Below are 144,179 nucleotides of genomic sequence, written 5' to 3'. Positions count from 1 at the left end.
TAGGCTTTCGCAGAATAATATAGTAAGGAAAATGAGGGGCTCGTTGAGGAAAATACAGAAAGATAGGGCAGCAGTCTACAACGCCAAAGAGGGCATAGGGGTGTGGTTAGGCTCTTTTCATTTTCACTACGGTTAATTAAGTAAACATTTTTTTAATATACAGAAGAAAGAAAGAAAAACACGCGCCCAGAGTGGGGACCGAACCCACGCCTTTCGATTACATGTCAAATGCCTTACCAATTCGGCTATCTGGGCGACTGTGTTCTCCTTCACTTTCTGGGCTAATTATATTTACTAGAAGTGTATCTGACGCTTGAGGGTGGTAGCCAGCGCCACTCTGACTACACGGGTAGAAGGGGACCTTCTTTTCAACCCCCGGGGTGTGACTCGAGCGTCTACAGCCTGTCATGAGCGGGTAACTGGCGGGAAGCCCTCTTATGCTACCTAGGCATCAAGGCTGCCAGAACCGAGACCCTCCCTAGGCTTGCCTTACCAGTGCCTTACCAATTCGGCCGAATTGGTAAGGCATTCGACATGTAATCGAAAGGCGTGGGTTCGGTCCCCACTCTGGGCGCGTGCTTTTCTTTCTTTCTTCTGTATATTTAAAAAAAATGTTTACTTAATTAACCGTACTGAAAAAGAAAAGAGCCTAACCACACCCCTTTGCCTCCTTTGGCGTTGTAGACTGCTGAACTATCTTTCTGTATTTCCTCAACGAGCCCCTCATTTCCTTACAATATATATATATATATATATATATATATATATATATATATATATATATATATATATATATATATATGACGTTTGTTTGAGGCTACAGCTTGTCTGCCACCGTAGGTAGCATTTGCTACCCCTACGCTGGCAGACCAGCTGTAGCCTCAAACAAAGTGGTAGAGTTGCAACTGGATCCGTCTACTCATCATCTGGGAGACGAACACCTTCGTACGATGATTCGCGCTAGAGGGATTGTATGGCGACGTTTCTTCTTGCATACATGGTGTCCCCTAAACGTCTTCTGCTTCTGCCTATCGCGAGATAGTTAAAGAGCATCTTGCCGCCATGCCGGTGCTATTGCCTTCTGTTCATCTGTAGCTCCTTGAACACCGTCTTACTCGGTGGCCGCTGGACGGACACCCCTGCCCCTGTCCCCACTCACAGCTCACCCGTCGTCTGGCTATGTGGCTGCCATGCCTCGTGTGCCGAGCTCGCCGCCCTACTTTCCAGCCCGCCAGGATGTCACCATCAACCGATCCGTGTGCTACTACTGCGGCATTCGAGGTCACGTCTCCCTGTTTTGTCGACGTCGCCAACGGGATGAACGACATGGCTACGCTGCCTATGAACGCGAAAACGTGGCCCCGAATTAGTACGGCTACCGGCGGCGTGCGAACCCGTCCTCTTCCCGCCCCTCCACGTCCCCTCGGCAGCCTAACGACGTTCCTTGCAGCTCCTGTGGACTACGACCCCGCTCGCCTTCACCAGGTTGCCGCTCGGTATCACCTCTTCGCCATGCGTCTTACGTCACCGACCACCGCTCGGAAAACTAGTTAATGCAGTTTTGGGAGGCAAAACTGCATCTTCTGTGAAGCTTACAAGTCCTCCAAAGCGTCCGTCGAACTTGCTGTCTGTTGTAGTTGAAGGTGTTCGCATCGATGCGCTAATTGACATGGGTGCTAGTGTTTCAGTCATAAGGGCTGAATTGTGTGGACGCTTACGCAATGTGCGAACGCCCTACAACGGACCTTCTTTACAAGGAGGCAACAGCAGTGTGATTAGCACTTCCAGACAATGCACGCTGCGAGTTTTCATCGGTGCCCTTCGCCATCGTATTCAGTGTGCAGTGTTGTCGCCCTGTGCTTATCATTTGATTTTGGGTTGGGATTTCCTGTCTTCCGCCTCTGCCGCCATTTTCTGTCACCAACCCGAAATTGCAATCATAGATACTGAGCATCCCAGCCTTTCGGAGGTCAAACCTACTATGCACCTAACAGCCAGTGCCGACTGAGTTCTATGTCCAGACCAAGAGACATTACTTTGTGTTCCTTCTGCGCAGATCAGGGATGGTGACGTGATGACAGTTCCATCTCCGTGTTTTATGTCCACAGGAGCCGTCATCGCAACGTGTCTCGTCCGATTAACAGAAGGCTCGGTGACGCTGTTAGCTACCAATGCCACTTCTGAGCCGATTTGGCTGCCCGAAGGCACCAACATTTATTTTTTTGTGAATGGCGAAGCCCTGTCTCTTTTTCCCCTCTGCTCGTCATTTCCTGTTTTACGGCCTTCAGATTCTGGACAATCACTTTTCCCACTCGCGGCCACTATCAGCACAGACCTCACAGAAAGGGAAACAACTCCTTCAGCTCCTGGAAAAACACAGGGACTCCTTTGACTGCTTTTCCAGCAAACCAGGACAAGCATCCGTGGCAGCGCATCGTATTGAGACGGAAGGGACACAAATCGTTCGTCGTCGCTGGAACCGTGTGTCTTTATCGGAACGAAAAGTGATTGAAGAAAACGTTGGGGACATGCTTCAACCCAACATTATTCGTCCATCCTCCAGGCCGTGTTCTTTCCCCGTCGTCCTAGTGAGAAAGAAGGATGGTTCAGTATGCTTTTGTGTAAATTATCGGGCTTCGAATGAGATCACAAGAAAGGATGTCTACCCAATGCCGCACATAGATGATGCGCTCGACTGTGTGCAAGGTGCTGAATATTTCACGAGCTTGGACTTGGGATCTGGCTACTGTCAGATCGCCATGCCCAAGTCTGACAAACAGAAGACAGCATTTGCAACTCCAGATGGCTTATACGAATTCCACGTAATGCCTTTTAGCTTGTGCAATGCCCCTGCTACATTTGAGCGCATGATAGACACAGTCCTTCGCGGCCTTAAATTAAAGACATGCCTATGCTTCCTTGAAGATATCGTAATTTTTTGGTCGAGTTTTCCTTACATCTCCGACGACTTGATGAAGTACTGACTAGTCGGGCTAACGCCAACCTGACTTTGAACGCTAAGAAATGTCACTTCGCCCGAAAATCTATCAAGGTTCTCAGCCACGTCGTCCGCAAGGACGGTATCCGGCCTGACCCAGACAAAATTTCTGCAGTCGCCAAGTTTCTTCGCCCTCAACACCAAAAAGCCCCTCGCAGTTTCCTCGGTCTAGCACCATATTTTCGTCGTTTCGTAGGTACTTTTTCCACCCTGGCTTCGCCCCTCAACCAGCTTCTGCATTCCGGAACCTCCGTCGTCTGGACTGTTGACTGCGAAAAAGATTTTCAAGACTTGAAGCAGGCACTTACTTCCGGACCAGCACTATGTCTTTCGATGACACGAAACCACCGTAACTCCATACCGATGCTTGTAGGCAAGGCATCGGCGCCGTTTTGCTACAGCGAGATGCCCAGTTGCGTAAAAGAGTCGTAGCTTATGCGAGCCGCTCTCTGACACAGTCGGAACAGAACTATACAATCACTGAGCAAGAGTGTCTGGTGGTTGTATGGGCTGTACAAAAATTCCGATCATATCTCTACGGCCGACATTTCATGGTCCTTACAGACCATCACTCATTGTGTTGGCTGAATTCATTAAAGAACCTGTCTGGACGACTTGGTCGGTGGGTGCTGCGCTTTCAAGAGTACTACTTTACGGTTATGTACAAGACCGCAGTCAAGCGCCTCGACGCAGACGCGCTTTCATGGTGCCTGCTCACGCTGTCGTCGGACGACTTGGTGTCACTCACCCATGAGCCCCTCCTGCCTACTGCACCTATAGAGTCACCTCTGCCGATTTCCGCGACTTTGTGGCCCGTCAACGCGCTGACAGCTACTGCCGAAATATTAATCGATCGGCTGACCGGTTCGATGCAACCACCTAATAGCCGTCTACGTCGGCAACTGCGAATCTTCCGGTTGGTTGATGGTGCGCTGCACCGTATCAACCACCACACCGATGGTGCCGGATGGGTTCCAGTTGTGCTGTCGCTTCCTTCGTTCAAGCATCTTGCAAGGTTTCCATGATGACGGAACCGCTGGCCACATTGGATTTCACAAAACCTACGAGCGCATTCGAGGTCGCTTCTTTTGGCCGGGACTGTCTACTAGTGTCGCCAAATACGTCGCTCGTGCGTGCCCTGTCAACATCGAAAGAGACCTACGTCTCCACCCGCCGGTCTATTGCAGCTAGTTCCATGCCTAGCTACACCGTTTGAGGTGGCCAGTACAGACCTTTGCCGTCCATTGCCTATGACAGGCACTGTTCACCGCTAGATCGTCACGGCCGTTGACCATCTAACTCGCTACGCGGAGACGGCTCCACTTCGTTCGGTCAGCGCTGCTGACGTCGCTCTCTTTTTCTTAAACAATATTTTACTTCGCACTGGCGCACCTCGCGTCCTCCTAAGTGACCGGGGCAAGAGCTTCCTGACGCAGGTCCCCTCCGATGTACTTCAAGCTGCTAACACCTCTCACAGAATGACATCGAGTTACCATCCTCAAACTAACGGCCTTACAGAGCGCTTTCATCGCACTCTTTCTGACATGCTCTCGACGTACATACAGCCTGATCACAGAAATTGCGACACTATCATACCTTTTGTTACTTTTGCCTTCAACACCACAGTTCAAAGCACCACAGGATACACCCCATCCTACCTTGTGTGCGGTCGGCACCCTTCACACACTTTCGATACCTGCTTCTTCACCGCTGCGGTTTTCCCTTCTCCATCGTCTCCAGAACAATTCGTTTCTCGCATCTCACACTGCCACCAGCTTGCTCGCATGCGCACTCAAGCCAGTCAACAGGACCGCAAACAGCGCTATAACAATGCTCATCCATCTGTTTACTTCTCCCCTCGTGACGAAGTCCTTATCTGGACACCTGTTCGCGTTCCAGGCCTGTGCGAAAATTTTTACACCGCTTCCTTGGTCTTTACAAGATTCTCGAGGCGACCTCACCCGTAAATAATTGCGTCACCCCAGTTTGTGGAACTTCGGACCGCCGTCGTCGCGGTACACAGATGGCTCACGTGTCCCGACTTAAGGTCTTCACTCGTCGTGATCCTGCCTAACAGGAGGGGGCACTAGCATGAGCTTTGTTTGAGGCTACAGCTTGTCTGCCACCATAGGTAGCAATTGCTCACTATCATCACCACTGGCTTGAGGTGATCACTTCTTCATCCCTTGTACATACTCATCATCATCGACGATCCCACTTCATCCGAGATCATCATTGCTTGGGGCTGGGCGCCATCTTGGGTTCTCTTCCACTGCCTCCGAATAAGGGAGCTACGAAGTCACGGTCTGGTCGCCTTCCATCTACGGCCTCACGATATTTACGTAGTCTTGCGAGGAGTATGTACCCACTCTATGCGCTGAACTAGCTTGTGTGTGTGGTGTATGCACTGGCGGGTATTAAACCGAAAGTAAACTTCTTAGGTTGCTGCTGCAAGGAGATCTAAGGTGGTATTTCTAAAACCTCGTTAATCATGTGTTCTACTCATCGGGATTACGGGCAGGAAGTACCATCTTTCTCATTAGCCCGCCCGTTTTACGACCGCATGTGGGTCTTAGAGAAACCACTTTGAATGTCCAAACGGGCTTCGCCAAAATATCCGAACTTGACCATAGTTCGCTGTATCTGGCCTTCGGAAAGCTGATACCGTGCGGAAGAATAACGTCTTCTCGAGTTTCATCATTAAGCAAGTCGCGTATGAGTTGCGGCAGCAGTCGTGCCAAGTAGAAAATCCGGCTGTCTTCACAATGGAGAAACGAAAACTGAGGAAGCAGCGGAAATGGTCGTATTGATTAGCTTTAACTTGGCTTTTTGTAGGCCTACCCATTTATCGGCAGGTCAGATACTGCTGCTACCGAGGGCATGCCGTTTCTCTGAACTAGGAGAACACCTGCACGTCCGAGTTTTACGTCATGACTAGACGTACCCAGTTCTCGACGCCCCTCCCGACCGGAACATTTGCGTCGCGACGCACAGTCCCCACACCTTCTGGCCGGCTCCTCGACACCTAGCCACTTTCTCTCACACTTATTCGCCTAGAATTTTCCGCTCTGCACTTCGCTGCGACGGAGTTTGGCCGACAGCTCTCTTTCAACTCGGAAAACACGTAAAGGAAATGCGAAGCGCTCCGTATGCGATGATAACGTAATCGGACAGGTGCCCGTTTCTCAACGCGAGGAACCTAGTTTCGATTCCGACCACGGGAAACATATTTTTGTTGAGGCGCGCACTCCCTACACCTGCTCGTCTGTTCCTTTTGTCCTCGCCAATTTCCCGCACGCTGCTAGGACAAGAATTTTCATTCTCTCCACCTTGCTGGGCCGTGTTTTGAGTGACGCCAGGCACGGAAGGAACTCAAGTTGAAACAGCTCCGGTGTTACAAGCGCGGTGAATATACGATCTACCCTGACCTCCATATCCCAAACCAGTGCCATCGTCTACGAAATTGCGCCTACGCTCCGTTCCTTTGCTTGCAGACTAGCAATGCGGTGAACCATACCTGATTCCTTACAGTGCGTTACCTCAGATCCCCCGAACAATATGGATGGTACAAAAGGTTCTCTTGCTTGCGCCGATAACAGGATGCCATACTGAGGGCAATTACCATATTTTGAGGTTCCTGCTGCCTTCCACACCTTTGCAATTGCCATGGCCATATCTCAATACAACCATTTTTCCTATATTGACCACGGTCCTACGCGCCCATTATTTAAATCACATTCCAACCACATCCCGTATCTCAAACGTGAAATTGTATGTCTACACAAGAGTTTTTCACTCTTTGGCTTAAGTTGCACTTATGCCACATACATACATCCATACATGCATACATGCAAGTATACATACATACATACATACATACATACATACTTACATACATGCATACATATATACATACATACATACATACATACATACATACATACATACATACATACATACATACATACATACATACATACATACATACATACATACAGGGTGTTGCGGCGATAACTGGAACACTTTAAAAATTTTTCCTGAGCGATGCGCCGCTCTGTTCGCGCTCAAACTTCACACAAAGGTCGCATTTTGCGGTCTATTTTGTTTGACACCGGGAACAACAACGGTACTTACCTGTTTATTCTGAAAATAAATAAAAACGATTTTCGCCTATGGGAAAATGGCCGCTGATGTGGACGTGCGAGCCAGCGCAAGTTGATGTTGGAACGACGGAACCACCTGCAGAGTGAAACGCATGTTTGGGATTCACGTATGGAGTCAAATGGTGCAGCAGACGATCAGAAAATGCACCTAGAAATGAGCTAACAGACGATCAGAAAACCCGGTTTTCGGGCTCGCACGTCCAAATCGCCGCCATTTTCCCATAGGCGAAAATCGTTTTTATTTATTTTCAGAATAAACAGGTAACTACCGTTGTTGTTCCCGGTGTCAAACAAAATAGACCACAAAATGCGACCTTTGTGTGAAATTTGAGCGCGAACAGAGCGGCCGATCGCTCAGGAAAAATTTTTAAAGTGTTCCAGTTATCGTCGCAACACACTGTACATACATACATACATACATACATGCATGCATGCATGCATGCATGCATGCATGCATACATACATACCTACATACATACATACATACATACATACATACATACATACATACATACATACATACATACATACATACATACATACATACATACATACATACATACATACATACATACATACATACATACATACATACATACATACATACATACATACATACGTACGTACGTACGTGCGTACAGTCCATTTGTTCCGGAATGCAGCACGGACGTCGGCCGAAAAAACGCGATCTTGATCGCAAGTATAGCAGGCGTGAGTCTGGCCTGCAGGCCAATAGCCCGACACCTAACGAGCCATGCTGTCGCCAAACATGGTTTCGGCCACGGCGTTGGATCTCCTCTGCCATCCGTAACGCGGACTTCTTTTCAGCACCTTTAGGCGAACATCCAATATATCTTAAAAATGCACAACCATTACCCTCAACATCTTCGACTCTAGCCTTCACAAGCCAGCAATAACATGATGTTTTGGGAGCTGGAACAGGTGTCAGTCAATACGGCTCGTGCGAAACGGAGGTGCTTCAGTTTCTGTTTAATTATATAATGGGCACTCTTATTCTTGCATATAAATATTTGATGTTTGCATGGTACTGTGTACCGGAGTCCGCACTTGACAAGACTCTTTCGAACACTTTATCGCAATCAAGAACCTCTCTGTCGCAGTAACGGCTAAGACAAGGAAACCTGTAGCTGCATGATTATCCCCATCATTACCGCAGCGCCTATCACCATCATCGCCTACACTCCGCCAACATCATTCTTCACCTTGCGGCTCTGGGAGAAGGCCCAACCACGCGCAGAGGAATACAGTCTTTCACCCGTTGCTACAAGACGTCTAGTCTCGTGTCTACCGTTTTGTTAGCGCGCAACAACACGGTTGAATATTGTTTCTTTACAAATACACGTGTCGCCATGTAGTAGTTTCGTGTAGACTTCTTTAGAACACAAAATACCACAGTTTACCGGCCAAAAATATTGTGTCCTCGCTCTTTCCTTTTATCCGTTTTGTTTTGTACACTCTCCGTAACTTTAACAGTGCATGTTTTTGGGCGGCAAAAAATATTTTCTTCAAACCTTTGTAACTTCCGCATTATGACAGTAAAACACTTAAGAAGCCTTCCGTTTCAATCTCGGTGAATTTGCCCTCTCTCTTATCACTGTATTGCTTGCAGATATCTCTTTTGTGCTTGTAGCAGGAGGCGAGGCAATCCCCCCACCCCTTACCCAACCCTCCATCACCCTTCCCACACCCCTTAACGAGCGATGGGAGACCTTGCTAACCAGCCACGCCTTGGAAGACCAGCTCGTCCTGAACTCCAGGGGCCAGGTAGCCGCGGAAGCATATGGGACTCGTGAAGAGGGAACCACCCCATCCGGCACGTAGTCGCCGCAATTTTGTGCGGCTAAATAAAGTTGTTCTCTCTCTCTCTCTCTAGGTCCGGCCCGACCCGACGAAGAAAGCTGACGGGCCCGCCCGGCCCGGGACGAGACCTGAACCTTATGGCTAAGGCCTGGCCTGGCCCGGCTGCGTGTTCCTAACCCAAATACGATAGAGGCCCGCGCCTGATTACGGCATGTTTGGAAGCGAAAACTACGTAAGGCGGTCAAATGCATCCTAAGGGAGATGATAACAGGCAAAACCAACATTAAACGGGCGAAGCAACCACAATTAAACATAATAATCATGCACTTATCCCTACCGCAGCTGTCCTTCGCTCAGCTACATACGAAAGAATTGAAACCGACATAAAGGTGACCGAACCGCCCAACCTGAAGAAAGATGAACCAAAAACCCCCCAACCACGGACAAATTCATGGCAATATTGAAAGATATTCAAGAAAAGTAGCCGAAACCGAACTGGCCCAAACAACGAAAAAGTAAAAAAAAAAGAGCTGGAGCTCACCTATAGTGATCAAAACCACCCGGCATTTTGTGTAGAATTTCATAATGTGCCATACATGAAATAAAACAAGCAATTAAGAATAGAATGGCACCTTGGGCATTTCAACCTGATTCTTGCGATTGCTATCAAGAAATGGAACCTGTATGCCAGGGCAGCAGCTGGTTTGTGTTTATTTAAACGGGGTGTGTACTTGCTTTGTTGTTTCTGCCGTATACGTTTTCTTTTCTCAAGAGTACATAGGGCTGTCGGACTCGGTCCCTTTTTTTATCGAGACGCAAAGTACATGCGTGCATTTATGTACATTTTATCGTTTCCGCTTCACTACGTTCTCTATCGACTCATATCGCTTATCTATAAAGTTTCAATCATATTAAGTGTTAAGGTTTAGGCGGCTGTTGGCGCATTTAAACCAACCTACTCCCCTGTTGCGCTTTTCCTTTCGTCTTCGTCTGCCGGACACGACGCCCGACGGTACAGGCCACCTCCTACCACCAGCTACGCTCGCCACGATGTTTTCCCGCCGAGAGAAAGAGCAAAACTAAAGTTGAATTGTCACCTCAGTCTTTGACACCTTCGCTTTTGTTTGCTCATAGAAGAAAACGCCACTCTGAATGTGAAAAGAAACCTGACCCGCGCTTTTGCCGCCTCAGCAACTTGTAGTTTCTGTGATATCATAGAAAACCTAGGTATTGCTTCACTGTGCCGGGCCAGCCCGAGACTTCAAGAGGGCCCGGCCCATCCGAAGCATTTACATTTTGGCCCGAGTCTGGCCCGGGCCCGGGGTGAAAGTAAATCGGGTGGCCCGAGCCCAGCCCGCGGGCGGGGCCGGGCCCGAGCTTTCGGGTATGCCCCAGCCCGCGCACACCTCTAATATACCAGCACTCAAGAACCATTTACATATGCGTCATGTCAAAACTCTCTAATTGGCCCGTGGGCTCTTGCGATAGCCGTAATGATTCATCTCTTTAAATAACTCTGTCTTTCTCGGAAGGTCCTTCTTCCTCTTCGTGTAGTAGTATTACTCGAGGCTGCCTCCGTCCACCTCAGGAATAAGGTCGTGGGGATGGAGCTTCCGCATTTTTTCGACGTCGCACTCCAATAGATATTTCTGCAAGTGACGAGTATATCCGTTTGCCTGAGACTGAACAAGATCCGCAATGCGATTAGGATATCTACGTGGGAAAACACCAGCAACGGTGAAATGTTTTTTTAGTTAGTTAGTGAAGTTGTTTGAACAGATAAAACTGAACTACCGCGAAGGATACCCTGAAAGTTCCAAGGCGGTAATTGAAAACAACGTGCATGCTGCCGGAGGCTCTACTGACAAAATAAATGCTTGCGCTGAGCTCACTGGGAAATAAAATTGTAGCGCTGCGCGCGCCTTTAAATAATTTCCGAAAAATTTTTCACGGTGCAGAGAACTATATGAATCTAAAAAAATGGCTGTGTGATGTCAGCCTACCACGTGATCGTTTTACATCGTTCCAGAGACCGTTCTTTATAAACCAGGCACAAATGCTAACTGGTCACCGACCAGGTAAGACCAGAGCACGATAGATTCAAGGTAAATTGGCCTGCGAAGTGTGGTTGCACACCGCAATACAATTTTTGATGTTATCCATCCTCTGGGTGGGGTGAATTTTAATGCGTGAGCATTCCTTAGTTATGTTGGTGGACATTTCGGCGTTTTCGGAGTACGTGATATAAGACCAGTCAATTAGTGCTCAGAATGACGTCATATTTCTCAGGAATGCTCCCATATGAAAATAACTAATTGAGTTGAAAGAGAAACTGGGTAAATTTTCAGAAGATGGGATTCTAACCAGCGGTACTGCCGAAGGCGAGACGAGCACGTAAACTTTGAACCACTTGCGCTCCACTGCTCTAGTTGACTAACGGCTAACCTAGATAATCGGTTGAGGCCTTCCACTTAATTAAAATGGGAGTTGGACACAGGTTCTAACAACAATAGAAAACGTTCCAACCTGTTATTTTCATAAGTATCAATTAGGTATGCTACAAAGTGCGCTTGCGTTACTAGTGTATTTAGTGCTAACAATAGCGGCGGGCAAAGCCTTTCAGCCCTACAAACGGGAAGAGGAAGGGCACTTCGAAAGGGAAACGGATGATGATGATGAGGATAATGACTTCACGGGCACACCACCCAGACATGGGCTTCTCTAGGCCCTCGGTTATCGCCGCGCGTACACTGCGCGCTTTTTCTTCACGCTACACTTCTAGTACAACTTTCATCAATGCGGGCGGGACGTCCGCAATGATGAAAGTTGTAGTACAAGGACTCCAAGGACTGCTGGAAGAAAAATCCTACGCAGACGGACACGTAGTGCCCCTGGCAATCACTCATAAGTTCCACGTTGTTGCAAATGTGCTTGAGCACTTAAACGCTCTGGTGCATACTTGCTATTGGTTTGAGTCAGGCGCAGAGTGAAGAGCGCTTGAGGGTAACATCGAAATATTTTATTTAAGAGCACGACCACCGCTTTTCTACGTCAAGTCTCTTGAAGGATATCTTTATTTTTTTTCTCGTCATCCTGTCGCTCTGTACCACCTCTTAAAAATTTTGACTTGTCCTTATGCTCGGGCTTCTAGCGAAGTTTTTTTTGCTGTCTTGAAAAAGATTGTTTTCGGCAGGCAAAGCGGGTTACGCTTATCTCGAGATTTTCCCCGTAGTATTATGTGCAGATGTAAATTACTCCTTTAAATGCAACACTGCCGCAAAATCCTGTATGTTATGTGACACTTTTGCGACACTCACACGCCTCGAGTAGAACACAATGCCAAAAAAGGAAGTTGCTTACCCTTCGGAGCAGCTTAGGCTTCATAAAAACTTTTACGATTGGCAACAGTACGTCGAATGCTGATGGGTGGTTGATTACATAGATAACCTTAATTCTCATCGCGCAGCAGTCCTGAAATTGTTCAATACAGTTAGAGGTCTGGTGACAACTGGTTGGCAAACTGAAATGCTCAAGTATATATTTTTCACCTCAAATACATGTTTCTCGTATCAAATCAAACTATTACGTGCGACGACCTTAAAATTACTAACCAGGAAATGTATATTGAAATTCTTGCATTACACGTCGCCCCCTTTATGATTTTGTACCTTTGTAAATTTATTTGCGCCATATACTTTTTTTAATAATCAGTTACGAAGTTGGCAGCATAGCAAACAAGTACAAAATTACGTTAGCAATGCAACACAGGTGGGTTGTGGGTATTTCATACGTACACAAAGCACACGCAATGAAGAGAGCACCTGATTATCAGTATTTGAGCGGGTGGAAAGTTATGCTGACAAAAGGGCAGCTAGAATTCATAGCGACAGCCTATTATGCTAAAACATTAGTTGCTTTTGACACATATCAAAAACGAATCGCAATCAAGCTATGTATTTTTTTGGTGCGTGATAATTTTTCCCACTTTGTGTTCGCTTCCAATACCACATGTGTTTTGGAAAAATAGGAACTTGTTACTTGTGCTGTCTACTTTACGTGCCGTCTTTGAACTTGCGTCTTGAGTTGCGCTTGGTAGCAATTTATGCTCTGAACAATACCACCAAAAACCACAAATTCGCCAGTTTTCAAGAAAGCGTCGTGCAGATTAGGGCAAACTTTCACGGTATCCTGATTAGGCAAGTCTGTAGAAAACGTTTCACACCGTACACATGGAATATCTGCACAACTGTCAGCTGACACTGACACAAAACGTTTCGTTAAAAAATGATGCCACGTTGACTACAATTGCTAACAAAAAATTTAAACTGGCAAAATACAGTCAAACACACAGAGGCAAGGACACAAAGGGCCTGTGCTTGTGCCTTTGCGTTAGAGCGGTCATCTGTAGATCACCCTGTTCAACCTGTTTGTTACAATGCACCAAAAAGCCCAATATCATATCCTTGTAAACTACAATAGCTAATACGCAAAGACTATACCGTTGCATGGAAGCCGAAAATCGAAATTTCGAGGCTTGACAAAATGCCCATAAAAAATGGTTCTTATTTGCTCACGCTTCCCTTATCTCCGGTTATTGAATTGGGCTGCTCTGAAATTACATTTCACTAACATTAATATTCTTTCAACTAGCGCGGACTGAAGAGTTCTTGTATTGGTTCGATTTGACGTTTCCCACCGATATGTCCTTTCCTTGCGCTCAATTCTTGAAAAGTGATTGTACTAGACAACAACTGTTATTTAAAAGTGTGGTTTGTTACAGAACGTATCCATCTCTTTTAAGCTTTTTGAACCCCCGCACGGGGCACCTGGAGCAATCTTGGTGACGGTACTGGCGATACCGCGGTCCCACAGCCCCCAAACATAAGTTGGATCCAACCGTGGCGATGTGTTTATAGGGGGAGGGTTACAAACCACGAACGGTGGTCGTCGGAGCCTTGGTCAAGCTCCGGCCGATGGGTTCCCTGCCTGTCTACCAGGCAGGGAGCTCCGGGACCTCTTTGACTACCAGAGTAAGGTCAAAGGAGAAAGTACCCCCGTCTCCCTGCTTTTATACTATGCCGTATGGTATTTTCAAACCCCCTCCCCCCCCCCCCCAACCGTGATCGGCCCCCAAAAAGGGGCCGCACCGAAGTGTCTTTTCCTTCTTTGCCTTCTATCTCGCTCCCAAAGCCAGATAACTACCCTCGTTTTTTGATCATTGAATCTGTGGACAAATCGAAGCCGGTTTCCTCTCAATCTGTATTTCTTGTTTCTTAATATCATGAAGGTATCATCGGCAAAACATATGACGCCAAAAAGCTCAGAACTGGTGAAGTGCTAGTTGAAGTTAAAACTCGGCAGCAATCCACAATCCTCCTGAAGCAAACCCGCATGGCAGATCTGGAGATCAGGGTCACACCCCACCACAGCCTCAACAGTTGTCAAGGTGTGATCTCTGAGGCAGATCTCATGTCCGAGACCGAGGTCGACCTTTTGGAAGGCTTAAGGGATTAGGGCGTCACGGCTGTAAAGCGCATACCAATACGCCGCGATGACAAACAGGTAGCAACTAGACACATTATCTTGACCTTCGATCGATCCACCCTTCCAGAATTCATAAATGCCGGTTACATACATTGTTCTGTCCGCCCATACATCCCGAACCCACGGCGCTGCTTCAAGTGCCAACGGTTCGGTCATGGCACAAACTCCTGCCGCGGCCGTCTTACCTGTGCAAAATGCGGCCAACATGACCACCCATCCGAAAACTGCAACACCCAGAGTTTCACCTGTGCCAACTGCCAGGGGCCCCACGCAGCGTGGTCCCGGACTAGTGAGAAATTTAAGCAGGAAAAGCAAATCATAAATATAAAGGTCACAGAGAACATCACCTACCCAGAGGCGCGGAAGAGGTTCGCCTCTTTCCTTCTGGGGAGGTACGCCGACGCATCTCGCCGGGAGACGGAGCGGCGTCTGGTTTCGACAGGGACCCAGTACCGCGAGCCGGACTTGGTCCCGCCCCCCCCCCCCCTGGGTTGCCCCGGGCAGCCCATCCAGCCTCTGCACCCCTCGCTCACCCAGCAGCGGCTCTCGTGGCAACCTCTTCCGTCGGGACCGGTGCCGCTCCCGTCCCTGCCTCCACATCCTCCAGTGCGTTGGAGGGTGCCATGGACACCACGGGCCCCGCACCGGCTCCCACCGCCACCACAGCGCCCGTGCCACTTCTGGTGCCTCTGATACCTGCGGCGGTGGCGGGTCAAACGAAGGGCCCCGAAGGGGGCTAAAGTCCGGGGGGCCTGGTTCGACGGGCACACCCAGGACATCGCACGACGAGATGGACGTCGTGCCATTCTTGCCTGCAACGCAGCGCAAGGATCGGCCTCCGACGTCCAAGCCTACAGATAGGCCCAAAAAGCCCAATCCAAGAGTCACAGCCCCGAAAGACGACACATAAACATACACACTCCAGTAGCTCTCACACTAAATTATGGGAAGAGAAAATATTGTTCAATGGAACTGCACAGGCCCTCTGAATAATCTTGACGACGTGTATGAGATTATGCATACCAATCAGCCAAGTGTAATGTGTGTTCAGGAAACACATTTGAATTCTAAACACACAAATTTCGTGGATAGTTACCTGGTATACAGGAATGACAGGGATGGCTGCACACACTCTTCTGGCAGTGTTGCCATAATCGTCCGGAAATCCTGAGCATGCCACCCTGTCACTTTAAACACTATTCTTGAGGCTGTAGCAATACGCTTGATAATATTTAATAGGTTGATAACGGTATGCTTCATATACATCCCTCCTGATGTTACACTCTTGAGCTCTGACTTCGGGGCGCTGGTTGACCAGCTGCCCGAGCCACACATTCTAACAGGCGACCTTAATGCTCACAATTTTCTTTGGGGTCTTCTCGCACGGATGCCCGGGGTCGCCTGATAGAGAGGTTTCTTCCATCCTCTGGAGCATGCCTTTTCAACAATAAACAGCCTACATACCATAACATAGGTCACAACAGATACTCATGTCTTGACTTGGCTATTGGCTCCGCAGTTCTCTTTCCTCTTCTCGAGTGGGGTGTGGGAACTGACCTATATGGCAGTGACCACTTCCCCACCTCACTTACATATATAGGTAAAGGCCCAAGCAGTTCATCTTCCCATAATAGGTTCAATGAAGCACGAGCTAACTGGAACACATTTACAGAGATATGGAAACTACACTACACAACTATAAGACACCTACACGTAGATGAAGCCGCACAACTCCTCACGGCGCACATCCTCGACGCCGCCGAAAAGTCCATTCTCCACGCCTCTGGTGCCCCGCACAACCAGCGGAGGCCGTGGTGGAATAAGGACTGTAGGCGGGCGCGAGAGGCCCAGAACCAGGCGGGGGGTATCCTCCGTCGGTACCCCACGTCGGGAACCCTCCTCTTGTTCAAACGGGCAAAGGCATTCGGAAAATGTGTGCGCCGTGAGGCAAAAAAAGATAGTTGGCGCTCATTCATAACATCTATAAACTCATACACAGACACACGCAAGGTATGGACACGTATACGCAAACTCAAAGTACAACAAACACACTGCCTGCCCCTGGTCAGTACAACAGGGGACACACTGGAAGACCAGGCTGACACACTCGCACAACACTTCCAACACGTGTCCAGTTCAGCTCACTACACGAACACTTTCCTGAAGTATAAAGACTCTAGTGAAAAAACGTCCCTACACGACCAGAACAAATCACAGACTTCTTACAACTCCTTGTTTTTACTACACTAGCTGAGGGCTGCCCTGAGCACGTGTAAGCCCTCAGCTCCAGGCCCAGACAACATTACATATACAATGATACAACACCTACACGCAGACACACTTGAAGCACTTCTACATCTTCTACACCCAAAATTTAAAGCCAATGTACTATAAAAGGTATATTGATGACATATTCATGATCTGGCAACACGGTGAGGCGGAGCTCCTCACCTTCATTGAGGCATTTAACCTAGCCCATCCTAGTCTTTCCCTTGCTCATTCCAATTCGGAACACAGTGTAAACTTTCTGGACGTCACCGTTACTACCTTCCAAGGTCGGCTTCAAATTAAACTGTATAGAAAACCGACAGACACGCGGCAGTATTTGCACTTCCGAAGTAGCCATGTCAGACACTGCAAGACAGCAATACCTTACAGCCAAGCCCACCGATTTAGGAGAATTTGCTCAAACCAAGCCGACTTTGACTCAAACTGTCGAGAACTCAAGACCGCCCTCCTGAATAAAAAATACCCGAAAAAAGTTATCGACGACGCTATTGTGCGAGCCAACCAATTAGACCGTAACGAAATCTGTAAGAAAAAAGCCCCGAACGGGAACCCGCAAACTAACTTAGTTTTAACCCACTCATCCTACGCTCCAAGAGTGTCAACCGTGCTAAAAAAACATCGCAATATCCTAATGCTACGTGACCGCTTAAAAAGCATATTCCCCGAACCACCACGCGTTGTCTACCGGCGTAATAAGAATTTAGGTGACTTTCTTACTAACTCTCGTATCAACCGACCGGCAACTACTGGCTGCATGACCACACATGAGTATGACCACACATGACCACTACACAGCGCGCCACCAGCCCGGCTTCAGACTACTACGTAAATATAAATGGTAACTTTAACTGTGACTCCGCTAATGTCGTATATCTTCTGGAGTGCACTGTTTGTAGGCAACAATATATCGGCCAAACTGAAACGCCCTTCCGAATACGGTTCAATAATCAGCGCTCTCATGCAAAAAGCTGCCCTTATTTGCCCCTGTCAAGACACATGAACAGTCCCGGGCATGCATTTGAACATCTTAAAGCAACCATTTTAGAATCCGCCTTCAAAACGCACCACGACCGCGAGGTTCGGGAATCTTATCTCATTTATAAGTTTGGGTCAGCCACACTTGGAATTAATGAAAGTTACGGAAGACTAACGTGCTTATCCCTCGATTTAAATTGGCGGCTTCATAATTCTATGTTCATTATTCCTACCCTCGAGTTTCCCATCACAATTCGCAGAAACTCTCCTAATACAGCAGCTTTATTAGCCTAATGCGGCTCAACAATGCCATTTGTCCTGGGGAAGGAGGCCTCGTTCCCACCACCACTTAAGAATGTTTAACTCGTTGTGATCTATTCATGTTTAACCTTTTGTGACCCTACCTATTTCCTGTTTAGTTGCTAGCTTCTATGAAATGCTCTTTTGTGCCCCCTATCTATTCTCTTCATCCGCGGGGGGCACACCCATCTTCGCTTCCGCCCCAACCAGTCTCCCCAGCCACTGAATACCTTACTGTATACTCTTACTTTTCTTTTGAAACCGCGGTTGTCCAGTTTCCCCCATTGTCTGAACTTGCAGCCCGCGCGGCATACGTCGACCCGTCATGGTGCAACCTAGAACACTGCTTTGTTAACACGACCCCTTTTTCTGTCTCTCCTCCCCCCCCCTTTTTTTGTTTGTTTGTTTGTTTGTTGTTGTTGTAACATAGGCGTAGCCCGACTGTATGCACACTCTCCATTTCCGAAACATTTTCCGCTCCTTCTCACAGTTTTCTGAAAACCTATATAAGAAATGTGTTCGAAAAGTTTGCGACAGCAAAATCATGTAACTTTACTCTGATGAAGGCAAGTCCCGTTGCCGCTACGTAAGTAAACCTTGTTAGTTATTGTTCTTGCTGTGTATCATATGTATATATATATATATATATATATATAAATATTTATATTTGAGAAAGTGGCTGACTCACGATTGAAAGCAAAAAACAGTGGTTGGTTTACTGTCGTTTCGACTATATATATATATATATATCTGTATATATATATATATATATATATATATATATATATATATATATATATATATGTATATATATATATATATATATATATATATATATATATATATATATATATATATATATATATATATATATATATATATATATATGTATATACATATATATATATATGAGTGTATTTACTTGTTTATATATTTATTTATTTATTATTTATTTTTGGGTATTTATTTTTTATATAGTTATGGTTATAGATCGTTATAAATAGATCCTTAACCAGAATTGTTTTATGAACCAATTGAAAATTGCACACATTTTTAAAAATATTGACTTCATAAGTAACAGACTATTCCTTATTATTTCGCTATATTAGAGAAGGGCCTTCTACAATGTCGCCATGTGCAAATTCACCTGAAGTTTCGAAGAATAGAGTATGAGTTTGGAGTAGTCAGTGTCGGCTATCTATAACTCATTTTACCGCAAAACAAGAGCCAACCACGGAAACACGTGACATGCACACGCGCTACGGATGCCGGTTTGCGTTACAGTAACCTGTTTTCAACAGACCGTGAGAAAGGTTTAAATGGTTAATCTAACATCTGTTTCTGCTTATATGAAGTCTACAAGGACAATTTATAAAAAGTACAAATTTCCTGCATACACCTTGAGCCCGAGACAAAACTTCTACTGGAAATTGGAAGTACCAAGCGAACGGGTCTAGGATTATCCAGTCAGGGTGTCACAAGTGGGGCCATTCACGTCAACTTGAAACAAAATTTAATATAAAGTTGTTAAAGCTCGCGTATGCAAGGACCACAGGAATTCTTTTGCAAATCATAAGGTTAGGTGAGACATCGTGTAACGTACCAATCACCTTTACTCGTTACTTTTTCATTCAATCCGACTTCAAGCGGTGATATAAATACTTATATGCGATTTAAGCAGCCCTGTGCACATTTCTCTGAGCAACCCAAAAAAAGTGTTTGGAATCTCGAAATACTCTAGCTCCCATGCTCATCTGTCGAAGTAAAGCGTTTGCACCGTTATAACACTGTCTTCACTCTACGACAATAGACTCTAAGAAAGGAATCCGATATAGCCAGGCATCGCAAAGCAAATTTAGCACGTACTAGAAAAACTGTTGTGATGATTTCGTTATTTTGTCAGTACGTGGCAGTCGCATACATCGTGCGGTTTTCTCCCCAAAAGAGGGAGTAAATGAGTAAAGCTCTCAGGACAGTAAACACCAAAATGTCCGTACTGCAGAGGCAAAAGAATTACATCGCCATAGCGATGTAAGTGCCAAAGCCTTTGGGAAACTTTGCGCTATACATGTCGGCCGAGTGAAGCAGGATTTTCTCAGTGATCCTTACCTGGGCGGACTCGCACCTTGAATGCCCGATCACGTCGAGTTGTTGTTGCCTTATGTTGATGTGTGGCGAAAGCAGCGATCGTTCTCACGGTAGCGCGTACACAGTAAGCAATGGAAACGTGCCAAAGAGTTGAGTGGGACCGTTTGGAACCGTCTCGAAGTGGTGTCATCACCCAGAAACTCATCGTGCAATCATATCGTCGAATCGTGGGTATAACACTTATTTAGGCTGAGTTTTTGTCCTCCCCAAAACGAGGTGAATGCCAGCTGTAGGATAGAGTAACCAGATTAGTGATGGTAATGCATGAAGACACCACCATGAATTTTAATTTCCCAAAACCCAGCACGGTTTCAGAACAAAACAAGAATTAGCGCCATGGGTGCCCCGTAAAAGGTGAGCGTGATGGCACTTGCGTAGAACACATGCAAGCGGAGGACAGTGATGGCTGTGGGGCGTGAGAGAAGGAACCTTATTGTCCGCAGGACCTCGGACCAGGTCCTGATTTCAGTCTCCATGTCCGCCAGGTCCACGTAGTGCTGGGGAAAGTTCGTGTGGATCCGGTGGACATGTCCACCGAGAGCTTCCTCGGCATCCTGTATGTTCACTGCCCGCGGGGGAAACGCCCGCAGCTCCCAAAAAGTGATGGAGGTGACGGATGGGGCAAAAAAGTGGGCATGCATTCTCAATAAAAATCAGGGTGGATTAGTAGGAATAACAGGTGGGACACGAATTATGGCCATGACGCCGATAGATGCAGTGAAGGATGTGATGGGGTTGGAGTGAAGAACTTTCTTCACGAATTAGACGGGGATTGGGATGCTGTGGGGAAGCCGCCGCGTTAAGTGCAGCCAGGCTGCGTGTCGGAGTAATTCGCTTAAAGCGACAAAGAACTGAGCGAAAAAAGAGACCCAAACACGATGTAGCAGTGCATAACTCTTGACAATAGCCAGATTTCTCCTTGAAACTGCGTAAGCAGGTTAAAGTCCTTAGGAATTATTCTTCTATGGATTTCGGGCTTACATATTTTTTTCAAGCTGTTAAGAAAGTACACATGCTTCTGTTATTTAGGTCATCACTCACTTTACCTCTTTTATGTATAGAACTACAATACCGATAATTGCTTCAGTACATTTATAGAATGCACCCCCCCTGCATTATTGAATCCTCTGTCTCCTTCTCGTGATCTCACTTCTACATTCCCAAATTCGGTAAACAAATTCCAGCACGTCGAAAAGAGGGAGGCGCAGAATCAAATTTTTAGGCGAATTAAACCGAGTGGCCAGCCGTTTCACAAATTTAGTGAAAAACAATACGATCCCAGTTAGGTGGGTAACCGCTCAAACGTGAGTGTTCAGAAAAGTCCGCATTCGTTGTTTACGCAAGTTATGTTTTCGCTGACTTACGTTTGCGCGGAACAAACACGGTTGGTGTTGAGATTTCTTTTAGATGAAAACTTACACGGTATTCCGCGTGAACTAATATTGGACTGGGCTGACATTTCTTCTTTTCATTGGCAGGCTAACTGAGAAGTGCCAAGTTGTCTTCAGGGCAAACTTGTTTTCGGCGGAGAGTCCTTTCGGGACCCCTGCGTTAGATAAAGACTTGTTTATTCGCACTATGTTTGTGTAAAATGTCTCTCCACGCATTCGCGCGCTTAATATTTGTGGAAATCAACCGAGTTAGATGTTTTTCTTTGACTCACGCCCACTAATAAAGTTACAAAAACTATTTTACGGTCCGCAGCCCCCTTCAAAACTTTCTAAAACGCAATATGTTTAGCTGTAGAAATGCATAACGTTTCGGTTAGGTTAATTTTGACGTTCCGGCCGTTTAAGCGTGAGTTCTATCTCGGCCTGGCTTCGTCCAGAACTCGTCGCAAAACAGTTGGGAGGAGGAAAATGCTGTTCCACACAGTGTGACGTAAAGTGGCGAGAAGGCAAGGGGCCGACGAGCAGGTGTGGGGAGTCGGATCCTAAACAAAACAAAAATGCTTCCGGTTGTCGGAATTAAGCCTGGGCCTCTCAAAATATGAAATCGGCGTTGATCATAATGCGCTTTCGTTGCATTCGGCGCGCTCAGCATATTCTTTCGTTTCGTAGCGTGCTCTTTAGACATTGGCTGATTGGAAGTGGACGGATGTTCGGGTGTGGAGGCGGACGTGGGGGATTTGCAGGGCCTAGTGATGACGTAAGCTCCGCCGTGCATGTGTTCTGGTCTAGACAGACGGCGTGCGCGCGGCGGAATCAGTGTGCGACCTACTGAGAAGATGCTGAAGACCACCAGCTGCACTGTTTTCTGTCTTCACATCTCAATTGTGAAGGTGGCCTATTTCTATTCGTTCCGTTCGGTTAGGAAAGAGGAGATAGCCCATAAAATGGTTTATCTGACGCGATACGGCGCAGCCAGATGGCCTTTCAATGATGCGTCTTCATATATGAAACTGACAAAACACCTAAATGACAATTTCCCAGCGTGAGGAACACATTTAAAGAATATTCGTGATTTCCAGTTCACCTAGAGGGGGTGGGTAAAAGATACTGAAATATTTTCCCCTTCCCAACAGTTTCAAGCTTTCCGATCGCAGATACTGTTCTCACTTGGTTGGAACGGGAAGTGAACAAAATTTCTTCCAGCGCTAACCCTAAGTATAAAATAGGTTTACGGGACAGGAAAAGCGTGCGTGAAAAGCGTTTAAGCCCCAGCTTACCTTCAAGTGGTACTCACACCGACAGTACATCACACTGAGAAAGGGTACTCTGCACAGCGGCGCTCCTTCCATAAAAGCAGTCTTTAGTTTTAATCAAGTTGCTGTAGGTTGTAGAAATACTGCACGATGAAACAGGATAGCAACACATGAAACTGGAGTGTTGCACCCTGCTGTCGTATTCGAAGCCCATGCACTAGCGAAAGGAAGCTATTGAATACCTTTTTCTCTGTCTAAAAAAAATTAATGAACAGTTTTCCCAACCTGGGCTCATGTTGCTGATGAAGGTGGAGCAAATTGGGATTTCTTTTATTTTTAATCAATACCTCTTATTCTTCGCTTGTTAATGGTGGCTACGTGTATGAAATACTTGCGAGAATTACCTCCGGGTTATAAGCTTTTTTTGCATCTATGATCTCTCAATTGACAGTACTTTAGGTCAGCATGTCAAAACTAAGTGGCCAGCAAGCTTCAGCTAATTTGGGTCGACAATGATTTACTAGCACCTCTTTTCTAATTGTTATAAACGCAGAAACTGCACTAAAATAGTTTCTTTGTGCTGTTTAATTAGCTCAATAAAACTAAATATGTACCCTTTCGCCCCATTGTTGGAAAAGTAAGAATTGCCACAGTGTATGCTTCACAACTATTTAACGGTATTATAACGCTCCTCCACATGATACTTTAAATAAAGCAATGGCCAACCAATTAGGACCTAATAATTAATAAAAGAAATAAATTCCTGCGGTTTTCTCAAGGTGAACTATTGTTTAATGGGATGTGGAATTAGTAAGTTATCAGCGTAAATGTCGCAACAGGTATCTTGGAGTAAACTACGTAATTGCACAATCCACGAAAAAATACTGGAACAGAAGGCTGCCTGATATTCACCATTGAGATAACTCGTGGCGGGTATCAGCCATGGGGGCTAAATGCAAGAATCACCTACACATTTACACAAATACAGGAATTCAACTAAAATTTTACTAAGTGGCCACACGCGTCCTGTTGATTGCACTGAGTGGCACCCTCCTATCCAGCTTAAACGTTCGGAGTAAACCCCTAGGGTCGGTACCTCATTCACCCGTCCAGAAGAACATTCAGGAAAAAAAATTGTTTACATTTTTTTCTTTCCCATCCACCCCAACAAAGCACTCGTATTTAAGGTCGGCCTTTTCCAAGCATTCCACCGAATTTTCCGTTTATAGCTGCAGCTGCTATTCTTTCTAGTGAAACCGCTCACTGTGAGTGCTCGTTTCTTAGGCTGAACTGTTTCCTCCTACCTTCCTGGGCCTCCCATACAGTTAGCTTCTGCACGGTCATGAGCTCGAGCATGATTTGTTCCCGTGAGAAGGAAGCAGCATTACCCAACTCCTCCCCAAATCTAAAATCACGCGCTGTAAACTTGTCCATAGCTCGCGTGCATTGCCTTCAAACCCGTAACTAAGCCCCGATACACCAACTTCTGCCTATAAAACATAAATTGAATTCCTACAAAAAACCTCCAGGTATCCCAACAATAAAATTCTGTTGCAATGGCGGTGATTTGTTACGTAATCTGCGTTCAGGCACTACCCGAAAAGGTAGCTAAAGCTGTCCAATTTCATTAACCTGCAACTCACTGTCGGGACTCGTGTTTTTATGGCAAAGCTGGTAACTTATCAGGCAGCCAAGACAAAAAATGGGTCAAAGGTAGACAGTATAAAAGAAAGTACACATATTAGTGATCTCTGTGAATAGGCGTTCACCCTCCTGGGCGCGCGGGAATAAATGTGTGGGCTCAAGTTCGTGCCTTGCACCCCGTCTTGTTGGGGCAGTCGCCAGTACTGCCCCAACCAAGAAAGCCTTTCTACACCCCCAATTCCAGATCGCTAACAGCAAATGAAAGGGCGCCTTTCTTCCTTACATCTAAACATCTTGTATACCTGGCCCACGCTGTCGGCATTGGGTGAAAGTCGTCTAGAACACCAAAGTTGGGGTCCCGCGGAAGGGAAAAGAAAACCTGCTGATCGGTTTCAATGCGGCTCAGTTCCGCGACCCTTTTTACCAACGTCTTACGAGTTCCTTTAGATACGGATGATGCGAATGAGTACAGCTGGAGCAGTGGACCATGTCTGTGTCGAGCCGTTTCCGGATACCAATTGAAGCATTCCATTCATCAAGGGCTTGGGTTGTCGAAGGCCGATCAGAAGCGAACACGTTGACGAAGGAGTCTCTGGTCATGGCGGGGTAGCCCGAGCTAAAACGCTTTTTCTTCGGCAACAATGCCTTGTTTCTTGTTTTTCACAGAGACCATTTTTGTCTGTGTATTTTCTGTTTATGTGATGTACCCCATGCGTGTACCGACCGAACAAACTTTCCTTGAAACTTCTTTGAACCATGTGGCTTAATGAATAAAGGATAGACTTTGAATTACTATTCCATCTCAGTAATACTGCCTCTCTCTTTTCACTTTTATATTAGTGCACAACGTTTCGTAAGCTGCGTTTGTGCATATTCATTGGAAGTACTGTCTTTACTGAAGTAGGCGCGAGCACAGGGTGAGACAAGACAGCCTTTCTTAGTATTAGTTCCCAGCAATGTTTATTTGTATTTCAATGATATCAAAAACTGAAAAAACTGCTTACATACGGGTAACTTCACAACTCTCCTCCTGGTGAACCGCGGCTAGACTGGACATAGAATTTGTCTATGGATTGCAATAGCCGCAACGGTTGAGATCCTCGAACAACTTCGTCTCGCTCTCCAGCTCCCTCTTTATGTCGTCGTAGTCGTATCTTTCGAGGCTGCCTCCATACTCCTCAGGAATTAGGTCATCGGGAAGAAGCTCCCGCATCTTCTCTGCATCGTTTCCCAAGAAATGGGTCTGAAAGTGTCACAAAAAGACGCTGCTTCAAGTATAGTTTCACAGAACTCGGGAGAAGCCAAAGGTTGCGGAAGTGCGGATAACATTTTGAACCTTCGTTAACCTCCTTTCGGGGCACCTTTCGTTTCCCGGTGGCACTTTATACGGGTATGCCTTTCGGGGTTGTTAGTAACCCACGTACTGTTACCAAGATTTCAGCATCCACTCTCGTCAATGCACAGCTTCTTCACGTAGCTGACGGGCACGTTTCACCTATTTGTGTTTCCCGCCATCTGTATTAGGTGTTGGGCTCATATACCCATAACGTGTTAGACAGATTTCAAAGGTTGCGTTTTCATCTCTACGCAAGGTGTTACCGCTCGTCGGTAACACTTTGCCGACGATCGCTTGTTGACGATCCCTTGCGTCGGTCGCACTCCGCACGCGCAGAACCCAAAGTTGGTTCTGCGTTTAGCGGTTCTGCGTTTAACGGAACGCTATTTTCGGCAAAGTAGCGTGTGTGCGCTACGGCCCCTGCGTGTCCCTCTGTTTACAACATGGTGGCAGGTAGAGCAGAGCACATCAACGTTGGCGTGCCTCTGTGTGCAGTAATTTGCATCTTAAAGAACAAGTTTTTTTCTCCTGTCTTCTTAAATAGCTCCCGTGGTTTGCAAATTGCTTTCGTGGTGAGCGAAACTATCGTGGCATCACTGACGGCCCGAACAAAGCTCCTGCACGCCGGTGCCGGATGGTGTGTGCGCTGTCGACGAGTTCGATTCACGGTGGAAGGCGCCGGTGGGCTCCTGAGGGAGGACTGAGCTTGCTATGTTCGGAATTAGTTATCACTACCGACGACCCAACCCAGTGCGTCCGGTTAAAAGCCTTCTCGGCTTGGGCCAGAGTGAAGTGACTTGCCATTCGACTCCTAAAATCGCGTGAATTGAGTGCGATGTTTACGACGGGCTGGAGGCGAAAGATCGCATTTTATTTTTGTGCTTCCGCCTCGCAGTGCAAGCAGTTACGCCTTTATGTCGCGTGTATGCGAAACGAATTTCTGGATTTCTTTTGAGTCGAATAAAATGTACACGTGAAACCCAGTACTTGGGATCTGCACGCTGTGTGCGATCGCCAAAACAAGTAACTTCTGGCCCTCAATGCTTCCGCTACAGAGTGTGATTATGTAGAACATTTCTATTATGTTTTGCACGTTTTTCATTCAATACTACTGGAAAGGCGTTTGGTTCCGCTGGTTGGGTATTCGTACAAAATTCCGAGTGTTCGTTCGGCCAGATGAGTGTCGGGTTTCATTCGGTTCAACAGATGGCGCCATAAGCGTTAGCGGGCCGCAAAGCGAAACCGACGAATCGCTGTACTCTTCGCGCGGTGCCGACGTAGCGGGCCGCAAAAATTTAACGTTTAACTTACGCAAAGGCACGAAACGCTCTACTAAAAGTGTCTATTGTTCTGAGGCTCATTCGACTCTCCTGTTAAAAGCTGTGCATCAAGGATGAATCGCTGGGGAGACTGGTTTCCCTCCAGACAAGACTGAGTGCACCACGTTTTACAGAGGGTTGCAAAGTTTCAAATTCTGCAACCACTCGAGATATTGGCAATGTCTTTTCACAGCGCCTATCTTACTACGAAGAGAAATATCTCGCCCAGGTATCAGCCAGCAATGAAGAGCAGAAATAGCCTAGGCAAGCATCTCATCGACAGTGAAAGTTGCGGTTAAAACAAAGCTGTGACTGAGGCTTTTGGAGGGTAAAAATGCGGTACTTCAGCATTGCTTCAGGAACTGCGTGCCTCCTCGTGAAAACGCATTAGCAGAAAAGTAATGTATAGCCATCTAGCCCAAACCCAAGCATTTGTTATTAGCAGGATCAAGCTTCGCCTGCAAAGTAAAACACTGTTGCCGAGCAGGATTTGCGTATTTGCGTAGGAACTGTTATAAAAAGGCGTGATATATTTATAATAAAGTCAGTTCCATGAGGCCCTTTATGTCGTCTGATCCATCCTGTGGCTTCCTCTTTATCCGAAAGCGAATCTATACCAAGAATTACGATGTTCTGTTCATATATTCGCACCTCCATTTTTGTAAAAGAAATGAGACAGTCTTTTGCTTCGCAGCCGGCCATTATGTCCTCCACAAATCTATTTCATTATTTCGAGAAGATGGGGACTGTTCTTCCCGCGGCATTCGGGGCAGGCTTCTTGCCTGTCGATTTTACGGGAGATGCCAAACGGCGAGTTTGAACACGAGCAAAGAATTATTTTTCTGTTACCAGCCAGAAAAACAATGTAGTTCCTTTTTTGTGTGTGGATAGAATGGCTTGGGCTCGGTAAGCACTACAAACAAAAATAGGTATACAAACATTGTCCTTGCACTACGAACGTCATCCTAGTGAGATCTTCGCCTTCCACAATTTAGGTATGACACGGGTGTCACTTTGTACACCAAAAAACTATCGATTAGCTCAATAAAATGTGGGAAATAAAGACACATGACAAATTTTTCTTCCAGTAAACCTAATGAAAGCTTCCCTGAGATTACTTCGAACAGGGACAAGATACTGTTGCATGTTGGCAGGGTAGGGGAGAGGGGCCATGACCGATGGGGCCATGATTTTTTCGGCGGCCATGACCACAGGAGGGCCAGGATTATGCCCCACTAGGTTCGTCGCCGTCTTGTAAGTCGGGTTAGCTTATGTAGTATGCAGCGGCAGCGTAACCATACTAAGCAATCGCGTGTGATTGGAGCAAGGATTGCTGGAGGTCACACACGGAATGTCTTAAGCCTTACAGCCAGCGGCCATCACTTAATAGCTCCAATTTCATCGACTCAGTTTCCTCTCTGGAGCAGCAAATGTAGTATTACTTGATTCTGGTTTCCTTTGAACTACTGGGCTTATTCTTCGCATAGAAGAGCGAAAGCGGAAGGTTTGTTTACGAACAAAACCAACAGGCTCTGGGTTAAAGTATTCTTGCAGCATTCGCTTTCTTGTGTCTTTCAGCCTTTTCATGACCTAATTTCAATATGTTGCGTTTGTTTTTATATGTGACGTGTTAGCGAAAGCATTTCTCGCGAGCTTTATATAGTTGTTTTGGCCAGCGCTGCACTCGGTGGAAAACCGGGTTTTTCACAAAAAGGGCGACCAAACTCTATACGTTTATTTATGAACCTATGCAACTCACCCGACTATGCTGAACAACTGGTGAATGAAAAGAAGTGGCTTACCCTTTGGAGATGTTTAGCCTTCATGAGGAGTTTTGAAATTTGAAAGATGACATCGAAAACGGGCGGGTTATTAATTATGTAAATTGCCTTGATTCGCATCGGGAAGCAGTCCTGAAATTGTTACACAGTTAACAATCAGCAAGGCCACTCCTGTGGAGCGGCAGAGCAAGTGCATCAAGTCGTGATTTCATTGCACACTTTCCCCATGTTTTTGTTTGCGCTGAAGATAATGCAAATATGTCAATTCGCACAATTCGCTAGTTTATTACAGTCAACACATTACAACAAATACTAGGTTTGTGACGTGCCACATGCTTCGTTTTCTGTATAAAGCAGCAGTTAGGAATATAACTAGAACACAATTACGGAACAAATACCACGGTACGTCTTCTGCTATTCGTTGTCGGCGGCTAATTCGCATATCTTAAGCATCCTTTTTATACAAATTTCGTATTTTTTCAAATTTAAGGTGTTAAAAGTGCCCAGCACTTGCAGTCTCAAAAGTGCCCCGAAATCTTGCCCCACGAGCATTCTAGTTGCTCACTTGCATCAAAAATTGCCGGCATCAAACATGCCACTTTGGGATCTCGGGCACAGCACACTAGCAATTGAGCCAACGCGGTGGCCGTGCTTCGCAATGCTTCTGGCGCACAATGACCAGAACACTCCTACTCACCTGAGCAAAGTGCATAAACTTCCTCAGGTTAGAGGGGGTGTATAGAGCCAAGTGATGCACACCTAAACCCTTGAGGTTGAAAACGGCCACGAAACCCTTGATCTGAGCTTCTTCGTCAAGAAGCATGTGTTCCACGTGGACCACGTCCACTTTGAAGAAATCGGTTGCCGAGACCGCTTTTCCGTCCCACACGCCTGTGAACACGATAAAAGTAATCGTTTGGGTAGTTAAAAATTGCTTGGCGCTTGGAATAGGACAGGGAGTTTATTTTCGCGCTAATTTATGTTTTTAAAACAACATATGTGATTTCAGAGCGCCGCTTTTAACGTGAGTTGGAAATGCCAGCTTTTAAATACAGCTTCTTTTAATAATACCGCGTTTTTTTTATGAACTGTCCAAGCAATTTTGAAGCTTTTCTAGCCCTTTTCTTTTAAGCACCCCAAAGGCTCATCATAGACCCAATAGTGGAGGTGCTCAGCCCGGGAACTCGACTTGGTTCAAATCTAGGTGTTTTCGATGAAAAGGGGTAACTGTCTTCAGAATACTTCGGAAATGGGAACTAGAAGAGACATCAAAGCAATCTGAGGGGCTAGGTGGCCATTTTACATGATAGAAAAAAACCAGCGAGAAGGCCGGGACGAACACTAAGGAGACATTACTCAGACACTACAAAGTTCTGTTTGGTGTCTTCGTTATGTTCGTCCCATCCTTTTACCACAATTTGTCTTATCGTAACTGGGAAGGGGCTGAACAAATATTTCATTTTTTTCTTTAATTTTACCGAAGAGTGGGAAACCTTGCACTCAACTTCGCTCTCGGTAGACAGCAGCCGCTTAAAGGACTTTGATTGCGAAAGCCACAAACAGTCCAATGTGCTAAAATATCGGGGTCGGGGTTGGTGCAAGCGTAGGCGTCACAGTCTGTAAGAGGAGAACGCCTCCTACCCCACATGAACTTGAAGTGTTCCATCACATGAGGCCTTCCATAGCACGCTCTTAAACGCAAGCAGTAGCGAAACGTGGCCGTCGACAACAGTACACCGTAGGGAAAGTTAGACAGCCGAAGAGCACAGCCAAGCGAGAAACCAGACCAGCACCGAAATTAGCCTATACGTCGTCACCTCTCCCAATACAAGACTGTACAACCAGCCGCAGCGCAATGTGCGGTACACCGATCGAAGCCGTTTTAATCCGACATGTGAAGACGGGTCACGAAACAAATTATATTAAGAAGCAAGCTGAAAAAGCTATTTGGGTATGGGTGTCAGAAGCAAAGTGTCTCAGGAGCATCATTCCATAAAGCATTTGTGTAATGATATAGTGCATCGAAAAGTGGCCGCGTATCTGCTTCTTTTGTTGCAAATGTCGCCGAAAGAGGATAGTCGAGTGGCGCCCCTGCATAGTAAAGGCCTCCCTTCTCTTACCCGCTCACCTCTCATGCTCTTCCTTTCCCTTATTGTTCCTCCCTAGATAACACGCTAAGGTTTGCTCAAGTCATTCTAAATATACCGCGTTCTGCTGCTCCAAGTCGGTTGTCTCGATGTCAGCACTGCCGTACCGTAGAGACACGCGTGAATTGAGGCACCCTACTACAACATTTATAGAACCACGATGCCGTACGGCACGAGCGTTCCAAACGGAACGTGGATACCATCTAGTGGAACCCTTCGTTGCTATTGCCGTTCGGTTTCTTTACTTCCGCCAGGAGGTAGCGCTGGCAACAGCAGGCGACGATTTTCTGCCGTTGATGTAGTATTTTATTTGCCATCAGAAAAACCATGCAGCCACGAAAGTTTCAATAAAGGAACACTGCAAATATCACTCGTGTATTGATTTTCTGCCTTATATTTGCGTAATGTCTTGTTCTTGTTCAACATTGTTGACATGATAGAACATTGACACCGGACCTAAACGTTCAGATTTGGCTATAAGTATATAAGACTACTGCGCAGATATTATTTCAGGGAGGCGTGCCCTATGATCTGTTCATGGCCCTTATTCTGCATTCTATGTGAAAACTCGCATGGCGGTTCAAAATGCCGAAGAGGATGCTCGCACAGTGCGAGAGTAGTTCATGGACAGCGTTGCTTATATAAGAGAAGTTTATAGGGCATGCCAGAAGAATCTGAGTGGTTACCCATTCTGGATGTGCTACCGCAATTTAAGATGTTTTAAGCCACTCTCTTCAGCGATTGGTGATTGGATCTACTTATTTGTGTACTGGGCAGTGTGTTTTTGTGTTGTCGCCAAGCAGGCAATAAAGAAAAAAAACTCTGGCCGGATGGCTGAATCAAGCCACAGACAAACAGACAGACAGACAGGCAGACCAAAATTTCTGTGTTTTAGTAGCCCAAGAAAGACTATCGTCTTTAAAACTTCTAAGCTACGTTGAAACCGTTTCCCGAGCACAATGACGCCGCGCTCTGAGAGATCACAGAGGCAAGGAAGAGGAACTCTTACCAGCGTTGATCAGGAATACGACTCTCCCTTTTGAGTCTTTTTTGCGTGACACGGTGAACAGTTGCTGTTGGCGACAGGCAACGTCGAAGGGGAAAGTAGCTGGAGTCAGTCCTTCGAATATATCTGGATTTTCTCTCCGACATGTGAAGTACTTCTTAATGGTATCGCATGCCCTTTCAACATTGTACTTGCGGGCTCGCAGAAACTTCACCAGAAAGGCATCATCCGAGGGCCATTTGAGCAGAGGTTCACCTGTTGCAAAGCGAAACAAATTATTTTGTTGCCTTCCCGTGATACATAGTTTTCTGTTTTTAGAACTGCAGTAATACACCTGAATAAACAGAACTGACTGCGCACATTCGTTTTCTCGGTTTACACACGTCCATGTAACTGTCTCCAGAAGTACCAAATCCACCTCGCGGTTTGTAAGATGCAAAAAATTGGGGAAGCTGCCTGCGTTACGTGGACGCACAAGAGAGCATTTTGAAAGTGTGGCTACTTTGGTTACGCTTGACTTACACAGGTAACACCATGTGTCAGGCACCAGCACCGATAGGATATAAGGCAAAGCACATGTGACTCTGTTACATTCCAAAGTTTTGAATTTGTTAACATAAAAGATACGCAAACCGAGATTAAAACACAAGGTAGCCTGATGCATGAACTGCAGTTTAATCTACGTGAATAGCTCAAGCTACAGCCATTCCAGCACTTTGATGCGTGCTTTTTTCCCACGCCTTTATGTTCCCTGTCATTTGCGCCAAGGATCTCGTACGTAGCTTCCCTAAGGAAGAATAGATGCGAGTTCTTCCGCCATTTTGAAATCAACATGCGCGGGAAAGCCATCCCTACGGCCGTGGTAGACGCCGGCGTGCCAGTGTAAATGGAGGTGTATAGTCGGCACGTTAAGGACATCTTAGTAGAAATTAAGAAGAAATAGACGTGGGCAGGGCATGTAATGCGAAGGTAAGATAACCGTTGGTCATTAAGGGTAACAGAGTGGATCCCTAGAGAAGGAAAGCGTTGCAGGGGGCGGCATAAAGTTAGATGGGCAGATGAGATCAAGAAGTTTGCGGGAATAAATTGGTCGCAGTTAGCACAGGACCGGGGTAATTGGAGATTAATGGGAAGGGCCTTTGCCATGCAGTGGCGTAGATAGGCTGGTGGTGGTGGTGATGATGATGATGATGATGCTGATGATGAGTCGGCGCATAGCTCGCTATCGGCTCATGTTGCGCACCCCGGGTACGCGGAGACATCGGGCGGCCGAGTGCGTTCAAGTTCAAGTTCAAGTTTATTCAAGGCAATATTACAAAACATTGCCTTGGGGGGCATGGCTAGAGGCAAACCAGTTGCCTGACGAAGGCCACGCCACCCTCAGCCGCCAGCGGTATGACAAAGCAAATAAAAAGTACAAGAAAAAAATAAAAAGTACAAGAAAAAAATTTACAAGCAAAATTTGCAAGGAAAAGAAGACACTAGCACTCACTGATATAACTGGATACAACTGGATGGGATTTCAATTTTTGCACCAAGCTGTTTAAATTTGGGGTACAGAAAAAAACAAAGTAAAATGCAAAATGCAAGAATAGAAACAAATTCAAAACATTGTGAGCAGCGCGTGGTGTTACAAAACAGTTTCGCTTATAGTTACAATGATACCTTCATACCTATACAATAGAAAAGAGTAGCTGTTTATAATGAATTTCTTGTATTGTGACGGCGTTGTTCCTGAAATTAAGACTTCCAATATCACCGGATGTTCGTTCAACACATGGGGTATTTTGTGAGACAGTTTTTGGTCACCATAGTTTGTTCTGGATCTTGGCTTCATTAACAAAATTTTTCGCAACTCATATGGGCATTCTTTTATTTGGTATTTGAGTAGAAACCGGCTGTCCGAGCTGTATTGTCACAATATTTCAATGAACAATTTATACGTCAGTGTTTTGCGGACGTCAAGAATTTTATATTCGGTGTAGTACGGAGTAATGTCTTCATTGAGTTTAATATTTCCTATTGCACGCAAAGCTCGATTTTGAAGTGCCTGTAGGAGATCCAAACTTGTTTTGTTTGCGGTTGACCACACTAATGAACAGTAATTCAGTCGGGAGTGTATAAGAGCATGATATATAGCGCGTTTTAAACTTGGCGGGAAATAATACCTCAGCCTATTTAATATTCCTACGGCTCGGGAAATATCTACTCTAAGTGCATCAATATGTGGTGACCATGATAGATTTTCGTGAAATACAACCCCCAGAAATCTAATTGTTGATGTGTGTTGTATTTGGGCACCCTGAAATTGCAGATGTAATCCAATCGGTGTTTGTGTTCCTTTTGATTTGATTGCATGTATTTTGTTTTACTTATGTTCAGTTGTAGTTTATTTGCAGTTAGCCATGAGCATAAACGGTCTAACCAGGTGTCAGCCTGCCCAAACAAATCGTGCGCATTTACGCCTGAAAAAAACAAGTTGGTGTCGTCTGCATATAATACCATATTTGTGTAACCTTTGATGAGTACAATGTCATTCATATATAGCAGGAATAAGATAGGCCCAAGGATGGATCCCTGTGGAACTCCGTATTTTATGTATTGTGTTTCAGAAATGACCCCATTTATTGACGTGAACTGAGTTCTGTTCGTAAGATAGCTTTTTAATAATTCTAATGCGACACCACGTATCCCATAGAAAGGAAGTTTTTGAAAAAGAACGTCATGTTGGACACAATCAAATGCTTTTTTCAGATCAAGGAATAGGCCAAGTGTTATTTTTTTCTCCTCTATATTTTGGAGCAATTTTTCTTTTATTCCATGTGTTGTGTGTATTCGTCTGCTATGTTGGCTGTCGCCGTTGCTATAAAAAGACGGCGCGGAAATGACCCAACAAATGCTCATTTTTATAAAATCATGCCTATTAATTTCGAAACTACAGGCATGCACAATACAAGTGCAATGTGGCAAGAAAATGATAAACAATAGCAGAACCTTAACAGCTTGCAATACCCCTGTCCGTGAGTGTTAAATAAAATCGCGTTTTCAAAGGGAAGCTGCGCAGACTTCGAGTCTTTCATTAGTTCCTTCGAAAATGACGGTTACGAAGCTTGAGTATTTGGGTTTGTACTTTGATTGTGCATTCTGCGGGAGCAATTTGAATGTTTTGTGCGTATAAACGCATGAATGACATTAATATTCCGCTATATTCTACAGCGCGATTGCTTACAGCCGCAGCCTTCGGTAAGCGAGCTGCCGGCTAGGCAGCGGGTTATTGCGATCGTGTCGCTGTTCCCAGTGGCCCGAGCCGCTGGCGTGCTCGCTGCATCCGAGTCGAGGACGATGAACCCGAAGCCAATTTGCAACTGTCTAACTCACGGCGAGACGACAAGCCCCACTCGTGTTGCCACAACCTTAGGCAACGGTGGTGCTTTTCGCGTCAGCCCAGTGGGTTTCTCGGGCCCATGCTTCGTAGCAGGCGATCTTTGTTTATGAATTCGTTTATGCGGCCGGGCGACTGAGGCTAGATATCCTGGCAGCGTGAGTTGGCCTACCAAGAATTGCGGGTCGTTGTAATGTATTTGTGGCAGGGCCTAAAAACTCCGCCAGATGGTCAACATTTCTTTAATTTATTAGATGCGACGCTCATAGGAGCACCTCTTGCCGGCGGCCCTGCCCTGCGTCCGTCGTCGTCGTCGTCCGCGTCCGCACAGCTGCGTCTCTCCTCCGCTCACCCCCTCTCCTCTCTCCGATAGCGAACGCTCTCGCCTAACATCTGCGGGCGTGTGGCGCAGCGCACTCTCACTCCGCTGGTGGGCGGCGCTGCGCGCTGTGCGCGTGTGCAGTACTCTCTCTCTCCGCAGTCTCCTCTCCTTCGATTGTGTGCCGCGCTCCGGCCGGTCTCTCAGTCGACGTTCGCCCGCGCTTGCGCTTGCTCTCTAGCAGTACCGACGATTGCTTGATGCGACGGTTCCTTTAATGAAGCCTCCGTCTAAACGACAACAACAACGTCTCTCATTATGCTCAAAATTACGCCCGCATCCCCTCGCGTGGAACCCAACGAGGTGGTTGAAACGCAATTCACGTTCACTACGCGTTTCACGCAATTCGACTAATCGACCCAACGGAAACACCCAACGGAACCCCCTTCAGCGTCGCATCACACCAGGGATCCCGCGAGGGGAGGTGGGCGTAATTTTCCGATCTTCGCTCGAAATAAACGCTAGCCCAACGGCGCCGTCGGTAAAAAGCAGTTTCGCTGAGTATTCCCCGCTATTCCCAAGAGATCCCTCCCGTGCGCGTCTAGGAACCCGCTGTCCGTATAGACTTCAATAAGGCCGCTCTGTTGCCTAGCCTGAGGGCTTTCAAGAAAGCGCACTACTCCGAATCTTCTTCGCGGACTTATCGAAGTCTGTGAATAAGACCAGACTGTGGATAAGACTGTCAATAAGCCCGTTTGTTCGATCAAGCGGGCCCAGGAAAAATTGTGCACCTGTCCGTCTAAAACTGACGATGGTCGAAGGCAAATGTTTCTCGGGAGAGACTCCGTGGTTGTCGTATGAGTTCGGACTTCGACTCGTGGAGCTGTGACTTGGACTCGCACGCAGTTTGGACTTTTGATCGCAGCGGCTTTGACTTTCACCCTCCGCCGTTTCGACTTTGACTGGCGGACGGTTTGGACTTCGCAAACTTTTTAATGGCGCTCTTAATAATTACATTATCAGTTGAAAGATAATGTCACCGGCATTATCAGAGCATCTGTCGGCTCTGCATGATCAAAAAACGAGTACAATTGTCTCCGTTTGAGAACACTATAATGGCTATGCAAATAAGTTTCTTGCGGCCCTTTTGGTGGACGTAAACGTTTCGTACTGAAAAGAGATGAGATCTACAGAAGAAGCAATTTCGCCGTATACTATGTTTAGCCCTCCTATGCCAACTCCCTGCCCACCCGCTTCCCACTATTCTGGGCGCGGGTCTGAGCTCTCTGCTTGTTAAACCCGCAGTGAGCTCATTAGCCTCAGCTTGTCCGAGGAGCGCAGCAACCTTTCGCGGATTCTATCCTTTTACTTTAATGGACCGCAAAATCGCGAGGACAGAATACAGGTTTAGTTAGCTGAAAAGATTGCTTTCTCTGAAAAAAAAAAAACATCACTGATCGTCTCACAGCCTTTGAAAAATTAATGGAGTAGCCACCACTCATTGGTACTAGGCTACTCACCCTGCGATTATGACGTCACTGGTGCTCGCTTGTGCCCTTGGCTGCCGTTTCATAACGCAATCGCTACACAAACATTATTGTGCGACTGTAGTAGCGTCAATATTGCACTTCATACGCTATAATACCGTAACCTAAAGTGTATCACCTGATAGCCCTATTTCTTGCCCTTACCCTATTACGTCACCTCTAGATGTTGGGTGTATATTTATATGCTTTGCGTTTAGAGTTTGCGTTTGCGTTTAGAGTTTATATGCTTGTACATATTTCTCGCCGTTTTTGTGGGAAGAAACCGTCGTTTGTACATAAAGGAGCCGACCGAGTTACCTAAGGCTGGCTTTGCCCGATAAAACAAAGTTGGTATTGTCTTGACGGACCTCTAAAAAGCTTTTATAACTGTTGGTCACAACATAAGTATCAGAGATTTGGATGTACTTAGCTTACATCACGTGCCCGTAGTGGTACGCCATCCCAAGCGACAACTTGGCGGCTTGCACCATCATTCGCCTTTTTTTTTCGGTTTGCTAGTTTTGACTAACTCTAAATTAAGATCTACTCATAAATAGTGATGAAAGTAGCCAAAGGCTGATAATTTTTATGACTAGTTTTCAAGCCTACTAACGATTTTAACGTTTTTGTTACCTTAGCTTGAAAACTCGATTTCGAAAAACCTCGATTACAAATAAAATGATGTAGTCTTTGCAAGTTCAGCTGTACAGATCTGCTCCCTTTTCAGCGCTATCCCGGCGTTCCTTGCGTGCTCTTACCTGAAAGCAGTTCCCGTAGTCGTTTTAGTGCTTGCTGCTTTATCTCAGGTGTCTCTCCAAGCTCTAATCTTGCCACCTCCTCCAACTCCTTCGACATGGAGCCAACAGTGCTCATAGCAGTATTTCAATCCTTCACGCCAGACGCTGAAAATGTGTATTGTTTTTCTGTAATTCCTGACCTTGCCAGAAAGCCAACTTTGCTGCAGGGAGAAAGAAAACACAACTGTCACTGTTAAACGCAGAACAGTTGCGTAAAGGGAGGGAGTGAGGGGGAACGATGACACTTAAAAAGTGGTCAGCAAACAAGAAACAAATGTGTGGGTAATCTAGACGCGTCCGTCTGGTGCCAAGCGCTGACTCCGCACAGGTGCTGCGACCTTGCCCAACGATGAAATGTTTTAAAGTCGTTAATTATGCATGTCTGTACGAATTCACGGGGTAACATGGTTGTTCCATTTTCCAAGTTTTTAAGGTAAAAGCCTGAGATCCTAATGTGGTTGTAGAGTACCCGTTACAAAAAGGGGTAAAGTACACAGCATCCCATAAAAAATCGGAGCGCAGGGCGCAAGCCGGAGATTGCGCGCTGGGAAAATAAAACAGCGCTGCAGGAGGCAGGTAGGAGGAAGTTTCTTAAAAGGGGCAAGGCACAATGGGTCGGGAAATCAGAAGAACCGCACTGAAAGAGGGTGCGCCCGCTGCGGCACGCGCAATACCAGCCCCTTGAGAGGTAAAGGTACCCACGGGCGCGGACAACAAGCTCCTGGCGATGGCTAGTAACCAGAACAAGCTCCGGAGGCAGGTGTACAGTGGTGCTCGTAAAGTAGCAACAGCCGCGACCGCGGAAGTCCACAGAAAGTTCGACAACAGGTTAACAGAAGGTCCAACTAGACATTCCTCTGTACATTCCTAGGCAGTTTTGTTTTATGAGGGCGCAGTAAACTTTTCATTTCGTTAATTGTCGTTCCTCAACGCCAGCTACCCTGAGAGGCACGGACAGTGAACCTACCTACTCTGCACACCCCGACAACAGCTACAGCTCACTTTTCTCATATCACACCCACACGAAAAGAACATATCCCCCCGCCCCCCCCCACCACACGTTATCTAACTACGAGGCATGTACCTACCGAAGACGACAAACTGACACCTTTTACAACCACACCTGCCTCGCACGCATATCCCCATCCACGTACCCGTACAACTGCCCGCGCTGCGACACTCCTCTCACAACCTATCCCCTCGTCTACTCCTGCCCACGCATCCTTGAGTCCATCCCCTCCGCTTCCCCTGAGCAGTGGGAGTCTGCGCTCACCAGCTCGGCACCTGACCGCCAAAAATCCCTTGTGCAACGAGCTTTGGAATCAGAAAAGGCTCGCGACCTCCTGGACATAGAAAGCTGACTACCACTCCTCACTCCCGTCCTTTTGGTCAATAAATGTTTACTCCTCCTTCTCCTTAACCGTCGTGCTACTTTCGTTGGCTCCTTATTTCTTTACCAAATATTCCCTTCGCGCTGGTGTAACGATTAGTTATCATTACTTTTCACAATATTCTATATTGTGAACAGGCACAGCGTACCACGGTTGATCCATTATCATTATTTACTCGTATTTCAGTTGTGTCTTTTTTCTGGAATATTTGGTTTTGATGGCGGTGTACAAGACATAATTTTAAATCAGTTGGTTTGTTTTAGTTTTTTTTTGTATTTTTTCCGCTTTTCAAGATTCCGTTAGATGGATTACCTTTATTCCCGCTACTTTAACGACGCAATGAGTCATTTGTGCGGAAATGGAGGGTGTTACCTCATTAGTTCGTTTTCAAAATTTTAATAGTGTCTTTGTTCTTTGTACAGTTTGTTTCATTAAAGGAGTAGTGACACGAAACTTTCTTGTTATATTTTCTTCGCTATTATGGGTTCCTACCAGCCCGCTAATGATAGAAAAACACATTAGACGGCCTCTTTTTTTATTGCGAGATATTGCAACAAGACGTTTTAAACAAGAAGTTTTAAAGGTACAACATTGCACTAGTTTCAAGCGAAAACCCAAAAAGAAATTGGTACTGGAGTCCCCATATCCAACGGTTAAGATATGAGGGTCTCCCAGGATGGAACCCTGTGCCTCGCAGGTGTTGAATTCGGCCATTTCTAAGACATGAGCAAGTCCACAACAGGTGTTCAACATCACCTTCTGACGGTAGATCTCAGTGTAACTAATTATTTACAGCCTCGTTTATTTGTATGAGTTTCGGTTTCGACAAAACGAACACCGAGGCGGCTGCCATGAAAGAAGGGCGTTCAGCCGTCTCTAGGCGAGCGCAAACTTCCAGACCGGCTGCGGTCTCCACCATCCCCTCGCACCCGGGAAGTATGACGCCAGTCCGAAAACCATGATGTCATACACACGTTACAGAAGCACGCGCCAACAGCAGCCACCACGTTGGCCACGTCATGGGGGCCCTCACGTCAGCATTTTGGGGCCAGGAGGAGGAGATGGTGTCATGCTGATGCCGATTGCGATAGGATATTCGTTCTGAGCTTTCTCACTCGCGCAAATACTAAAATGGATTTAAAGCATGTTATGCTGAACGGTTTTGTTGAAACATGCTGGGAGATATCTCCGTATACAAAGGAAGCGTTTTACATAGTTATCTCGGCTTTGTAGTTCCGTGTCAGTACTCGTTTAAGGCCAAATACTTGAAGGGGAAATTTATTCGAAAGATTTCGTGTTTTATAATGTCCCCAGCTCTTGTACGGCAGCAACCGATGCCGAATTCACTGAGAAAATAATCAATTTAGGTAAAATTTTTCATTCCTCTGCCAAGTCGTGTGTTTTCGTGACGTCTGCCATATGTCACCACGGTGGGTATTTAAACGAACTCCCAGTGCGTCATTGGGCTCTGCAGCATTTCTTGCGTCCGGCCTCCCAGATGGCGCTACCATACGGAGCCGCGGTCCGTTGTCCGTCGTTGCTTTGTTTTTGACCTTATTTGCATCTGGCTTGTTTTTGTTACGGTAGAAAGTAATTGTTTCGTGAAACATGGGGTATTCTCTACAAACAGGGTCCCGTAAAACCTCGTCGCTTACGCCAATCGGCCAGTGTCGTGCAAGATAACTCAGAAGCGGCGGACTGCTGTGCAGCTAGAATAAGCGTAGGGCGCGTATACCAACAGCAGTGCGCATCGGGAGTTCTATGTTTACGTTTATTTTCGTAACTTTCATTGTTTACTCCACCATTCTTACGGCTGGAAAATGAATATGCGCTACATTTAAGCGCAAATAGCTTTTTTGGCATGCTTATAAGCTATGCCTAATTCGCGTTTGCTCTTGCCGGCATCGGGCAATCGCAGAGCAGGGCATATGACATCACAGGTTCTGTTGCGGGAAATTAGCTAGTGGGTCTCATGGCCATTCCCTTTTTTCGGACTTATATCGCTTATTTGACCGTAGTGTGCGTTAAATGTGGTGTCAGAATGATTCTAACGAGGCAATCTTTCGAATTAACTAAACTTGTGTTTTGTCTGCATGGTCCCTTTAAATACCCCATTCCCCCAAAGACCGCCGTTTTTGTTGTTGTAGTTGTAGTTCTTTTCCGGTCAAGAACAAGCCGCTGCTTTAGCAACCATACAAACGCACGATGGGATTTCAACCCGGTTCTTCACAGTACATGACCGGAGCGCTACGGCTGGCAACGGGGAGTGTTAGCGCAGAATACTCAGCTAACACCACACGTTGTCTGCGGTAGAACATAAGTTACTGTTCCTTTCTTCGTGCGATATACAGGCAAACCTGTACGTAACGAAGCTGTATGTAACAAATTCCTCGATTTAATTAAGTTTTTCAATTCCCCATAATCACCATGAAACCCATGTGTTCGCGTCCTATATGACTGTTCTGAATGTTCTGACCATTCTGACTGTTAACTTTGATGTAGCGAATTCGCTACGGGGATGAGCATTTGTTTTCGCACTTTTTCTGAAAAATTGGCTCTAGAAATGCACTAATTTAGTGAACTTCGCCCGCATCGCTAAATACCATGCGTTTCCAGTGTGATTGCGGTGTTGGTTAGGTGCTAGGCCTGCCTTTCAGCGTGTAGTCGCGCGTCTCCACTGCTATTTTGTGGTGTGGGTTCGTCGGCGATGAGTTCTGCTGCCACAAAACGAAAAGTTCTGTCTTTTCAGGACAAGCTCGCAATTTTAAATGCCGTCTCCGCAGGCGAGAAAAAAGAACGTCGCCGCCCGGTATAGTGTCCCAGCTAACAGCCTATCAACAATTTCAGGTAAGGTTGGTCCTTGAAACGGGTTAAGGCACCGAAAAGTGTCAAAAGTGAGACTTGTTACGCTTGTGAAAAAGGGAGGGGGTTCGGCTTAAGTGGCCTTGCTTTTTTGTAGTGCCGTGTAATTGCTAAGCTTTCGGGAAAGCAGCAGGCGCGAATCCCGCAGTTTCTTACTACGAAATAAATCTTCGAAGGGTGAGTTCACCATCACTGATCTCAAGCATTTTGGTTTCGTTTCTTCTTCATTCACGCGAGCCCTAAAGGAACCCTGCAACACTTTTTCATTTTTTTTTAAATCTTACATGCTTGCAGAACGTTGTCACCCAACACACCCAGTACTTAAATTAGGTGGTCGCAAAGTACTTCAACCAAAAATTACTGCTGTACTCACTGTACTCACTTGGGGGAGTGACCACGAATCGGGGGCTTTGAGGGGCTAATGTGCCCGTCTCGCAAAATTCATAAAACTCTTAAGAAATTCGCCTGAAATGACAAAAAAACTTATCGTAGACAGAGGCCTACATAGGATGCAGCAGTAAAGGATTTGAATTCTCAAGCCTTCCTTTTTCAAGCATATGGGCAGACTTAAAGGAGCCATGAAGACAAAATACAAGTTGGGTTTTTTAGAAAGACTGCTTAGTCCCGATAACAATGTTACCAATATCATCGCAATCCTCGAAAAATAACGGAGATATTTAGGAAAACGTGTGAAGAAGTCGCGACCGCCTAGCCAATTTCCCGGAAGTTTTCTTTGACGTCACGGAACCTTGTTTGTGTGATTGGGGCCCGCCTAACTGACCTGTCGTGACGACAGATGACTGGTCGTCTGTAATGGGGCCTCTAGTTCTATTTGACCGCATAACTTGAATGCTAACGTGCAGTTAAAGCACTGAAAATTTATTTTATTGTTGGCCCGTATGACCTCATTCTTACTCATAACACGTCACTGTGGCGCAAAATTTGAAAGTTTTAAATTCTTCTGGCTTTTTTTTCTTAAAAAACATCTTTTTTGGCTCTAATGGAGCTGAGTGAGATACTGAATCCTAGTTCTTTCAAATTAAACGAAGTTGTATTTTCCCTTTATGGCTCCTTTAAGCAACGAGTAATTTTTCTTTGCCTTCGTTTTGTGCGAGCAATATATAAGATGCTTATACTGAATTCGTTAGTTCGTTTTCATAAACTTCAGTGTTTGTAATTTTTTTAATCGTCGAATTGTTTCTATTTCGGCTGTTACAAGGAATAAATTACGTTCGCCAACTTCGCAAATCAGCGCAATACGTATACGTCTTTACACAATTGGAGCCGTGGGTGGTACTCGCCATGGATGCTACGGGGTGAGTCCATGAGAGAACGAACAAGCGGGGTCACGCTCATTGTGTGGTTTTTCCATATTTTAGGAGTTATTTGAAATCCAGAGAGTCGCTTAAATGTGCAGTCCGTTTTTCTCTAGCGTGAGTACTTCTCCAGAAAAGAATTTTCAAAGGTGAAGTAGGTGACGAGCGAAAGTAGGTGACAGGGCACGGCAGCACTGCAGGCATGCAGATCAGTAATCCGTTCGTCTTTTTCGTCCAGATTATCGTCGCCTTGCTGCCGCTACCAGTGGACTATGGAGGATCTGCGCAGGCGCCAAAAGTCAACCCGATAAGACTGACTCACGACTACGACGCAAATGCCGCTTTGACACTGGGAATCATCGACACCTGCTGGCTTCACCGACCTACAGGGACAACACAGCACGCCTGCGCGGGTTACAACGCTGCCCTGGTGGCCTTCCGGGCGCCTTCGGGTATAAAACCAGGACAGCGTCACCCAAGCCTCACAGGGCACGGCAGCACTGCAGGCATGCAGATCAGTAATCCGTTCGTCTTTTTCGTCCAGATTATCGTCGCCTTGCTGCCGCTACCAGTGGACTATGGAGGATCTGCGCAGGCGCCAAAAGTCAACCCGATAAGACTGACTCACGACTACGACGCAAATGCCGCTTTGACACTGGGAATCATCGACACCTGCTGGCTTCACCGACCTACAGGGACAACACAGCACGCCTGCGCGGGTTACAACGCTGCCCTGGCGGCCTTCCGGGCGCCTTCGGGTATAAAACCAGGACAGCGTCACCCAAGCCTCACAGGGCACGGCAGCACTGCAGGCATGCAGATCAGTAATCCGTTCGTCTTTTTCGTCCAGGTGAGCAAACGCTACGGCAAATGCTTCCGATCTAGCGATCCTTGCTTGATTGTGCTGCCGTGCCCAAGGCTGCTTTGTCCTATGCTTTCCGACATGCTGTTGTACGCTTTAGATTTACTGCTTTTAAGTGGTGACGTCGAGACTAACCCGGGACCTGACTTAGCTAAGATAGCGAAGCAGATAGAACTTATAGCTAACGACATAAAAGAGATCAAAGAGGGACGGTTAGCTTCCATTGACGCGAAATTGGAAAACCTGACCGTACTCGACAGCAAGATATCAACGTGTATGGACCAGGTATCTAACCTGCAGAAGGAAATAACAGCTCTTGAGTTGAAATTAGATGACCTGGAAAATCGCTCAAGGAGATCTAATCTAATATTCTACGGCATTGAGGAGGACAAAAACGAAAATAATGAATCTCTTGAGGACACAATAAATGAAAAAATTCTGAAGAACATTCTAGAGATAGAGCCTGTAGCCATTGAACGGATACACCGTCTAGGGCGAGCTGCCGAAGGAAAAAATAGACCAGTAATCCTGAAACTGTTAAATTCCCGAGATAAGGCAAAAGTGTTCAAGAACTGTCACAAACTGAAAGAAACAGACTTTGCTATAAGTGAAGACTTTTCACCCCGAGTACGAGAGATCAGGAGGAAGCTGTGGAATAGTGCAAGAGCAAATAAAGATGCGGGTGACAAGGTGACTTTGTCATACGATAAATTGTACATTAACAAAGAAACGTTTATCTGGGACAATGAAAAAAATGACAAAGTACCTATCAAAGATCACCGGAATCATCCGCCAACAACAAAAAACTCCCAAGACGATACACCAACAACACGCACTCGCAGGCCGCGACATCAGAAATAAGCTTCGTGAACGTAAACGCTCGTAGCATACTTAACAAACTGGAATCGCTAGAATCCCTACTGCTCGGACTTGACCCAGATTTCATTGGCCTGACCGAAACATGGTTAACCACCGATGTCACGAACGATGAAATAGCGCCCCCAAATTATGCAGTAATACGGAAGGACCGGCCGACGCGAGGCGGGGGAGTGGCTGTTATGGTAAAGAAAGAAATCAGCTACACAGTTCTTCCCGAGGTTGACAGTGTGGAGGCTATTTTCGTCAGGCTAATGTTTGGATCATGCGCTGTTACTGTGGGATGCCTCTATCGCAGTCCAACAAGTGACTGTGACGTCATGCAGTCACTACAAGAATACATGCAACGACACGTTTTAGGTTCGCGGCTGATATTATTGGGAGATTTTAATCTACCAGATGCCAACTGGCAGACAATGCAATTTTCTTCCACGTGCTCAGAGATTATGCTTGATATTGTGTTTTCTTTTAACCTTGTTCAAATTGTCACCCAAGCGACTCGAATTCAGGGGTCTTCTTCGAATATATTAGATTTAATATTCCTTAGCGAGCACTTTCCTACGGATGAAGCGAAGATTGAAATTGTTGATGGCATATCAGACCACAAACTCACCATATGTACCCTCCCCGTTCAGGACAGGCCACTTTACTCCCAACCTAAAATAACATTTCTTGACTTTAACTCCGCGGACGACACTGCGATAGTAGACCACCTTAATTTCGAATTCTCCTGGTTCGAAGAACTTTCAACCGACAACGTTGCTGATATCGAAACGCTATGGCAGAAATTTAAAGAAATAATTTTCCACTGCATAGATAAATACGTTCCCAATAAAGTTAAAAAATCCCGAAAACATAACCCGTGGATAACGCGCGACATAATACACGCTAAACGTAAAGTAAAACGATTGAGAAAATTTTTGAAAGCAAAGTCTGAAGAATCTGCGCGAAACAAGCTTACTGACGCACTTCACGACATGAAGTCGAAAATAAAGGTAGCCAAAAACAATTACTTCAGCCAAGTACTCCCGGGCTTTCTGAAAAGCTCTCCTAGAAAGTTTTGGAACTACTTAAGCCCCAAAAAGTCCAGAAAAAATGTAAAAACCCAAGACAAAGATTCTGTCACTGCTGACTCGCTGAATGATTACTTTAAATCCGTCTTCACTGTCGATGACAATAATATGCCACACATAGATTCCCAAAATCTACGCCGTTTAGATCCACTATCTATAACGGAAGCAGGTGTGTTAAACCTTTTGCTGAACGTTGACACAAAAAAGAGTAGCGGTCCCGACAATATTCCAAACGCTTTCTTAAAAAGATATGCCGAACTGGTAGCAAAATATCTGGTCTTGATTTTCAACAAGTCACTGTCAACAGCTACATTACCGAAAGACTGGAAAACGGCCAAAATTGTTCCCGTACCCAAAGTAGGCCGCTATGACGCCGAGTCAAACTTCAGACCAATTTCTTTAACTTGCACAGTAAGCAAGCTGCTTGAGCACATAATCTTAAAGCACATAACTACACACCTAGAACGTGAACATATATTATCACCTTGCCAACACGGTTTTCGTCAGGGTCTATCGACAATAACTCAACTTGTTGAACTAACACATGATATATCTGTAAGCATAGACAACCAAAATCACGTCGACGTAATCTTCTTGGACCTTTCAAAGGCATTCGATCGGGTACCACACAATAAGCTAATAAAAAAACTAGAGGCAGTTATCAACGACGATGTCATGGTTCGCTGGATAAAAAACTACTTAATCAACCGTTTTCAGTACGTAGAATACAATGGAAAATTTTCACCATTAACACATGTCACATCCGGAGTTCCCCAGGGTTGCGTCCTGGCCCCAATCTTATTTCTTATTTATATAAATGACTTGCCTTCTAGTATTTCAGCCAACATTCGATTATTTGCTGACGATTGCGTAATTTACCGGGAAATTAACACCATAGAAGACCATCTGATACTACAATCTGCACTAAACTCTGTTTATTACTGGTGTAATGACTGGCAAATGTCCCTCAATGTAGAAAAATGCGCTCATTTATCAATAACAAGAAGGAAGAACAGGTACGAACACGTTTACAACATAAATAATTGTCCTATAATCCGGGTGCACCAGCACAAATACTTGGGAGTGATATTTACGCAAGACTTCAGATGGGATGCCCACATAAATCATATCGCATCGGCTGCACTAGGAAGGCTGTTTTCCCTCAGAAGACGCCTTCGATCAGGACCGCCAGAAACGAAGAAATTAGCCTACAACGCCTTTGTGAGATCTTTACTCGAATACTCTAACATTATCTGGTTCCCGCATGCTAAAGTACACAAATAAATTAGAGCGAATCCAACGAAAAGCGGTTAGGTACATTTACAATCGGTATGACACAAATGCTTCACCAACAGAACTACTGAGGAACGCCGGTATGCTAACCCTACAGAATCGTTCAAAACTAGCGCGTTTAAAATTCTTACATCAACTCTTTCATAAAAACCTAAACCTTGATACTTCAAAGTATCTCACTACCAATATAGCGAGGCCCACGCGGCATAATCAGACTTTAACATTTAAAGAATACAATTATCGCACTGATTGCCTTAAATATTCTTTCTTCCCACTAGCTGTAAGAGAGTGGAACAGTATGCATTCATCGATAACGAGTAGCGTATCTATAGAACGATTCCTAAGTCTAATTGAAAACCACCTCCATGAAACAAATTAACCAAAATGACGCCCAAAATTTCATTGAGTCTACACGGTTTTCCTAGGCTCTCTGGGTCACTTATGATTTTCACTGTTACTGAGTAGCTCTTCAGTAATATGTTTGGCTTGGTTTTATAAAATGTTTGGTTTCGCTCGTTCTTCAATCACTGCTGTAACATATTCTGTCTGTGTTTCATCCTGCATTGAATTTGACTATGTTTTGCTGCTTTGTTTTTCTATGAACTGGTGAAGTTTGATGCACGCGATTTCAGATTTCATATGTAATATGCAACCTTCGCTTGTCATGTAGAAAACCTCTCTCAGATGTCTATACTGTTCTCGTCCTGTATGAACGAAAACCATGCTTGAAATTTGTGTATTTGCAACGATGTATTGCCCCTCCTGCAAAAATCCCAAATGGGATTGGCAGTATGTTAAATAAAAAAATAAATAAATTTCCGGCGGTCGCAGTTTTTTCCTGCTTTGGGGCTTTGCGCAGGACAAGCATTGATCGTTCTGACTAACATTTGCTTGAACAAAAAACTATACCGAAATGAAAAGCAAGTGAAAGCAAATTTTGCGGATTGCTGTGAACAAATACTTAGAAAAAATTGTGAAATCGCGTCAGACGCTAGGTTGTCGCAAACTTTGACGCACGCTATCTCCGTATTCTGAGTGTGACCAACTTTTAAGCTACAGGTAATGTCAACCAGATATCTGTAAACATATCTGCAAAAATATCGCTCGTCTAAAAAGAATTTAAATATACGCAAAAGATATTGAGTGCTGGGTTTTTTCTAAAAATGCCTAATTTCAAAACTCAAAATAAAAAAACGGTCACGATTTTCTTCAAAGTTCGGGAAACGAGACTCCTTAAGAGGATCAACAACACTGCTCAAAAAGGTGCTACATCGTTTTGTTAGTACCGAAGCTAGAAGCGGCTGGATTGACGCGTTCGAAGCGCGTCTCCGTACGAGGTGCTCTGGTATACGACCGCTGCATTTCCGGCTTCGAGCTTCTAAAAAAGTGTGTGATCGCATTCTGCGGCACACCAGGTACGTTGCAAACTTTAAAGTATTTCTAAATACAAATCCATATTTTTAATCTTTTTTATTTGAAATGTTTTACTTAATAAGCGCTAGTACAACTACGCCTCTAGCGAATGCGCGCCAATAAGCGCTCCTTTGTCGGCGTAACGTTTCTTTTAGCAACAAACTAAGAGCAGGGTAAAAAAACACCTGGTACCTGTTGTGCCCGCAGAATGCAAACAGACTCTTTCTTATACAAGCGCGAAGTCGTAAAACCACCGGCCGTATGTCTGGTATTCATTGAAAAGTTCAGCGGGCGATTTATTCGTTTGGCAACGCCCGAAAACCGCCATTCCCCTGGCCACTCTGTCAGCGCCTGCGCTTTGTGTCCGCATCTCGCAGAAAAAAACAAAACAAAACACCAGCGCCCATCGTCTGCTGCGTTTCAACCCGATTATCGGTAGTGGCGTCAACAAACACATTACTAGTCGCACTCACAGTATTTAGTGCCGCTCTACCTCCCCTCGAGCACTTCGCGTCACCGGAGGATGAAACCGCGGCAGCGAACGGTGCGCATAAGTCCGACGCTGCAGTTGGCGGTTAGCGCAAATGTGGACGCAAGTGCACCCGCACCCGCACCCTATCGACGACTTTATGTCTCGTAAGTGTCCTATAATACATGGTTGAGTACAAAAACCGAATAATTTCTTTGGAGAAATTTTTCACACGTACGCCAATTTAGCGCTGGCTTTCTCGGGCGCTAAATGTCTCACACTCAGCAAAACAACTCACCTCTGACATTAGAGCGCGGCAGCTGGCTATCAGCTGGTGTGCGGCGGTGACTTCATACGCGTCTGGCGATAGGTTGATCGTATTGTGCTGCAGTCAACAGTGCTTGGCGTCGAAATATTATTTCACGTTCAGTTGGCAACACTTTGGAAATGATGCAGTTCCTGCAGACAAACAAACCACTGCGCTCACGTTGTAATCTTTGTGACACGACCAACTCTCACGTGCTGGTAGGTGTGCGCAGAGGCTGGGGTTGAATTGCAGATAAGGTTGTCTCACTCGTGAGCGGAATCTAGACTTTTGTCGTACCCAACGCTATCGCGGTACAACTGACTATTGAATCACTCGCACACGCCTTGCACGAAAACACAAGGTCACGTCGCAGCCCGCGGCCTGCCTGGCCGCCATGAAGGCATGGAGGAAAAGAGGGGTGCCTGATCTGCGGGCCGTACGCACAACGTCGCCTTAGCAACAGACGATTGGACAAGGATATCGCGGTGCACACAGGTGGAAGCTTGCATGTATTCCACGCCAATGAATTCCTCCTGTAGCGGAGCGCAACGTTCGGAGACCCGCCTGGAACGAGTGATTTCAGCTGCTTATAACTTAGGTACAATCAAAATGATACAGCATGTTTTTCAGCAGTATTGTTTACCTGCTTAAGGAGTCTCGTTTCCCAAACACTGTAGAAAATCGAGACCGTTTTTTTTTTATTTCGGTTTTTAAAATCGCGCTGTTTTATAAAAAGCGCTCCGCTCAATATTTTCTGCGTATAGTGAAATTCTTCCAGACAAGTGATATTTTAAAAATATGTGTACAGATATATGGTCGACATTACCTATTACTTAAAAGCTAGTCACAGTTCCAAATAGGCAGATGGGGGGGGGGGGGGGGGGGGCATCAAATTTTACGACAATCTAGCGTCTGGCGCGAATTCACAATTTCCTTTCCATTTCTTTTTTGTTCGCGGCACAATGCAAAATGTGTTTTTGCCTGTTTTTCATTTTGGTATAGTATTTCGTTCGAGCAAATTTTAGTCACAGCGATCTAACCTTGCCGTGCGCAAGGCCCCAAACTTGGAAAAAACTGCGGTCACCGGAAATCGCGCGTCACGCACGCCACCATTGTAATTTTTTTTTTCGTGATGTAGGCCGGCTAGAGGAAAACAGACTGCAGTTGTAATCTATTCCCTGGCTTGCGCATTTCTCATAAGAATAAGGGACAAAACAAAAAAAATGCACGTGTCCACGCATGTTGGTTCTCTCGTGGAATCACATTTAACGCATTTAAGCAACAGCAAAAAAAGGCAAATACTAAAACTCAGTTGACAAACTAAAACCATCGTGCAATATACCACACTGCATTAATCCCAAGAAAATAGAAAGATATTGTGAAAAAACGGAGCACGGTATAAAAATTGGGAAAACGCACACGTTGCACGAAATGGACCTATATTGTGAACACAAAAGATTTCCTCGCCAAGAAAGTGCCAAAGATGCTCCAAGATAGTACAACCAAAGGAAAACCAAAACAAAAACCTGTAAATAGGCAGAACGCAAGTTGCCCAATGCACCCAAGTACGAGGGAGGACGACGTGAAGCAACCCAATTTGTCTACCCATCACAAACCTATACCTATAAACAAAATTAAAGCCGTTCCACTCAATGTGAAAGCTTTCGGTAGTGCGAAGCAGTTATTCGATATAATGGGCTGTAGCGCCGTTATCCCCTCACACTTACCACCAAACGCATTTCAAATTCCCCCCTTCGGAGTGCTCGCGCGCCCCCTGCCTGAAACTGCGCCAGCGGGGGTTCTGTTCTCTTGTAGCGTAAGCTACACTGACCGAGGTTGAGCAGTTTCGCGTGGACCTTGAAGGGCCGTGCTGGGCAAGCGCGAGGAGCATTGGATTGGGTTTGGATTGGATTGGATTGGATTAAATTGTATTGTATTGTATTGGATTGGATTAGGAATCCAATCCAATTGGAGTACAGCGTAACCAAGAGGCTTTCGAAGCCTCTGGGTTACGCCGTGACCACGGAAGGCCGTGTGGCTCAACTTGGGTCCAGCGAGTGAGCTACGATGACAAGGCGAGCCCCCAAAATGCTCTGAACTTAAAAGTGCCTCATACACGTAACGACTGACTGGCTGATACATCAACACCCAGCCCCACCTGCTTCCCCTGGAGATTTGTAACCTCGGAAGCGCGATTCTATCGTGGCAGAGGGGCTCGATGAGGCGGTACTTTCGTAAATTCCCCTCCGAACAGACGAAAACTGGTAGGTTGTCTTTTCTCAAATTTGTGATTATCTCGCTCACCCGCGCAGATATCGAAGCGCTTTTTGCTGATAAATCTAGCCCGTAAGACTCTCTAAAATGCGCCAGTGGTTCACGAGTTCCCAACGCTTATGACTATATAAACCGTTTGGCTTTCGAAGCCTCTAGGTTACGCCGCGACGAGAGCCGCTACGACGGAACGCCGTATGGCTCTACTTTGGTTCATCGAACGAACTACGTCAAGGCGAGCCAGTAAAATCACCTGCACTTAAATCTAGTTTCGCGATTTCGCCCAAAACTGATGGTGTAAACTTTTATTTCGCAGCGAACTAAATTTTTTATAGATTTCCCAATATCTTCCTTACTCACGGACATATCCCTCCCGTTTTTGTGAATAATGTTATACATACATATAGACCAAACCGATTTTAAGAATTTTGCCTTGCGACACCGCTAAAACAACCAAAATACTTTTTCTAAATGATATACCTGACGAGTCGAAAATGCCTAACAGGTGCCTAGTCATACTGCTTATTAAACGGCTTTAAATTTTATGAGCACATTCTGACTATGCTGTAGAAGCTCACCGTTTTCAGGTATTTCTTTTTTAGGCAAGTTGAAGTGGAGTTACTTACTTCATATAACCGTATTTGTGTTACTCTAGCAAAGCCCCCCTCCCCCTCCCCCGCATTTCTCAGCAGCCAGCAGGGAAAAGAAAGTGGAAAAAAGTTTGCATTCGAATCTAAGCACCTCCTAAAACTAACTACCGCAAAGTGAATTTCAGACGAGCGGAAGCGGGCCCAAGTTGACGCTGTTGCCAAGTCAACTAACTTTTGCTTTTTCTAGTTTATATTAATGATCTACCAGACTGCGTAAAATCTAACATAAGGTTATTTGCGGATGACTGCGTATTATACCGTAAAATTCAATCCAACCATGACCACGATATTCTACAATCTGACCTTAATGCTATAAACACATGGTGCTCAACCTGGCTAATGCCTCTAAACCTTGCTAAAACAAAACTAGTGTCCTTTACTAATCACGCCTCCCAAAATTCAGCATCCTACATATTAAACGACAGCCTCGTGGACAGAACTTCCACCTATAAATACCTTGGTGTACATCTAACCAGTAACTTGACATGGAATAATCACATTAACCATATCCTCGCGTCTGCTAACCGTTCGCTTGGTTTCCTTACACGTAACCTCAGACATGCACCCGCGCGTTTACGAAAGTTAGCATATATTACACTAATACGCCCTAAACTAGAGTACGCGGCAGCCATTTGGGACCCTCATCAGGCATATCTAATAAATGACTTAGAAGCTTTACAAAACCGTGCTGTCCGCTTCATCTTTTCTGATTACTCACCCTATACCAGCGTAACCGAATTAAAAAATCGTGCTGAACTTGAAACCTTATCGCATCGTCGCAACATATCTCGCTTAACTTTATTTCATAAACTGTACTACCATGCATGCCTTGATAACGAATTTATGGGTGAACCCGCCGCCATTTTTCCGCGTCGAGATCATTCATGCAAAATCAAACGCATCACATGTCATACCGTTGCTATTGCCGAATCATTTGCTCCTCGTACCACAATAGACTGGAATAATCTACCATCAAACATTGTTACTGAACCTAACACCACGAAATTTACTAATGCTTTGAGCAAAAATATCGATGTATAATATGTATCATTTCACTGCCTCATTTCATTCAGTTCTTGCGTTGTCAGATGACATGTTGTAATATACCATGTGGTTATAATCGGTGTAGTTGTTCTAGTTACTGTACCAATAGCTGTTCTTATTATTTTACCTAATTTTTGTATTTGTTTTCACTCTAGCAATGTTAATTATTTCTACCATTTTTTAGTTCTTGTGTTTATTTTGTTCTTGTTCTAGTTTATGTGACACCTTTGTAACCCCCCTACCCTATGTAATACCCTCCCCAGAGGGCCTTTAGGGATTTTTTGAAATAAAAAAAAATAAACCACTTCAACTAACCAATTTCTAACCATATCATCGTAACAGAAGACTATCTTCTCGGGTACACTGAGAGCGGCGGCCCATGCAGCCCAACGGACTCGATGGTAGTTTGGGTGACTCAGTACAAGACGTAAGCGGTGGGTTCAGTGTATGTACTATTTTTTTTTTCTCAATATTTGCCAAACAAGACATTATCCTCGCGCCCATCTCGTGGAGATACGGCCACGAAGAAAGTGGCGGGAGGAGGGTGGTAATCTAGGTTTTTCGAATTTAAGCAACCACCTCACTTTGGGCATTCGGATCGAGCAAATACGGTAGATGCAGAGTGCATATAACACCGGAAGCACGAGGAAACAGATGACTCAAGGCCAACCTGACAAAGTCCCACGCTCCAATAAGTGGCATCGCCCGGCAATGTCGGAACAGCTGAGATAGAAAAACCAATCAATACGCAGTAATGAATTCAAAAACAGTACAGGTCAGCCAGTGACGCAGCATAGTCAAACGTAAAGAATAAGGCAAAACTGGCCAGATAACTGAAAATTCACTAAACAATATACAGATAATGCAGAAAACACTGCACAAAACACCAAACCGAACAGTCCACCATATGGTCTTAAATGTCGCTGTCACAGGAGTTGTTCAAAAAGGCAGGTATTGTTTTGAAGCTAAATGTACTAAGGCGAACGCTTCCGCTATTGAGCAGTCAGAATTAGTTATGATGTTGAACTGCTTTTCCTTGACATAGATAACTTTTACAGGTATATAAACACTGTTTGAGAAGAATTTTCCATAACACCCACGTAATAGGTAAAATCTCAATACTGGGAAAATTTCGTGTTTTAACAAATTACTCAATATCTACACAGCCATTTAGTATATCGAAATCGTCACTGCCGGCAAGTCCTGGTCATACATTTTCTGAAAACTGATTTCACGATTTTGTCCTAACACGCGAACAAAAATGGAAGCGGTATTTCTTAAATTACACCCGTCTGGAAGTTAAATTCAATTCAATTTTCGCGCGTTAGCATAGCACTCTTCGGCTGAGGCTTTGGGCAACCACACGCCTCCTTCTAGGAGCCCATGTTATTTTAATAAAACGGCGGCTTATAGGTATCATTCACACATACTGAAGAAATAACTTGTTATATCCATTAGTGTCATCCTTACAATGGCCCACCCGGGCACGTCGGGTACTACCGCTAGAATTATTTTTAAAAATTGACAATTCGTACGAACGAAATAAGAATTCTTACGCATCAGAAGACCATTCTGGTAGTGCCTGGGTTTCTTTTTTTGCAGACAGTCTGCTAAAAAGACCTTTTTTTTCTTCCTGAACTCAGTGTGTTTAATATGCAAATAACACCGTCTTCTCGAGAGTTGGGTGCGTACCTTGACTTGCTGATAAGCCGTCACCTTGGGAGCTTTCCGGTCTCAGAGAATCGGTTTATATTCTCGTTTGTAAACCAAGGCCTGGGGCACTGGTTTGCGACATCGCAAAGAAGTTTCGACAGTTCTTTGACAATTAGGCGATGCCTAAGCAAACCATTAAAACTATCGGACTCAGCGCAGCACGCCAGCCAGTTTTTGTTCCAGGCTGGTACGCTTCCGGATCGTTGGCGTCAGAAGAAACCGGGGGTCCATAAATTCTTCGCAGTTTTACTGATACTAAGCTTCTGTAGTGCATGATCTTCGACTTGCGTGTATATACACTATGATTGCGGAAAGACGTTGCGAGAAAAAGTCCAGACGATGGAATAAAGTTGCGACACAAACTGCTCAGCTCGCTGCGTGGGTGGGTGCTTTCCCAGCATTGTGGCTCCGCCTTTGCCCAACTGGCACTGGTGATGTTGATTAAATTTCGCAGAACATCATTTCGTCAAAAAAGCAAATAATTACGCAATGGTAAATACCACACAATTAATGCGCACGTTCTGCTAAAATGTCAACCATAGAACAAACACAGGAAGTTTGCTGAACAAAAACTTCACCACGTGTCGACATGGTTTATTTCTAATGCTTAAGGACGCAATTTTAAATGCCTGTGTAAGCCAGGCAAGAGCCTAGAAGAATTTTTAGTACTTTGCGCCCTCTCCTATTTGCACTTCCTAAAAATTTTGAGAATGAGAAGGGAGGTTCCACAATGACCACTGAATAACAAATGACTTTATAATAGAATTTGTGCGACCCACCGCGGTGGCTCAGTGGCTAAGGCGTTGCGCTGCTGAGCACGAGGTCGCGGGCTCGATTCCCGGCCGCGGTGGCCGCTTTTCTGATGGAGGCGAAAAGCACAAATTCCCTTGTGTACGAGATTTCGGCGCAGGTTAAAGATCCTTAGGTGGTCAAACTTAATCCGGTGCCCTGCACTACGGCGCGCCTCATCGCCTGCGTTGCGTCGGCGCGTTAGACGCTACAATCAATTAGTCAATAGAATTTGTGCGACCTGCGTGGTTCATTTTGTGGCGCCATTGCAAAGTGTCCATGCTACGTGGGTAAAGGTATCTATGTGGCTAAAAAGGACGCAGCTCAATGTGCGTAAAATGTGCAATCTTGCTAAAATTAGTGCAACGACAGCTACGCAATCTTCCTCGTATATTTAATAGTGTGGTAAAGTCCCCCAAATTCCCCTAAGTGGTAAAGGCCGGTAACAAATAACTATTGCCTTTACCTACAAACTCATTGCTTATATAAATTTACCTCACTCTGCATATCTTGGCTTCCATCTTTTAATTCCAGATGATGTAATGGTACGCGTTTGGCACGCTTGACAACGATACACACGTGGCTAACGGGAGTTGCCAGCGCACCATATGTTGTACAGTTGAACCTCGCTATAACGAACACTGATACAGCGAATTATTGGATATAGCGAACTGATTACGATGTTTGGTTGGTCACGCTCAATTTCAATGTGGCTTATTCGTTTATAATGAAACTGAAACCGTAAGCCGCGCGCGATGTCGGATGTAACGAAGAAATATTTGACCAGGAGGCGGAGAAGCGGCTTGCAGAAACTTGCCCGCATCCGAAACTGCAGAAACTGTGGAAAACTCCAGCTTTCTCATTGCTGTGAGTAGCCACCAGATGAAGATCACATACTTCATCAAATAAATAAAGACGCACGCTTGTTTTGTCAAGTGATCCTTGTTTCGTTGTAATTTCATGTACTCATGTTCTGGCTCATTCAGCTTGAAATGCAACAAGCAGAAAGGTAAGGGTTGCCGGGTTTACAGTGGGTTGGAAGCCTCAAAAAATGCATTTTTTATCAAGTATTTACGCGCGAGCCAGATGGTTGACTTGTTACAGGCTATTTTTACTTGTACTCTTATAACGAATATCGTCTATAACAAACTAATTTGCTGTCCCGATACTACTTTGTTATAACAAGTTTTGACTGTACAACGAAAGCCATTTCCTGCATTCCCACAAAATCGGCCCAGTTTACCAACTGCTTTGCACGTTCTCTGCAGCCCGACTGAGCGTTTATAATTCGCCCGTGTGCTAGCCTGAAGATTTCCCACTTTCTTGTCAGTGATGGAGTACATTAATGCGGAGCATTCTTTGCCGCGTATACCCACAGCCAGAACCATCTAACGCCCTGCATTTTCACAATAATTCAGATTTGGTGGAAGTAACACCTGTAATAGTTATACGAGGGTCAGTGGAGATAAATGGTCGAACAGATGTTTCGGAAACAAAGAAAACACAAAATTAAGACATTCACAAAAATTATCTGACAAAATAAGAAATATGGATCTATAGTATCTCCGCAAACAACGAAGAATCAACAAAAAGTTCTCAAAAGAACGTTTCAAATACGGATAAGTATAGCGTAAATGAACCAACTCTGCAGTAATCCTTGTTTTTTTCTAAGAAGCAATAAATTGTTAGCAAAGTAAAGGCACTTTGTCGCTATGATAATGTATGTTTATATCATTAGCGAAAAAAAACAACTTTAAAAATATAAAATATTACATTTTCAGCTACATTTGCACCTATCGACAGAGCCGCAGGATCGCCTCGAAATGTTTTTCAGTTCCTTACTACAAAGCGTTGGCTGGAACAACAACCCGTCTGCTCAGCAACTCAGGGACGCGTGCCGCAGCCTCCTCAGTAGCGCAGGCTTGCAGAAAGCAGCAACAGCAACTGTCACCCTTGACCTCGTTGGCATTATGAATCTGCCAAACCAACGGATACAAACAAAGACGAAGAAAGCGGTGACAGAGAAGAGATGGCCGCAGTTGCTAGCACCATTGATCACGACTGCGGAAAACTTTGCTACGGACTGACAAACTCCAGGAGCGAAGTTCTTTAGGATATAGAAGAGCTTGTAGTTAAAGCTGTAACCAAGAGTGTATCTTGCACAACATACATGAACATGCTTGTTAAGAAAAACGACACGAGCATTCTGATTTCCATCCGCAACAATGTGGGCCTCATAGTGCCTTCCCCACTGGGGAATCATGTGTCGTACACTGCAGAGCAAGTTCTGCGTTCAGTCCATCGTCAGGGAGAAAGATCGGCTGAGAATCTGTCACTTGTGTCTTTTTAACAGTATTGTGAGAGGCATTAAAAGTTTTCAAAGAACTCGAACACACAAAGAAAATCCCTCACATATTAACACACTGATCAAATTTATGCCTAAAGAAGCCATGAACAGAAAATACCACTTTGTGTAATTTGAAAGAACTAGGATTCAGTATCCCACTCAGCTCCATTACAGCCACAAAAGATGTTTTTTAACAAAAAAAAAGCAAGAAGTGTTTAAAAACTTTCAAATTTCGCGCCACAGTGACGTGTTATGAGCAAGAATGACGTCATACGGGCCAACAATAAAACAATTTTCAGTGAGTTAACTGCACGTTACCATTCAAGTGATGCGGTCAAATCGAACTAGAGGCCCTATTACAGACGTACAGTCATGTGTCGTCGCGACAGCTCAGTTAGGCGGCCGCCAATCGCACAGACAACGTTCCGCGACGTCATACAAAAATTGCGGGAAATTGGCTAGGGGGTCGCGACTGCTTCACCCGTTTTCTTTAATATCTCCGTTATTTGTTCGAAGATTGCGATGATATTGGTATCATTGTTATCGGGACTAAGGAGCCTTTCTAATAAACCCAACTTGTATTTTGTCTTCATGGCTCTTTTAAGAAGTACTCAACGCTTAGGCTTAGGGAGCTTGCAAAGAGCGGGACAGAGGAAGCAAAAGGGGCTTAAGTACGAGCAATGCCCACAAAGTAAATTTTGCTTCAGTATCAGTAACCCATTTTTGTTGTTCTGATTCAATTGATCCGTTTGGTATAAAAGTACTTAAGGGGTAAGGTTACGCCTTTAAAAGTAGACTGTACCCTCAGCTGACCCATATTACGGACGTATATCTGTGAAAACAGTAAATGCATCAATAGAGACTTCATAATGTCACGAACCATGTTTCGGGTTTGTTTGTTTATGTGTTGTTTTTGCGGACCGGCTGGTCCGGGATATGTTATCTGTGTTACCCGTGGGCCAAGTGAAGCGCATGTTCTATCCTTTATGCCACACGTGCTATGTCCTTTGATAGAGAGAGTGCAGCGAACTAACGTCACCAGTCTAGAATAGTCTTCTATGATCTACGGTGTTCTGGATGCAATTCGACTATTTCAGGAGCCCTCGTGCCAAGAGATCACAAAGTTCTCAGTTTGAAAAAGCTGTTCAAATTTAAGGAAGCTCACACTAACGAGTAAGACTTGAAGGCAGCCAAGCTGTTCGCAACATTCCAGAACATCACGAAGGTTTACGATTTCAGGCGATTTGCTTCTTCGCTGCCGCAATGACTTTTACTCCATCATTGTGGTTATGAGTGGGAGCTTCTTTCATTTTTGTGGAAGTGATGATCATTGGATATCAGCTTGGAGGGGCGTACGCTATGACGTGTCTTTCTCGTTCCGACCAAGTGTTGCCAGGGTTACGACGACCAGTGGAATTTTTTTTTTCGACAGTTCTGGCCGATCTCCCTAAGTGGGTATCCTTGGCTTGAAAACGTGTGCAGGGGACGCTGGGCGGTCGTCGCGAGGCACGCACTCATGAGCGCTCGACATTTTTTTGGTTTCCCTAACTGCCGGGCTGTGGCTGCAAGCGCCAGGCGCACCGGCGTGTGGTCGGCAATTTCTTGACATGTTCAACTACGGACACGAAAACCTACGATTTGCTAAACAGCTTCGCTGTTAATAAGAACAACAAACGAACTATTAAGAGCACATTGTTGGTGTTGGTTCCACTCAATTCTGCGAATTTACTTTCACATCGAAGAACAGAATAAAATAAAAGTGTGAAAGTGACAGCCTACAAAAAACGTTATCGTTAAACATGATGGGCGCTTTTTCGTGGTCACAAAATAATGCAAAATACGATATTAAGTAGCGGGAGGGCTAACTGCTTCAACACTATTTTAACGCGACACGAGGACGCGGTTTTGATTCCCGGCCGTGGCGGCCGATTTTCTGATGGAGGCGAAAAGCAAAAATGCCCATGCGTAAGAGATTTTGTCGCACGTTAACGATCCCCAGGTGGTCAAAATTAATCCGGAGCCTTCCACTACGGCACGCCTCATCGCCTGCGCGATGAGGCGCCTCAACCCTACAATCAATTAAGCAATTTTAACGCGATATCATGTAATGCGCCATCAGGCGGAAATGCGGCTTCAGGCGTCGGCGCACTCTAACAATGGTATCAAAATGTCTGAAAACGCAAACAGGTTGCTGATTACAAACGTAGCAATGTCATAACGACAGTACCGTATATTAGCTGCTTAAATAGCGATTGTGGAAACCTATCAGTAACAGCAGTAACAAGAAGAAGGTGATGACTGAGTCGGAAATGGATATGACAATTATCAGAATCGCACCACTGGGAAGGTTCATGTGTTTTACTGTTTTATCCACAGCGATGTACGTGTGGATGTGTCTGTGAAACGGGGTAGGTGGCGGAAGTACGCCTACGGAATTGCAAACGAACATAAAAAGGCGGCACTGCAAGAGCGGAGCTAGGCACTTTATTCAGTTAAGACCACCACCATCCAACCCCATCGTAATCGTTACTACGCGAACTTTACAGGTCACACATACATCCATCTAGTAATATCGACATGGTCGCAACAGAAGAGGACATAATAACAACACCTACAGCTTGAAGCAATGTATCATACTTTCGGAATCCCCCGCGTGAGCAGCTTTAAGTGTGTCAGATCAGATCAGATTAAACTTTATTGTTGCCACGGGTGGGACCGTTTTCAGGTCGACTTCAGTGTCCTTCCGGCGACGGCAGGATTCATGTAGATCTCTGCGGCGTCTTCAGCCACCTGGGCTAGTGAGACCTGGGTCATAGGGTCTGTGCTGAGCAGCGCGGCCTCCCACTGCTCCTCGTTCGTAATTTGTAATAAAATGGGGTGCTTTTTAAGAGTTTGGAGGGGTTTTTCTTCACAGGACCAAATCACATGTGATAGGTCTGCGTATTTATGGCAAAGAGGGCATCGATTAGAGTGTAACTCGGGGTAATAGAGTGATAGGAGGGCAGGGGTGGGAAATGTGGATGTTTGAAGTTGGCGCCATACAACAACGTGGCGGCGGGAGAGGGAGGGGTCGGGTGGTGGGAAGCGAGCTCTGGACAGCCGCTAGTGATCGAGTACCGATCGGTAGGTCAGGAGGCGGTCCCTAAGGGAGAATGGTTGAGGAGATTCTGCAGCGTCACTGGGCTCTCGGATTACCAGTTCTCGAGCAACCTCGTGTGCCAATTCATTTCCTGGGAGTTCGGAGTGGCCCGGTTCCCAAACAATGTACAATTTTCGTTTCGGGAATTGGCGTGCCTGCAGGAGTAGGCGTAAAGTTCGGGGGCAACTCACTTATATTTTTTTACGTGGAGGTAAATTGTAAGGTAAGGCACTTCGTGGAATATCTTTGTTTCCTACCGGAAGCATTTATGTGATGATTTTACTCAGTTACGACGCCAAAATGTTGGCACGTAACACATTGTTTAGTCAGATAGCTAATATATGGAAAAAAATGGCTACGACGTTACAGCGATCCCTTGGAGAAAGAACATAAACTCCAAAAAAGTCGACCATAGTTGAGCCATCACAAACTAACCGTAAGGCGTACCGGTGAAAGCCTTTCGCTTTTTTTGAAGTTTGTTTATTTGCGTGATATTACATACAGAGTTTATGACACTGGAAGGGCGAGGAAAAAGTTGTCTGAAGGAAAACTTGACAAAGCCCCACGCTCCCACAGATGACATCGCGCAGCAGTGTCAGAATAGCCCCGCGATAAAAGAAACAGTCAATACAATAAATACAGCAGCCAATACAGTGGTGATGAAAATGATCGATACAGCAGTAATGCATTCACAAAAGTACAGGTCAGCCAGTGGCGTAACACAGTCAAACGTAAAAACGAGACAAACTAGGTCTAATAACTGAAAACACACCAATCAATTTACATAAAATGCAGATTACACGGCCCAAAACACTAAAAACGAAGAATGCAGCATATGGTCTTAAATCTAATGGTCACGGAAGTTATTTATAATGGCATGTATTTTTTGAAGCTAACCGTGTTAAGGTGAATTTTATAGCTATAAAGCCAATTAAGTATATTTAGCAGGTTGTTTTTAACCATTTATCGTCTATATTTAGTTTATATGCTCTAACTCGTCGCGGTTCGTTATGTCCAGTTCTGTAAATAGGGGCAGTTAATTGCTAATTGGCCAAGGTTGCCAAAAAAACACATACTCAATATTAAAATTCTGTTTGAATGTTCCACACATCCGGTATTTATGTAGCTTTGCCACTGGCGTTACATCATATTCAATGAACGGTTCTTGAGTGTGAACGGTGGCCGGCACGTTTCCTACAATTCTTAAAAACCTTTTTTGTTGCAGCAAAATTTTCTGAAGGTTTGCTTGAGTTGTGGAACCCCAAACTAAATGACAATAATAAATTCTACAGGATAACACAATATTAAAGATAAGCATCATGATCTTTTGCGGCAGTATATATCGGTGACGGTAAACGAGTCCTATTATCTGGGATAACGTAGCGGCAACCGTGTCTACGTGCACTTCCCAGGAAAGATTTTCATGAAGGACAACACCTAGCGCCTGTAACGTTGGTACGAGTTCAATGCCATTGAGTTTAACAGACTGGGTTGATCAACTTATATAACCGTTTTATTCGTACTTCGTAATAACATTGCTTTTGTTTTGGCGGTGTTTATTTTTAAACCATTTTTGACCGCCCATTGATTTATTTTATCGGGAGTACGGCTTGGTGTGTGAACGAGCTCATTTCCTGTTTTACTGGTTACAAATATGCTTGTATCATCTGGATAGCTTAAAGTTTAGTGTCGGAGCTTTTAGTTAAAATGTCATTTATAAATTTATTAAAAAGGAAGGGGCGTCAAATACTACCTTGGGGTACGCCAGTAGTTACTGGCAAGGGATCAGAAAGGCAAGAATTTATGGTGACTATTTGTATACTGTGCTTCAAGTATGAAGCAATCGGAGATGCTGCATTCCCTCGAAATCCGTAACGCTGAAGTTTCTGAATCAAGAGTTTAGGGTTGAGACGGTCGAATGCCTTTGAAAAATCAACAAACCCCTCTAGTACTAACTGTCGCTTTTCTAGTGCTGTCAGGATACATTTTTTTTTACCAATAAAGCAAATTCTGTTCCACGGCCTTTACGGAAGCCCAACTGAGTGGGAGCTAGGAGTTTATGTTTTTGCTCAAATTCTGTAATACCTGATCAGAACGACCTTTTATAAAAGTTTTGATATAACAGGCTGTATGGCGACCGGGCGGTAGTTATTCATGTCATTTTTTTCTCATTTCTTATGTAGTATAGTAACACGAGCGACTTCTTTCGTTTGGGAAGGTTGCTCGGTGTAGGCAAAGGTTAAAACTGTAGGTTAGGGTTGGCGCAAGAATTGAAACAAACTCAATTGGCTTTAGTTGCATTCCATTAATATCCTTATTGGTACTGTTATTGAGACATTGTATAATGCAGTTTACTTCGTGCTCATTTACAGGTTTCAGCAATATGCTGCTGTAATTTAATTTCAACCTCCATATGTGATTGATTGTAGGGTTCAACGCCGCGACGCAACGCAGGCGATGAGGCGCGCCATAGTGGAGGGCACCCGATTAATTTTTACCACCTTGGGTTCTTTGTCATGCGCCGAAATCTCGTACACACGGGCGTTTTTGCTTTTCGCCTCCATCAGAAAAGCGGCCGCTGCGGCCGGGAATCGAACCCGCGACCTCGTGCTTAGCAGCACAACTTTCTAGCCACGGAGCCGCCGCGGCAAGTGCACATCAGGATGTCTTCTAGCTGCGGTGAACTTATTTGCATAATAGTCGCGTCTAACCTTTTTATGATCTTTGTCTAGACTATTACGAACCTTTTTGTATTCGTGAAAAATTCCCGTGTCCTTGCAAGGTATAAACTGCTTAAATAATTTATTTTTTTTCTTATCCTTTTAAGAAGTTCACCGTTGACCTACGGTTTACGTACATATTTTTTTCTGGTTGATGAATTGAAAAGGAAATGAAGATTCATATATGTTCTACAGAATGGAGATGAACTCCTGATAACCATTTGCATCAGTACGTTCATACACACTCTCCCAATACGCAAGGGTGACATGATTACGAAAAACTTTTGTTCTGCGATTTTCTGTGTCATCGCTGTCAGTTGCTGAACTCTATTATCAATGTTTAGTTTGCAGCGAATCAATATAGGAAGGTGATAGCTTAGATCATTAGCAAATACTCCGGCCTTAACATGCCCGGAAGATTTATTAGTCAGGAAGACGTCACTTAAAGATACTGCGTGTTTCGTAACACTTGTAGGCAAAGTAATAAAGTTATTTTGACCATAAACCTTTAATAAGATATCCAATTAATTTCTAATTGAATCATTCTTCAACATATTAATATTCAGGTGTCCACCGCAAATGAAATTGTTGCGGTTTACAGTGACCAAAGCAAAGATGTTCTCTATTTGCTCCACGAAAAGAGTCACGGAACCACCAGGGGGCCGGTAACAAACTGTAAGTATTGTGTTTTACAACTTAACTGACAACAATTCACAGTCACCAGAAATCATTAAACATTCAGGCAGTAATTCGGCATGATAGCACGTTTTAAATAAAATACATAGACCACCACCTCTGGAAGTAGTGCGATGAACATAAAAGGTGTTGCATGACTGCCGGCGAAAAACAGTTACGGCACCACTAGACCATGTTTCCGTTAGCAGTATGGCATCGAAAGAAGGCTCTACCGGATCAGAGAACAGCGTCAGGTTTGATTATTTTTTACTGACCTTGCATTCAAATGAAATGCCTCAAAAGATTTGTAGAAGCGTTTGCAATGCACCCTTTAAAATAATTGGGGAACATATAATATGCATTATTTGTAGTCGCTATGGCTGTTTTATTATAACGCAACTATGTACCGGAGCAGTGACGTCACTCAATGCTGTCGAGATCACTTTCATTATAGATGCGAAGCGCCTCATTACCTTCTGTCTTTCTTACAAATACGCACCCTTCCTTCTGCCACGCGAAGCGATAACACATCGCAATATACCGTCCGTTCGCGCCTGCCAAAGATACCGCTCATCTTCAGCAGTGAAAATGTCAAAGAACCGATGTCCTTTCGCTTTACTATCCAGACTGGGACCCGCTTCCATTCAGATCTCTTTCAACGAGTATGAAGCAAATCGTGTGACCACAATAGGCACCTTATTAACCGGTGCTGGTAGGCGGTGCAGTCCCTCAAGGCCACTTTCAAGCAGCTCGGGGAGCTCAAGCTTTGGCGCTTGATTGTTTAGTTTTTAAGGCAAGTTTTCGTTTACCTCATGCTCCAGACCATGAATTTCCATGTTCTGGCGCCTGCTGTATTGCTGAATGTCATTTAGCTGCATCTCCACCTGTCTCACTGCCGGTGAAGTGGTTGATTCGATGCCTGCTACTTTCATTTTTAGCGTCTCAATATCATTAGTGTTTGTTTCAAGGTTTGCAAGGACACTGTCATAGTGATCTGAAAGGTGTTGCACCGAATTTTCAATATCAGTGATTTTCGTCATTAGCCCCGAAAGGACATCAACTTTTGCAACGAGTGGTAGAAACTGTGTCATCTTGTCGTTAAGCTCTTTCAGTTTACTCGCAATGTTCAGCTCATCGCATTGACGGCAGCTTTTTTTAGCAGATTCAAATGTGGCGCACTTCCAAGCCGACCTTAACCTATCACCTTTTCTAAGGTACCTTGCTGGTGACACTCCCGAGCATTTTCCTAGATGACAGGAATATTCACAGACCGAACATGTGGCAAACATGTCATCCTCTGGTACACATTCATGACAAGAGACACATTCCGTCTTAGTACTCATAGCGGGGTGAATAAGCAAGCAGATTTTTCAGTGGCACAAGCAGCGGCAGCACCAGCAGCAACGCCGACAAGAATGCGCGAGACTGCGGAGACTCACCAACCTGCTATTTTTAAAACACAGCACTTTGAAGAACTTGCATCCCAACCACCGCCACCGCTGCGTGCAAAATGCCCGGCGCTTCCAAGTTCCTCCGCTCACGCGCCCTGCTTCGTCCGGTGACGCAACCGCAGTCGCAGTCGCAGATGGGCTACGTTCCAGACGGCTTGATAGTTGTTTCCTGCCTTCTTATCTCCGGCGTATATGTAGCAGTAAGGGAAGGCAGCACGGCGAAGAGACGGAACCTGTGATTTTTAAAACACAGTTCTTTGAAGAACTTGCATTCCAGCCCCCGCTACCGCGGCGGGCCAAATTAACTTCGTTCTATCGGTGAGGCAGTCTCCTTTGCTGCCCTGATTTCGTCTAGGGATGAAATTGGGATAAAATGTGGTACGCCGCCAATGCACACGAAAAACATTTCTCCAAAACGTACTGCAGAATGACACTAACTATCTTGCGTTCAAATATAAAATATATTTGGAGATATATACGTTACTTATCACCCGAAAGTAAAAGTAACTTTCTTATTGTGATAAAAATTGGGTTAAAGCGTGGTACGCCGCTAATTCACACAAAAACGTTTACACAAAAGTAGTGCACAATGACAGACCAACAATCTTCCGTTCAATTAAAAGAATATATTTGCAACACTATGCGCTACTCATTCGCCCAAACTTGAAGTAACTCAATTTCTTAGAGATCCTTACCTGGCCAGGACCGCTGGGTGAACTTCCAGTCGCCTTTCGCTCTTACTTTGCGCCACGGTGCAATGATTGCGGCGACTCTTCCCATGTGGTCGCTCCACAGGCGACTATGGCAACTGGCCAATAAGTTGCTGCCCTTAGAGAATTATTTTTTTTATTTTTGTCCGAGCGCCTCATCAGGCTGCCGAAGGTCAGTTACGAAACATTGAGAGTGCGCTCTGGCGCCTGTCCAGGGAGCGTGCGCACGCCGACTTAGGAAGTACGCGGGGAGCAACGATGATAATAAGACATGTAGCCTCACGTTCTGCATACGCGGCATTTCCTCAGCTGCCCATTCGTTTTGCGCAAAGTCTACCCGTGTAGTTTCTTTCGGCAGAGCAACCCTCCACCCTGAGCAGTCCCGCTTCGCGCTCGAGAACGGGATAGTGTGGACGGGGGATCCGGTCGATCTGAGTCGAGTATTCATACAAGCTAACTCTCGATGGGTCGGGGAAAACACGTGATGTGAATGAATATTTCTGGCGCCTCTGGGGATCATAGCCAACCTGTCTTCAAACCACCACAGAATTACCCTCCCACTCTATCATACCTCTCCTAAAATGGACCAAGAGCATTATGTTCTAATAAAAGTGTTCCTCCATCTTTTTTGAGGCCTAGTAATTGCTTTTGTATTCGCTTCGAAGCTTTTTGCATCACCTTTATACAGGTTTTATAACGGTGTCAAGGCCACCGAAATGAACAGGTCTGTAGAGGAACTACTCAAACGTGTCTCATAAAGAAGTCTGTGCATGAGAGGATTTGGGTTACAAAGTAGGTGTGTTGCATCTCAGTGCATCATCGCCATTATCGGCATTCTGTTTGCGTTCACTCTAGATTTAAGAGCGGCTAGAAAGGCGTTTAAGCGACTTTCAGACTATCAGAGAGAGAGAGAGTGGCCGAAGCCAGGGAAGAGTGCCAAGGCTGTTTTCTTACGAAAAACCAGAAATTAACAACCTCCGCGTCATGCGCAAAAGACAATAAACTAGTGTTTGTAGATCAGAATCTTACGCCAGTGTTATCAAATCATGTTTTGGTGGACAATCGTACGTTCAGCGCTCGTTTCAATTACGGCCCCAAACTTTTTTCAATTACGCGCAAAAAAGAGACCGCTGAGGCGAGGCGTGCAACCAAAAGGCGCCGAATACCAGCTGCCAAGCGTCGGGTGGCTTACTGGACCGACAGAAGTTGAAGTGGGGTTAAATTCTTATCGGAAGAACTTTCTTATGCCAAATGCTTTACCGGATACCTTCGGAATAGTGTTTGTTGGTCTGGTAAGGGGGGACAGAAAGTACCGCCTAGGAGGAGTGAGCGGCGGAAGCAAAAAACGTCGACGGAAAGACAGAGACGTGGGGAAAGGGGAGAGAAGGGCTTTTTAAAACTTTTCTCGAAATCCTACATTGTTGCAGAACGTAGTCAGGGAACACATTGAGTACTTATATTAAAGGTGTCGCAAAAAACCTCAGCCAGAATTACTGGTCTGCGCCCATCACATAACTTAGAAATTTCCTCCAAAGATTTTTAGGGGTGGAGAACTTTCGGGGCTGGAGATGTCCGAGTCTCCTGTTGTCGTCATGGTTTCATGTAATAATGGTATTTAACAAGCAGGACACTCATTTTCCAACGCCTCGCGCTCGAACATGACACGTACTAAAACACACCGGGGCACTCGTTTTCCAACGTCTCGCGCTAGAGAGAGAGAGAAATGACATTTATTTACACATCCGGCGTGTGGGAAGTCCCCGGCCTCGCAGGGCGCGGATGTTCCCTAACGCTCCGTACTTCAAAGACACGAAATGGTCACAGCAAAGCTGTCACCTCTACCCAACAACGGGTTCATCTCCGTGAGCGCCAAGGCGCCAAGAATGCTCTTATAAACTGCATGCTTCACTCCTCCCCAGGATTTACGTAAGTGGAGATCACTCTGCATATTTTTTTTTTTACTTTTTTCCCGGCTTGACTGTCTTCGACCACTGGAATTACGTCATTAGAGCGGTGTAGATGGTATTGGCAAGGTTTCCTTTAGTTCAGTCAATGAACGCATTCCACAGTCACGTTAAAAACAAATCCACAAAAGCAAAGCAGAAATGGAAGGCGTTTCTGCTGCGGCTAGCAAACCACGCAGTGCCGCTCTGTGCTTGTGATAGCTATAGCTTTTAAAATGCGTCAGGCCATTCACACTGTGGAATAGGATGAACAGCGAAGTATGAGCGCCTATATGCGTCGTCCCGGGTGCTGTCCACAAAGTGCAGGAAACGAAGCACATTTGTTTGGAATTTGTGATTGGGTATGTTTCCCAGTAGTGTAGCTGAAATAAACTTAAAGAGACTAGACTTTTATTCTATCTAGCGGACGAACAAGCGGCTGTGCGTTTGCCGCACGCGGAAGCCGATGTATTTACACGAGACAGGAATTCGCGATACTATTTACAACTTCACTGCGAAATACACAATTATGAGAACTGGGTGAAACTCGGCGTAATATTAGGCTACTCCTAGCTGCTACCGACACATACTTTGTTTTGTTTGTTTTGGTATTATATCATTAATACAAAAGTTACAGCCCCTTTCTGTAACCCTAGTGCCTCCATAGACGGCAAAGAAGTGACTGCCAACGGTAATTCTGCAACGTTTACAACTTCCCTGTCAGTTAATATGCAGATAAATGAAATTGGGCGTAGCGGTAAAATTGTCACTTTTGGTATTTCTTCCACAATACCCACACTGCATTGAGAACTTCACAGTATATTCGCAATGAACTGGGGATGGTTCTTTTTTCTGCCGACGCGATGCGTATACGAACGTACATCGAACATACACCGAATATGAATCGAACACCGCGGGAGGGTTATAACCATGGATAATATTAAAGTAATAACCATAGAAATATTCAAAGAACCTTTTCCAATTAAGAGAATGGTGGCTAAAACGCGAAACTACCTCCTATGTAGTCCCGATCAAAGTCAACATCCAAAATGCGAACTTCGACCATGTCGGAATGGTGGAATCGTATTGACGTCAGAATTTTTTTTTAACGAGAGGGACCCAGCTTCGATCCCGACAACGCGAAACGTTTTTTTTTTTCTTGAGGCGCTTGATGCGCCTTTGTGGAAACTCATTGTGTAAGGTGGCTTTTCTGTAGTGCGTTTCGGGCGTAAGATCACAATTTTTAACTTAGAGTTTGCATTTTGAAGACGTTGGTTTTCGATTAGTGAAAGGTTCGCATCTCAACCTTCTTTCACTTCACATACGATCATCATAATCGCCAGAAAAAGAAGGCTTTTCTGCAGTGCGTATTGGAGTAATGTCGCCGCCATTGAGGCGTAGAGAGCTTCGCTTTAATATGTGGGGGTTGCGTGCAAAATTTTCAGTCACGAAGTAGTATACAGAGGGCCTTGAAGTAATGTTTTACTTTGCCCGCACAAGATCACTGACTGATAGTCGGTGTCTTGGAGTCGTCCCGCCTACATGAGCCGGTGGTTGGTTGTGCAAAGGGAAGCACGAAGTAGTATACAGAGGGCCTTGAAGTAATGTTTTACTTTACCCGCACAAGATCACTGACTGATAGTCGGTGTCTTGGAGTTGTCCCGCCTATATGATCCGGTGGTTGGTTGTGCAAAGGGAAGCACGAAGTAGTATACAGAGGGCATTGAAGTAATGTTTTACTTTACCCGCACAAGATCACTGACTGATAGTCGGTGTCTTGGAGTCGTCCCGCCTACATGAGCCGGTGGTTGGTTGTGCAAAGGGAAGCAAGCTGGCGTGTCTCCTCAGCACGTTGCAGGTGGTAGATTACGACTGACTTCAGGTGGTAGTATTTTTTTGTAAATTTGAAGATGATGTGCACATACAAACAAAAATGTTTGCATTCCCGCCATGAGAAAGCGGATATCCAGCGAAGCTGTTGTAACACTTATTAATGCTGATGGGAGAGGGTATGGAATGTTTTTGTCGTCTCAGTGGGCTTGTCGTTTGCACTCGGCATCTCTGGCTGCAAATGCTGCGCCCTGCCTGGCCTGACGCATGCCCTCGGCGTCTAGGGCAAGAACCCCTCTATATAGTTACACTAGCTCTGCCTAGCATTCAAAAAGTAATCTGCATACATAATCTTTACCACAAACACATGGTGGTTGAGGAGTGCGTTCCCTTGTCCATGGGCGCCTTACCATACATAATGCCGTTTTATGCTTGTTTTGAGTTGTTTTTCAGGAAATACGGAGCTCTATGCTGTATGCATGAATAGCCTGACGCATCTGCTCAGCGTCTTAGGCCAGAACTGTTTGTTCCGGCATGGATTTCTGAGCAGCGAACCTGTTTAGCGCATCGTAATTTTACGTGTCTGCAGTTACAAATACCAAGAAATTGCCGAGCCCGGGCACTTGAGGGCGGGCCTTGCGGCGACCGCCCGGCAGTTAACAAAACCAAGAATATGCCCAGAGCTCGTGGGCGCGTGGCTTGCGACGACCTTCCAACGTCCCCTGCGCACATTCGTCAAGCCAAGCATACCGACTTTGGGAGATTCAAAAAGAAAAAAACTCCAGCGTTCGCCGTAATCGTGGAAACACTTGCTCGGAACAAGAAAGACACATCGTAGCGTACGCCCCTCCAAGGTGGTGGTGTTGGTGGTAAAAGTTTATTTCCGAAAAGGGATCTGAAGGACACCTGACAGCTGTCAAAGTACAGAGAGCATCTCCCACGTCGGGATAGGAGCCCGAGACTCTCCGCCGATACGCGGGCATTCTGGGCAGCTTAGAGTTGATCGTGAAGTTCGCGGCTCCTGAGAGCCCTGTGCAACTTCAACTTATTCTTCAGATAGGAGGCTTACTTAGCACAACCACACAACATGTGACCCAAGTTCATACACACTTTGAACTTGTAGCAGTCCCGTCGTAGTCCGGGTTGATGTGTCTCAGCCTCTAAGGATTGGCGTATGAGTTTGTTTGTGGCATGCGGAGAGTGACTGACTGTGCCCTGTTGAGACTTTTGTTTGGGAGCGCAAATTCACGTCTATGTAACTAGAAGTGCTTGCTGAGCTCGTTGTAGGTCTGAAGTTTATCCCTAAAGGAGCCATGAAGACAAAATACTAGTTGGGTTTATTAGAAAGACTGCTTAGTCCTGATAACAATGATACCAATATCATTGCAATCTTCGAACAAATAACGGAGATATTAAATAAAACGTGTGAAGCAGTCGCGACCCCCTAGCCAATATCCCGCAACTTTGCGATGACGTCACGGAACCTTGTTTGTGCGAGTGGCGGCCGCCTAACTGACCTGTCGCGACGACACATGACTGGACGTCTGTAATGGGGCCTCTAGTTCCATTTGACCGTATCACTTGAAGGCTAACCTGCACTTAACGCACTGAAAATTATGTTTTATTGTTGGTTCATATGACATCATTCTTGCTCATAACATGTCACTCTGGCGCAAAATTTGAAAGTTTTTAAATACGCCTTGTTTTTTTTTTCGTTAAAAAACATCTTTTGGGGATGGAATGGAGCTGAGTGAGATACTAAATCCTAGTTCTTTCAAACTACACCAAGTTGTATTGTATCATTATGGCTCCTTTAAAAAGCCGTGTGGTGAGACGGGGGTGCTTAGGAGAGAGTGCGGATGGTGAGCCCTTGCACCGCCCCTGTGCGGATTCATTGAAGTTCCACTGTGCTCCCCAGATGTCGCCCATGTGGGCAGGAAACATGACTATACCATCAGTACCAATCTATCTATCTTCTAATAACTTCGAGACTTTGGCATCAACCCCTCCCTTGGCGAAGGCTCGAGTGGCAGCCCTAGAGTCGCTATAAATTACCTTATCTTGAGGATCAAGCAGTACAAGTGCAATAATCATTTGGCCAGCAACCTCCAGAGTCTTGGTAAACAAGAGAAGTGCGTTGCACATCCGTTCTAGAGCATTGAGAAGGTCTGTCTTTCATTTATCTGAGCAGCATCTACAAAAGCTGACTCGTGGACGTTTCTGGGGAGAGGAGCTAGATACCCCGAAAAGGTCTCTGATTTCTCTGCTAAGGCACCTGGCACTGTTTTGATTCTGTTCGTTAAAGATTCCCAGAGGGACCAGAATGTCTCAGCCTGCTCCAGTGCCTGACAATCGAACTACCTGCGCAGCATGCTGGCCTTCTGCAATTTCTGATAATGTATTGTAAACCCCTAGTTCCTGTAGGACATCCTTAGATGCACTGTTGGAAAGTTCCAAAGCTATCTTAAAACCCCGACGAATCATGGTGTCAAGGCGTTTCTCTTCGTTTTTCTACCGATTGAGCATAGCCATGACGTACGAAATGTGGCATCGAACGAAAGCAGGGATAAGCCTGATGGCGCACTCCTCGCTTATACCTCTATTGCTATTGAGAATGCGTCGAAATATTCGTAACGCATTTTTCACTTCTGCGGCAATCGTGTGTAAGATTAAGTTATTGGATCCGTTCCCTTCGGTAATTAGACCCAGAACTCTGATCGACTTCACATCCGGAATGCAATTGCCGTACGTGTCAAAAACCGCGATGTTGGGCCCCCTGTCTTGTTCCCAACCACAGGGCTTGCGCCCTGGTCTGGATGGGTTGATATCCAATGATTATTGGTTCCAAATAAATGAAAAAACTCATACCTATAGCACCCATGATTGCGCAAAGGTCGCTGCGGAAGGGAAGAAGCAAATCGCCTTCTATTGTGGACATAAACCTTCGTCATGGTCGTGAAGGTTAATGCATAGTGGTGTCATTAGGGCTTTCCTCTTCCGCACAAGATTACCTGCGTAATCTCTCATGATTTTTTCATCCTGCCGAGCACTCGTTGCAACGCTTTACGTGTCCCCAATATGGGAAAGGTATGTGCACCAATGTTGCAGTGGTTTGTTACTGCTCGTAACGCGTGAAGAATGAAGGCTGATCAAGCCACTTTGAATATCCTGCAGGCCCTGTGAACATTGACATTACCCTTCCTTAGTTAGGGCTGTATAGAGGCAATGGGGCCGGAAGCCCGATGCACAGAACAACGGCGAAGGCCCACAGCCTAAACGTTCGTCCTTGCTGCATTTCATAATTTGCTTAAAAAGGTAGCAAACCTGGAAAAAGTAAATACTTGACCAGTGTCTTCCGCAAGATCGGTTCACTGGCGGTGCCACCGGAAAGGATGCATGTTCCAGAACCGCCCCCTGCGGCCGCTTTTCTCGTGTGGAGGAAAAACCAAAAGGCCTATGTGTCGATATTTCGATTTTCGTGGAACATTCCCAGCTTGTCTATTTTTTTATGCCGCCTTGCAATATACAGTGCGCTCATAGCACATGCATAGCTTTGGTGCAGCAACGCGACAAACGTTTTTACAAGTGTCTTACCGCGAAAAAGGATAATAAAAGTCCGGTCACTTGGTTTTAAATTACTCCGCGTAGAGTTACACACGAACATTCTATGCTCCCTTTCGCTGCCTTCAGCCATTGAATAATCGTTAAACTATCACCACATTTTTCGCAGACCTCCGTTTCTTTTCTCGACCTTACATGTAACCAACCTTATCATGACTGCGTGTAAAGCCTGGTGTAATCGTTAGTTTCTTGGGATGCGTAGAACGGACAAGTTTGTCGCGGCTATTTCTCGTCTAACCTTTGCGTCAAAACTCGACTACAAACCCCTATAGTGTGCCATCGTAATATGAAAGGTCATATTTCATGCTTTCTAGTAAAAAACTACGTAAATATAGCAACATGGTTTGGAGGCAAGTGATGAGGAACATTGACTTCAGTAATTGAAAGACTGAAAAACAAATAAAAAATGACCTGTTTTTATATTGGTCTTCAATTTATAGCAAAATGCCCGACTTATCTGCAGTGGTGTGATTTTTTCAAATTGAACCAGTTTGGCTGCAGAAAACAAATTGTCCCGAACAATGGAAAATGACGGCAAATAATTCTAAGAAACTTGAACTCCCTAGGTTGTTTAGATGCAGAAAAACAGGGCCTTACACTTTGGCAGCTTTAAATATGTGTCGCGTGTCTAATCTTTTATTGCATGAAATGTCTTACAGACATCAAAAACTCCATGAAAAGTGTGCAAAGTTTCGTCAGAAAATATCTGTGGCGATAGCAGCAGTATCCCGTGTTTTGCAGCGGTTAGCGTTTCCAATTTCGCGCGATTCGTCCAACGCATACGTGTCACCCGAGCCGGCTTTGGGATTTCTTTTCAGATGGGAAAGCGTTTTTAACGGCGGAGATGTTTAGGCCAAGCTTTTCCCGTTCCTCGCACCAAAAACACTACGCAGAGACAGGAAAAAAATGAGGTGAGGAAGCTCCCTGGAATAGAACCGTGGACCTTTCCCCCGTGCATTCGGTAAACCAACCACCGGGCCACTCCAAAAGCCCCACAGGTACGGGTTAGCAGTGGTAGGAAGCAATCACCTGTGCAGCCAATTAGAAAGAAAAGAAAAAAAACGCATCCCGTGGTCGGAATCGAACCTCTCCCACCGTTATTAAACCGGCGTCTCACGAAAGTGAGCAATCATCGCATACCCTGTGCGTAGCTAAGACATAAAGTTGGGCTAGTTGGTTATCTGACTGAATTATACTAGCGAAAAATATACACAAACAAAAACAAAGTACACAGGACACTCGCTAGCGAGTGTCCTGTGTATTTTTTTTTTGTCCGTGTCTATTTTTCGCTAGTATAATACAGCCTGTACGAAGCATTTCCTTTGCGTTCGTAGCGCAGGCGTTGGCTTTGAACTTGGCCGCGGGTTCTAGCTCGTGCTAATGCGGTCCATTTTGACAGGGATGTGAAAGCCTCAGGATGAAACGATCCGGGCCTGCCAGTCAAGGAGAATTTTCAGCGGGAATTCCGGAAATAAATCTGAAGTGCAAGAGCCTGGCTTCCGGCAAATAGAGATGGCCGCCTGCTCCACTGTTTCTCCAGCCTTGCACCACTAGTTCAAGCTGCACCAACGAACAGTTTCAGTGGCGCCGACGAAAATACGTTAGGTGATGGTATTGTAACCCACCAGTCAGATCGCAGATAATACAAAGGGCAGGGAGGACCCGATGCGTTCATCACGGCCGTCTTTCTTTACACCGTGTCTCAGGGTCAACCCCATAGATCGTTGGCACGGCATGCTGCAGGCAGTGGGTGATATCGGGTCGACGAACAGCCACTCCTTTACTGATGCCGTAGCGTGCGCTACAGACAACTTTAGTGGGAAAAGTGCTGCCCTCACAGCGGCCTCTGTCCTCCGCAACGTGCCTATACAGTTTCCCCCAAGGCTCTGTTTTATCCCAAAATGACGGTGTGGCAATTGTCTCTTGCATTACTGCAGTGCTGTGTGATCTCATTGCAATTTTTAGATCTTAGCCCCAAGAAAAGCTCTGAACACACTTGATGGTGTCATCGCACCCAATCGAAAGAGGGCTTCCTCGCCTGCAATTCCATCGGTTCCAAGATAATCAAGCTTAGAATTGTGTTATCATGTCTTTCGCACGCGATCACAAAATTTTACACCCAAAGTATCACGGAAAGCCTTACCTTACCAGTCAATCGGATAAGGAAAAGTGGTTACCGTGACTCGTTGTTTGTATCGGTTGCAGAAAGTTCGAAACACTCTTGTCAATTGAAAAGGTGTAGAAGAAGGAGGAGCGAAATAACGCAGACGCCCAGCCGTCCTGCAACACGTTCACGGAACACTGAGTAAATACATTCGTAGGCAAGCATAATGTGCTGTGGTTTTTACTGCACCTCTAAAGCTCGTTGGGCTCTGCAAGGCTATAGAGACAAAAATGGCTGCATCTCCACTCCGTGGATGATGGCGAGGGTGCGGAGTACGGGGATTCGAAATGACATCCAAGTTGCGCGCCGACCGTCATTCGATTTGAGCCGTGAATTGCACCTTCATTATTCCCTAAATGAAACTGCAACTCACAGCTCAAATCAAATTTCGCCTGATTTTCGCTTGAAGGTGTTGTGCGCACAGATGGACGCAGACGGACATTGGCAGGTCCTAAGATACTCCGCACCGTTACAGGCGAGGGAGTAAGCCGTTTGACCCTCGGATTCTAACTCACGGTCATAGCCCAACGGGCAAGACGACTGACCCTAACTCTGTCTGGTCTACCAGACACAGTCTCGAATCCTGCCGGTGCCTGTGTGATTTCTTGCTGTTGTAAATGCTATGCGCATGGACGCGGACGGACTTTGCGCGGTCCTACTCCGCACCTAAAGAAAGCTGCGCATCTCAGGCAAAGTGCAAGGTTCGGTACGTGTGCAAAATTGTGAATTGCGTTCAGAGAGTTGTGTTTAAGATACCCTTAAGATACCCAATGAGGCCGTTGCATTAACGAAACACTCCGCGAACACAGATATGCCTCCAAACATGTCGGCACAGTTCGGGATATTGCGGCACACCGTGCCATGTGCAATGTGCTGTTGCATTCGATAAACCACCATTTTGTGCAGCGCGAAACATAACATGTCGCGCATATGTCGTGATATTATGAGATGAAGGAGAGTGTGCGTGCACCCCTTCCATTATGCTTACCCGGCGTGAGATTCGGTTTTTAGAAACATCTTTTAGGTGCGGAGCAACTTAGTACCTCACAATGTCCGTCCGCGTCCGTGCGCATAGCATTTCGAGCCTGTGTCTGGTAGACCAGACAGAGTTAGTGTCAGTCGTCTTGCCCGTTGGGATACGACCGTGAGTTAGAATCCGAGGGTCAAACGGCTTACTCCCTCGCCTGTAACAGTGCGGGGTACCTTAGGACCTGTCAATGTCTGTCCGCGTCCATCCGAGCGCACACCACCATCAAGCGAAAATCAAGTGAAATTCCATTCCAACCGTGAGTTGCAGCTTCATTTAGGGAATAATCAAGGTGCAACTCACGGCTCAAATCGAATGGCGGTCGGGGCGAAAATCGGATGTCGCTCGGGGCGCAACTTGGATGTCATTTCAAGTCCCCGTACTCTGCACCCTCGCCCTTATCCACGGAGTAGAGTTGCTGCCATTTTTTAAACAGCAAATGGGCCTGTTTTCACGCCCGCTATCTTTCATTTTACTCTTGTGACTCCTCTTTCCTCCTATCTCCGGAATTTGTTGTTCGTTTTGTTTCCAGTGTAACAGTCGAGCCCGCTTATAACGAACCTGAGTGTCACGCGGCCTCCGTTTGTTATATCCCGAAGTTTGTAGTAAATGGACCGAAGTAAAAAAAAATCAGAAGTGAAACCACAATTTATTTTTTGTACCGAAGTCCGTGATGGCTGTCTATTTCTTCAGTGCAGACTTGACAAGGGCGGTCTCAAGTTTATTTAGAGCCGCCGCGTGCTCTTCGCCTACGCCATTGGCGTAAACAAGTTGCTTAATTAAGGTCCTCCATGTAGCCCATTGCAACAGGCGCGCTTATAGGTGCAGGGTCAGAAGTTTCATCATCGTCCGCGTCCGATTCCTCCACATCGCTCTTTTCCAGCACTTCATTAACGATTCCCTGGTCCTTGCAAGGTTCCGCAGTGTCAGCATTTTCATCGGCACAAACGAAATCGTACCAGCCGAGGTCATGGCCCCCAATTTCGGAGTCGATGACTCTCTGCCACAAATCGCTGCCGGACTGACCAACGGAAGCATCAGGCTCGTCGCCAGGTTGTCTGTCGACGAAGCCGGCCTTGAGTAAAGAATTCCGCACGCAAGTGGATGTCACCTCCGACCAGGCAGCCTTCACCATCTGTTATGTTCGAGCATACTTCTTAATTGGCAAAGATCGCCAGCTGCTCGTTTTGCGGCCGTTCGTTTTTCTTTTCCCGCCTTTTTGGGACGAGGAGATGAATGGGCAGAGCGGAACGCGACGATGGGGAAGCGTTTTCTGCGTGTAGTCGGGGGGGGGGGGGGGCGCGTGAGGCAGGTTCCGAGAAGTGACGCGCCTGGCGCTCCCGGTCATTGTTGTAATGATGCCGGGGACGCTCGAAGTCAGCCCGGCGCCGTGACCGCAGCCTTGAATGGGTACTGCGCCGCCCCGCAGAGCAGCGCTGCAGGGGGTGCAGCGGGAGCGCGCTAGCGACGAGGGTCCAACCGCACGGTGAAACGAAGTGTCAAAGTAATGGCCGGGAGCGAGGGGGTCAAGATTTATAAGTGTGTGTGGCTACTGTCTCCGGCGGACGGGTAACTCGGCTGCCTTTGGTTTCAAGAATTGTTAAGAGCCGAAAAGTCAGAATGTCAGACGCGCACTGTGTTCGGCACGTGGTGGCAGTAAATTACGGGTTCTTAAGACCCGGGGACAGCACTGCCGCCTTTGTCCTTTGCTTCCCTGCTCCGGTACGCATTTCGTCAAACGTCCATGTCCTGCCACCCCATAGAGGGCTAGGCTGTAAAACACGGGTTCGCCCTCATGGCGCAGCGGGGTTTCCGTCAACCGTCATCTTCGCGGAAGTCGAGTGTCAGACGCGGTAGATTCTGTGCTCAGTCGCAGAAAAGGGAAATTTATGACCTTAAAGGGACACTGAAGTGATATGTAAACATTGCGGGATTACTAGCGCCAATTGTAGTCCGGAGTCCCCAGGCCATGTTTCGACCACTCTGGGCGCGTTTACGCGATTTTATTTAGTAGGAAAATTAATTCGAAAATGCTGTCCTCCTCTCTTTACGCTCGCCCATTTTCTGTGGCATTTTCGTGTGACGTCGGGAGGAGTCGAGCTCGCAATTGGCTCCGCTGGCTGGGCTGCTGCACGGCACCCCGGCCTTCAGGCAGAGTCAGTCGGCCCAGCGTTTCGTACGCCGACCGCCGACGGGTCTTCGGAATTCGTTCGCTCAGTTGAAACGAAGCCAGGACACATTTGTGAATGGAAGAATGTGGCTTTCTTTACTTGGTTAGTTTGTACTCTGTATCTAGCTCCAAGTCAAGGTCGCTTCACACAAGCGCTGCACGAGCGCACATGCGACGCTTCGCTGACTGGTACGCCCGTAGGAAAATATAAGGCCTCTTGAAGGCGGGAGAAGAGTCAGCGAAGTCAATATAGGTACTAAGGAAATAAAATCACCTGATATTTTTTTCCGTACAGCGTAAAAATAGGGTGCGGGAAGCACGTTTTTGCGCTGGGTGAACAAGCACAGCGGTCAGCAGCATGACTACGCATCTGCGAACGCTTTTCCGTCTAAGAAATGCAATTGCTAGATATGATATATTGTGGAAACTTGGGGGATGCTTACTGCACGAGCGCAAAACAACAAATAGTCACCTAAGCTGCTTGACATGCCAAAACTAAACAAAAGCGTAAACTGGTTTTTCAATATATACCTTATATTACCAAGGTTAGCATAGCCCGTCCCGTGGCCGAGTAGTCGAGAGCGCTCGGTATGTCATTGCAAGTGTTTTGCAAGTCGCGCGTCCGAATCCCCGCGGGCGCGTCCTTTTTTTTTTATATAAGTTAACTTTTTCGTTTTCCGCCGATGTTTTCTATACCGAGTTCACCTTTTTTGGGGGCCGCAACGTTCATTGCTCCACGAACTAGTTCACAGAACGCGCGCAGGCTGGCACTGGTGCGCTAGCGAGTTCTCGTTGGCGTGCTGTTGCCATAAGCACCGACTGCTTGCGGGCAGTGGGCACAGGCCAGAATCAACAGACCCTTGGCCTGGTGCGAACACGCTTTTTGCAATACAGGCATGAGTGAGGCAAGCTCCAAATATGGGGGAAAAGAGCATGGCATTTGAGCGTCTGCGGGGACACGGATGGCGTTCATGTACTGCGTAGGCCTCGGCTAGTGAATGCTACGATTCCAAGCCGTCCTGGGAGGCTTATCTTATGCATTTTACAGCCGACAACATGGCAGAAGCGCGGTACTACGATAACCGGGATATTGAGAATGCCCATCCAACGACGCCATCGAATGTCAAACATGTTGTTTTACAGACCGAAACCGAAAGCTAAACTTGTTTGATTGCTAACCTTGGGCATCGTCCAATCACGGTGCTCCCTCCTCCCAACGTCACAGCTTTAGTTGGTGCGGCCGCCGCAAACCGCGCATGGTAGTTTTTCTTCTTTCGCGCTTTGTAAAATAATTACCGATTTGTCAACCGGATAAACGATGAAAAGTGTGCCAATTTGAGCCAGTCTACGCAGTGCAATCAAAAACGGGAGCTTGACAAATTCATTTCAGTGTCCCTTTAAAGGCTTCAGCGTGGTAAGAGGCACGCGTTCTTCGAAACGGCTTGTTTACTGCTCGACCGGGTTTGTGCCGTTCTATTGTGCTCCATTTTGGTTTGTTTGTTGCTCTAACCCGTGTGGGGAGAGAGCGTTGGGTCACGTGAGGGGGAATGAATGTATCCGTGATTGGGTGTAATTGTGGCCAATGAGTGCTGATTTTGAACCATTTTGGGAGGGATTTTCACTCTTTTTTAAGCGCCCACTTGAGAGGCGGGGTTTTTGTGATCAAAAACGGAGTGTGGTGGATTGTTTAGGGTCGGTCAGAGATCAGGAGATCTGAGAGATCAGGTCGATCGAGAGGCGAGGCGAGTCTCGCAGCTTGCGTGCTCGGCTGAGTGGCTAATACATGCCCTGTACATAGTTGTACTTGTAAATTAACTGTAAATATTCCTTGAAAAGTCAGTCGTCTGCTACGTGCCCTCGACTAACGAGCAATCTATCGTCGACTACGACATCATCGACGAGCGATCGATCCACATCAACGTCCATCGTCACATCGTCGTCATTGTCAACTCCATCTCTACAGCTGAGTACAGTGAAACTCGAACCGGGAAGTTGGCTGCCGGGCGATCAACAGCTATGCCCAAGCGCTCCCCAACGGGGCGCCTATACGATGCCTTAAAGGTACGTATGATTCCTAAATCAAGCGGCTGAATTTTCGAAGGGGTATTGGGTGGGAGGAAAAGCATGGTCACGGCCGTCAGGAAAGCTTGCATGTGGGGCGCGGAGCAGTTATCGATCACGAAGAGCACGCGCCTGCCTTGCCCCTGCCCTTCACGGTTGAAATCGCTCAGCCACTCCGCGAATAAATTTGGCGTTATCCACGCCTTAGCGTTGTACCTATAGCGCACGGGCACATAGCTCATGAAGCAACGCTGCTTCTTCGATTTTCCTATGACGAAGGGCACGCGAAGGTAGCTACCATCCATGTTAGTGCACATAAGAGCTGTGACGCGCACTTTGCTATGCTTCACGCCAGTGCATGTGTCGCCTTTCATAGTTTGCGTTTTATCAGGCAACACCTGGTAAAATAACGTAGTTTTATCTGCGTTATAGATGTCACTTGCCGCATAGCTTGAAATAACTTCTCCATTTTCTTTTCAAGACATGCTGCAACAACTTGGCAACTTGCGGACGCCGCCTCGCCGACAATCGACTTAAAAACAATGCCGTGCCGCCTCTCGAACCGATGTAGCCAGCCATTGCCTGGGCAGACGTCGGGAAAATCCAACATGAATGCAAAGTCTCTGGCTTTCCGTAGGGTCATTGGGCCACTTATTGGTATGTTGCGAGTCCGTGCGTCGACGAACCCCTTCAGCAGCACGTCCCAGACGTCCGCATAGGTGGCCTTCTGCAGGCGCTTCCTGTCCCCTGAGTTGGCGTCGGCACTGACTATCTTATCCTTGTTTTAAATGCGGGGCATTTCTTAGGCTCGCGATGTCATTCGTCGATGTTGTCGGCGACGTCCACACGCTCACTGCGCATGCGCGTCACGTCGAGGCGCAGGTGCGCGTCTCTCCACCCGTACCCTCCTCGCTCTCAACAACAGGTGCGGCGGTGCGGGAGGAGCGCATGTACCCCGTGCGCTCCGTCGCTCTCAACAACAGCTGCGGCGGTGCGGTGGGAGCGTGTCTGCGCGCGCATGCGTCGTAGCTACCCGTGCGCTGCGTCGCGCTCAACAGTAACGGCGGCAGGGCGTGTACACGTGATAACGGCGTGGTGGGTGCGTGGAAAGTTCGCGCGCTTGTGTACGGCAGTGTGCGCATGCGCGTCTCTCCCCCGTACTCCTCTCCCTCGAAAGCGGGCGGTGTGTATATAAGCGGCGGAGCGCGCGTTCGGAATTCAGTCAAGCGCGTCTTTGCTTGGCTTTCGCTTGACTTGCCGCTTTGCTTGACGGCACCAAGCAATAAAGACAGATTTTAACTTTGCACTCCTTGCCTTCGCTTCTCCTTCATTCAATAAATAGGAATAATAAAGACGAAATAACAATTAAGCATTCCCAAACCATACCCAATTACGCAACATGCACGCGATACCCCCACCACTCTGCGACGCATTTACTCGAGTTCCCCCCGTGGGAAGATGCGGGCGGGTTTTTTTTCAGACTCGTCGAAATTCTGGATTTTGACACGCCATACTTATTTACAAACTCGCAGTTTTTCACGCCTTGGGAGAGTTCGGTCAAAATGGCTCGCTTTGTTGACATGTCCAGCGCTTTCCGTTTCGCCCCCGCTGCGGACGGCAGGTTTCCCATCCGCCATCCTAAGCGAAGCCACAGAACACGTAAACACGAAGCAAAGCACGAAGCACTCACGCCATGACAACACACACACACACACACACACACACACACACACACACACACACACACACACACACACACACACACACACACACACACACACACACACACACACAGAAGGGAGAATCGAGAAGTGTGCGACAATCCAGCTAGGAAGCGTGGATGAAGAAACCTGGCCTAGCCGGCGCCACAGAGTGCTCGCGGAGCAAGCGGCGAGAGGGCGTGACCGCGGGAAGATGGCAGATCCGGTAACTGGTTTGAGAGATCCACGAAACGGGTAGTTCGCCAACGTTGAGTTCGCCCGGTCGTCTTTCCTGCGGGGAGGTTCGGGAGAGCGACCTGTGCCGGCAGTGGTGGACAGAGGCCGTCATGTCCAACGTTACTAGAGTTTATTCTAGTAACGTTGGTCATGTCCACCCACATCGCGGCACCGGCCGTTCGCTGCAACCAATCGGATTCGGGAGCGCTCAAATACGTTCGTTGTACACGGTATTTTATTCCATTGAAATAACGTATATTTTACAGTCCCGCGGGTTTTGTTCGTTTTTTTGCCAAGGTTCGTTCTAAGTGGGGCCGTTATATGTAGTCTCAACTTATATGTTCTCGCCTTGTTCAGAATAAATCGCTTGTTAGTGCGCAAGTATTCGTTTTTCTTTCTGCGTCCGCCTTTCTGAGTGCAAAAGAACGTCCAGGGAGGCAAGGTTGTCGTCTGGGAAAAGCCAATATATTTGCACTTTGTACAGGGAACCGTATCAAACACAACCATCTTACCTCCTCGCTTGGTCGTCTTCGTCTTTTTCCGCTTGTGCGTCTGCTTGCTGAGGCATGCTGCTGCTTAACGTCGTCGTCCTCGAAAGTTTTAACCCCTTCCCGCCGGACAACAGTTCGTATGAGCGGTGCTGTCTTCTCGGATTGCCGTTCGTGTATAGCCGGAGTGTGAGCTTCTCTTTTAGATGCGAAGCATCTCATGCTCGGGGCTGTGTCCCTCCCTCCCTCATTGTCATTGTCCTTTTCCGCCGTCCACACTCTACTGCGCATGCGCGTCTATTCAGCCCCGTCAGCGTTTGGGCTGATGTCAGCGCAGTCCACTATAAAAAGAAATAGTTAGGCGGTGCCTGGTTTCGATCCCACGACTCTCTGGCCGCATCGGGAGGTACGTGGCGCTCTTTCCCACTGCGCTACAAACAGAGACGGGAGCATGTGCTACGAACGCGCCTTAACTCCTTAACTCATTCAAACTACGTCAAGAAGATACTGATATAACGAAGGCACGCGAAGCTGAACGTCAACGGAAGCGATGAACTGAAAAGTAATGGGAACTTCAGTCGACCACATCGTTGCTTCGCATACTACTCAGGGTTCCCCTACGGGAAGATGGTGTAATTTTTTTCTCTTATTCTTCTGGACTTTTTCTCGTAGTCTTCTCTTTCTTCTGGACTTAGCCTTTCTTCTGACCTTCAACCTATGTTGCCTCATGATCATCACGTTTGGCGGCGGTTCACAGTCGTATCTTCCCTTGTAGGTCAGAGTGGGCAGTGACTGAATATGGAGTTTCATCGACGTCTTGCATTTACGCCGGTAGGAACATTGAATGTGTGTATCTTGGGCACTGCGAACCGTAGCGATACCACGTAGTCCAGGCTTTTTAGATTTGCGAAAACATTTAGTAGCCAGGCTCATCATGCTTGCGGCAGCATTTCTATCCGTCGTAATTCCTAAAAAGGGGAATGTGCAGTCTTTTTCAGCGTCCCTCAAACCAACGTAATGGTGACTGGCCGTCCAGTGGTCTGTGATTTTAGGAATATCGCGTTCACTCTTCTCGCTCCCACAACTCTCAGAAACACGGGCAAGCGTGTATCGTAATGACCACGTCATAATATCCGATGCAGGTCTCCTTACTTTTGCGAGGAGTTCATCCCTTTGTCTCTTGTAAAATTCGTTCTGCATACCGTTTGCAGATCTCATGGCCGGATACCGGCATGCAGAGAAGGGTTCCTGCACTTCTGTTATGGGTACTACGGTGGTGACACTTTCTGATGCCAGCTTTTTGTTTCGGGTATTTGCTTCTGATGGTGGTGTATCGAATATAGGTTGCGGTGACTCTTTCAGTAATATATATGATCGATGACCTATTACTGGAATACACATCGATGGCGTTGTAGCCGTTGGCTTCATGTAGGCTCCGGTCACATCCTGAGGCTCGTTACTCTCGCTTGTAGAACTCGATTCATATTTCGGAAGGTACTGCCTTCTGTCCTCTTTTGCGAGATGTGGCCCCGGAGGGGCGAGGGCTTTTCGCCCGTGAAGTCTTTGTTCGAGGTAAACATAATTCTGTACACTTTTTTTGGCCGATTCTGTGGCGTCGTCGTGTTAGCCGTTGACTATGGTTCCGCATGCAAGGGCAGCGAGCTTCTCTCTGATTGCAGCAAGTCGGCCGGCACTGTGCTGGAGCCTTGCTATCGAAACTGCGGACGCGGCGTCTTTGTTGTGCTACAGATTAGGGGTTATTTCCGATAACTTTCCTATTGAAATCGATAAGACTGCCCTGGGCAATCTTTAGGCGGTTCCTCTGCCTCGACGCCTCCTCACTGCTTCGGGGTGAGCAATGCGGTCGAAGAGTTTATTTCCGCTCCATGGCTCACCTCGTCGTGTCGATTGACGTCGCGGGTTTCGGCACCATGTGGAAGAGCGTTTAGAGAGGCAAGTGAGGGTGCCGTCGTCTGGGAGTGGAGTGGATAAACTTTATGTAGACGAGCTTCAGGCGATGATGGTTGGGCGCCCGCCAGGTGGGGGGCCTCCTCTAGGCCGGGAAGCCCTGGTCCGCGCTGGCTGCCTTAGCCCTCTCCACCAGGCTACGCTGGACTGAGAGGTCGGAGCTGGCCAGCTGGCCGCCCACTGCTCGTACGTTGGGTTAGGATTTGGGGTAAGGGATGGGGTTTTGTGACACTCACATACCATGTGGTACAGAGCAACGGGGCAATGGTACAGAGTGCCGGGTTGGGGACAGAAACTACACGTAGAGTAGTAGAGGGTGGGGTATATGGCATGGAAGATAGTGGGGTGAGGATAGGAATTTGAAGTCGGTGAAAGGCAGTCGCCTCTGCTCTGGATAAATGGGGATGTGGTGGCGGGAAGCGTCGTCGTTCGTGGCGGTAATGGGCGAGGATGTCCGTGTATGAATTAAAAGTAGCAGGCTTGGGAAAGCGAACGGGCTGCGTGACTTCGCCTTCTTGAGAAACGGCACGGTGTGTATTAACGCAGGCAGCGGTGTGTGCCGCTCGTTCCCCTCGAAGGATTCGTGTCCGGGGGTCCAGATGATGTGCATTTCTGGGAGCTGGCGCACACTTGGCAGAATTTTTAAGGCTGTGGCTGTTATGCGACCTAGCAGGAAGTTGCGGCAGGCGGCTTGCGAGTCTGTCATTATCGTGAGGTAGTCGTTTCCAGTGGTGGCGGCTAGAGCGACGGCAAGTTCTTCTGCTGCCTCAATAGATGTCGTGGGTACTGTAGCGGCCGTCAGTGCTGCACCGTTGGCGTCAGTGACACTCATGGCATGGGCGGGCTGTTGGTGGTATGGAGAGGCATCCGTGTAACGAGTACAGGGAGAGATGGGGAAGCGCTTTCTAAGGGCTTGTATCCGGGCATCTCGGCGTGCCTTGTTATAGATGGGGTGCATATTTCTGGGACTGGGTGCGACTTTGATATACTGCCGGATGATTAGAGGGATGCGTTTCCCCTTTTCCCATTTTGGGGGAGGCCTGTAGCCGAGCCGGGTAAGTGTAGCCCTGCCGGTTGGCGTGAGCTTAAGTCGCGTGAATTGGGAGATGCGATGAGCTTCTTCCAGTTCCTCCCATGTATTATGGACGCCGAGCTGTAGAAGTTTTCTTGTTGCTGTTTTTCAAGGCTGTCCAAGGGAGGACTTGTAGGCTTGTCGTATGGCGATGTTTAGCTTTTCTTTCTCTGCGGGTTTCGGGGCCAAATACAGTGTCCCGTACGTAACCCGCCTAATAAGGAGGGCGTGAATGATGCGTAGGGTGTTAGCTTCTTGTAGCCCAAATCGCTGATGGTAGATCCTGCGGATGAGGTGAATGAGCTGGTTAAGAGTCCGTTGTAAGGGAAGGATAGTCTGGGCGCTTGAGCCATCTTTTGGTATGGTGAGGCCTAATATGCCTAGATGTGGGACATTGGGGATGGGTTGCAAATTAATGGTAAGTTCTGGATCTGGTATGGGATCTGGATTCTTGTTATATGTTCTTTTGCACAGGGTTAGAAGGGCAGATTTTTTGGGGGCACACTCGAGTCCTCGGGCTTTCAGGTATTGTTGGGTGACCTGAATGGCTGCTTGAAGTGCACCTTGCTGGTCCCCCGGAGATCCAGTGGGGACCCAGAGCGTTAGGTCGTCCGCGTATATTGCGTGGCGAAGGTTCGGGATGGCTTTTAGTAGGGGTGGTAAGTCTTTCATTACGAGGTTGAATAGTATTGGGGATACTACCGACCCCTGCGGAGTGCCCTTTGGCAGGGTTTTAAATGCGTTGGATCGACGGTGCCCGATGCCCCCGGTTGCTGTGCGCTGGGTTAGAAAGGAGACAAAGTATTGGAATGTGCGCTCGCCACACTTTGTAGATGCGAGGCTTTGAGGAATGGCTTGGTGAGAAACGTTGTCGAATGAGCCCTTAGTGTCGAGGGCCAAGATGGACCGCTTGCTGTGGCTATTAAGGTCGTCTAGCACTTCCTCCTTAATCTGAAGTAGTATGTCTTGGGTTGACAGATGTAGGCGGAAGCCGTACATCGTGTCAGGGAAGTAGCCGTTGTCTTCAACGTGGGGTGAGAGCCGGTTCTGAACCATGTGTTAAAACAATTTGCTGACACATGAATTCAGAGATAAAGGTCTTAGATTCTTGGGGTTCAAGGGTGTGCCGGGTTTGGGGATGACAGTGACGTCTGCGTATTTCCACTGTGGGGGCATGGAACCCGCCAGCCAGCACTCATTGATGTAGACTAGGAGATTTTCTAGGACGGCATGGTGGAGGTTTCGCAACAGTTTGTTGGGGATTTTGCCTCGACCCGAAGTGGTGTTTCGTGTGAGGTTGTACGCTGCCGCCTCGATTTCAGCAATGAAGAACAGCTCGTCCATTTTGGGATTCGAATCACCTGAGTAGTCGCGTGCCTGGGTGGGTGGGACGTGAGGTGGCGCCGCCAAGGCTTGCTTAAGTTCGTCCAAGTCGTCCAGTGCCCCTGTAATTGTGGATTAATCGACGAAGCTCGTCTGCTGGGACCGCCTTAGATTCACCGGGGCCCATAAGGGAACGCAGCAGGTACCATGTGCGGCGGGTTCCCAGCGTTCCTTGCAGCTTGTTGCAGAACTGCGTCCAGTTTTGCTGGCTCAGCTGACGGGCGTATGCTTCAACTTCTGCCGTAATTTCCGCAATGCGGATCTTCAGCTTGCGGTTCGTCTTGTTCTTTTTCCACCGCCTGATTAGCCCTCTACGGGTGTCCCAGAGGTGGAGGAGATGGGCATCGATGGCTGGGTTATCCTGCGTAAGGGAAAGTTCCTTGGTGTGTTTTCTTGCATCTTGAATGAGCTTGGTAGTCCATTCCTTGAGACTTGTGATCGGATCAGCGGGAGTGGTTTCTCGGAAGTTCTTCCAATTAGTTATGCGCGCAGTGCCGATTTTTTTGCTGCTCGCTCTTTGATGGGAGATTTGTAACTGTATTATGTGGTGGTCGCTACCAAGAGCTTCGTCCAGGCGCGACCATGTAGCCCGTTTGATGTTGTACGCAAACGTCAGGTCGGGGGTAGTGTCGCGTGACACACTGTTGCCAAGTCTGGTGTGAATGTGGAGGGAGTTACACAGCTGACGTTGGTTTTGCAGAGTAGCTTCGTGTAAGGCAGCACCCTTTTTGTTGTTTCTGGGGTAACACCAGGCCGTATGCTGTGCATTGAAGTCCCCGAGGACCACAAGTTTCTGTCCTCAGGTACGTTGACGAACGGTTCGTAAAAGGCGGTCGATCCCTGGGAGAGGCTGGGTTGCAGGACTGTAGATGTTCAGCACATACAAGCTGGCTTGCGACTTTTTGCGGGGTAGGAGCTCGATGAATGTGTCAACAATTGTGGTAGTTAAGGTGTGGGTTTGGGCTGTTTGGGCGGCAGGAACTAGGACGGCTGTTCGAGATCTTACGTGGGTGGCATATGTCGTGTACCCCCAGAGTGATACGCTGTCTGTACCAGTTTCTTGCAGAGCGATCACGTCTGGCGAGTGTTGGAGGGCGAGGGGAGTGAGGGAGGGTCGTTTGTTGCGAAATGAACGACAGTTTCATTGCCATATGGTTAACAAAGGTATGGAAGCGGATGATTTCCTGGGCGCTGAGTAATTATTTATTGGCAGATTGGAAATGTTGTAGAAGCATTGCCGCCAGTGTGGGGCGAGATGCGTTTTTGGGGCTTTTTACGAACCTGGCGATTTGCTATTTCTATGGCGTGCGGCGAGATGCGATTTTTGGGTTTTTTACGGTCCTGACGATTTCCTTCCTCTATGGCATGGAGGCGCCGATCAAGCGCGGTGAATCGGCTGTTGAAGCGTTCACCCATGTCATGAATCAGGTGTTCAAGACCGCTGTTATCTGTCGGAACGCTAGTGGCGGCGAAAGAAGTAACGGGTATGGTTTCAAAGTCTCTGGCAAGAGTCGGGTGTTCAGGGGGCGTAACTTGGTCTTGAACTGACACCCCAATTTGCGTGGGGAGTGTTGCGACATCGGGGTCATGGGTGCGTTGGGCTTGTTGCTTGACTAACAGCTCCACTTGTGAGAGGAGGTTCTCAATTCGCTTTTGTAAGGTGACCGTACGTTGAGTAATAGCTTCTGATTGCTCTTTGAGGAGAGTATTTCCTTTTTGAAGGCTTTGAATGCCGCAGTCAGGAGGTTGTGTTTGAAGGTGGGGAGGGGGAAAACTGGTCACGAGCAGTGGGCGTGGGAGCAACGACAGCTGACCAGCTCACCTATTAGGGTGCAGCAAGGGTAGGTCCCGGCATGTGAGGGGGTGGGTGGACTGCATGATGAGGCTGGTTACTCGAGGGGGGTTGCAGCCAGCGTTGGGGAGCGAGGGCTCGTTCCCGGACCCGCAGCGCGGAGGCGGAGGACGGAGCTTTTTTCGGCAGTCCTTGCTGGCCGTGGGGTGGTCCAGGCCACAAGGTTGGCACTTGGGGCTGCAGTCATGGCCGAGTGTAGGGTCCTTCGCGTGGCACAGGGCGCACACATCAGCGTCGGGATTCGGGAGACATCCTGCCTGTGACCTAGCTCCCCAGAGAGGGAGCAGCATTTGACTGTTTGGCGGTATGGTCGGCAGCGAGTGAAAAGTACATGCGTTTTGATGTAAAATGGAACATGGGTGCCTTCGAATGTGACCACTGCGGACGTAGAATTTCCCAGCATTCGGGCATGTAGTATGCGTGGTCCGTTGGTTGCCAGGATTTGGGGCAGTTGGTCAGCGGTGGTGCCCTGCTCCAGTTTATGAATTACTCCACGGATTGTCCCAGGCATCGGCTTCATGTAAGGCAGAACTTCATGTGTCGTTGCCCCCAGCTGAACTGTTGATATTCCGCTCAAAGCCAGAGCGCTGTTTTCTTCAGGTGTGCTGACGACAATTATATTTTGTGAGGCTTGAATCTGCACGGTAACTTGGGTGTAGAAAACGTGTTGGGGGATGTTACTTGCCTGTTGCGAGCTCCGAGTAATTTGGCGGTCAGACCAGACAGCTACTCGTAGTCAGTTCGTGGTCGAAAAACAACCTTGTAATCGGTGTCGGGTAGTCGGGGCGGGGCGCAGGCGTACCGCGTAGAAGGCTTGAAGGCTTTCGTGGCATTAGTTGCTGGGGCTGGTTGGCTTGCGGCCTTTTGAGAGTGCTGCGCTGGCGCAAAATTGTTTGCCAGGGGCCAGGTGGTGGTAGCGTCTGGCCGCTCTGTGCGTCGAACTCCATGGTATTCTCGGCTGATGTCGGCATGTCGAGGGCTCGGATTTGCGATTCCATAGCCCCTGCGAGAAGCTGGTGGCTCGGCTTATCGGTGTTAGGCTTAGCAGAGACTGTAGGCGTGGCCCGGCTGTGGGTGAGGTGAGTGCAGCCAGAAACTGCAGTTAGCTTGCAGCTTGGGGGGTATCAGCTGGCTGCTCGGAACATTAGGAAGCCCTTAGTGACTATTTGGGAACCATACCAGGTCTCATTCAGCCAAATAAGAACGTAGAAACCGGGGCTTGCAGTCAGCCTCATCTGGGAAGAGCCATAATAATTGCACTATCTACAGAGAACCGCTTCAAGCACAGCCATATTGTCGCTTTGCTTGGTCGTCTTCATCTTTTTCCGCGTGTGAGTCCGGTGAGGTATGATACTCCGGAATTTTGTCTTCCTCGAAAGTGTTAACAGTCAGCATAGCCAGCGCAATTAATTCACTAAAAAATCCTGCGGCCTATGCTGTACGTCCTATAGTACACGCCATAGTGTCGTGTTTTATCTTCCGTCTGGGACCCGCACCCCCATTCAGGTACCTCTAGAACTACGGCCTATGTGCCGAAAAAATGAATCTGTCATTATACTTACCTTCGCGAACTCATTGTTCGCAAGGCAGCAGCAATACGACGTTTTGGAAGCTGAAATGAGTGTCAGGCCCTATGGCGACTTCAAAGTTGAGATACTTCAGTTTCCAGCTAAATCTAAGATAAAAATAAATTAGGTGATTTCTGGCTCCCTATATATCAAATATTTATGGTTCCATCAAGAATCTGCGTTTGCGTTCACATGAACTTACGAAAGCCTCTCTGCTACATCTTTATCCGGCTCTTCATGACATCCCTGGTAACGTAGCGGCTAAGATCAAAAAGCATTACAACTGTGGTTTACGAAAACGCCTGCGCTCACTCCCTTTTTTCTATAATTTCCCCGGTACACAAAAGAAAATAACTTCTTGCCAGCCAAAAACTTGGTTGGTTTTTACTAGGATATTTTCTCTTATCCTGTTTCGTTACCGCATGCGTAATGTTGCGTACGTGTATTTCGGTTTTTGTTTGCAGGTGTGCGTCATAATGCACTTGAAACTTTCCGTAGCCATATGACGTCAAAAGCAAGACGGAAACGCCGACTTTTCTTTCAGTAAATCATTTCTGTGTCTTCTTAATTTACAAACGGTACACAGTGAATTTTATTCTAAATGAAGCACTCAACTTTTTAGGCATGCCTCAATTCAGGAGTGGCTGTTTAGTGAACTTTCGGTAGAGGAGGCTGACTGACGGTTTGTCTGTTCATTGCGGTAGCCAAAACGCTGTATCTCTTGGAAGAAAAGAAGATTTCTCTGCATGTCCCTCTTCATCGCCTCGTAGTCGTAGCTTTCAAAGGTGCCTCCGTCCTTCTCAGGTATTAAGTCGTGCGGAAGGAGTTTCCGCATTTTTTCCACGTCATATCCCAAGAGCTGGGTCTGAAAGCGACATGTGGAGCCATTTGCATTATGCTTGGATTAGCAACATTCGGAAAGCCATTGGCATATAGGTACACATAAAAAGAAATCATCCAAAACTGTAAGCGCCCGCATATTAACGAGGGAAAAATTTGGCCCCATTTAGGGCATACGGAGTGTCATTGGAAAGCGTCGAGCCGGGACTTCAGTACAACAAGTGCGCTTACAGCGGCTGTGGTCGCCTAAGAGTCTCGGTCACTTAGAATATTAGGGGTGAAAAGGTAGCAATCACAGTAATTAGAAAAATGTGGCAAAATATTTCCTGGCCCAAAGGGACAGCCTTGCATGAAAAAATAGCTAGATGGTGTCATCCAACTACCCTGCCATTCCATGTCCCGTCACACGCACTCCATTCATATCGAGAGCACGAAGCATCGCAATATTTGAGAAACAAAGTACAGCCGCACAGCATATGCAAATGGTCGGTATCCATTATCTGGGTGGGCAGAGGTACCAATGGCATCTAGGGTAGAAGTCCTAAATTGAAAAGTTCGCCAAATCTCGCGGATGAAATACCTGTTGATTGCGTTGCCGCATCCACGTAATGGTTTTTACTGACGCGAGGGTGTGTTTACAGTCCAAATGGCATCTACATAATTTCTTTAAGTTCTCTATAAACCCGCTATCATATGCGTATAACCTAATTTTACATTGTATGTTTAGAGTAGCGCCAATGTTACAATTATATGGGAATAGAAGTGGTCTGAAAACAGCAACTTGTGGCCTCGAAAGGCGACAGTCACAAGGTTTTATCATGAGCCTTTGTGGCCACCTTTTGTGAGCGACCGGATAATTATTTTTGCACGCAGCTGAGCCTCGAAATAGGAAAGCGAAAGTACGGAATCTTGAGGAGGATCAGTTAAAAGGAAATGGTACGTGTTAAACTCGTTTCACGCCGGACATAACGCAGCGAACGTGTTTTGCGGGTCAAACAAAGAAAACATGTCAGAATTGAAGCTTCGAGGTTATATGTAGATATCTCGCAAGGAACCCACGTATGGCGCGGTCCATCATATTCTTTGCCTCTAAATATGAGATTATATAGCACATATTCCGACGTTCTGCAACACCAACTGGAAAGAGATATAGATCTGCACTTTTGCGAATGCTTACAGAGTGACCTGCTTCATGAATCGAAGTGGTCTTCCAGTTCCTTGGAAGTCCACTGTAACTAAAGAACAATCCAAGCAAAACGAGAAATAACTGAAGATCCGGCAGGGAATTTTTAAAAAGAAATATTGGGATAAATATAGGGTCTAATAGCCGATTTTGGGTTGGGCTCACACAGATTTTCAGGCTCCTCTTATAAGGTATGGAAATGTCTGCGATGGCATTAATGGTGATCTGGTCAAACGGGGACGTCAATATAAAGGCCGAAAATACTAAAATACCCATGATATTGAACGACATTCTCAATGCCATCGGTAATGTTTTTTCTGCGGTTCTGATATTACCGGTACCATACCTTCTTTGTTGCTATTGCATATGCCAACTCCCAAATTTATTTAGGACGTTTGTTTTAGCTTATCTTCCAACAATATAAAACGCGTCGTTTTAGGAATTGCTTTCTGTCATTCATTCGGTTCTTTTGGACACTACCCTCATAATGTTCACTTTTCCTAATATGAACGTCATTCGTTTGAAGCATTCGTTATGCACATGAAGTGAAGTTCATTAATCCATGACGTCGTCATCGTTGGTGCAATATGTTTTGAAAGGAATTGCGCTGGCTCAGTTGTCAGTGAGCTGTCTTCGAGACAGTGTGGGTTTTCTTGTGTCCATTTTCGTGAGCAGTAGGTCGCAAAAAATGACCCATGAAAATGGACACTGTCTTGCAGACGGCGCACTGACACCTTTCAAACCCCGCTTTAACATGATTGCTTTTGAGAAACATGGGGGCCGGCAACGGGTTTGATTTTATGTCCCAGGTTCTCAGGTGTTGCTATATAAAACACCGAAAATTTCTCTATCGACACTAAATACCATTAGATCTCCTAGGCGCCCGAGACACTCGCGAGACCAGATATAGGGCCAAATGGCCGGCGACAAGAAACAGCTTACCCTTCGGATCATTTTAGCCTTCATGAAAATCTTCGCAATAGAAAACAGGACGTCGAATGCGGCCGGGTTGTTTATCATGTATATTGCCTTGATTCGCATCACACAGCATTCCTGCAATCATGAACGAATGCAGTTAGAGCTTTTAAAAACAATAGCTCGGGTGAGCTAAAAAAATCCAACCGTATTGCCGATGAACGAAAGGGACTTTTGTACAGAACACCATCTTCACCAACCCGCGAAGAACATGACTAGCATACTGTGTCGTATCCGTGCTCGTACAAAAGTGGCCTCCGCGGCTTAAAAATCCATCTCATCATGTATCATGCTTCGTATTTCCTGCGTCCTGCCGTCAAGTAACAATATTTTGCGGTACTACGTCCGCGAGAGCTCTAACTTACGTACACCGAAAAGGAGAAGTTTACGGACCACGAACGCAGCAAATTTTCGTCATTTCTTCGCCGCAAGGCAGCCCGGACTACCATGTGCGGTAGTTGTCATTAGTTCAGTACGTATACGACATCTCGTGTGCGTTCGACAGTTTATCGGGCGGCTATTGGCGGTGAGCGCGACCACGGGCGGCGCTACGAAGCGCGCCTCCATGACGTCGGCTTAGGGATTCTCTCATTTGTCGTCTGCTTCACGTGCGCTCGCTCTCCCTGCTGTTTCTTTGAGCTGGGTTGACGTCTGGCGCTTGTCCGCACCAGATTTTGCATGCGCGTGACTTTTTATCATAGTAATGGACTTAAAATCGCATACACTACTTCAGGGGTGAGTTAATGTATAGTTCTGGATACCGCTACGGAAGAAACACTGCTGGTGTTGCCCCATTCCTTGCGAAGTCGGTCCTGCGTGGAGCGCGAAGAGTCGGAGCTAGGCGCCAGCTTCTGTATTAAGCAATCTTTCTAACAAAGGGAAAACCCAGCTGCTAGTAACCGACAACTGCGAAAATACAAGACCAAAATAAACAAGGCCTTCGGGGCGGGGCTGTCGTCTTTGGCAGAAGGCATTACGATTCCCGGTAATCATATGCAGGGTAAACTAGTTTTTACAACCTTTCCGAACGCACGAGAGTATTGTATCACATATTTTTAAGTTGTGATGCCATTAAATTATGCCGACATGCACTATGGGCTGCAAAAACTGTAGGTTGAGTTCCAAATACCCACTGTGTGTATAGCTCGTGCCGGTTTTATACCAGGCTTCTGACGAGTATGGAGGTTTATTGAGCAAAACGAGTCGCGCCTACGGTAAAGATACAGTAACACTGTGTTTTTTAAGACCTGGAGGGATATCTCGGTACATTTCCCACAGCCATATCTTCCAATATTCCGATATGGGTTATATAGGAAAACAACATTCAAGAGGAGGAGCAGGAGGAGGAGCAGGACGAGGAGAAAACTTTATTTAGCAGTAGAATCGAGCTCATTCGAGGGCTGGCTCCTCGGTCCAAGACAGGAGAGTAAGAGTAATTTTCTTCAATTCATAGAACGCCATCCCGGGTAGACCAGCATTTGTTCTTAACGGCTAGAAGGGTTGGAAAACTGCAAATCGCTGCTAAGAAATATTCACCAGATTCGATACTGGCAATATATGCACGTATACTATTTATTCCCTTGTTAGTGAATATATAAAGCGTTCAACACCGTAACCATGTCATAATTGTTGGGAGTGAGAGTCAGTTCGTTAGGATAACAATGGTTACGATAGAAATTCGGAGCACAAAAGACTCCTTACGGACAACGTTGTCTGGGACACGATCGCGATGGCGTAGCACAAACTTCTCATTGTATTTGCATGTAAATAAACAACGCACGCTGAGGATGTGCACTTCTTGCACGTATAAATAACGAAAGCCAATTTGTGAAGAAGGGAATGTATGCCATACATCCTGAAGAAAATATCCACGCGATCTTTGTGAGCCTTTCAAGCATCCCCAAACCTACTAATTAGACGTGTCAAATGATGGACAGCAATTGATGTGTTGAGCATGCATAAAAAATTTATATGATACAATTCAACATTAACGAAAGAAACAGAAGAACGCCGCTTTATTTCCCGGTGTGCGATGCCTGTGCAGGGGCCCGCTGCTTGGTACGTAGTATTAGACTGTTAAGTCCACATAAGAGCATCTCAAAAATACTGTAAGAAGCCTATGCATTTTGAATACGTATCGAGGAGCTCTGAGCGCTGAACCTTGCGAATAAGCTGTAAAGGACGAGTTTCGCACAATCTTCTGGCGATGCTCTGAAGAAAGCTGTTCTCTCTCCTCGTGTGTTGTAAACTTGCGGGGGATACAGCTTGAAATAATTCAGATGTGTCAGAAGCTGGCAATAATAACTGAATTACTCTTAGAAATAGGCTTTTGAATGCACGAAAGCATCAAAGCGGGCCATTTCTAGCATAGCCACTGCTACCCCTCAGAAGGGGAGTGCAGTATACGACAGCGGCGCGAGTTCCTAATCCGACGTCAGAGCCAGGGGGCGCCACTCAGACATCTCACCACCCATAGGAAGAGAAATAACCTTCAAATTGCCATTTTCCTGGTTCGTAAACTTTTGATTGTGGCTGTACATTACAAATACGTACATTACGCACATTAGATAAGTACATTAGAGACGTGCCAAGATACGAACAGCCCATACGTACGTATGGGATGTTCGTACTCCTAAATGGTACACGCAGCTGGAATCAGTTATAGAACTTGTTGGTTATTCCAAGGTTCAGGCAAATGTCTCTTAAGCAGTATTTTGCGACGCGAGCTACGAACGGATAACCCCGAGCACATTTGTTAATTGTCTGAATAATGAGCTGCTGGAAATCATTTTGCACTGAAATAGTGTCGAATCGGATCGCTACTGCAGGCTGCACAGACGACCATGAAGACATGTGAATATGCACTCAGACAGGTCAGACCGTAATTTAAAAATATTAACAGCGGTGGTGCTGTTGTAGCTGGCCGTAATGTGCGGTGAGTAACGAGTTAAAAATGCGCAGAAAATTCTGACCGTGCCCGTGAGCGCATTCCTCGCGGCGACCACCGAGCGTCCCCGGCTCGCGCAGTGTATTTAATAAAAGAAATTGTGGTTGATCCCTCTTTCGTAGTAGTCGGTAAATGACGAAAGTGAAAGGTGCCTTCACAGGAGCAGTTGAATGTTAAAGGAACCTCCTTCATGTGCAAAAGTTTCGCAAGCCTGACCCCACCAGACGAAGCGACGCCGACACGCTACAAAAAAAAAAATAATAATAACCGGTTTATTCCGGGACGGCAAAACCAAAAATGACATGCACAGAAACAGCAGCTTGAAACACAGTGGTCATGGGAACAACCCCAGTGCGGAGGATGCCTCAATTCACGCGCGTACCCCATACACCAAGGCACTCTCTCCTAGACGGCAGCACCATCTGAATGAGTCATAGGGAAGGACATAAGGCGCGTTCGTAGAGCTGCTCACGTTTCTGCTCGTATATTGCTGTAGGTACAGCGCCATGTACCTCCCTTTGTGGCGAGAGGGCTCGAGATGGCTCGAGAGGCATGGGCTCTAATCCGGGTGCCGCAGCGTCAATGCCACTTTTTCTGTCACTTCCTTGAAGGAAATGACGTAAGTGAGATCTTGGTGTACCCTGGTATAAAACACTTTCGTGTTAAAAACAAACCGTCGAAAACCCAGAGGTGTGCCTCGCGTTGCCTAGCATAGCAAACAACAACGCCACAACTGGCGTAACGCTTGCTCCACGGAACCTGCACGCGACACCAGGAACGCCACACGTGCGTCGTGCACGTACGAGCCGCCGCTGTGTCACAGCCGTCGAAAGTGCTACCGCACATAACATGCTTGATATGAGGAACACGACGATATCGATTGATATGACGATGAATGCTGCTAGCACAGTGCCAAGTAACGGAAGAACATGTAAATAAACAATTTCAAATATGGTATAAATGCATGGTGATGTGTCCTTCAGAGCTCACATAAAAAGAAGTTATGTAGCTTCGCTATCGTTCAAGCCTTGTGGGAATTAGTGCAAGCTTTGCTAGTTTTTTAGTCATTGTTTTATGATACGGAACGGTTGTCACATTTTCACCAAGTGTGTGAAGCACTATAGTATAAAATGTATACTCACCTGACCAAGCTGAACGAGCTTTCTGGTGACTGATGGCGTGTAGTGAGCTATATGATGCAAACTCAAGCCCTTCATGTTGAACACCACCACTACGCCCTTAATCTGAGCTTCTTCGTCAAGAAGCAGGTGTTCGAGGATGACCGCACCCACTCTGAAGAGATCGTTAATGGAGCACACGTCGGCTGCCCAGGCACCTGCAATCAGGACGATTTACTTCGTCAGGGTGACCAATGCCTCGCGGCATAAAACAGCGAGAGATGCCATCGTTTTATTGTAATTACTGTCTGAAAATAAAATCTGAATTTGTAACTCAGCGTTTCGTGCGTGCTTTAGTTATTCGAGTTTCTTCGTTAGTGCGAAGTTTCCCATTACAGTAATTTGTCTCTCCTGAGCAGCTTCATTTCCAGGAAATTCGCTTCCGCTTTGATCCTGCACGGGGGCGAAAGTTTTCTGTTGGTGATCCATCCAATGGAACGTGTCCGGCTTCGATTGGAGGCTCTCTTGTTTACAATAAGCAATCGAAAAACGATATTTACGAGACGCGGCAGGATGCAGGAATACGCGAGGACGAGATTTTTTTGTTTGGCGCCGGGCAATGGTGTTTTATAACAGCAATAAAAGCCGACTGCCCTTCCCTACATCTGTTTGTGAGCCAAGCAGGTCGAGCTTTCGTTGCGATAGTAACATATAGGGAAGGACGGCAATAATTTTCGCCGTCAGTCAGAGACAGGTTGCGACGCAAGAACGGTCACCGTAAGGGGCATTCGTTGAGGGGCGACGTAAACCACAGCCGGTATGTTGCAGTCATGGCGCCCGTAGGCGCTTCTGCCGGCCCAGTTAGTTTCTCGAGGTAACGTCACCTCGAGGCGCGAGCGGTAACGCTCGAACATTTGTTGGGGCAACTCAGCTCGCATGGCAAGGTTCGGGGATTCAGCTCTGAAACGGCGTACGACAAACGCCGAGCGGCGGGCTTCTGAAGCAAGATCAATGTGTGCTTCACCGGCGAATCCTCAAATTCTGGGTGTAGACGCGGCGGTGAGGTGTGCTTTACCATAAACGCTTTTGTAAACAAAGTGCACAAAACAAACAAACTTTCGAAGCATTCATTCCAGCACATGGTTATGGCATGTGGTTCAATCGAATAATAGCCTGATTCTTGCAATTCCTGCAGCCTCGTATGGTTAACCACTCCACAAAAATATTCATAAGCTGCATTTATTTCAGAAAAAGGCCATCCGACAAAGTGCGATTCTCACACCAAGGAACTATTTTAATGAGTAGCATTTTTTGCCGAGTACTCCCACAGCCAAGACCGTGTAACCTCCTGCTTTTCCACAAAAAAATGCATATATCGCGGAATTTCCAGCTATAATTGTTATAACAGAGTAAATAGAGGTATTAGGTGGAAGGACATTGTGAAATTAAAGAAATAGAAAACTATAATAACTTACGAAAAATGGCGAACCATGTATCGCCCTGCTTTTTCACAATAATGCAATTTCGCGAAACTTCAGCCTGTAATGGTCATAATTGCGTAAAGGGAGATAATTGGTCGAACAGAGTTTTGAAAAAGTAAAAAAATAAGAAGAATATAAAGATGTTGTGAAAAATGGCGAACCGTGTAACGGCCCGCATTTCCACAATAATGCAGATGTCGCACAAGTTCGACCTGTAATTGTTATAATAGCGTAAATACTAATAATCGGACGAACAGAACTTTGAAAAACTAAAGAAAAATGTAAAAAACTCGGAAAATGGCGAACGTGTAACGCCATCGAGTTACAACAAAATGCAGATTTGGTGCGAGTAACGATTGTAATAGTTATAATAATAGAAATTAAGATAATTGGTCGAAAAGGATTTACTAAATAAAAAAACTTGGCTTTAAAGAACTCACACTCAAGACAAACGGCATAAGAATGCTACGCATTTGTAGAGAATTCTCTGAATTTCTCCAGACTTTCTTCAGTTTAATGTACTCCCTGTCCAGTGCACCTTCCACGTTATTCTTCTAATAAAATATAAAAGCAGCTTGCACGCCAAATTTGCAGCTTATCTTAGTCTATGTAGTTTAAGAAAACCTTTGCAGGTACCATACGAAATTAGGGGAAGAAATACATGGTTGAGGCCCTTGTCAAGAACCAATTATGGCAATGATAGGATGCAATTCGGAAAACTCCCCACCTTTTAGATTACCTTGCTGAAAGTGGTATAGATTTGGTATAGTGGTATAGATTTGAAAAACCGTTTACTGCTAGACATAAATGATTTTTAACTAGGAATATATAAAGTACTGTTCCTCGTGGAGAACTGGGTTTGGCAAAAATTACTTTGACGATATGTCATGGGTTTCACGGATATTGCTTTCATTTGCTCCGAACTGGTGTATAAAAGCGTTGAGAACACTGCATGTGCCGATAATCTGTTTATATATGGATACGTTTGTATGTGCATGTATTTATGTGTGTACACGTGTGTGCAACATTGCTTTTTCGAACATTTTTGCTAGCGCGTGACAACATCAATGCACATTATTTGTTCGTTGTGTACACATCTATTATCCCTACTCTTTTCGTGCACCTGTACTACCATATATATATATATATATATATATATATATATATATATATATATATATATATATATATATATATATATATATATATATATATATATATATAAAGACAGAATATGGGTTGGCGGTCAAGAAAACCTCGGAAAGCAAAGGGGGGAAATAGATGAAGAATTTTTTTACCAGGAAGAAAGTGGTGAAAAATGCCCGCCTGGTGGGATCCGAACCCAAGACCTCCAGAATACCGGTCTGGTGCGATAACCACTACGCTACCGGCGGGGCTGTTTCCCCACCACTTTCTGGGGTATTTATCTTAAGATATTTTTGTTTCCTGCACTTGGGGGTGGTAGCCAGCGCCACTCGGACTGCTCGGGGTTAAGGGAACCTTCTTTTTAACCCCCGGGCCGTGAGTCGAGTGTCTACGACACGTCGAGAGTGGTCGACTAGCATTAAACCCTCTTAAGCTACCTTTGGCACCAAGACTGCCAGAACAGAGGCCCTCGCTATGCATGTAGCGAATCAGAAATGGGTAATGAGGGGCTAGGTTAATTAAGACAGAATAAGGGTTGGCTGTCAAGAAAACCTGGGAAAGCAAAGGGGGGAATGTGGTAGGTCATATAAATAGATGAATAATTTTTCGAGTCAGAAAGAAAGTGGTGAAAAAATGCCCGCCGGGTGGGATCCAAACCCACGACATCCATAATACAGGTCTGGTGCGATAACCACTGCGCTACCGGCAGGGCTGTTTACCCACCACTATCTCGGGTATTTATGCGAAAGTATTTTTGTTTCCTGCACTTGGGGGGTGGTAGCCAGCGCCACTCGGACTACTCGGGGTGAAGGGGACCTTTTTTTTAACCTCCAGGGCGTGACTCGAGTGTCTACGACATGTCGAGAATGGTCGACCAGCGTGGAACCCTTTTACTTAGAAAAAACAGCGCCAAAAACAATACGACAGGGAGTAAAGACAAAGACTCCGCTGAACTGACAAGTGAGGTTTATTTAGAGGCACAATGAATATATACTAGAATCAAAAACAAGGAGGAGAGGAGGAAATCCATAACACAAACACATAAAAACATGGAAGTTTATTGTGGAAATGAAAGCAGCCACGTGTAATGCGTTGATCGTGATCCTAGGCTTGGCGCCGTCCGCTTCCAGAACGCTTGCGGGACCAGCAGCAGTGGCTTTATGGAGCTGCTTCACTTTTACCTGCACTCCTCTTCGGTGGAGCTTTCTGGCGGACGTTACGTTCAGAAGTCAGCTGTGTATATCGGGTCTTGCCTGGCACCCGTGTTAAGTGACTTCCTGCTGGCTCGGTATGACCGCGCCCTCTTAAACAGCCTGGATGTAACTAACATTGTACGCGTATTTCGATACGTGGATGACTTTCTAATCTCATTTCGTCTCAAACTAGGCGAGTCACGAGTGCTGTCATGCAACATATTCACCACCTTCGAGAGCACCCTTCGCGACTTCACCTTAACGTATGAGCTCCCATCAGAAAACAGCCCTAGGTTTCTTGATCTAGTGCTGTACTTTAGCCATGATCATGTTTGCTGGAAATACGCGCCTCGTTCAAAGAAGAGTCTGCTGCCGTACACATCAGCCCATTCCAAGTCAGTGAAGCGTGGCATTGCTCTCTCGGCAATGCGCAATGCTTTAGAGAGGTCGTGCCCTCATAGTGTGCAGGACAGCTTTGAGGACCAGATAGCAAGGCTGACCGATGCAGGTTTTCCGCGCGAGCTGCTCAGCGCACTAGCGGAGACTTTGATTTCGCAGACCCACAAGCAACGCCCACCATGCCCAAGGGAAGAAGGGGCCCCAAGAATTGCGGTGATACCGTATGTCCGTAGCGTGTCCCATCGGATTAAGAAGGCGGGTGGTCGCGCGGGCGTGCGTGTTGTTTTTTCGGCGCCTAGAAAGCTTAGCGGTATGCTTAGCAAGGCACAAACCACTCTAGAAGTCCGTTACGGTTCCGTGATCCCGGTTCATCCGGGCCCCAACTCGCGACATGTGGGCACTGCAGGCGTACCACTCACTCCCATGGGGATGTGCGAGATGCATTTGGCATTAGAGGAGGCGATGGTGTGTGTGTGTTTGGACGCCTTTGTTTCGCGATGAAATTCGACGTTGTGCTTCTGTGGGTGGATAGTACTTCGCATGGTCTGAATTATCTTTCTCGAGCGACGTACGACTCAACCTCGCATGGGGTATGTGCAGTGTGCGTGGCTAAAAGCCATCTCGGCTTGTGCGCCAGAGTTAAGTGACTTGCTGTTCGTCCCCGAAAACAGTGCGCGACGTGAGTGCCGAATTTACGACGGGCAGGAGGAGGCAACCCATCGTCTGTCAATCGCAGTTCAGACTTGCAACGCATGTTGTGACGTTGTGTTCATTCGAAACGCATCTCTGGATTGTTTTGAAGTTGAATAAAATGTGTGCGTCAAACCGGGGCATTCGGCTCAGGGCGTTCTCTGCGATTGCACGAAATAAGTGCCACGGGGCTTCAACGCTTTCTTTGTGGAACGTACTCAGGTAAGAGAATATTCATGTCGTGTTATGGCCGTGTTGCATTCAATACAAACGGTTAAGCGTTTGTTTACACTTGTTTCGTTTGTCGTAAAATGTCCAAGCACTCCGGCACTACGCTGGCAGGTCATCAGCCGGCGAGCCGATGCTGAGCAGACGACTCATCTCTTTGCCGGAAGTGCGTGAAAAAGTCGCCCAATAGCAGGATGTATAGCTCATGACGAACATCTGGGAATCGATGACGTAGACATGTGAAGATGGCGGCGTCCAAAAACACGAAGGGAAGGGTGGGAAAAAAGCGACAAACTCTGCAACAAAAGTGTGAGCTTTCCGCTGCGCGTAAAAGAGTACTTGTCACAGATGACGTTGACGACCCAATCTTACTATTGCGCTAGTTCATTTAGTGCGCTCAAAATGCCTTTCAGGGCCCCTTTAAAAGAACATTAATAACCTTGCTCATGTACTTGTGCGCTACCTAAAATGCGCCAAAGGGTTTCCTTTAGCCAATGAATTTTACTATTTTTGTACCGCTTCAACAATGATAGGGCTTAGCAATCTAGTTTGAACATATATACAGTACACTTTCCATAATATCAAGTGGCGTAATTGAAATTTTCGGCTTATTGCAAGTGATGTTCCTGCCGCGGCAATTTTACGCGCAATTAAGCAGAACAAATAGCGCGATATATAGAAGCTAAATCTCGATATATCGGTGAAGTACAACTGATTTCGAATAAAAATCATAGAGCTGACCATCATCTCTCGATAAAATTCAATAATTACAATGGCCAAGGCACCGCCGTCCTCCGCAATATATGTCGGCGCCATTGCAACTGAGGGAGAGCACGATCTTGAAGCGGCAGGTCATCTGAGGCTCGCGCGAGTGTCCACGTACGCATCTCTCTATTTTCGAATCCTTAGCCTTCTCTGTTGCCCACAACTCCGTGTGAGCAGCTTACGTGGTGGACGCTCTAGTCTTCGAATTTAGAGGTAAGACTGAACTATCAGTGCACACTGCGGCACACGCTCGAATGGTCGAGGAACGTCAGAAAGGGGGACCTGCTGCGGACTAATAGCAATGCTGTTTATGTGCTTTCTGTTTAATTTAAAGACCGGTTCGATGTTTTTTGCTGGTACCGGTGGACATCGTATTAACAGGAGCCGACTTTAGCTGCTTTCCGTAGAGGGCCTTATCGAAAAAGTGATTTTTGCAGCGGTACGGCCTCCTGAATCGCTCCAACGTGCATGCATGGTTTCAGGCTTGTTAGTTCGTAACTGGTTGGACTTGAAACAGCGACAAAACAGATAGCACGAGCCCTGAAAGTGTAATGGAAAACACAACACGAGTCATGTTGTGTGTTCGTATCTTTTAGTTGATTTTGTTGCTAATTAGTTTAAGAACCGATACGTCGGTTTCTCGTTGAAACACGCGCATAAACACATTTTAAGGTCACAATGTACCACAATGAAAGTAAATATATCCTTTAGGGCTTGTTTTTGAGAGCTTTATCTCCAGTTTAACGTGATGATACTTTTGTGTCATGGTTACAGATTAATAAAGTGCAATATAACTAGCACAAACATTTTATAAACGTTAAAACTCTCCGCACCATCTGAGAAAGGCACCGGAACATTGTAAATTTGAAAATTTCTAGCGATTTATGTGAAGAGTTTTATATAAATGGGTACTCCAACGTTTAATTCCCAGTTTTTCAGCGTGAGCCTGACACCTGGAGATTAAATTTGTTGAGTTCCCGCTGGGTAGTAGAAGTGAACAAAAAATTGTCACCTCAGACTCCTAAGACACGGCGATTTCTTGGCGTAGCGGAAGTCTTTCACTAGTGTTTCAGCGGCATGAGGGAATTCTATTTGCACTATGGCAGCAAGTACATAGCTGTGAGACTATGTTGCAACGACCAGCGCCTAAATATGCACGAGGCAGGTTGTCCGAATGCCCACGACTCATACTTTTTTCTTTGGTTGTCACACAGTCACAGGCGCTGCTGGCATATCAAAACACAATCACAGGCCGCATGGCATATCCAAAATTTTGGTTAAACTTTTTACCAAATTTATACGAAAATAACCTGTAAAAGCATCATGCCCACCCCGTAACATCACAGGCAAAAAAGATAAACTCTTACCGCAGTTCAACATGATCACAATTCTTCCTTGGGGATCTTTTTTGCATGACGCGGTGAACACCCGATGCTTGGCACAGACAGTGTCGAAAGGGATAGAATCCGGAGTTAGTCCTCCAAATATTTCAGGCATGTCCCGTCGATACTTGAAGTACTTCTTGACGGTATCAAACGTTCTTTCCATATCGTACTTTCTAGCTCTCAGGAACTTAACCAAAAAAGCCTCGTCCATAGGGCAGTCCAGCAGAGGTTCACCTGTTACAAGAAAAAATAATTTTTTTTCACACAGTATGACACGTTATTGTCTGTATTTCGCACAAACTCAGCAGTTATACGTTTGAAGAGGTGGTGAAGAGAAAATACATTTGCCTTGGCTTAATTTTGTCGGCTTAAATGACCTTTTGATAACATAAATCCCTAATACTCTCACAATTCATTGCTTCTACAATTTAGGAGACGCCTTTGAAATTCTCTTTTTGAGGCGCATCGCAAGCGACTAGGCGCTCATCGTCGGGCGGAAGCGCAACTAGCAGTGACGTCACAGTAAGGGCATTCGAAAGTTAAACCAGTTAAACGCTCCTTGTGTGTGTTATTCTGTAGAGCTGCAGACCCTATATTAAAAAAAATGCATCCTTAATTCGTTGCTATAAACAGTTTTCTATCCACGTGGCCGGTGTCGCGACCGCTTCAGGTCTCTGGCGACAATTGTAGCAGAGTTCACGCTTACTGGCTGTTTGTACGTTTTGTAGCCAGTTTCCTTGCTGAAGCTCACGTTGTTTCGCCGAAATTTCTTCGGAATCTTACCTTTTTTGTATCAAATGGCACAACACTGCTCAAGACAAAAAGTGTCCTGTGTGCGATTTGAACTGGCGGCCGCCGGGCCACCCAGAAATTAAGTCAGACACTTTATCCACTACCCTATCCACGAAAGAACCGAGCGCGGTAGAAAACGGCGCCATAAAATCTTCTTCGCATTTGTAACCCAACCCTCCGGTGTTTTTTTTTCATACACTCTAATCAACCCATAGCTTTAACTACCAACTCACTGGTGTATGCTTCTGCAGTAAGCCAAAGCGGATCATACCCTGTGTTATGTGTGCTACGCGCGTGCGCGGTTTGGGAGAACGAGCGAGTCGCGGCAGCGAAGGCACTGCAACCAAACCACCCCATCAAAGCACCCCCCCCCCCCCCCCCCCCTTGTACGCCCAGCGAAGAAAATCGGTTTGCCATGGTTCAGGCAGCCACAAAAGAAACTCCCCCCGGGTATCGGAGGTCGAAGAGAGGGGACCCCGCATTCTTTTTTCTCGCAAAACTCACCTCGGTCGCTTTCTCAGTCGTCGGTCAGTGGCGTAGCCTGGTGGCAAAATTTGAACTATTTTCAAGCTGGCGGGTGTGGAACCGCCACCTTAACGACATTATTGGAGGAAACAGGAAAGCAATCGAACCGCGTGATGGTGGGTCTCGGCGACTCGGCGCTGTATCACAGCTTCTCGCTAGTTAGTTTTGCGCTTGATGAGTAAGCGACGGGTTGCTTTTAAGTTCCGACTACTCGAAGTTCCTTCAATAAATGTGTTTATAATAATAATAATAATAATAAGCCTTTATTCGCATCAGGTACATAACGCATACATGACGCTGGAGGCCCGCGGAAACAGCTGTCATAAAGGCAGCTTGACAAGGCCGCAGGCCCCCGCATTAGCAGCTTTAGGCAATGGTCAATAAGGTCATAAAATTGAACATAAAAAGTATAAACGATATAAAATGCACTCCAATAAAAATTGGGGGGACAAAGCGAAGCAACACATTTAAATTTACCGGTATGGTATTACAAAACTCGGGAATACAAGCCTCATGTGCCGAAACATGACACACGTAAAAATAACATCATATCAAACAGTTCACAACAAATTACGCCGGTAAGAAAGCTAGGTGCACAAATGTTTCTTTCAAAAAGATACTTTCATTCTGACGACAGTCATGCAGTTAACAGTTGTGCAGCAAGAGGTGCATACATATAGTAGCAAAAAGATAGGGTTGGTGAGACGGTTTTTCTGTTTTCGTTTTTCAGTTTCCAAAGTACTCGCGAAGTTTCCTGAAAGTAATTTTTTCGAGTTCGATGTTTCCCTGAAGCAGTGTATTAAGCATTCTTGGCAGCCGGTTTTTTAATATTTGTAGTCCGTATGTTGTCCTACATGATTCAACTTTCCATCTCTCGAAATGTCGCGTGCTATATGAGGTAGAGTGTTCCTTTAAATGCAGAGCATTTCAGTAACTCACGATGTCACCCGCGTTGACGTCCGTAGTCGTAGTCTGCACCACTCCTCCTACACTATTTAAAAAAAAAATACTATCCGGCGCCTGGTTTCGATCCCTCGACCCTGCGGGCGGAACGCAATGTACGTGATGCTCTACCCCCTGCGCTACAAAGCCGACACAGAATGGGAGGCTACGAACTCGCTTTATATCCTTGACTCATTCAAACTACGTCAAGAAGCTGCTGATACAACGCATTCACTACCACCAACTCCCCAAACACTAAACGTTAACGCAATACACCCACCCCCTATACGACGCATTTACTAGAGTCCCCCTCGCGGGGAGATGGGCCCAATTTTCTAAATGTATATATTATTGAATTGAAGTTGAAGCTCTTTTTAGGTTTGCTAGCTGGCTTAAAAGCCCGGTATTATTTTTCAGGTCTTGTTCATTTTGTTTGCATAGGCGGTAATCATAAGTCCTAGTAACAGGCAATACATTATAGGTGTCAAATAAAGGTGCAAAAGGAAAGTGCGCCGAGACATTGGCGGCAGCGCGCAAAACCCGTTTTTGGAGAATATGCAACTTTTGTGGATCTGTCTGTGTCGTTGAGGCCCAGATTAAATGGCAATAGTTGAGCCTAGAACATAATAAGGTGTTGTATAGTAACATCAATACATTACGTAGCAGTAAACTTGCGTTTCTGTATACGAGTCCGACTATTTGTGAAAGTGACTTTGCCAATCCGTTTATATGGTCGTCCCAGGACATGGTCTCGTGAAATATAACACCTAATGTTTTTATGCAGGGACCTAATTCAACTGGGTCTGATTTCAGAAAGAGACTGTAGTAAATACTCATTTTAAGCTTTCGCTTATTTATCTCGTCAAGTCAGAAGTTTCACGTTCGCGAAACTCATACTACAGGCTACGTTAGACAAACGTACGTCGGCCAGCTTGTTCAGGAATACCGGCAAGCAGAACGACAGTTTAGACTCGTGCGAAACAGCGTAAACAGTTTACAAATACCGACTTTACCGTAAACGTGGTTACTTCTGCCTGCGCCACTCGCCCGCGTTGATCAGTCGTATCAGGATCAGACTTCTCCGGTCAGTTGCAGGGCGAGTTTCATCATGGCGCCGATGTTAGCTTTACTGGCCCTCTGAGATCCCGCTCTATGCCGATATGTTGTGCAGACGAGGGGAACTGTGATTGGCTTCTTAGCAACATGTCACGACTGACTTCACGAGTTGAGGAGGAAAGCCTCGATGAAACTGGAACGGCATTTCTTTCCCATTTGCCGATATCGGGCAACGAAGCGGATACGCATTGTTTGATTATCAAGGTTCCACAGTTATAAGTATCCACATACACCGTTTGGTTGGAAATCTCTTCACGACCCCTTTAAATAAACAACAATCAAAGTAACTTCAGCGCCATTTCAATCGACTGAATTTTGATGTAAATCTTACTTAGCCAACCGCTAAAGACTGTTTCATTCTACCGATGTCCACATGAATTGCAAACTCTTACGAGTGCCTTCACCAGAGCTCGAGAGTGTTGAGATGATAAAATTTATGGCTGTTTCCTGCGTTATGAGGACACACGGGACAGAATTTTCCAAGGTTTCTATTTTTGATACGCCTGACTTATGTAAGTAACATCCAACATGTAGCCCTAGCATCGTTTTTCCATAATGCTATGTAATGAAATGTATCCTCAGGGCTAAATGACACTAAAAGGGGCGCGGAATTACAGTAAAAGGTCGCGGAAGTCTTGTTGTACAGTGGCGCAGAGAAAAACGTGAAGCGCAGCGTTAACACAACTACAAGCACTAGTGTACCAGTGTACTAGCACACGCACACACACACACACACACACACACACATATATATATATATATATATATATATATATATATATATATATATATATATATATATATATTTATTTCTGAGAACCCACCGGGGTGGCTCAGTGGTAAGACGTTATGCTGCTGAGCGCAAAGACGCGGATTCGATTCCCGGCCGCGGCGGCCGCTTTTATGATGGAGGCGAAAATAAAAAACGCCCGTGTATTCAACAGTTCGGCGCATGGGAAAGCTCCTCAACTGGTCCATATTAATCCGGAGCCCTCCAGTACTCATACCCTGTGTAGTTTGTGCGTGTTAAACCCCACGCTCAATCAAGAGGTTCGTGAGACCACAGCGCTAGGTAGGGTTTTTCTAAAAATGGTTATCATTATTGGCAACAACTCTGGCTGTGTAGGGTGGTCCCATTTCTGTGATTTTCTAGGTAAAAACGACTGTCTCACTGCTTTAGTGTTGTATATATTTATAAACATTCAGCGAGCTTAGTGATAGCGATTCGCCGCGAAGAAAAACACCTCGTGGGTGCTAAAAATGTTGTTCACGGAAGGTAGCACAGCGGTGCAATATATAAAAAGTCGCTAGGGATGTCTTGGACATGATCGAGAATGAGGAGACATTAGTTTTTTTTTTTTGGTCGAAGAATTGCGGTACGAATGTAATTGGACAGTAATAAACGACGTAGTTTTTAAATTATTACAAGTAACCTGCTAGGGGTAATATGACTGGAATTTCTTCCAGGAAAATAATTTTAGGGTAGATCGTGTGAAGGCCCATTTCAACAAACATGCAGCTTTATAACAGTTGCGGCAACCGACCAGGCGTTCAGCGCTGTTGACTATCTGGTCGATGAATAGTGCTTGAGTTATATTGGTCGCAAGGCACAAACACGGACGCCCGCACGCAATTACGTCTATACATTAAATAACGTCTGCGTCTTTCGAAATGGGCTGCCCGAGTTCACAAAGAAACTGAGCTACAAACTTTGGCATCATTAAGTATATTTCTCTATTATAAAATACCGCTTAGTGTAAATTATCAGAAAAAAAAGAAATCTTATCAATGCAAAGTACAAAACCCTGAGGCAAAAGTGTGCCTCTTTGCTGGCGCAGAAGTGTGCTTCAGTAAATTACACCCGTTAGTATATTTAATAGATTTTATACTTCAAAGGTGAAAATACTATCTAGTATATACACTGCACACGACATCAGTTAGGGCACACAGGAGAATGCGCGAAATCTGTGCTGAGATGACGTGAAACAGAAGTTGTTTTCGAAAGATTTACGACGTTTCTGAGTAATGGTTGCTTAGTAAAATACAGCAAATGCTGGTGAGAGAGATGCGGCGATAATTACTTGGTAAACATTTACTACCAGATGTATGAACGGGAATCACCTTCCGCATTTTATTAACTGCGACGGCAGAGATGCGAAGCGATTTTTGAAAACTTATCAATAATATAAACGCGCTTAGTGCTGGGTTAGTTATTATAACTACATTGTAAATAAACGGTCGGGCGAAGAGAAAACATAGACCATAGGCCATCGTTCCAAGCAAGCTGCTTCTTCTTTGTTCATTACTACTTCATCCACTTTTTCTGCATTCTCGCCCCCCCCCCCAAGCAAGATGCATACCCAATCCCACGAACCCCTAATTCAACATCCTCCCCCCTGCAGGAAGATGCCGTCCTTAAATTGTCGTCCAACACCCTCCGTCTCTCTGAGTACCGATCATGTCCGTTTTCCTCGCATCGTGTTTGCTGTAGAAAAGCTTGACGCAGTTCAGTGCTGTTCTTTTGGTCGACGTCTCCTCTCCGACCACCTTTTGTGGACGAAGCCTGAAGTCCTCCTTGAAGATAACCTTCTACAACTTTTGTCTTTGTCGTAGGGGTAGATGTTCCAGCTGGCATTTTTTGCAGCCTGGTCCTGCCTTTTCTTTCGGAAGTCCTTCCATGAAAGCAAGGGCGTTCCTGAAAATGGGTTATTTTTGCCGAACATTCTTGTCACGTGATGACACTCTATGTAGTACTTTTCTGGTACATTCAATTTGTCTGCACAGTCCATTCCTGCTGACTTTGAATGTTTGACAGAGAGTCTTTTGTTACTGTCTGGAGTCTTGAGGGAAGCATCTGTGGACTTGTCTGAAACGACTTCTTCGCTGAATGATTGTATGTTTTTTCTAAACCGGGTTGCTATTGCCCGATCGCACCAAGCCCTCCCGCGTGTAATAGTGACGTTCCATGTGGCACAGAAAAACTCTCTATTCTGTGACAACCACTCATGCCCTATATATTGGTCAGTGGTTTCCATGGTGACCGTTTGAGCTCCTATTTCAACGATCACAGTAGATTCTTCCACGATCTTGTTCTGGACGCCAACTGCGGTATCGGGCTCGACAGATGACGGCCTGGGCGAATTTCGTCGAGGAGAGGTGAACTTAGAGCCTGGGTAGTCGCGTTTGGAGGGGCCCGGCGGCATGGCAGTGTCGCTTCCACTTCTACCAGGCATACCTCCTCCATCATAGGTTAGTCTCGCCTCCCGTTCGTGTTAGTTTGGCGTAAGGCTGGAGTTTTGGAATATGTTTTCCAGCTCAAATATAGGCGAAGTCATCGTTCGGGGCGTTTCGTTTGCCCACGCTTGGACGTTTGTTCGTTCGGTCAGTGAAGTCTCACGAACGGATGGCGATTCTTCACTCGGGTACCTTGGACATTCCGTTCCCAGTGTAGCTTCCGCGAGCACGTTGGTCGGTTGTTGGAGCATTCCATCCAACTTTTCAGTAGATTTTGCCCGTAGCACCTCCTTACGGGACAGAACGTTCCGTTTAGGGGCTGTATCATTGCTCGGTAAATTGTTAACGTTAAGTATGACGGACGTCGTTCCTTGCTTTGGGATTGAGTCCCACCGAGACATGGTACTTGGCAGCGCTTCAGCGGCGGCCTTGCGAGATGGCTCCGCTGCCATCTTGTCCGTTGTTGGCTTGCTGGACGCGTCCGTGATAGAAGTGCGTCTTCGAAGCTGTGACAGCCTACGGCGCTCATGGCGGGTCGATGGTTCGATGCGCAACGGAGTACTGCCTTGCTGATGGCAAGAGTGCTCGAAGTTACCAGCGCTTCCCTTTTATGTTCGGAATCCGGAGATACAGGCTTGAGAATTTTTCGCTCCCGGTTTCTCCCTTGTGCTGAGCACAACGCTTTCCGTGTAAAAATAGACGATTCCGGGGGCGTTGGCTGGCGACTCGGCTGCTGTGTGTCCCTCCCTCAGTTCAGCCCCGATTGGCACCCTCGTTCGCGTCGACTGGAAGGGGAGCAGCCTGGGTCCACCGGAGATTCCTTGAGGTAACGGTATGATTCCGGCCACTGGCGCTTGCAGAAGGCGTTGTAACCGTGGTTCAAGTGAGAACATTTTAGAGCGAAGTTCGGCCAGCATCTCGATGGCCAGGTCGTTGTGCTGGACTAGAGCTTCTAGCCTGGTACCAGCCGCCGTAACGCGTGGGGCAAACTCACCGTAGATCTTCACGAGTTCGGTGTTGCTGGCAAAGAGTCGATCGTGCATCCCGAGGAGTTTGGCAATGCCCTTTTCGTCGTCAAGCATGCTGCGAGCCTCATTTAGTTGTCTCACTAGTCGGGGTAGTCTCGTCGGAAGCTTCATTTTGAAGGCTCCATCGTTGTGGCTTTCCTCTCTTCACCCGTGTCGTTCAGGGCCATACGGTTCAGGCGATTCCTCCCCCACTCGCAGCACGAGGAGGCGGAGTAGACAAAAGATGAGGCCCTACCATTTGTGCGTAAAGAGAAAAGACGTTTCCGCACGGGATTTCGGCACCAAATGTAAAGAAAGGGACGGGCGAAGAGAAGATAGACTGTGGGCCACCGTTCCAAGCAAGCTGCTGCTTCTTCCTTTACTACTACTTCATCTTCTTTTTCTACAATAATGAAATCATACGTGACGGAAAAATTTGTACTTACTTAATTTCTTGATAATGAAAGCAATACCAAGCAAGTCGACAAACAAGAAACAATTGGTTCTAGATATTTGCAGTGAATTTCGCAGAACAGAGTATTGCATATTGCTAAAAACTAGGCATAAAACTTATTCTGTAATTACTCTCATCGTGGACTAGCTTCAAAACGTTCGGGTGTCTGACATCAAATATCGGAATTTCAGCAGGTGCTTCAATCTCAAGAAAGAACGCGTTATTCTTTTGTAACTGCAGCTTTGTTTGGGTTTTGTGTTCGTTAAATTAAATTTTCTCTTGTTTACCGAGAACACCAGACTTTAAAAAGTCACAATATCTGTTGCAGCTAGCAAGGCGTGATTAGCACGTTCTCACCTGAAATCAATTCACGCAGTTCATTCAAGGCCCGCTGCTTCATCTCCGCAGTTTCTCCAAGCTCACGTCGCGCCAACTCTTCCAATTCCTTAGATCTGGAGCCAGCGTTGCTGATCACCGTACTATTCCACTCCGTCATGACAGAATTGGCATACGTGTGTGGTTCCTATGGAGTTCTTGAGCTTGTTTGAGAAGCACACTTGCTTGCTGCAAAGGAAAAAGACCCTGTTACTGTTAAGCACTTAGGAATAACGGGGTGCTCTGAACCTCTCCTCGTTTGAGTACTCATCACTGTGTTGAACCTTAACTGAACCAGTGTTCCTTCCGAAACTGAAACGGAACAAGTGGGTGACGTCTGAATAGCAAGCGACAAAACCTCACGCGACAAAAGGGTAAGCGACAAAGGAGCACAGCAAGAAAAATTGGGCAGCGACTCAACAGCACAGCCACAACAGCAACGGGTGAATAGCGTGTGTGCGCCTTTATGTGTGCGCCTAAAGCGAATGTTGCCTACTGTTTTAACAAGTGTGTTCCTTTCGACTGTTGTGTTCTATGTGTGTGTTCCTGTTTGCTTTTTCTTTCTCTTTCTCGGAAAGAAAATATACCGATTTCGCCGCCTTCGGAGAATGCCACCAATTGCTTTGCTCACTGGGGCAGATACTTGACGAGCTTAGGCACAAGAATAAAATTTGTTTTTTTTATTTGCTACTACCTTTGCGCTATTTCTTTATATAAATACTATGTCACACCGTTCCACATACCACAAAACGCTCAGTATTACATTTCGTAAGCTTACACTCGTTTTTCTTTTTGTAGTTTGTTTTAACACGGCATGTAAATTTTTGGGTCATTTATTTGAGGCATGATTTGTTTCTAAAACTAGCCAGGTCTTGAAAAACAACACCAAATAGTTTCTAGATTTCTTTGAGAAGTCTTAAGCACAACGGCGCTTGTTCATGTTTACTAGCTAACGCCTGACTAACAGCCGTCTGTCATATCACAATGACTCAATATGGCATGCCCCAGCTGGCCTTGATTTCGTGCAGAGGCGATGGTTAGGATTCCCTAGCCGGGCCTGACTAGCGTCCGACCGGAAATGTTTTCAATCATGGTACCGGTTTTTTTAGGCAGGGAATAAATATAGCAGCCATTCGCGAACTGAGTGGGGCTAACTACTTGAAACGTTTTGTAGCTAATACACCTCCCAGACGCGTACGATGTGCTTCCTGAAACTTTTACCAACCTAAACACTTAAATTGAGAACCCTTAAAACGACGTCCTGCGCAAATAAACCCATGAATGTGAGCACCCAGAGGCAGCCCAAACTGACGGAGTACCGTCCATGCCACCTTTTAAGTCCGCACTAGAATTTTTCCCTACGCTCACTTGACAGTCACAGTGACAACATAAAGAATTGTGTGCAAGGCCACCTGGCATTGGGTGAAGCGACTGTAATTTCTGCAGTTTTTAACCGACCGGTAAACTCCAAAATAATGTGTAGTCCTCGGCGATGCAGTAACTCTGGTGTTGTTCGAGTGTCCTTCCCCACTGCTCATACGCCAACTACAATCAACAAAGCCGACGCCATGCCCTCTCTATACTTGCCGAAAGAAATCTATTGAAGGCTCAAGTGAAACATTTTACGCGTTCCATAAAAAAAAAACTCGGGCTTACGCTTAAGTGCCGTATGAATACTGGAAGACGCGTCAAGGACAGCTGTCGCACCGAAAGGACGCCTCAGAGACAGTCGGCACAGCGCGTTTATTACGAGCGGCAGCCCAGAACTCCAGCACCGGGAATGTTGATGTCGATGGTACCGAGAAGCAGATGAGGTGTGATAATATTATGATTGCGGCTGTGGGAAGCAGATGAAGTGGAACATCACTGAATCTAAATCGCACCGCTGCACTTTCATGCGTCTTTCCATCGGGCGTTACAATTGCGCATAGATTGTTGCTCACGATATTTTTATTTCATCATTGGCTCACTTACAACGGTTATAAAAACACTGGAATTTTATTGCGGCACACGAGCATACAATTCGGGAAGAAAACGCGGATCAGGAAAAGGCCTATTTAAAATGCGCAAAAATTTAAGGTTTTCCGCGCCTTTAAGGCGAATGTTTTGGAAGAATAAATGCCACTACATTTTATACGCACGATGTACGGGGCTACATGCACGTATACTTCTATAGTAGATAGAAGAAAAAAAAACTTTCGAGGGATTTTTTCCCGTTACACAAATTGCCCAAAAAATTGGCCGCTTATCTGCACACGCCGCCGCGAACGTAGTCGAAGAACGACAGTCTTTTGCCATTTCGGCCACGTAAATGCTTCTCATGCCTCTCCTGCCCACCTAAGATGCTCTTTCCCTCCATTTCATTCCTCCCGCGACAAATACGGAGGAAATCTCCTAAGCCAATTTAATTTTCCCGCTTTCCACTTGCTCGTGTAATCTATAGAAACCATTTGTTATTGTTGAACGTGGAACACTGCCAGGAGTTGCCGGCTCGCGAGAGATCTCTTTATATATTTTGGGTCAGAATATTGTTTTCACCGCGTATTTGTTATTCGCTGTAGAGAATACCCAGCACACATTTACTTTCAATTAAAGCAACACTACGAGACCAAGTGTGTATTGATATTTTGCCTTAAATAGGTCTAATGAATTTGCTTTTGCCCAACAGTGTTGACAAGTACGAAGTATGTTTACAGATTGAGCGGTTCGGATAGGGTTTGCCTATATAAACTTCTCGTTCAAGAACCATTTCAACTTTTTGCCGGATGGCTGAATCGAGTGACAGACAGACAGACAGACAGACAGACAGACGGACAGACAGACAGACAGACAGACAGACAGACAGACGGACGGACGGACGGACGGACGGACGGACGGACGGACGGACGGACGGACGGACGGACGGACGGATGGACAGGCAGACGAAATCAGCATCTGGTTAATTATCCATGGCCACTACCAAATAGAATAGCATAAACGACAAGAAAAAGGCCAACAAAGTCGCCTTTTAACGTACCTACGTGCTCCCTTGAGTACACAGGTATTCCAACGCTTGACACACGGCTACAACAACTATCACGAGAAGCGTACATCTGCTGCTATAAAGGCCCCACCCACGCACAGAACTCAATCTGAACAGTGGATTAAGTTTACTCTTTTTCTTTCATGTTGTATTTTTTATTTTTGGTTTATGACGTTTATTTTTAAAAGAATGCGGTGCTACGGGGCAGACGTTTCCCTGAAAGATAATCAACTCCACACAACGCGCCGCAGTAAAAAAAAAAAAAAGAAAAACCGCAAATTCGACCGCCAAACGCAGCAACCTGACTGCTCAAAAAAGTCGGCTCCACACACCTGTGCGGTATGCCGATTATCGCTTACCCCCCTGGCGAAAGTGAACTCGTCGTCCTACAGATCCAAGGTTGGGTAGAGAGAGAAGTGCGCCAGAGAGGCGGCTCGGAAACGATGGCCCCGGCCAAGCGAGACTTTCTCCGTCTGCTGTCTTTTTATCCTGAGCTTGTTTTCACTCTCGGTGGGAAGGACGGCGGGTCGCTCCCACACGACGGAATAGAGCGAACTAGAAGACACAAGTTGCCCTCTCTCGCGATCTGAGCGGGGAGAGAACACAGGCGCGTCGGATATCTTTCATCAGCGTTCATCTCACTTTTTCATCTCCATTTCTATCTACCCCCCTCTCCCCTACTCAATCTTGATTTAGATGCCCATAACCCGAGATGCAGCTATCGCCTCAGTTTTTTCCTCTTCTATATTTCCATAAACCCACACACACAAAAATGCGCACGAATAATCAGGGACGATAGCGCAGCTAGAACACGGACAAAAAGAAGAAAAAACTGGAGCCTGTGCGTCGAGTTCTGTTCCTTTTTGTCCGTGTTAAAGACGCGCTCTCGTGTTCTGATCATGTTCACTCAACATGCCCAAGTAGCCCCTTTAGCGCACAAATAAGCCTCAACCGTACATCCTTTCAGCTCCGTGACGTTTGTTGGCGTCGATCGCTTCCGTGACCGCAGATACATTTGCGCGCTTAATAAGCGCCCTGGATTGTTTACAAATACGTTTGACAGTCACTTCAGAACATGCATTGAGCAGACGACACTGGGGACCGGAGCCACGGGCACGCCACCGATTAGACAAAATGTTCATCAGAAGAGGGGATAAGCAGCGCAGCCGAAACGATTGAAGATGTATGAAGAAGCACATATTTATCCGTAGCCATAGCCACAGCCGCCGTCCCGTTGCTAGGGGGAAGCTTCTCTAAAGCGCACGAGCGGTGCTTGTTGCGTGCGCCGGAGCCCTTACTTACGCTTGATTACTTAGTCAGCACAGCCGGTCGATGGCTTTGGTACGGTTTCGAGTATAGCCAGAACCCCGCGAGTGCGGACCTACCTTGGCCGTAATTAGGAAGTCAATGAGAACCCGTTAGTCACCGCCCATGAACAAGAGCCAGTCTAAATGCCCTAGTTTAATTTCTCCGGGTTATTTAGGCGCAATTAGCGTCGAATCCTCTCGAAAAATTTATTAAAAGATTCTCTTAATGATAGTCTGCAGAAGTTCTCTTTCTTCCAATTGCATCAAGCATTTACCGTCCTACTGCAATTTTCACATTTCCGGTGTTCCGCTACGACAGCCAGAGAATTGAGAAATTGGTTTTGTTTTTATGACGTTGCGTAAAACGTAATGGCTACTCCGGCTGCAAGGCAAATGCTCCAAATGTAATAATCTGCGGACTAAAACGTTTCCGGCTGTTCGCGTTACACAAACCACGGATGGCTAAAACACCGAAATTATTCTTAGGATGTGTAAATGTGAGAGCATTAGTCGTGGCTGAGTTTAGGTTTTATCTTTGAATAGGTTTTCTCTTTAAGTAGGTTTTATCTTTAAATGCGAAAAAATATTTTGTAACAGTAAGAGACAAAAGGTCTCTTCTTTAGCTTTCCGTCATGAAACGTTGCAGCCTCGCTCTGGACGTAACCTTGTACATCGAATTTTTTGCGGGGTCTGCACTTTCGGCTTGGCCTAGAAATTACATGGACTGTATATGTTCCGGAAGCCATCTTTAGGATGGAGATGAAAATTCGTAGCACTGCATAGCGCCCAAATGAAAGTGAAAGACTGAAACTTTGCAAAGAGGCCATAATTGGTGTAAATGTCGAGTGCGACGTTGACGGGGCTTGGGAATGCGAAAAAATGAAGGGGCACCGACGGGTGCAAAATTGTTTTTTCACTGCTTACGAAAATAGCTCATCTCTTGATAAGTCGTAACGTGCCTCTCAGAGCACGTTTCTGCACCGTAATGTTTCCGTTTATCTTTCGTAATTCCTGAAGTCACAATTTTTATATCACAGGGGAATATGACCGGGTCAAATTTACTACCGAGTACTGGATATTTTGAAACTTTAGATTGAAATTTACACGTAATGCATGTTGCTATTTGCAACGGCGCTGCAAAGAGCGCTTGCTGTGTGGGAGAAAACACATGGGTTGCTTAGGTAACAGTTAAACAAGGGCCGTCGAAGCTACGCAGTTTTTTCTCTAATACTTTGCATGGGCTGTAAGTAAACGCGGCTAAATTTGCCCGAAAATACAGTAGCATTTTTTCCATGTAAATACCACGTGGGCTCGAATTTTCAAGACAGATGTCCTGAGATGCTTTCTTTAGAGGCGGAAGGTCTTGCATAAATTCTTCGCTTCCACCTAATATGATGATTAAGGGTCCTAAATACAATTCCGTAAACATTTGGTATACGCGGGTATGTGGTCCGCGTTGTAATCTGGACAGTCAAAACAAAAACTGCTGCTCCAAAGGCAAGAGAAAAGAACGCCAGTATATTCATGTTCACAAAACATGCGTCGAAAACAAAGCGGGAAACCATGTTTAAAACAACGCGAAACTACAAAATCGATACGAAAACCGCACAGCTAGCTCGTCTATACAAAACTCAGCATAAGCACGTAGCAGACGTACTTAGTAATAATCAAGCACAGTAATAATAAAACAAACAGTAATAATAATCAAACAAAACTGCCCTCACGTGTACGGCGCAGGATGGTGGTGGCGTCAAGTCAAGTAGTGGCGAGGCAGTAACGAACAGGGCGGCAGAAAAAGTACGACGGAGGCAGCAGATAAACTACCACGGAGGCTTTGCATTGCAAGGACGATTCACCGACGAGCGAGTTCACGCGAGGGCCGTCTGGACTCGCCCGCAGCGGCGCGCCCAGGCGTCCTTGAGTCACAGCCGCGATGGCGCTTGGTATCGTTCGATGTCAGTGAACCTTCCACCCGTAATCGAGCGTCCCGTGATTGACGCCCCCACGCAGCTTGTGTCAGTGCGTGATGTATTTATCGCGCGGATGCGGTGGCGGCTAAAGCAGTGATCTCAGCTCTCGGCCCATCTGCCTTCTCTTGTTTCGGTCCACATTTCGTCCCGACACTCTGTCATTGCCCTGTTGACCATCTTCGCTGTATCGCCTAGTCGCGCGGGTAGTCTCCAGATCCTACACCACTCCCCCCTCCTCCAGTCTTGGCAAGGTTGTTTGGTTCAAACTATCACCATGCGCTGACTGGGTATTTTATGGTTGCCGCTGACAATGTACGGCAATAATAACGCGTCACTGGCTATCAGCAGTCCAACTTTGTACTTAGCGCACTCTTTCTGAATTATATACGTGTCTATAGGGGCACGGACTCCGCCAAATCTCATCTTTGTGGCTGGTTGTCGGTGGCCCTAGCATTTGTAACGCTAATGCCGAAGGAAGTTTTATTTATTTGATTTTATTTGAACTACAACGTATTTAAGTATTCTACAATGCTGTATATTCATTTGATATGATTTTAATTGACCTGCACCGTATTTAAACATTCTACACTTCAATAAATCGCGCCGGCGGGTACTAGCAAGTGAAAGTCAGTCTCCCGGGCGGGCAATAGATGCTTATGTTTAGAGCCCAAACCTTAATAATAGGCCGAATTCAAAAAAAAAATGCACGCAATGATCTCATACCGACAAATTCTCACCGCTTGGGAAAAGAATGCCTTACTGAAAAAAAATGTTGTTCCAAAGGACTGGTCTTGCGGCTTGCTCTTTAAAATTAACAATATTACGAACAGATATACATGCTCCTGTATTGAAAGTGATTCTTAATGACCGTCACGTCTTTTCTGCTAACATGACTACGGCACGAGTCTGTCTTTAGAAAATATTCCAGCGAGGCCTTTTTGTCTAGCGATTCTATTCTTATAATTGGTTGAACGATCGAGCTTCTCTTTTTCTTGCGTCGTTTCGCCACAGGGCATAAGTAACAAGCAAACAATGGGCAAAACACGGCAGAAGTACGACACATAAGGAAGGAAAAAAACACAGTGATGAAGAGCACTACAGGAAACTATACAGCATAGTTTCCGAAATAAATTCCAAGAGTTTGTTGTAACGGGGGCCGTGCGTCCACCGATGAATATCGGGAGGGCCGGTCGCGGAAAAAATGGTCCCCAAACAAATGGTTCCGGCACAAATTGCACCGGAACTAATGGTCCCGGAACAAATGGTCCCGGAAGAAATGTTCCCAACTTCAAAGTAGGAAAAAATGGTCCCACCAGTATACATCACCTATGCATACGCGCCTGTATGAGGGAAGGAGGGAAGGGGTCGGTCAGTGTATTTATATATGTTTGTATTTGTTGACAATGTATTTTTCATTCGTCTATATATAATATATTTTCTAAGGCTGAATTTACGTGAGGTAAATGCTGCATACAAATTTGTCGTCGTACGTGTATGTTCTTCCGTGCTTCCGTTGTCTGGGATCTTTTGTTTATTAACGCTTGAGAAGCGATTCCCAGTGGAGCCTGTGTGGTGTACCTATTTAGAGTGACAGTATTATTTAGGTTATGTGAAGTATCGAAAATGTGAGTGGGCCGGCACTGCTGAATATCAGAAAACATAGAGCTGTACTAGTGCATCACGATCGCCGATTTATCGCTATTTCAAAAAATAACTTTACCCGGTTAATGGTTTATTGCGTTAGCTAAGCTGCGATATGGTGCTCTTTATCTGAAATGCTTCGATATCTGCAGTTAGGATCAAGTGAAGCGGCTCTAATCAAGATTTTGGACCGTGATAATATTGCAGCTTGCAGCTTAGATACTTTTGTTTTTCTCCGAAAATGTGCAATGTTGCTGCGAGGTTTACGAGATCGCTGGCTAACATGGTTTGTTAATTTTGCTGGCGTGTTGCGGGAGCGTAAGAATATCTAAGGGTAGAAGGTGAGCTCATCGAAAGTGGTCACCCACCATAAACAACAGACTTTATTGTTCGGAACTTCATTTGAGTACACATACATGCAGTTTATTCGCGCAAATACATAAGCAAGTTTTCGCGCGTCTTTCTGCGGCTTTACTTTCCCAGAAATTGCGAGTATCAAAGACAGTCACTTGTCATGGTTCAGTGAAAAGCCCACTATTGATGCAAGTTGATGCACCGCCACCGCCAGACCAGCCCTCTTGGGACGCCCCTTAAAAAGCAAATATCAATCAGGAAGGAGGGGGGTTTACCTAGCTAATATAACTAATATTGCCCGAAGAGGTCAATAAGATTAATATTGCCGAACAGGTGCCTGGGACCATTTGTTCCGGGACCATTAGTTCAGGGACCATTTGTTCCGGGTCCATTTGTTCTGGAATTATTTGTTCCTACACCCCGGGAGGGCGGCCTGGGCGATATCATGTGGCCCCCATGTGTCGAGCTCGGGCTGGTTGGAGCTCTGGATGCGTCCCCAGGAAGTGTTCCAATGTCGCTTCAACAACAAGGGCAGGGCAGTAGGGGCAGGTCGGGGAAGGACCCGCAAGACTAGAAGTCAACGTTGCTCGCACAGCAGGCGTCAGTGCGACGCCCAGGCGAATTCTCCGAAGCACGACCTCTTCACGCCGGGTTAAGCCGCCAGGAAGGTCAGACCCACGCGGAGGGAGAAGGGCACGCGTGGAGCACCAAAGAATATCTTTTTTGATTAGTAGGGTGTCCTCCAGTGACAGCTGCAGATACGGGAGCGGGAACACCACTTGCTGCGGATGAGCGGCCGAGTCGGCGAGAGCATGCGTCGTCGTACTCCGGCGGCTCCAGGGGACGCGAACAGGGCTCGGGAATGATTGCAGTATCTTGTGCACCTCACATGCAACACCAAGTGCACTGTTTGTTACACGCCGGAGCTCTCGAGCAGCCTGGGTGGAATCCGTGTATAATACCAAGCACGGTGGTGGGTCAGCGCAGAGCTCAGAAGCTAAAGCGCTCAGGCCATCACGGATGTCAACCATCTCCGCCAACACAGAAGGAAGTAGCGCCTCCGTGAAATACGTGCATGTCTGGTTGATGGATGACATGCTCTACCGATAAGCCTTATGTTTCAGTGACCACGTGTATCTCTGAACCACGAGTTCCAAGTGTCCTTTTGGCTCTGCTGGGTCAATTTTTGATTTCGTGTTTAGCCTGCTCGCGAATTCACTTGTGTCGTCAGCCACGTTAGCCGTGCTGACAATTTTTCGGCATGGTCATCATCATCATCATCATCAGCCTCTCTACTACCACTGCAGGCCAAAGGCCTCACCCATTATGTCCAATTATCCCGGTCCTGTGCTAACTGCGACCAATTTATCCCCGCAAACTTCTTGATCTCATCATCCCATTTAACTTTCCGCGGCCCCCTTCCCCGCTTGCCTTCTCTAGGGATCCACTCTGTTACCCTTACTTACCAACGGTTATCTTGCCTTCGCATTACATGACCTGCCCACGTACATTTCATGTTCTTAATTTCTACTAATATTTCCTTAACACGCATTTGTTCCCTGACCCACTCCGCTCTCTTATTGTCTCCTAATTTAAACCTATCATCTTCCGTTCTATTGCTTGCTTAGTCATCCTAAAATTTAAGTCGAACCGTCTTAGTGAGCCTCCAAGTTTCTGCCCCGTAGATGAGTATACGTAAGATGCAGCTGTCATACACTTTCGTCTTCAGGGACAATGGTAGGCTGCCATCGATTATCTGATGATGCCGCCCTAATGCACTGCACCCAATTCTTATCCTTGTAATTATCTTTGCCTCATGGTTGGGAACGGGGGTCACAACTTGGGTTAAGTAGATATATTCACTTTCGAGTTCCACTGCATCGCCACCTTTCTCAAACAGCTGTGGTCTCCCGAGGTTATTGATCATTGCTTTAGTTTACTGCATATTAATTTTTAGGCCCATGGTTCTACTCTGTTTGTCCAGTGCGGTAAGCATGCTTTGCAATTCGTCCCCCGAGTTACTCATCAGCAAATGTGTGGTTGCTGAGGTATTCTCCATTAACCCTTACTCCCACCTGTTCCCAATTTAATGTTCTGAATATCTCTTGAAACATGATGTGAATAACATTGGAGAGACTGTGTCTCCTTGTTTGACGCCCTTCCTTATAGGCATTTTACGCCTCTCCTTATGGAGGACGATGGTAGCTGTGGGTCCATTGTAGATATCCTCTAATATTCTTACATAATGATTGCCTACACCCTGGTTTCGTAATGCCTGAGTGACTGCTGAGGTTTCCACCGAGTCAAATGCTTTCTCAAAATCTATGGAGGCTATATATAGGGGTTGAGTATACTCCGCGCACTTCTCTATCAACTCATTGATGGTGTGAATATGGTCCATTGTTGAATAGCCTTTACGAAACCGTGCTTGTTATGTAGGTTCACTGAAATCCAAGGTAGCAGAAATTCTGTTAGCGATTACCTTGGTAAGTACCTTGTAGACGACGAACGGTAAGCTGATTGGCATGTAATTTTCCAAGTCCTTCGTGTCACCTTTCTTATGAATTAGGATGATGTTCGCATTCTTCCAAGATTCCGGTATACTCGCGGTCATTAGGCATTGCGTGGACAGGTTTGGCAGCTTTACTAGTACAATTTGCCCACCACCCTTCAAGAGGTCTGCAGTTATCTGATCTTCACAAGGTGCTTTGTCCCTGTGTGTTCCTTTCAAAGCCTTCCTTACTTCTGTGGTTACTGGCGGGATGTGTATCTTTTCTGAACTACTTCCTCGTTCGGTATTATCCTGGATGCCCCGCCTATTGTACAGATCTCTCAAGAAATCCCACGCTGCAATGACTATTTTATCCCTATTTGAGATGATATTGCATTGCTCGTCTTTAAGTGCATACATCTGATCCTTCCCCATGTCTAGACGCCTCTTCACTGCTTTCAGGCTACCCCCGTTTTTTACAGCATGGTCGATCCTCTCCATAATAAACTTCCGTATGTTAGCTGTTTTACGCTTATTGATTAACTTCGAAAGCTCGGCTAGTTCGATTCTGTCAGCTGGGGTAGATATTGTTATTTTTGCCGTTTCCTAATTAAATATTTTGTGTCCTGGGAAAGTTTACCAGTATGCTCCTGTCTAGCCATTGCGACCCCGACTTCTACTTCACACTCCGTGATAATGACTGTAAGATTGTCGCTGGCTTCCTGCGTCGTAATATCTGCTTCCTTGGTAAGAGCTGAATGCCGGTTCTGCAGCGCGATCCCAAATTCTTCAACTTTACGTATTACTGTTAGCTCATTCATCGGCTTCTTTCGTACTAGCTTGTTACGGTTCTCCTCAAATCTAGTATAACTCGAGATCTTACCATACGGTGGTCACTAAACGTTACTTTTCTGAGCACTTCCACATCCTGCACGAAGCAGGGTTATCGGAAGTCTATTTAATTTTTATGCTCCCCATTCGGACTCCTCCCCGTCCACTTCCGGCTCTCCCGTTTGCAGAAGAAGGTATTCATGACGCATAGATTATTCCGTTCTGCGAACTCGACTGGTGGGTCCCCCCTGTTATTACTACAACCCAGACCATAGTTCCCAACTGCCTTGTCTCCAGCCTGCTTCTTGCCTAGTTTAGCATTGAAGTCTCCCATAACTGTGTTTGTACTTTAACCATTGCCGGTTCCACATCTTCATAGAAGCGTTCCACTAGGTGGTCATTGTGGCTGGATGTAGGCGCGTAGACCTGTACCACCTTTAATTTGTACCTCTTATTCAGCCTAATTACACCACCGGCTACCCTTTCAATAATGCTATAGTATTCGTCTGTTTCCAGCTATGCTTTTATTGACTAGAAATCTCACTCCCAGTTCTCCTCTGTCCACTAGACCACGGTAACATAGGAAGTGTCCATTTTTCAGCACCATAAAGGTTTCCTCTGTCCTCCTAACCTCACTGAGCCCTAAGACATCCCATTCAATGCCCTACAATTCCTCGAACAACACCTCTAGACTCGCCTCGCTAGATAAAGTTCTCGTGATAAACGTTGCCAGGTTCAGATTCAATGGCGGCCTGCCAGGCACCAGGGATTCTAAGACCCCTCGGCTGCGTCACTGGTCTGACCGCGGCCGTGGTCAGTTGCTTCGCAGCCACTGAGACTGAGTGCCGGGGGTTAATTAGTGTATTCACGGGAGGTTGTGGGTATTGCTACACCAGGGTGGCCAATCCTTCTCTGATGCAGCTTTGCACCCTCCTTTAAAAGAAGAAGAAGAATAAGAAGAAGACTATTTTACAGCAGACGGTGTTACAATGCCTGCTAACGGGGAAGGAGCTAAAGGCATTGAATGCCTGACGAGGGCGCCTGACCCTCTGGAGTTCACAACAGAGGAGTCCACAATGAGGACACGCTTCAAGCAAATATACAGAGAGAAAAAAAATAAGTAAAATGAGAAACATACAAAAAATTCTACATTTCCAATTAGGGGAATCACAAGTTATACAATATATACAAAACTTTTCTGCAATACCTGTTACTAGCAGATACAGTAGAACACGACACATTTCTTGACTTATTTTTCATTACGTCTATGAACATGAGGATATGAAGGAACATGAAGACAAAACACAACTTTGTTCACTTTGAAACAGCTGGCCTTTGATAACTAGTTCAGCTCCATTCCATCCGCTAAGACGCGTTTGAACCAAACTACGCAAAAATATTAAGAACTTAAAAATTTCGCGTTAGGGGGACGTAATATCGTCAGGCGTTACGTATTATGGGAGCGCAGTAAAAACATTTTTTGTTAATGGCACGTTCGTGGCAATGGCAATAATGGCAATGATTTTAATGGCACGTTCGTGTTCAAGTGCTACGATAAAACGGAACTGCAGGCCCCACTATAATGTCTAGTCATGATTCCTGGCACTGGTATAGGCCGTCGGCCGCCTCAATTATGACCACCAAAGTGGCTGCGGAGTTTCGACTGCTTCAGCTGTTTTCCTTAAGATGTCCATTATTTTATGAAGTTTGTGATACAGTTGATATCGTTGTTATCAGGACAAATCAGTCTTTTTAAAGACGATTGTCTTTCTTGGGCTACTTAAACTCAGAAATTTTGGTCTGTCTGTATGTCTGTCTGTCTGTCCGTCTGTCTGTCTGTAACTCGATTCAGCCACCCTACCAAAGTAAAATTGATATTGCGCAATAGTCGTATATACTCACAGCCAAATGTAAACGTCTAAGCCCGGTTTATATGTTAATACTTGTCAACTTTGTTGAACAAGAACAAGACATTACGCAAATATAAGACAGGAAATTAGTACACAAGTGATATTTACAGTGTTCGTTTATTAAAAAATTCATGGATGCTTGGTTTTTCGATAACAAATGATATTCCACATCTACTGCAGAAAACCGGCGCCTCCTGGCGGCATATTAAAAATGACACGGCAGCATCAACGAAAGGTTCCACTAGCTAGGTTCCACGTTCTGCTTAGAACGCACGTGGAGCACGGCCACGCGGTTCTATAAACCTTGTAGTCGGCCGCCTCCATTCACGCGCATCTCCGCCGTACTGCAGCGCTGGCATCGAGCAACCCGGCCTGTAGCAGTGAAACGCGGTAAATTCAAATCGCCTTGCGCAAACCTTTAGTGTGTTTACCTTGGGATGAGCGCGACGGTACATGAACAGCATGAGACGTGAGCGGGAAAGCAAATAAGGACATTTCCTTGGCAAATGTCTACAAAAACTATCGTCTTTTGACGACATTTGCAGCAAAAGGAGCAGATACGCGGCCAATTTTTAATCAGCCAAACTTGTATTTTCTCTTAATGACACCTTCGCAGCATGTTGATAGCAAAACCAGTAAATTCTCTTTTCAAGAGAAAGCTGGATTAGCGAAGGTATACGGGTAGGGATCTACGCGGGCGAATGAACCTCAGTGTGAGACCTATCCTCGCCACATATCTGGCTTTCAAGCGCTCCTCTAGGCAAAGACTCTCATTCCGTTCGTAATTGGTGGCTTGAGCCATCCAATCTCTGGGAACGGCGATGCAAATAAAAAAAGTGGCTGGGTTTAGGTAGCCTAAGAAAGACTATCGTCTTTAAAAACTGCCGCGTCTATTCGGCGCACTCCAGAAGGTTCCGTTTTGAGACCTTCCCTCGCATGCCATGTCGCTGTGTCTCGCACAAGTGAGTGCCGCAACCTGTAGCAGTTAAAGTTCATGCCATGGTGCTGTTGCAATTTCCCGTACTCAAATCCTGCTAAACAGATGTAACGTCGGCTGCAGTTTTTTTCCTCTGGCCTTCTAGAGCGGCTGTTGCTTTAGCGTTTCCTTAATTGCGCACGTGCCTTGACTAACGTGCTTTCACTTTTGTTTTTTCCTTAAGTCCGCTTTGCGTATCCATGGATCTCTGAGACTGAGTCCGATAAACGCTATGGCCTTTCCCGCTAGATAGATACTGACTTTGGAGGTGCATTTCCGTCCGTTTTCTACACTTTGAAGGCTAAGCTCTCCGAAATTTAATAGCAGCTTGTCTTGTTGCGAGTGCCAGATGGTGCAGAATAATTTAATAGGGGAGCGTGGCGTGTGCAGGGGTTGGGGCCGTCGGAAGAAACCTGCATTAGGCTATGTTCAAAAATGGGAACAGAATATTCACCCTCACAGCAAATGGAACACAAAGTAAAGCGATGCAAAAAATGCAGAAGTTCAGAGAATTGTCCACTAATGTCGAGCATTCTTATGGCGCTTGTGTAAAGTGTGAGCTCTTTACAGACAGGCTTGACTATCAGTAGCCGAGACATTGCGTTCTCTTTTTGTTTTGTTTCTACGTTTTCTTCTGTTTCTTTGCTCCTGTTGTGTTAATGTATCCCATTGTAGCTATTTGGTGCCTTTACCTCACCAATTATGGGATTTTCCTGAGATGCCAGGCTCAGGGCATAGCTGGCCCATTTTTGTGATTTTTTATTCATATTTCATTCATTTTCATTTATTTACACTCAGAGCCGTGAAGTGTTACAGAAAGTACGCGTACAATAATAAACAATAAGAAGAGGAGAACAACAACAACAAAAAACAGCGCAGCAGTTACGAAAAGTTATTGCTGACTGCGGACTTGAAGTGCGCAGCACCGCTGATGGAGACGTCGAAGGCTGGAAGGTGATTCCACTGCAAGCTTGCGTTGGAACAAACGAGTTAAGGTAGACGTCTGTTCGGGAGATTGGCTAACCAACGTTTAGCGGATGATCAATGCGTGAGGACATGTGTAATGGAACTGAAAAAAGGATGCCTTTAGGGTCTGATTGGTGTAAAATATTTTATAGAAAACCCATAGGCGGGATATCATACGACGGGTTGCAAGATCAGGTAGTTGTGATTTTTTTCATAATAGTGACCCTGAATGACCGGGAAAGTTGGAAAAAATTAAACAAGTATCTTCAAGGTTGGAGAAAAATTATATTAAATATCTTCAAGGTTGGAGAAATTGGCGGAATGCGGATCCCATACAAGAGAGGCGTATTCAATCTTCGGGCGGACAACGGTTTTGTAAAGCTGCAGTTTTGATGCTGCGTTCTTTACTGGGAATTTTCAGTTTGTCTAATTGTTTTGGAGGACATGTATAAAATGCATATTTTCTATTTTTCAGTTCTTTTCTGCTAACTTTTGTTTTCTTCTCTTAATTTCTTGATTTTTCAAAATTCTGTTCGACCAATTGTCTTCACTTACGCCATTATAACGATAAGTGTGTTACTTCCGCCAGTTCTGCGTTTTTGTGAATACGCAGGTCGTCAAATGGTTTTCTTAGTTTCGCTATTTGTAACAGCAAAGCTTGTTAGGAAATCGTAGTTTATCGTGCCCGCATTTAAAAATGCTAAGAAATTGCCGAGCGCGCACGTCAGCACGGGCATCGCGTCGACCGCCGAGCAGTTAACAAAACCATGAAAATGTTGAGTGCTGGTATGTACGTACCTCGCGACGACCGCCCAGCGTCCCCGCCGCATCTTTGTCAAGACAAGCATACCCACTTAGGGAGGTTGGCCAAGATTGCGGTGACCACCCGGCCATTAAAAAAAGAAAATTGGAAGTGCTCGTGTGTGCGTGCCTTGCTGCGACCGCCCAGCGTCCCTGGCGCACATTTGTCAAGCCAAGCGTACCCACTTATGGAAGTTGGACAAACTAAAAAAAAACTCCAGCGTTCGCCGTAAGCGTGGCAACACTTGCTAGGAACGAGGACGACATGGCATAGCGCGCACGCCCTTCCAAGGTGATGTCCAATGAGTATCACTTCCAGAAAAGTGAAGGAAGCTCACACTTATAGCAACAATGATGGAGTAAAGGTGGTCGCGGCAGCGAAAAAGAAGGAAATTGTCTGCAACTGCGGGCTTAAACTTTCGTGATGGGCGTGAAAATTGCGTACAGCTCGCTAACTTCACGTTTTGCGTGTTGGTGAGAGCTTCCTTCATTTTTATTCGCAGTTCTAACGTTGTTTTGCGGCATTGTTTTATGTATTCTTCGTTGCTCGGATATTTTTAAGATGCATATTTTTTATTCTGCCACACGCTTCCAGCAAAAGTTGTTTTTTTTTTATTTTTTGGTTTTCAAAATTTTGTTCGGCTAATTATCCCCACTTACGCTATTATAACGATAAAATGGGTCACTTCCGCATGTACTGAATTTTTGTGCGAAAGTAGGGCGTTACACTCCCCCGGCTGTGAGGGTACTCGGCAATAAGTTTTCCGCGTTAAAGTTTACCTCAAAGCTTAACCGGTTTGGCCTCATCCGAAGCCCAAAACAGAAATGCGTCGCAAAAATGAAGCACAGCTGAAGCTGGAAAAACCTTATTCTCAAGTTAGTCGGTGGTGGATGGTGATGGTGTCAAGGCTACTCCTGGGGCAGCTCAGGAAAACAGCGCGCTATCAGGGAAGATATGAAGGAGGTGTCGGCTTGCAACGGCGGTTAATAAACAAAAGGGGCGTTTTGCTACGGCTGTCACAACCCGCACCATACGCGGCTCTATGTGTCCTTGAGCCAAATTCGTATTGATGTTAGTCTTCTCTCTGTGCAAGCAGACCTTGCACCCTACATGAATCCAGATACTTCTGATAGCGCTATAGCCCCACGTGATGTCGAGTCATCACATTTTTTGGGGGCGGCGGGATCTTCGTAGACTTTCGGTCTAGCCTTGAGACGGCGCGCTTTCTTCGAGTTAAGACATCGTAATATTAGCTCTCCGCGCATCCCCTTCCTCTTCTTCAAGTCCTTCTGTTTGCTCCTCTCCTTGGTTGCTTCCTGTTTATCATCCTTTTTGCTTCATCGCCTCACAGCATGCTGGCAATGGCACAAACAGGTCGATAACACGTTGCCCGTGTACGATACTTCACACCACCTTCTTTATATCGTATATTCGCAAGAACAAAACACAGCGTGGCTGCCTGAATGTTTCGCCCAACCTTTACAAACGAACTGAGCCCTCTACATTCCCTTCAGTACAAGCATGAGCGACAAGAATGCTTCCCGGCGAAGACGGTGCATAGAGCTAGCTGAACCAACAAACCTAGCCGTCACGACGCGGCGCGGAGAACTAATTTATAAACTGAAAGAAAAAAGGTAAATATTTAAAGAAAACATTGCCTCCAATACACGCTCTGAAGGTGGTTGGACTCCGAAGCTGTGAACGACACCCACAGCTACCACCCATGCGACGTCACTTGAATTAACACACATAGCTCTACAAAGAGTGAAACCAGAGACTCTGGCAGCCGTTATTTAACTTTCGATAGGGTGGCGTCCGAACACAGCGGCGACGGCCGTGAAAAAACGGAGAGGAGCATCTGCTGACAGGTGATAAGGGAGCGGCACGTGCGGCTATGGCGTCATCTCTCTCGCTGCCTCCCCCTTAGTCTTCTTTCATGCGTCGCCGCCAAATAGTGCCCTCCTGGCCCTCCCCCTCATCATACTCTGTTCAGTTCACCCCTAATCCGGACCACGTGAAGACCGTCATATACATTATGTGATTTGCACTTCACACTAGGGATTTGAATGAGCGCGAGTGGAGGTGTAGACCCGCCGCAATGCTCGTTGAGTACACCGTCTGTCTCCCCGTCTTCTTATGTGGGCGTAGCTGAGTCGCTAAGACGACGGGCTCTCGCGCCGTTCCTATATGCGGGTGCAGGTTCAATTCCTGGCGGTGCCAGTCATTTCTTTCATTTGCCCTGGAAGTTTTCTGCTGAAGCAGGCACGAAAATTTCCTTGGCTGCTGAGAGGTAGAGGCAAAAAGCTTCGCAGTGAAAAGCACATTGACGTACACCTGCTTAGCGCGAACTCTTTCAAAACGGTGCATGAACAACGTGGGCTATTCGCTAGGCGGAGTTGATAAATAAAAAAAAGAGTTGCAAGCTGAGTACGAAGCAAATTTATTTTGGGGGGTAGTCGTTAAAAGGTATGTTAGCAACTCTACAAACCCCTCTCATTGTACCCAAGGACGCGAGTTGGATTCCCGGACGCGGCGAGAGCTTTTTTGGTGAAGGTGAAAAGCCAAAACGCCCGTTTGTTCGAGAATTCCGGGACGTTAAACATCCCAAGGCGGTGAAAAGTGGTTCGGAGCCCCACACTATACGGCGCGCTTCGTTGCCTGTGCAGAGTCGGCGCTTAAAACCCCACAATCAATCAATCAATCAATCAATCAATCAATCAATCAATCAATCAATCAATCAATCAATCAATCAATCAATCAATCAATCAATCAATCAACCCTCTCATTGCTCAAAATATTTCGACTTCACAGAACTCGCCTGCCTTCTGCATACGCAACTTTTTTCTAGCAGTGTCAATAATCGATCCGCATTTCGAAAATGAAGTAAAGACAGACGTATTTCGGCCAGAGTTATTGCAATTGACATCAAGAACGCCCGCATAACGGAACTTACCAGCAAATGACACCTGAAAACACCACCATTAATTTTGCACCGGGTGCCGAAGAGGTTGTGCACGGAAAATGAGTGAAGGTCACAACGAAACCTGAATGCCTGCTATTTTTTAGCATCAAGAAATATTTCTGATGCTTCGAGCTAAGCACCTTTGACACACGAAAAAAAGCTTCAGTAACCCAAAACTCACCCTCGATGCAGCTATCGCCGCTACTGCATGTTAACAAAGCAACCATAACTTTGCAAGTTTTACATTAGGCTAATCAAATTCCTAATTCTGAGGCAGAAAATTATTACGATATCGATGTCTTCAACTTCCCTCAAAGCTGCACACAGAAGTTTGTGCTACTGTAACCTATGTATCGATGGGACGGGAAGAAGGCTTGAGATTTTTGTCTAACAATTTCGATTTGCGTGGAAATTGAAGTTGAGAATTAAGGCATGAAAATAGAAAAATAAGAAGAAAACTTGAAAAAGCAATTCTGAACAAAGCTTGATTAAGATACCAAATTAATGACTGAGCCCAATGTACTGCCGTTACGCCCCAGAATTCGGATAATTGCATTCAGTTCAAACAAATTAATAATATACAAGTGTGAAAACAAAACACAGAAGAACCATTCATGCTGCAGACGACGGGTGCCTTTATGTGAACAGCATTGTGTGAAACGCAATGTAAGTAGCGATCACAACTAATAGTATCCCGAGGCAGTTGTTTTTTTCTAAAGTGAAGTCCACTGCGAAACACTCATTTAAATATTTTTTGCGCACGTGAAGCTTTCCTTTCATATTTCTCTTCAATAGCGAAAAGTAAAACTTTGGCAATAAACACTGTATTCAGTTTTCAAGCTTGTCTGTCGAAACAAGTTGCCCGTACCTTATAGCGTTTCTTTTCCATGTAAAAATCCACTCGAAAAAATTCAACCGCAGCTGAGCCATTTTGAACCAACTGCAAAACGTGCAGGTTGAAACCTTTCAATCATTGCCTATCTTTTCTCTTTGTGAAGGAACGCATCCGCACCGCAGCTGAGCCATTTTGAACCAACTGCAAAACGTGCAGGTTGAAATCTTTCAATCATTGCCTATCTTTTCTCTTTGTGAAGGAACGCATCCGCAGTGCCAGTTTCCACAATAAAAAGGCCAACAAACGCACCCAGAAGTACTTTCTGCGAAAATACAGACAAGCATAGCCACTGAAAATCAGCCACCTCATGACCAATCTGAAAACGTTTGGGAGAAGTATGCGCTGCTTGTACGCCTAAACTAATACAAATTTTGTTAGCAACCCTCACCTGTGCAGGATCACAGCGTCAACTCCAGGTAGGCTTCACTTGTTGCTGCCTTACTCCCCGCGCTGGTGATCGCACGGACTGTTCTCGTGCGGCGTCTATCCAGTGGGCAATGGCAACGCGCCAAGAAGCCGCTTCGCCGTGCTCGGTGACGTCTAGCAGCTGTTTTCGTACGCGGCACCCGATTATGCAGTCCGGCCGTCGAGGCAGGGTTACCTCACACATTTAGGTTGCGTTGTTTTCCTCCTGCCTACAGGCTGAGCGTGAGGCGAATCATAATAAGGGATGATGATAGTGATGATAATTAGAGTATCTGCTGCCGCAGAGTGTATGCGCACACGCCACACATTTCTGAGCAGCTCATTCGTAGATTGCTGAAAACGTCACGGCGTCTTTCTCTGTCCCATCGCCCCTGACTCTGAACTCCTTTCTACTCAGCATCGAAAATAATTATCAGGTAAACAGAATATGGTATGAAGCTCTCTTCTTCTAAGCGTAGTTGTTTTATCATCTTCGCTTCGAAACTTTTTCCTTCTTTTCGTCCTGCTGCTCAACAAAATGGGGATAAAGCATTATAACAGCGAAGGATTTTCAAATGTCGTCATCAGCATCAACATCAGGTTATTTATGTACACTGTATAATGAAAGCTCCTCCCATGGAAATTTATAACTGCATCCCCCCTGCGCTCTTCGAATCCATTCCTTGCCACCAAATTTCCTTACCTCGATAATCTCTTCATTAAGGTATCGGTCATCGCTTACTTATATTCCCGTCTCTCTGTGGCTCCTTCGTTATTCCGGTGACCCACCGATTGTCAGTTTTCCGCACTACATGCCAATCCAAGCTCCAGATCTATCGCAAAATTTGGGCTAGGCTGCCCTTCACCCGATGTGGTCTCACAGTTTCGTTTCGGAGGCAATACAGTGGGCAGACCAAACGCCGCCTCAATGACCGGTTACGACACTTCAATTGTTTCTCTTTCCGTTTTCGACCCCTTCTCTTATTGCAGTGATTCTAAATCCCCGAAAGTGTGTACCAACCAGCCCAAACGACAACTTTGCTGAACTGTAATGTTCGCCTCATCTTAATCCCCCACTCAGGTGGATTAGCAAGGTCGATTAGCCACGCAGAATTCGAACCAAACACTTTAAGTGGACTGGCCGGAGGCGATGCCGGCTGCCCTGAGAAGTACAATTACATTTCCCACTTTGGCTACGATTTCAACGCACCAAGCCCATTCTGTAATACCTAATGGGGGGGGGGGGGGGGGTCGGGGAGGGGCAGTAATGATGACAGGCGCAGGATCATGGCCGATTCACATGTTCCCATTGCCATAGACCTCAGCACATCCACCCACAGCATTGCTTGAACAACTAAGCGAGAAGTAATGCGCCGAAGCCTAATATTCCAATAGAAATCATGTTCGTACCCGCAACTCTTTGTTGTCGAGAGATCGCCCAATTGACAGTGCACCCGGTTAAACTGTGTTTCTATGCTAGAGCGCCGATAAGAGCGTCCGGGTGGTTCGTAGCCGTTCTTTAAAATACCCACAGACAGACCGCTGTACGGTGACGCGATGATCTGCCGAAGGATTTGAGCCGGACACCCATCTCATTGAGGCAACTCTCGCGCTTCATACGTTGATAACCGACGATTTAGGCAACGCGGCACACACAAAATGCGACGCTATGGGCTACTCAATGGAGCTAACCAAAGTGTGAACAATTTCCGAGTAGGTTGCTCAATTCACCACCGCCTCGATTAGCGAGACCGGTGACTTTACGTTTGCGGATAGGCTGTGCCGCATGACGGTACAACAATCACTCCACCATGTCGACGTCCACCAGCGTTTCGCAAAATAAAAGGCCGCGTCTGGCCCTACACCGCTCTACCTAATGTAAACCAAGGTAAGCCAACCTAATCTAGCTAATCTAACGTAATATGACCCAACGAACGCAAAGCAATTGTTTAAAACACCAAAATCTAACCAAAGCCATAAAAATTAGTTAAACTTAGAAAGTTAAAAATATAACTGCGGCGGCAGCTAGTCTCGAACTACGTCCCTTGGCATGAAGACGCTATTGGCGGTGAGATCTTTGAGTGGCGCCCCCTAGCTCTGACGTCGGCTTAGGGATTCGCGCCGCTGTCGTCTGCTACACTCCGCTTGTGAGGGGCAACAGTGTCTGGGCTAGAAATCGCCCCCTTCGTTGCTGTAGTGCGTTAAAAAGCGTATTTCTAGCGACTCAGCTATTTTGCCACCTTCTGACGCATCTGAATATTTTGAAGCTGTATCCCCCACAAGTTTGCAACACACGAAGAGATAGAGAACAACTTTCTTCAGAGTATCGGTCAGAAGATCGTGTGTAACTCGTCCTTTCTTCTTCTCGATAAGTATTCAAAATGCGTAGGCTTCCCTGCAGTATTTTTGAGATGCTCCTATGAAGGCTCAACAGTCTATTACTACGTACCAAGCAGCGGCCTCTACACGCTCATCGCACAGCAGGAAATAAAGTGGCTTTCTTCTGTTTCTTTCGTTGTTGTCTTGTATCGGATTAATGTTTCTTGCTTTTTTTTTCTGCCCAACGCATTAATTTTTCTGCGCCGTCACCAACTTCTTATTAGGAGGTTTCGGGATGTTTGGGAGCCTCACAAAGGTCGTGTGGATATTTCCTTCATTTTGTATGGCATATATTCCCTTCACAAATTGGATTTCATTATGGCTGCGTGCAACAAGGTGCATATCCGCAGCGTGCTTTGTTTATTCACATGCAAATACAATGAGAAGGTTTGTGCTACGCCACCGCGATCGCGCCCTAAACAACGTGGTCCACAGTACTCGAAGGCGTCTTTTGTGCTCCGAATTTCTATCGTAATTATATCGTTATCATAACGAACTGACTCTCAACTCGAACAATGATGACATGATTACTGTGTTGAAGGCATGATATACTCGCTAACTAACGTAATAAATAGTATACCTGCATATATTACAACACTCGAAACCAAAGAAGAATTCCAAGTAGCTCTTTATTGCTTTTCATCCCTTCCAGGCGCGAAGAACAAATACTATTCCACTCGAGATGGCGCTATGATTTGAAGAAAATTACTTTTACTCTCTTGTCCTGGACTGAGGACCCGGCCCACTAACCAGATCGATTTAATTGTTAAACAAAGTTTTCCCCTCCTCCTCTTCCTCCTCCTCCTCCTCTTGAGTGCAGTTTTCCTATAACGCATATCCGAATATCGGGAAGATATGGCTGTGCAAAATGTCCCGAAATATCAGTCCAGGTCTTAACAAACATATATGTGTTACTATAAAATTAACAAAGACGTGACTCGTTTTGCTCAATAAACCTCCATACTGGTTAGATTCCTGGTATAGAATCAGCACGCGCGTATATACACACTGGGTTATTTGGCACTCAACCTACAGTTTTTGCAGTCTATAGTGCATGTCGGCAAACTCATGCCTCGACAACGTAAAGTGATGTGACAAAAACGCGTTCGAGCGTTCGGCAAGGTTGCAAAAACTGTTTTACCTTACATATGATTACCGGGAATCGTGATGCCTTCTGCCAAAGCCGACAGCGCTGAAGGCCTAGAATTTGTTTTGGTCTTCCATTTTCGCTGGTGTCCGTTATTAGAAGCTGACTGTTCCTTTTCTTCGAATGCTTACATGAGAAGCTGACGCCTAGCTCCGACTCTTCGCGCTCCGCACAGGACCGGCTTCGCAAGGAATGGGGTGGCGCCGGCAATGTTTCTCCCGTAGCGGTATCCAAAGCTATACTTTCATTGACACCATGAGCTAGTGTATGCGATTTTAAGCCTATTATTATGATAAAAAGTTACCCACACGCCAATTCTGGTGCGGACAAGCATCAGACGTTGACCGAGCGCAAAGAAACAGCAGGGAGAGCGATCCTGAGTGAAGCAGACGACAAACGCGAGAATCCCTAAGCTGACGTCACGGAGGCGCGCTTCGCAGCGCCGCCTGTGTTCGCGCTCACCGCCAATAATGGATCCCCTTACACCTGAATGCTAGACGCTCCGAGATGTGCTTAGTTCTAGATAGTTTAATGTCGTCGGAAGTCACTATGGCCATGCCTGCTGCTCTTGCCTTTCCGAAGAACTTGGCCTTTCCGAAAAAAATTGAACTTGCTTATCGTTGATGGCCCATATGAATTTACGAATGAATCTATTTAGAAGGGAGAAATCGAACGCCTCGTGCCGGGGGTGGACGAAGAGGAAGGAAAAATGAACCAGTAGGCGGATGGGGTGGAATCCCTATACGCTTGCTCGTCCCGTGCAAGGACCACTTAATTTAAGTAATTTTTGCTGGACCGGTGGGCCCAAAAATTTCCAAAGGTTCATTAAGAATTATTTCACGTCATTCAAAGGCATTATTTATGCTTGATGGGACCTGAAGTGAAGAGGTAGACACCTACGGCGTTCCTCTGACAATCCGGCACAGTCGAAAAGAAAGTGGTGTATAGTGGGTCGGTTGGCACTGCACACAGGTCCGAGAATGGCAGGAGGGAAACAATCGTGGTGCCGTGACGGCTTTCTGCTAAAACGCAGGTACCAGGTCTATCGCTCGCGGACATCAGGAGTGACTGCTGTATCGGAGCGGCCCTTGTGCAGAAAAACCTGCAGGCTTCACGGGATGTCTTCGGGCAATCGTGAGCCTAGCTTTGGGGTTGTTCCTTTCAGGTGACGACATCGCCGCATTTTTCGAATATGCGCCGTAACGATCGAAATGTGGAGGGCAGGTTCGGGAAGCGGGGCGGAAATTGCATGATCATGCGATTTCCGCCACAGATATACGATGGGCCGTATCATTCCGTTGTTGGACTAGTGGCCCGGGGTTCATTCTACATAGGCTCCGTGCTCCGGCGTTTCGAGCGCGGCCGCAGCGCCACCGACAAGCGGCGGCATCAAAAATCGGACGCTGGTTAGCCAGAAGGAGCGGCTCTACGGGGCAGAGATTCCGCAGTCGTTGCGAAAAAGTCGAGATAATTGTGCGTCTTTCGGTCTATTGCTCGGTCTACGGCTTTGCAACATATTTAAAAACGACGCCAGTAGGCTGCCGAAAAAATAGTTTATCTTGGTTCTCTTGAAATGAAGCGGAAAGGCGACAGCGATGAAACCACAAAGTGCGACGTGGTCGTTTTGCTGTTTTGTGTGAATGTGGTTTATACTGGGGAATCTTTTTTTCTGTGCACGCCAGCTATCAGCTTTGAAGGCCTGTGCCCGGCGAAACTACATAGGCAACGCTAACTTCGTCGGGAATCAATACCGCGCGACAGCATGCTGCCCAGCAATCCTCCCCGAGTGCTACCGAATATGACGCAGTGCAGCGGTTGACACGAGACTGCTGGGATTTCACAGGCAACTACCGCAGCTAAACCAATGGGCCATAAATATGCGCGTCAATCTTCTTGAAGCAGTTGCGGTGTGTGTCGTTTTCTTATTGTCGCTGAGCTTATACTTACCCCGGCATTTTAGTATTACGTTTCGCTTATGCTTTAACAATCTGTATGGCTTATTCCCCTTCTGTGTTATGGTGCTCATCGCTGCTTTCCCCTTTCCTACATGTACGCGCGGAGCTATTGCCCGTGCGACCTCAGCGGCTGCAAATTTGACACAGATATCACGGCCAACTCTATACGACTAACATTTCGTTGGTGCAGACAGAGGGAACACCAGCGTTGATACCGGTGCTAAAATTGGGCATTACCTGCCCGGTGTTCACAGTTACGAGTTGAAGAACATAGCAACTGTATCAGCATGTTTACACAAGCCGTGGCACCCGGCCTTGGGCGTGCAGGTTTCCCCGACTACTTCGCTTGATTTCTCTGAACCCATAATAGAGTGCAAGGATGCGTGAGCCGCGACTTTAGAACAGAACTCACAACCGTTCTCTGTACCCGCCTTTAACTAAGTGTCGTAGCCCAGGGCCCCGCCTGTTTTGTGCCCAACGCTATTACCGGAAACACCGGACGGCTCCGTTGCGCTCGCTAGCTCCTCCCGGACGCAGTGAACATCGTTTGCGGCGTGTAGCTGGCGACATTTTGCGGTTTTCTTATATAACCACGTGTCAATATTTCCTATCTCTCAAAAAAAAAATCACTGAAACGAGCCCGCTGATTTGAGCAATCATTCGTCGCATCGTAGAATGGGCAGTGCGGGCAGCGGGCAAGCGATGTCAACATCCCATAAATACCACCAGTGGCCGTAGGGGGCGCTAGTTGTTCAGGCACCGGTGTCGCCACCATACCAGCGCATGGCGCCTATAATAATTGTTGTGTCGTGTATATTTCTGAGGTTGTCGATGGGTCGTTTAATTGCAATGGAAATATGGTCATTAGAATCAGGAGCGTGCATTGTGCTTATCGCCTCCAGATTGTCAGTATATATGACGACTTTGGAGGGATTGTGTTTTCTCTTCGTGGAAGGAAAGTCCCTTTTTAACAGGGCGGTGATCAATAGAATGGCTTTTAGTTCTATGAGTGTGTCGATTCTTTATTCAGTGGAGACCGCCATGTAATCTGTCAAGCTTGGGTCGTTGACGTGGTCTATGCCGCATTTATATACGCCAGATGCCAAAGAGGTGCCAGTGTAGAGAAAAATGTACCTGGTTCGATTAGGTAACGGAAGCGGGATAGCGTCTTTCTTGGACGTATGTAACTTTTTCGCTATTTTCCCGATCTTGATTTGGAATTTGCCGGTTACAGCCATTGCCAAGACGGGTTTGGGGTGGAAGAAGGCTCTGCTGACGAGCCCAGTGTGAAAGTTCGTGTCTAAAGTAAAATATGAGGTGGCGGCCCTGAACGGTGAGTTCGCGACGGTCGGATGGTTGTTGCGGGTAGCTTCTAGTGTTGCTTCAATCGGTAGCAGCGAGGCAGAAGTATACTAGTCGTTTAGCTTGGTGTGTTAAAGGAGTCCGGTAACAACTCGAAGGAGCTTCTAATGTAAAGTTCGTACTTTCTTTAGTTGGGTTTCAGTCAGGTTGAAGTAGGTCCCGCAATACGTTAGCCGGGAAGTTAAAATGGCTATTCGCCTCCATGGCCTCGAGCTTCGCGATCGAAGCGCCGCCTGTCGCCGCTTCTCCGCGGCGTTTACGGGATTTGCGCTGCGTGGATGATAGGGGCACGTGCTGTGTTTTGGTTCTGTTTCGCTTCTTTTCGCATTTCCGCACCCAATAAACCTGCTATGGTGACGTATATAAGCAAAGAGTACCTTTAGGCCCCTTAGAAAGCAACTGCGTCTTCGTGGCGTACTCGAACGCCAACGAGAGCTACCCGAGGACGCGGTTCTGCGCGCTTCGTCGCCGCTTTTCAGGGCGTAGGCGACGGCAGCAGCATTTCACCACTGTCACCTCTGAATACGTCAGACACAAGTGAATTCTACTGTAGCCTCGTTTAGACCTCATACTGGCACGGTGAGAGGTTGGCTTCATTTTGCAGAGTGGACAACGAATGCGGCTTCGTTTCGAATCTGTACGCCGCAGAAAAATATGTTTCGGGGATGTGATTACCCAATCCCGGAAAATGACATGCTTTTTATTAGAATATAAGCCATGCGAAAATGCTAAGTATACTACAAGGCTAAGCTTGGTTAAATATGCGCCCACTCACGCCTTGTAGCAAGAACCAAGGAAAGTTAATGAAACTACGGAAAAATAAACGCTGTGCTTGTGCGGAACAAACAGAATAGCTCCAAAGGGAATGAAAAAAACCAAGTGCAGCTTCTGATATGCTAAAGACGGTCGTCGAAACTTAAGCCAGGTAGGACTCACCAGGCCTGCTAGGCGCGAAATGCACTGCTATTTCGCGAACACATGGGGGGAGGGGCAGATGAGGGAAGGAGGACGCTGTGTACAAATGCGGAGCGAAATCAAGCAATGAACGTTTTAGTAATCACACACACAAATCTCGCGTTCACTTTCCTTTTGTTTGTCGACTTCAACGAGCAGCTGATCGTTCTGCGGACGCATTTTTGTAAGTATACAGGGTAGGCAGTTCCCAAGCGATAAAAGATCTCGTTGGAAGAGTGTGGTATCTGATAAGGCCCTCTGATTTTTGTTTGTGCCTTTTCAGGCTCCGTGCCATATGACGATGTTTGGAAGAGTTTAGTCGCGGACGCGGATTACATTCTAAGCCCGTCTCCGCGCTCTGCTCGACGAGGATATACGAGGACGTAGCATATAAATGTTTACGGGCGCTCATCTCACGACAAGATGACCCTTTGTCGTGTGCTGATCCCTGAGTATAATTT

The 144,179-nt window shown here is 46.2% G+C and overlaps 3 protein-coding genes across 7 annotated transcripts; 1 reads left to right on the top strand and 2 right to left on the bottom strand.

Moving 5' to 3' along the window:
* Positions 1–25,459: 25,459 nt before the first annotated feature.
* Positions 25,460–67,617, bottom strand: LOC144175042 (retinaldehyde-binding protein 1-like). 2 transcript variants are annotated; one of them, XM_077704078.1, is made up of 7 exons: positions 67,496–67,617; positions 66,793–67,033; positions 38,101–38,300; positions 32,119–32,370; positions 29,660–29,853; positions 28,984–29,094; positions 25,460–25,769 (listed from the first exon to the last, which is right to left on the bottom strand). In XM_077704078.1, exons 3-7 carry the CDS (start codon positions 38,213–38,215, stop codon positions 25,593–25,595), a joined length of 849 nt encoding a protein of 282 aa, XP_077560204.1. In that variant the 5' UTR covers positions 38,216–38,300; positions 66,793–67,033; positions 67,496–67,617; the 3' UTR covers positions 25,460–25,592. The 2 variants fall into 2 exon arrangements, with proteins under 2 accessions (XP_077560204.1, XP_077560205.1); XM_077704079.1 differs by lacking the exons at positions 66,793–67,033; positions 67,496–67,617 and adding an exon at positions 49,993–50,363.
* LOC144175397 (uncharacterized) lies at positions 43,911–45,431 on the top strand. Its single transcript, XM_077704479.1, has one exon. It carries the CDS (start codon positions 43,911–43,913, stop codon positions 45,429–45,431), a length of 1,521 nt encoding a protein of 506 aa, XP_077560605.1.
* A 25,545-nt stretch (positions 67,618–93,162) lies between the features above and the next one.
* Positions 93,163–136,055, bottom strand: LOC144175041 (retinaldehyde-binding protein 1-like). Of its 4 annotated transcripts, none has more exons than XM_077704074.1 (6): positions 135,905–136,055; positions 115,372–115,578; positions 106,927–107,178; positions 99,682–99,875; positions 95,560–95,670; positions 93,163–93,459 (listed from the first exon to the last, which is right to left on the bottom strand). In XM_077704074.1, the coding sequence occupies exons 2-6, from the start codon at positions 115,508–115,510 to the stop codon at positions 93,229–93,231; spliced, it is 927 nt and encodes a 308-aa protein (XP_077560200.1). In that variant the 5' UTR covers positions 115,511–115,578; positions 135,905–136,055; the 3' UTR covers positions 93,163–93,228. The 4 variants fall into 4 exon arrangements, with proteins under 4 accessions (XP_077560200.1, XP_077560201.1, XP_077560202.1 ...); XM_077704075.1 differs by lacking the exon at positions 135,905–136,055 and adding an exon at positions 121,443–121,610; XM_077704076.1 differs by lacking the exon at positions 135,905–136,055 and adding an exon at positions 118,771–118,931.
* Between the last annotated feature and the right edge of the window lie 8,124 nt (positions 136,056–144,179).

The sequence above is a fragment of the Haemaphysalis longicornis genome, unplaced genomic scaffold (genome assembly GCF_048455015.1).
Source record: "Haemaphysalis longicornis isolate Haplotype H1 unplaced genomic scaffold, Haemaphysalis longicornis Haplotype H1 scaffold_3, whole genome shotgun sequence".
NCBI classification, from domain to species: Eukaryota; Metazoa; Arthropoda; class Arachnida; order Ixodida; family Ixodidae; genus Haemaphysalis; species Haemaphysalis longicornis.
Note: the sequence above shows the minus strand (reverse complement) of the source record. Positions and strands in the feature narration are given on the sequence as shown.

Bases quoted from the DNA above. Each gene is read 5' to 3' on its own strand.
- LOC144175397 (XM_077704479.1), top strand. From the start codon at position 43,911: ATGCAGATCAGTAATCCGTTCGTCTTTTTCGTCCAGATTATCGTCGCC.
- LOC144175042 (XM_077704078.1), bottom strand. From the start codon at position 38,215: ATGAGCACTGTTGGCTCCATGTCGAAGGAGTTGGAGGAGGTGGCAAGA. The intron at 29,854-32,118 runs GTAAGAGTTCCT...TCGTGTTCACAG, and splicing joins CGTATTCCTGATCAACGCTG to GCGTGTGGGACGGAAAAGCG. The intron at 25,770-28,983 runs GTAAGCCACTTC...TGACACTTTCAG, and splicing joins AGGCTAAACATCTCCAAAGG to ACCCATTTCTTGGGAAACGA.
- LOC144175041 (XM_077704074.1), bottom strand. From the start codon at position 115,510: ATGACGGAGTGGAATAGTACGGTGATCAGCAACGCTGGCTCCAGATCT. The intron at 107,179-115,371 runs GTGAGAACGTGC...TTCTTGTAACAG, and splicing joins ACTGCGTGAATTGATTTCAG to GTGAACCTCTGCTGGACTGC. The intron at 93,460-95,559 runs GTAAGCTGTTTC...TGTCGCTTTCAG, and splicing joins AGGCTAAAATGATCCGAAGG to ACCCAGCTCTTGGGATATGA.